Source organism: Anabas testudineus, chromosome 5 (genome assembly GCF_900324465.2).
Source record: "Anabas testudineus chromosome 5, fAnaTes1.2, whole genome shotgun sequence".
NCBI classification, from domain to species: Eukaryota; Metazoa; Chordata; class Actinopteri; order Anabantiformes; family Anabantidae; genus Anabas; species Anabas testudineus.
In genome coordinates this window covers 14,409,472-14,553,650 of record NC_046614.1, presented here as the reverse complement: position 1 = coordinate 14,553,650, position 144,179 = coordinate 14,409,472, and the positions used below count along the sequence as shown (strand labels likewise).

The 144,179-nt window shown below is 38.9% G+C and overlaps 2 protein-coding genes across 8 annotated transcripts in view; one reads left to right on the top strand and one right to left on the bottom strand.

Annotated features, from left to right (window-relative positions):
• Window positions 1-7,403, bottom strand: part of cfap20dc (CFAP20 domain containing) — a 25,093-nt gene extending 17,690 nt beyond the window's left edge. For 3 of the 7 annotated variants that reach the window (XM_026347074.1, XM_026347079.1, XM_026347080.1), the window contains exons 1-10: window positions 6,774-7,091; window positions 6,542-6,631; window positions 5,926-6,019; window positions 5,764-5,836; window positions 4,869-4,983; window positions 4,577-4,724; window positions 3,980-4,126; window positions 1,492-1,661; window positions 1,241-1,349; window positions 367-489 (exon numbers count right to left, since the gene is read on the bottom strand). In XM_026347074.1, coding sequence (XP_026202859.1) covers window positions 367-489; window positions 1,241-1,349; window positions 1,492-1,661; window positions 3,980-4,126; window positions 4,577-4,724; window positions 4,869-4,983; window positions 5,764-5,836; window positions 5,926-6,019; window positions 6,542-6,631; window positions 6,774-6,794 — 1,090 coding nt within the window. In that variant the 5' untranslated portion in view covers window positions 6,795-7,091. Of the gene's footprint in view, window positions 1-366; window positions 490-1,240; window positions 1,350-1,491; window positions 1,662-3,512; window positions 3,641-3,975; window positions 4,127-4,576; window positions 4,725-4,868; window positions 4,984-5,763; window positions 5,837-5,925; window positions 6,020-6,541; window positions 6,632-6,773; window positions 7,092-7,343 lie in introns of those variants that run through there. The other 4 variants (XM_026347076.1, XM_026347077.1, XM_026347078.1 and 1 more) reach the window with 4 other exon arrangements.
• A 46,225-nt stretch (window positions 7,404-53,628) lies between these two features.
• On the top strand, window positions 53,629-142,846 carry LOC113153996 (receptor-type tyrosine-protein phosphatase gamma-like). Its single transcript, XM_026347947.1, has 29 exons — window positions 53,629-54,622; window positions 74,855-74,959; window positions 101,752-101,931; window positions 106,739-106,887; window positions 115,656-115,751; window positions 118,153-118,219; window positions 120,545-120,702; window positions 121,852-122,044; window positions 126,136-126,320; window positions 128,843-128,951; window positions 129,046-129,095; window positions 129,199-129,904; window positions 130,717-130,855; window positions 133,350-133,441; window positions 135,430-135,521; window positions 136,407-136,503; window positions 136,612-136,694; window positions 137,054-137,188; window positions 137,292-137,426; window positions 138,150-138,322; window positions 138,463-138,598; window positions 139,345-139,491; window positions 139,932-140,025; window positions 140,541-140,617; window positions 140,781-140,909; window positions 141,016-141,162; window positions 141,278-141,420; window positions 141,976-142,111; window positions 142,688-142,846. Exons 1-29 carry the CDS (start codon window positions 54,538-54,540, stop codon window positions 142,832-142,834), a joined length of 4,185 nt encoding a protein of 1,394 aa, XP_026203732.1. The 5' UTR covers window positions 53,629-54,537; the 3' UTR covers window positions 142,835-142,846.
• Window positions 142,847-144,179: the final 1,333 nt, after the last annotated feature.

The window sequence follows — 144,179 nt, the reverse complement described above, 5'->3', positions numbered from 1 at the left end:
TCAAATCAGAACATGTAAAGCAGACATTAACATTATTCAACATGAATATCATTCTTGTTTGTCTTGTGTTCCAGCTCTCTACACTATTCTAACCAGTGCTTAGTCTGAAAATTCACACGTGTTTGTGCTGCTGCAACCTGCTGTTTTAAACTCTCTTCATTCACAGCAGATGTGAGCCTCACCGTGGTGTGCTGTCTTTCCTATTAGGGTAAGAGTTTGCTCTCTGCTATCTTGCCTACTGGATGAGGAATCGTACCTCTCACTGGTTGTACAAACTTTCTGTGGCACCATGTGCCACATCTGAATGTGCAGCTAGATTCAAGCATACTTACAGAAAATAACATGCAAAGAATGCACACAGATTACCTGATGATGCTAGCCTCTCATTTCCAGCACTGAGGACCCATTGCTTCTTTAATCCCTGCTTGTCAAAGACTCTGTCTTTTGGGGGATGGGGTTGTAAACTGCCAGGTGTTCCTATATACAGTGCTTTATATTTTTTTTAAAGATTTATAACACAAAACAGTCAAGCAGTAGTGTTATTAAGACTTGCAGGAAGCATATGTGCGAACTATTTATGCACTGTGAAAAACTCTATTTTCTTTTTATATGAAAAATCCCCATTAATGAAGACATGTCAGAGCTTCTTTCAATTATTTAGTATTTAAAAAAATACATCATATAACAATATGTTCAATTAAATTAAAGAATTTTAATAATCTTATCTAATTTTTGCAATAACCCATTGCTCATAAGGTGGTATATTACAAACTGTAAAGCTGTTAGTAGGTGGAACACACTCTGTGCAACTGGTTATTTGGTTAGTTAGTTGATTCCTATGTCATGCTTTTACCTGTGCACAGTACTTAAAAGAATAACTGTGTGCACTCCTACAGCCAGGAAGCTCTAAAATGACTCATGACAATCACTTAGTACATACATTTGACTCTCAACTCTCTTTTTCTCTCATTGTCAAACCATATTGTGTCTTATACGCTGTATGCCCTCCAGCTGTTCCCAGGTCCTTGTTTGTTTGTCTTCACTGATTTTTTTGTCTGTTACTGTGAAGTAATTACTGTTTACTAAGATCAAGTAAACCTCCTTTTGCTGTGACTTTCTTTCTTCTCCTGTTAGAAACTTCGATGTTAGCTAGGGTCGAGCACAAGTAGCAACTCTTACATTTGTTCAAATAACCAGACGATAGTTGGCATGGCAAACCTACACATGCTCTAAAATTTACCCTCATGATGGGTGTGGGATGGTTCACCATGTGATACATTCTCACTGAGGCTGGCAATGGTCTGACTTTCTGCAGAAACCTTTTGCTTCATTCTAATAGATGTGGATCCCTGCAGGGCACAAGAAAAGAAGAAAAAGATAAAGAAGAAAGTTCAAAGACAACATATTCTATTTTGCACTTAAAGTAATTTATAACGTAATAGTCCAGATCATTCAGAGGGTCATATGTTATTATTGGATTCATGCAATTACCATATTGGAGATAAAGAGTGCACTATCCTCTCTATCTGAGACCGTACTGCTCTTTCTTCCAGTTTGAGGAGGTGGTCCTGAAGCCCTGGAGCCTGAGGCTGTGTGTGAAAAGCCCTGGGGCCTAGTTCGTCGATAACTGCCTGGTCTGGCAGTGCCAGACTGATCAGGACCTGCAAAGAATTCCCTATTATTTAGTGATCAGTATTGATTTCTGTTGTGGTGTTAAGACTCTCCTTTAGTCCTTTGACTTAAATTTTAAGGAAAGTAGGGCTGCAAATTTGAATCTATTTCACTATAGTTAGTCATACTAATTATCAAGAAAGAGCTCCCAAAGTTTATGTTTCAAACATACAAAAGCCACGTGGTTCACACAGATAAAAAATACATGATGAAGTTAGTTCTGTGTGAAGGGTTAAGGCAAGCATTTTTAAGCTCAGTGAGTATCTGCCTTTACACCAGCCACAAAGTTCTTGTAAAGTCACTTTTTTTTACTGTGATTTGAAAACTTCTTTTTCATACATTATGTACTGGAGTGTGTTTCTGAGATGCATGAACCACATAGAAAACATAAGCAATCAGAGACTAAACTTGTTGTGTTTATCTTGAGTCCAGCTACCAAACAGCATCACTACACAACTGCTTGTGTCAGGTCAGTATGTTTGTAATGATATTTTATATACAATTTCATAAGTTGTTTTGAATTAGGGCCTATTGATCACAACATTCAGTTTCACATGCAAATAAAATGGATTGCCAAATGCAAATTACACTCCTTAGCTGATAGAATGTATGTTTTTTTTTTTTAATTTATCAATCTGTTCCATATCATCATGCAAAAATAATGGGCTGCTGTGGGAGTCATGATACAATGATGACCTGACCCTGCTGTATCTGTGCCACGGCTCATTAGGACAACCTCTGCTGATGTTAACAGCTAAACACACTTTCTGTATAGACCTCATCAGAGCAGAGAGGAGAAACTTTCAGTACACAAAACACACAGGACAGACCATATGACACAGACAGAGCTGAGAGGTATATACTTAAAGTGAAGAAAAAAACAAGTCACACTCTTTTGATGCAGTGAATTCAACATTGAAAATTTTAAAAATTTAAGAGAGTAAACGTCTGCAGAAGCCCATAGTGATAGAACAGACATACAGTAAATGATAGTTAATACACTAAAATATATATATAGTTTATATAGAAAGCAGTGATTCTGATCTGTGAAAATTCATTGACCCTGCGAATAACAGTATGTCCTTGGTATATGAGTAAGTTAATCAGGGTTTGTTTGTTGTTCCATGAGAAAAACGCTGCAGCTTACTTTTAACAGTTTTTGACAGATTGGGTGCTGAAGCAACAATAATCACCAAGCAACTCTGTCACAGTTAAATTGGATGCCTACTTTAATAGCAATCGTTTTCATCATTAGGAATGTTATGATAGTAATGCAGATGCTAATTATGAAAAGCTATTTCTTGCACGTGGTTACTGCTCTCTTCTATGGGGATTGCCAGTTGACTCAACATGACTTAGACAGCTGTCAGAACAAATAAATAAGCCCTGATAAAAAAGGCCACAGAGGCGGCGGAACTGGATTACTGGTGCATGTCTTTTTATATGAGGAGATAATTGCAGCTCTCTGAGTACAGGTGAGGTGCAAATGACCATAAAAATGAAGACCACAGGAATTTCATGCAAGAAAAACAAATCGATTATCATCACAGCGTCTTTGTAGTAAACAATTTCTCTACGTGCAACCATATCTAAACCCTGATTCTTCTAAGTATATGACCTGTTTTTATGGGTAGATTGTATAAATTCACACCTTCAGTATTTCTGCCTTAAATTACTCTCAGAACAACAGAATCTATGAACCTGCTGTGATTTATCTGAGAAGCACAGGAGGTGGAACTTTAACAGAGTAAATGGACACCTGAATATAACGCTTATACATGTTTGTTAAGCAATGTATTAAAAAACCTGGATTTTATTATGCTCCTATAACAAACTTTGCTCTTCTGGGAAGGGTTTCCGTGAGAATGTGGAACCTTGCTAGAGGCATTTACCCCCATTAAGTCACAAGAGCATTAGTTAGCTGACCACTGGAGTTGGATGTTAAGGCCTGGCTGAATTCCACTTCATCCTAAATGTGTTAGTTGAAGGTAAGGTCAGGGCTCTGTGAAGTTTTTACACAACGAGCATGGAAAATCATTTCTTTACAGACCTCTGTTTGTGCAAAGGGGATTTGTCAGTTCAAAACTGAGAAGCACCTTCCACAAACAGTTACTACAATGCTAGAATAACTGTATTTTTTTACAAACGGAAATAAGGGACCTAGTCCAGACCTTGAAAAACATCGCCAAAACGGCACCAAGAAAGTAAGTGGACAGTAATGTTAAAGTTAAACTATTTTGTGTAACCTGAAATATATTACTCTTGTTGTTTTTCATTGTTATTAAATATAACAATCACTCTTACCTACCACAGTCAGAGTTCACAAGGCCAGTTCTCATATCTGCCTTCTGCAAATTCTCCATGTTAAACATCAGGGTTATATGGTTTACATCTTGTGGGAACTGGCAGCTTCGAGGAATCAAGTCCACAATGCCAGCCCCACTGAGAAACATATCTAGATTTAGATGAGAACAATGTCAGCCCTAATCATAGAATGAAACGAAAAAAAAATCCTCATGACATTACATCACATAACAAAGTTAACACTTCGATCAAATGGCAAATAGAAAATGACAAGCAGTCTTTGCTTGCAGGTAGTGTGAGTAGCCGGCGCTGAGTACAGCTGTTGGCACTGCTGAGCTATATCACAGTTAAACAAAAAACACACTGAGTTCCCTGCCAACTACAACAGCCAAATGTCTGCTTCTCTCTCTCTCAACAGACATACATAATAATATATCTGTACAAACACACAAGACAAACAGATCTATTCAAAGTGAAGATAACTGTCTTGTCTCAAAGGCCAGTGATTTGTTGTTGCATCTTTTTCACAACTGTACATGTAGGTGACTTTAAAATAAGATGATTATGACATGGATCACTTAGATATGACTAAGTGTATTACCGTCAGCTGGCATTCCTGTAGGTTCTGTTTTCATGGTGAAGATCCTGCGGACTTTACAAGTAGCAAACAACGTGATACCATCCAGTGTCAAAAATCCTTTGAACAGTTCAGCAGTGAATGATACAAGGTCGATGTACAAAGTGGTCCACTGAGACAATAGAAACAATATGATTTTGTATTTAATAGGATCAGTTAGAGATACAGCTCAAGACTGAAAACAAACAATGAACATCAGTGTTGAAAAACATGACTGAAAGTAAAAAATACTAAGAAGTTTGAGTTAAATACTTACAATATTGCGCTTTAATCCCCAAAAAGGTACCTTTGCATGCAAAAGAGTGGCAGACAACTCTTTATGCACTGTTGAAAAGTGTAGTCTTCTTTTCAGGTGCTCAGAATCAGTTACCCTGTGAATAACAGACAATAAAACAGACCATAAATTATCACCAGGATCAGTGGTGTCATCAGTCCTGACCAGAGAAATCCACAAGCTTCATTGGTTTCGAAGGTAAGCTCTTAAAGGTGTTTTTCTTTTATTTAATGCTGTGAAAAAAGCTGTTATGACACACTCCAGTGAAAAAAGACTATTTTCCCAGATTCTTAAAACAATCACGTCAGTAACTTTACAGTAAAAAAATGGTTTTAACTTCTAATAGCTTGGTTTTCTATCTTGTTGTAATGACCCCTACAATTCTTTTCTATTCATACATGAGGAGTGTTGAGTAGAAGAAACACTCCCTAAAACATTTTAACATTTTAGTCTGTATAGCTTTAAATGCATATGTGTAATAAATTGCATATACATTGAGTGAATTACTGCATGAATATCAACAAGAGCTGAAGCAGGTTACAAAAATCTAAACTATGTCAAATCATCACTTGACGTTGTATCTACAGCTTGTAAATGGTGAGTGATTCACTGTAATTCAATCATTTTCTATATTTTACTATAGATTACAATAGTAGGCTAAATCACAAGCATAAAGTATTCTCACACAGCATGTAGAAAAATGCTAATTAAACCATTATACAATCACAGTATGCTATTTAAGTCCTTATTTACTCAGCCACAAATTTAATTATTTATTGAGATCTGCAGGAGCACGCACTTCCACAATTGTTGTTCAAGGTGAGCTGCGATTTATAAGGTTTAAAAAAGCTTTTTAAAACTTGACTGCTGTACTTACACAAGCTCAATGGAAAAATCTTTGCACTGAGGAATATTCACTTGAAGGACCAGGAATCTCTGAAGAAGCCCAACTATGAAAGAGTAGAGTGAATTACTGCAGCATTACCAAATGGCAGTAAAACAAACATTACAAATGGGTGCAAGTACAGTAGTGACTTACGAGACATTTTCCCACTCTCTGGTATTTGCATCTTGACTGTCTGGCTGCTTCCCTCCAGAGAGTAAACAAATCCTTTGACTTCTTTATTATACTCCTAAAGAAATAAATAATACAGAAGTGGCCTTGCTAAGTATGACCAGTATTGTGTACCTGTGTGACTGCTCTCAATGATTGCAAATGCTTGCTTTTATGTGTGAACGTCAAAGTATATTAGCTTTGTAAGTAATAACGTCTGCAAGAGGTGTATAAAGTGTGAAGTTAGTCATGTTCCTTGCCATCTACAATAAAATGATGACACAAGGTGAGATTTGCTGCCAACCCTCCAGGCAGTTCATTTTGATATTTTACAACTAAGCTCACAAACAGTAGGCTACAGTTTGTAAACAACACGTTGTGCACAATGCCTAATTTTGATTCACTGTTTTGTTCAGGTCTGGGGTAGTTTATCATTTAGACCTTATAAACTCTATTATGTTTACTGAACTGCTTTAGATTACATGTGTAAGCCTGTAGGTGACAGTTTCATTGAATTGCAGGACACACAGGCTGGTTGAATTTCATCACTGTGTCCTAGTGAGCACATGTGCTGCCTGAACTAGCAGCTCTGAACAGTCACCTTGTGAATGGATGAACGGCCTCCGCACAGTTTCCATCTTGCTACAGGGTCTTTTCCTTGTCCACTGAAGATTTCAACCACAGCTCCACCCTGTTAAAAGAAACGTAGTGTCATTATTAGCAAGCTAATGATACACGTTAATCTTCAAAGTCGTTAACATGTTATTTACAAAGAGGGAAACAACAGAAGCTAGCTAAGCTAACGTTATTAAGCTGGGCAAAAGTAAACTTACCTGATAGTTATTCCTGAACATTTTAAGTGGCGTCACCTGAAAGGCGCACACAATATTTAATGAGTTTACCCTACATACACTATTCTGAGTACAGTTACATTAACTAAACTTTACCACAGAGAGTTTCAAGCACCGAAAAGCAACGTTAATTGTGTCACAAGCAGCACAGACGGAAGCTAACGTTAGCTTAGCAGCTGCAGGACACAAGCTAGTAACGCTGCTTGTCTCCATGGTTACCTGACGCCACGGCGGCGGCTAGCAACCCATTAACACACGAGAGTAAACAAAATGAAAGATAATAATAATAATAATAATAATAATAATAATGACAGCTAGAAAGGAGAAATGTCCACAAAACTAATAACTGAGTCTGGAAAAGCAATCGAAAGGAGACACCAACTATTTCTTCGTGGTGACGAATGGCAGGTAACTTTAGTTTCTTTCTGTTCTCTTCCAGTAATTTCACTTAAAATGTGAGTGATCTGATACAAAAAAAAAAAAAAAATCTCATGTCCTGTGTCATTTAATATCAATGTAAATGTAAGAAAGTAAAAGAGGAACTTTATTTACCATATTTATCTTTTGATCTCAAACCCAAATGTCTTCAGTGTACAGCAAACACGAATAAATTGGCCTTGCTATTCCAGTTCTGCTGAAGATGACTGTATTTCCTTTTCACAATTTAGAAAAATGAATACTATTCTTCTGTTCAATCAGAATAAAGCAGCAGCCATTCTCTACAGTAACCATCTGCCCTGTCTGTCGATTGATAGATTGACAGACTTTGTGATAAAACCTGGCAACATGGAATAAAATGGCTTTTGGGAACAATTGAATTGTGAAATAAAAGCAGACTTTTGATCTTAAACTCTGATGTCTTCAGCGCACAGCAAACACAAATGAATCGGCCTTGTCATTCCAATACTTTCGGAGAGAACAGTATTTTCTTTCTCGTCATTTGAGTTCAGCGATGAGGAGTGAAGAAAGATTTCTGCTTTATAACTTTAGAGTCTGTGGAGTGCAAAATAGGAGAGATTTCAGAAGAATTTAAACAAATATAATTAACTGTTGCTTAACGTAACAGTTAAAAATAGACCTGTATTAAGGTTGTATCTATCTCTTGAAATGCAAAACTCCATTATTGTGTCATTGTCACTTGCTTTGTTTACCCTGGCAGCAGGGCTATTATGAGATCAAAAAGATATCTTTTTAATTAGCTGCTGAGGGAGTCTACATCTGGAAGTACAACTGTATGGCTTACCGCACAAGGTGGTCTCAGTTATTTATGGATATAAAGCAAACGACATCACAAAACATAAACCTGTTCAGTCGCGCTTACGACTGCAGTGAGTTTTATTGTTCTTGAATGCCACTACACTGTCCCCATTTTCACTGTCATGCGTTTTAGCATTCAGGCTCCTGGTAGAGATGCCAAAAAGGCTCTTCTGACATACCAGCAATAAGCATTTGAAGCATTTTTAGAATGAATAGTGAGAACGCATTAAAGAAACAGTAGCTTGGATGTCAGATCTTCTTTTAGTGAATCTGACTGTTCCTGCTTGTGTCGTATTACAAGTCGTATTTGTGAAAATATGTGTAAGCAAGACTTTATTACCACCCAGGCAAAGTAGGTGAATGTCCTGGGGTCCTTGATGTCCTAAAGGCTTCAGGGTTACTGTATGTTAGCTGTTTTTATTCTTTCTTTCATGGTTGCAAATTGATTCTGCATTATTACCTTTTGTTCCCATCCTACCGTGTCATAACTTGGCTCTAAAACATTGAATATTTTATGTATTTAAACACACAGTACATGGAATATAAACTGGTACGTGTACAGGGGTGAAATATTTCCACTTCTCTGGACATAGACAGTAATAAAGCTGCCTCCTATGCTTGACAGAGGTAACAGGATACATTCACACTGCCTTTTCTAATAGAGGTTTCTATTGTTTTCCTCCTAAAAGGTTAATTTGGACATCTATGCAAAAATACTGCTCAGCCTTTACTGCAAACTGGCTTTATGATGTTATTGTTCTAAGATAACTGTTTACACTAATAGTGTAATTCATTTTAGTTCTTCTTGGCTAATGTGCATTTTGGGTTCTTCCTAGGGCTTCTCCTTGAATTTAGCAGTAATAGAAATACAGGCGTCTAACTCACTGCTCACATTATAAAGCGTAGCTCCATAATTTCCTCATTTTAATGTGCCTATGTGGAATCGTACCTTTGTATAATGATAGTGTATACTTAATTTTAACTGCCTGTATAGGCCTCTAGTATTCAGCTTTTTTTTATAGTTCAAATGACTATGCACTTTAACTTGTGCTTAATGACCACAACTATCAGGCTCACTGTTGCCACCAATCACTTGGCAGAATAGCTCTGTTTCCTCTTAAGGTAATTAAAAATCTGTGTGGGACATTTACTTAAGGTTTAATGTTCACTTTTGTCACACAGAAAATTAACTTTTTTTAAAAAGTTAAAATATATGGATAACTTGTTACCAAGGTGCTCTGTAGTAATATTAGAAATATTACATACTGTGTTTCTTACAGATGAAAAATGTGTCTTGACACGTGTAAACATAGTTACAGCATAAGCTTTTGATACTTCATTTATACTAATGAACTGAGATGAAAAACACTTACAGTAGATGAAGTAGTACTGGTTCATGTAGCTGCTCACCACTTATAATCACTTCAAAGATTGTCCTCTTAATATTACTGCTTTATTATGACAAAATGCAGAATTGTGTGAAATAGAAATAGCATCAATAGAGCATGGCACAATGAAAGGTTCATAATAGACTTTTTCTCTACAGGAATAGCTTGACACTGATTGGGACAGACAACATCATTAAAATAAAGCCTGGCATGCTGACGAAGCCGGCATGGAGAGATCAGCGCTTGTTAGCATACTTAATTATGACTAATTATTCACTCATTATTTTGAAAAGAATCTATTCATTTGCATCAGTCAAAATGCATCAATTAGTGAAGACAGTGTTACTTTTGATATTTTGTAGAAGGACGGTACAAAACTTTTTTTTTTTTTGTGATAACTGGATGATGCAGATATTGTCAGAACCCTGGTGAATCCATGAATTCATCATAACCATTGGGACTGATATTATTTACAAAGTATTTGATTTGATTTTTTCCTTCAAAGAAAGCAATCTTTAAAATGAGTACCCGAAATGCCTCTGACGAGTAAATCATGCCCAGCCTAAAGCAGCTGACTTCTACTGCATTGATCCAGTCTGTGTTTTTCTTTGTAGGGTTCATCATCACTGACACATGAGCCTCTTTAAAAGTAAAAAAATGTAATCATTCACAACAAGACAGTCTAGAAAACAAAGTTTTACAAAAAACGAATATATATATATGCAAAGAAATTCATATCCAAAGGTTAGTGCACAAACAGGTTTCCAACTAACTTAAGCTGAATTATTAAATAAATTCATGAATTACTTTCAAAGGTTGTCGGTAGGTGAATTGGTAACTGACATTTCTATTGCCAAAGAAAAAGAGTCAATGGAAAACAACTTATATTTGATGTGATTGATAAGTCTTTGAAGTGATGCAGCAATCTTGAATATTTCAGCCCCTCAAAAATTGTATATCCATAAATCTCTGCTGGTTATTTAGTTGATGCAGATTGTCTGTTTTATATGATTTTATTTTTGCAGCAGGGCTTTTACATAGGACAATGATAATAGAGATTATGGTGCTGTTCTGGATATGTGCATTGTATTGTTCATGTGCCATCAAAAAAAAAAAAACATGTCATGAGTCACATGATTTGTCCACTTTTACCTGTTAGACCCACTTTAAAAAAATAAAAAAACAAGAACACGTCCACCTAAAGTCTTAACCGTATCAGGACATGCTGAATGCACAACCTTGAAAATCCAATTCTACAACATCTATTTATAGAAGCTTGCCATGTCAAAAGTTCCCAAAGATAAGTTAACCAACGTGAGAAGTCAGTAATCAGGGTCATTAACATCCTCCACCGTCTCACTTCCTGTTCCCACTTGCTCTAGTGGCAAGTGGGACAAATCTCGATGACCTCTTTTTGTATTGCACAAAGCCATTATTCTAACCTTAAATAGAAGCAAATTGGGAAAATCACAAAGCTTCTAATGCTCGCTGTCGGTTCACATTCCCCAACTAGTTCTAACCTAATATCTGATAAGGTCTGTTGTGTAGTTTATTGTTAACACCACCTATTTCTTAGCTTATTCTTACTTGAAAAGAAAAATAGTTTTGCGCCCATTACGCAAGATTCACTGACAAGCAACTACAAACTGTGTCAGATTTTATAGTGTCATAACAGTGCAGTGGGAGCTCAAGTGAAGGGGCTCAGCCTCTGGCCTAATAAACTGTATCACCTTGAAGGCCAATTCTTCTCTTATACCTGAGGACATATTTAGGTCACTCTGTTCTTTGTTATATTCTTTATGAGATCACATTTGGCTAGTCTACTATGATTGCTAGTAGTTCAATGTGACAGTGTCCATTAATGTAAGAATTGTTGACAAAACACCACTTTCAAATTCTTTCAATTCTTTCAATGCCAGATGTTTGCAAAGATTCTTATTTCAGCTTTAAATCTCTGTGTTGTGACTAAATTATATTTTACTGCCTGAGTTTCAGGGTTGCTGACTCACTGTCACGTTATAGTGCTTTGTACTTTAAGATACTTGAACAGAAGAGAGCCATTGTGTCTCCTGTTGCTAGTTGGAGGCGGCGGTGACCTAAAGGTTAAAGAAGCGAGCTTGTAACTTGAAGGTTGCTGTTGAGTCCTTCCAGTGAAGGAATTAAATCAATTTGAAATGTGTAGTTTTAACGTAGTAGTACAGCAGCTGTACTTTAGGTGATCAGTGATTAGAACATTGTGCAAAAGATAAACTGCCTCTCAGTAAAACTACCCTGAACAAATAAACCTAAAGGAAAAAAAGAAATATACAGTGGTGCTGTGATCATTTCACATTCATTCTGACATTTATGCTTTTGTTACCCTCCCTGGACTGGTTAACCTTTTACACTTTTTAGTGTCTGACCTCTAAGTTGCATTGAAATTATAATTTTGTAATTGTCTGTGTAATACAAGCTATGACATGATTCATCAATGCCAAACTTCAGCTTGCAAATCAAAGATTTTAATTTATCTGCTGCCATTTTATAGCTATTTTGGGTTATAGTCTACCAGGATATAATCAAGTATAACCTCATAAGAGAAAACCTAGAAAGGGAGCCAGAAACTGATAAAAGGGCAAGAATCTGTAAAATTAGGCCTGGGGCGTAAAAATCAAAGTCAGTAAAGTTTCTGTCATGAGGGAAAGTGTTGATGAATTTGTCAAAGTGTGCTGTTTCTAAATTACATTTACACTGCTCCGAAAGCACAGGTCAACTCTGTGACACCTTGATATTTCACATGCATGGTTGGAGACAGATAGGCTGCTTTCAGTATTAAGGGATTTAAAGTGATGAATTTGGATAATCATGTCTGTAATGTTAGAGGTTTGTCACGTTAGAGGCTGCAGGGAAGCAGATAAATGGACAGAACACACACAGTCATACCTCTAAAAACTGTCATTCCGCGTGTTTCATCTTTAAACGCAAGTGTGCCCTGAGACAAGCCTTTGGAGTAGCAGAGATTGATGAGTATGTCTGTGAAATGCAGACACTAAGCTGGTGATCTTTGAATTGGCTGGGACCATGAGGCCCATGATGAAAATACATTGCCTTTCTGATCTTTGTGAAGATAACTGGAGAGCTTTGCAGCAGGTTATAGTAGCTTAGCTTCAAAAAGGAAATGATGAAAAATGGACTGTGCCACATTAAGTCACCAATGCTCAACCCCCCAGTTTAATATTATTTTCTATTCAGGAAGATGAAAACATACCGCATGAGTCGCACGGTTACTGTGCATGCACAAGGCCATCGATTCGTACCGGGGGCCGCGCCATAATGTAATTTAAAGCAGGGTTTACAATTACGCTTGTAAGCTCTTGCAAACATAAAATAGAACTGATATGACAAATTTCACGAATGCTTGTTCTAAATATAATCTTCTAACATTAAAATTTAAACTGGCTCTATACTCTTTTGTACAAGAATTCATAAGATATTGACAAATGCTTTAAATGGAAAATACCTCTGCAGTACAAGACTTTATCAGTCCTTGCTCATTGCTACACATAGTGTCCATATGGATGTAAGCAAACGTCTGCAGACAAGGAGAGATGTCTACTCTGTGCCATGTGATATTTGTTCATTTACACTAAAGCAGATGGTTTTTATAAAAAAAAGTCTTTTCAGAAAAAAATAATCATGAAAAATACTGAGATTTCCCTGTTGGTACCTGTTGGTATTAAAACATGCTATGATACAAACCATTGCCCGGGTATTACTTGATATCTTATTAAAATAAAAATGTGATGAGCTCAGTGGCGATCGGTGCTTTTGGGCTCTGGTTTCCACCAATATATGTGCTCCTGTAAGAACAGCTCATTAAAGACAGGCTAATCAAAGCAGAACACACAGAGAGTCTGTTACCTTGGACTGGAAATGATGGATCCTGCCTCATATCATTTAGATTTCCAAAAAATTAGCTGGAGATTTTTATGGCTCCAGCAATTAAACTCACTCCATTTGTCAGGAGCTGGCAACACCGAAACGTGTGTGTTGGCAGAGCTAAGAGCTCATTCTTACCAGGTTCTATTAGTGTTTTGGCAAGGTAGATGAATGGCAAGACAGATAAATGGGGAATTTACAGGATTAATTAACTTCCTCTCTGATTTCCATGGCTGGTTGTTTTTGCAGGAATACTTACATCTGATCATTTGAGGATTTGCCTTTGTATGCAGTAGCCTACTGTTCCAATTCATCGGTGATAGTCATACACCTACTGTAATCAACATCTACTAATGAATTGTTTACCTAGTTTTGTCTACCTGTCTGTCAGACTGTGATGAACCCCATAATAAAATCAACGTATGCTTCATGAGCTACTAAACTGTCCAGGGGGCAAACAGAGCAGCTGAGCTACTCAGCAGTCAGTGCTTGAAGACAGCAGGTCTGTGGCAGCTGATGTCGCAGATGTAAATGTATGTTAATGCAGCATGTTTGATGTTTAAAGAAGCACAGTTGCTCTAGTTAAATATACTGTCAGTCTGTGTAATACCGACTGCCATTGCCATTTTTATGTACTTTAAGTACAACTTCATAACAGTGTCAAAAATTAGGCCGAGTTACCTACATTAGATACAGTAGGTGGTAGATTTAAATTACACACTGTTTACATTGCACATGAAAGGTTCACTGTTCTCCAGCGATGGAACCCTTTTTCAGTCCTACCTCGGTCATTAAAAATAATCTTGCTTCTTCTCTGTGTTTGTTTTGTTTCTGTGTCCTCCTCCTCCAAAGTCAAATAGACATCTGGTTGACTTGAAGGACAAGAGCAAATTGGAAGCCTTAAGATTCAGCATCACGTCCAGAGAGGATTGTTTACGCACACAGCATGCTTTTGAAAAAAGAAGAATGAAAGCTGTTCATCTCACTGATGTTACTGATATTTTATTAATTGCATGGGTCCAGCACACAGTCCATCTCAAACTGTAAAGAGGCTTTGTGCTCATTTAATGAGAACTATGCTGCTGCTGGACGGTCAAGACAACTGAGCTGCGGTAGAGGAAAGACCAATTTTTCTAAACTACTCTGCTCTTCTCTATTTGTTGGACAGTAGTGAAGAGAATCAAGATTGGTTCATTTGACCGTCCTTTACAAAAATTAGTGTTTTTAGCTGAATTTGTCTGTGTGTGTTGGGTGTGTGAGAGAGAAAAGGAGACAGACAGACGGAATTGGCTATTTTCTGGTAACTGGCGTACCTTCATTAAGAGCTCAGTGGTGGTTTTGTTTAACCCTGACATGGCTCAGCAGTGCAGACAGCTGCACATTACTGGCTGCCCAGTACTCACCTACAGTACCTGCCAGTAAATGCTGCTCTGTCAGTTTGTAATTTCCAACTGATCACAGTTTTACCTCTCCCCTGTCGTTGTTGTTGTCGGCCACAAAACAGCTGCAAGCTTCATCTGTAATATTTCTTATTTTGTTTAGACGTCTTCCTCAGTGGAGCTGCTCTCACGGACTGATTAATGTTAGTTTGTGTGCGTTCGACTTTATAGTCCTGGAGATGGGTTTGGCAGTGTGGTGGAGACACACCACATAAAAATCACACATTTCCATGGCAAGCCATTGGGTTTATGGGCTGATTTGTTGTTTGCATTATGATCAGTGTGTTCTGTACTTCTGTTTCTGTCTCAGTGCCAAATAAATTAAAAAAAAGGAAAAATGGTGGTATAAATTTTCTATGTAAACATGCAGCATAAGGGAGCCATTAACCTTGAATCACTTTTTATGTGCACAAGGATCTGCAGTGTGTGTGACAGGTAGTGCCAGCGACCCTTACTGCTGGGTGTGTGTGGTTTTAATTACGCCGGTTCTGTTATCTTAGTGAGCAATGCATGAGAGCAGCTAGATGTATTTAAGCACTGAAAATATGTCATTGTAGTTAAAGTGCAGCAGCTTGAGCTCCTTTATTAACTCCAGTCAAAACACGTGTCTCAAAACAGCACAACCTGTTTCTCTTTTGTCACTCACGTGTTAAAAACATTGTTCAATTCTCCAAAATATTACAAATCCAGCTCTATTATGAGAACAAATCAGGACTGAAGATAAGTCACCGGCTCAATAAACATTCTGAGCAGTCACCTCGTGCTTTTATTTAAAAAATATAACCTTTAGAAGTCAGTGGCAATCAGCTGCCAGCCGAGTCAGTGTGTGTGTTAACATTTTATCCTATATTACCTGTGTACTGTTGGTAAACACAAAGTGTGGGGAAAATACAGATATGTTTGTATTTAGCTTCAACAACTTATTAGTGAGTAGCATAAGAAGGAAACAGCAGCCTTGTCACAGCAGTGTTTGGAAGAAAAGGTTGCATCAGTCCAATAGAGTTATGTTACACCCAGTTTATTTTATCAGGTAGTTTTGTTGAAACTGAGACAAAAGAACAAGAAACATGATCAGACAACCGCACAACCACAGTAGATTTATTCATTTTTAATGGGAAACTGGCGAAACGCAGCACACGTTTTTGTTTCAAACCCTTCACGTAAGCACAACTGTGTCATGATCTGCGTCACTGCATTAAGTCACATGTTAATCAAAACATGGCACATGGCTTGTTCTCATTAGTGTCAGAAACAAAAATTATTCAACTTGGCTCATGCTATTCTCTAATCCCTGTTGGTCATTTTAATTCAATTTGCTGCTGAGTATGAGGCATTTGCTGAAGCAAGCTGTATCTTGAACACATGCCTGCACATAATAATGTCCAGTCCACTGGGGGAATTTATTCACCTAATATACTTGCATGGCCACAAGCTAAGACTGTCTAATGTAATATAGTTATTCCTAAGTGGTATAAAGTTGTGTGAGTAAGGAATAATCCATGATGCATAGCATCACAGAGGTGTGTGCGGATTTAATAACAAGATATAAATACAAAATACGTGACTGGTGAAGACTTATAACCTAAAAATTTGAATAACTATATCATTGTTGAGCAATTTGGACTCAGAGGCAATGTTATGAAACAAAACTTATTCATTTTTTCATGTTTGTCATGTTTTAACATGTTGCCATGGTTGCAAAGCTGGTCTGATTTGAAACTTTGTTCCTAGAAAACTAATAAAAATAATAATTACAGCTGCTTCAAACTATTTTTCACAACCAGAGGGGAGAATGACTCTAGACTAGAAACCTTGATACTGTTTTCTGTATCACATTTTGTAAACTTTTCTTTTTAAATTTGAGCCTGAACTTTCATTCTCGCCCACAGAAACACTGGTTTGAAAAAAGAAATATCAACACGAGCTATACTTTCAGCCACATCTCAAGGTCTTCATTAGCAACTGGAGTTTGCTCAGTTGTGAAGGTTTAGTTGTTATTATGTGATCGAAGTATGTTTTAAAATGTTTTTCAAACACTAGTAATTGATCCTTACTTAATTGGATTGTGTTCATGTCTTATTTCAACACCTTTTAAATGCAAAATCCTGACCGAGGCAGCCTGTGCAGACGTCACTGTATTTCCATTTCAGCCAGGTCTCAATGCAAAACAGACCGGGTGTAGTGAACGAGATTTAGTACATGACACAGTGGCTCCATTGTTGGCATTTTGTAGAGCTTAGCACTATGTGTTTGTGTACCATTAAAGGGCATGTTGGCATCACTGAATTAACTCGTCCTGCTCCCTGCCTCAAATACACACACAGTGAAGTGCAGACCTTTTTGCTATTCATTCAGTTGCTGTTGTGTTGAATCAATTCTGTACATAACATTCGGCTGGTCTCATTTCTTTTTTTTCTCTTTTAATACACTGGCAACACAAATAAACTTTTCAGAAAAGGTTTGTTGTTGTGTGCTTTGTAGTATTTTCAGTTTGAGCTCTATCTTATTCAAATGCACAGATGCTTTTTCTCCTTTTGTTTCTGTGCGAAGAGGACTTAGCAAACCCAGGCACTTGGAATTATATGTTGTGTGGCATCTTGAGTTCTGCTCATTTGCATTATTAATGTGGCCATCCTTTGCTTTGTATATTGCAGAAACACTTCATATCTACGGAATATGCAGGCTGATTTAGAGCAAGTCGTAAGAAGGAGCAGCACAACACCTGTCATACCATCTTACATTGCTGCGTTTCCTTCTTTGTTTCTAATGGGGCCTCTTAAGGTAAGTTTTCACGTGTGTCAACTCCAAATGAATCTATGTTATGGAGAATGGACCATGGGATATACTGAATGATGCCAAATGTGACTTTCACGCAGCTGCTGGTTTTCCAAGAGTTATAGGAGATCTTATCTACATAATGTTTCTTCTTCGTTGCTGTAGCTCATTTTTAGATTATTAGCCTCACCACTTACAGATTTCCTCTGAATTTCCTCCTGCATTTACACTGGTCATTCTCCAAACTCTCCATGACACTGGTAAAACCTTCATTTAAATTTGGCCACCTCCACCATGCTTGCAACTGTTGTCGAACACATATTTTTATCTTAGTAGATGACCTGCAGAACGCCTTTGAATCGAATGCACAGTTTTCAAGACTAAGCATTCAGTTTAGTACCCACTGTGTGGGATGATATTAAATCAGAACCTTTGTCTTTAACATAGTTCTGAAACAGCAAAAAACACTTTAGCCATGAGATACAGTAAATAATAACACGATCAATTATACATTTTATTTCCTTTCTTAAATCTTAAATGCAATGTTGGAAAGATTCTGGAAATGGTTTTATTTCCTGTCAAAGTAGCATATATTGTACACCATGTTAAAGTAGGATAGTTGAATAAGCAAATGTCTAACTAGGAAGATAAAAAATGAGAAAGAAGAAATCATTTAATTTATACTTTCATGAATGAAAATGATGTGCAAAATTAAAAAAGAAAAATCTAATACATTTAATTAAGTCATCATTCAAACAGTCTCCTAAGTGTCAAGTCATTTCTGTAAAACATTTGAGAGTAGTCCCCTGTCTGCCTGCATGGCACCTTTGGCCACATACACCGGCCCTCATTTCATCATTAACCTTTACCTCACTTTCAAATGACTGTATAATAGAGTAAGGTAATCTTTGGCTCTGCTCAGAGGAGACCTTATGCACTGCATTTAGTTCATCAGTTTCTACAGTGTTCTTAAGATAAAAAAGTAATTTCTAATACACTAAAAGATAAGACCCAACGGTAACTCTTTCATTTTCTGCTGTATGGCATTTTGAACTTAAGACAGAATTTTAACTTCACGAATTTTGAGTCTAGAGACTGTTATTCTCTGCATATTATCAATGGCCCTGCTCTTTTTGCCTGTGAAACGTACAGTACCTCAGTACAGGATTAAAACTGTGATTTCTGAGCTTTCATCTATGCATCATGCTTGGTGTTGGAGTGTGCCAAGAATAATTCAAAAACTTGTGTCCTGAATAAATGTGAATTATAATAAAAATGATTCATTGAGTGTCATTTAATATTAGCGAGGAAACGAGTGGGAGCCTCCTTCCTGCAGCTCTTCAGGTTTAAGACCGTGAGGTTGAGAATTCTCCAGCCCCTGCAGCCATAACGGTATTCTCAGATCTGCCTCAAAGTGAGTCATCAGCCCTCAGGCCCTCCGACGCACCTCTTCCCAAAGCAGTTCTGCCTGTGCAAACGTCTCTTCTGGGGATGAGGAGATTTCTCCTGAGCCCCAGAGTATCACAGTTATTTTACTTCAAGGATGCTTTTTAAGGGAAGGTAAGGTCATTGCTTTGCCTGCTGTCGACACACAATACACCTTGTGCTCATACACCATCTTAAGTGATCCCATGGGCCATCCCACAGTTTGCCCAATACACACAAACACAATGCAGTGAGTTGTTTTATGTGCTGCCTAAAACTCTGCGTAAGAACTTAAAATATCTGATAGTCTGTGAATCATTTAAGGAAATACTGAGATGCTGGTGGGGGGGGGGTACTTGTTCTAGAGTTAATTTTATTCTTTAGGTTAATGTCTCTTTTGTTGTTTTATCGCACAATTCAACTCTGTAATAAACTGTCACTAGTGTCCTTAATTCTTTTGAATGGTAGTGCTTATTGATTCACATTTGACCACATTCAATCTTATCTATGTCCTGGTTCTCTTCAGTTTCTCTAGGTTGGATGCACCAATTAAAAAGTAACAAAAGAAGTGAGATCTGGGGCTTTACAGTCCTGCCACAGCAGTGAGGTTAAGTAAAAGGATGAAGGACGGGAGAAGTCGATCACCATCAAAGTAGATGGACATGCCTTAAGGAGAAAATGCAAGATCCAAACGGGGCCTTGAAAAAAAACCCCAATCCTCAATAACAAGACTCTTGCTATATAGCTGCTCGTTTTAAAGAACATTGTGAAGCTTTAAATCATGGTGCTACACTATCCTAGCAATTACTATAAACTAGAATTGAGCTTTATTTTTCTTGTATCCAATATTTCTAAACATCAATCAATAAATATATGTAGATTATAAAGCATTTCAACTCATTTTTGAGGTTTAATCTATCTCATGTTTGTATGCATAAATGTAGGGTTTTGCTGCATATGGCTTTATAATGTGTTGTTCAATGATTTAGTGACATTTTATCCAGTGCTACCAAAAGGTCAAAATTTCCACTTGAAAACTAATTACTGAAGTCCTGTGAACTCAGCTGAACTGGGAGTTAAAACTTAACACAGCAAACTGCTAGCATTGGGTGCATGAGCTCTACAGCAAGGTCAACGAGTCCAGATCAAAGCACGAAATGCATCACTGGCCCACGTTCTCTGGTGAGACACATGACATTGGAGGACACGGTGTCCTGATGTTTAGGCTTACTCAAAGGTCGTGGTTAGGGTCAAAGCTAACAGTGTGGAACACAGGTTCATTTTCTAAAGTTAAGATGCTTTTGATGCCATGGCTACAGCTGTATAGACTTGGTTATAATCAGGGAGAGACTGCTGTCATGCTAAAAGAAACCAGTCTGGAGTGTTGGTAATAAACAGTGGCCTCTCCATCACCACCACCTTCATCTGTGATTTGTGTGGTTCTTTAGCAAAGTCTCACTAATTGTACCTTTGCATTCAGTAGACAAACGTAGTAATTACTATGGCGGACAGAAATGTCTGTCAGTTGAATGAAACAAATGCCATTTTGGGTTTTTTTTTACTGAAACAACTGATGCCCTCGTTTTTCATAGGAGGGCATGTTGGCAGGGCTGTTTACAAGGATATGGACTTTTAGTCTTATTAATCTGTATCTGGGACCATATCTGCATCTAAATGGCAGACAACATCTGACAGGGTGCATATGTCATTTCTTTTTTTCATTTAGTTAATTTAAAAAAAAGCAATTTCTCATTGCAATGAGTCAGATTAATCATTCCTCCTTCCCACCAAATACCATTTGTATCTGTATTTGGCGAACACAGCAACAATCATTAAAACAAGAAAACTATTGAAAATCATTAAAACAGGTTTTTGCAATTCACTACAACAGCAAAACACATAAACAAAGCAAAGTCAAAACAAACCTCCTTGAACGAGGTCAGAATGCAGGGTGCAATTATCACGGTGCCTCTAAGTTGTTTATGACACAGTGGACGGACAAGCGAGGGACAAAAGACTCCGAAGAAATAAATGAAAACCAGTGATGTGGCAAGATGAATTATGCATTATCGATCCAGTGTGATGACTTCAGTTAATGAAAAATAATAGTTAAAACAGAATTGTTTTTACACCGAGACACTCTTCTCAACAGGATATTACGATGGCAAAAGCCTTTTTTTTTTTTCATCCTTATCTTAAACTATTGAACTGCACAGCTGAGACCATTTCCTCCAACTTTAAAGCTACGAATTCTAAAATCAATTTCTGCAACTGTTGGCAGTGATCTATCTGTGAGTCGCATTTACAGGAAAGTACATTTTAATACAGATTCCCTTGGCTCACTCGAATGCTGATGCCATTTGTGTTGGATTGGTGGATGAGATGTGTCTCTGTTGAAAACCACTGAAGAGACCTTGATAGCACTCTCCATATGTTCAGCTAAATGGGTTCAAGCATTATGCTGTCACTTGAGTGATGAAAGACCCCATCACTGGTGAATGTTGTCAATGCCTCATTACAACGAAAACACAGGCAGCTCTTTCAGTATGGATGATCCTGTGTTAACAGTTAGACACAAACTTTTCAATGAGATAATGTGTAATAGAGGTTCAGACAGCTTGAAAAATACATTTCCACATGCATTTGTGCTTATTATACCATATTATATTGCTATTTGTCAACCAAATGAAATTATACATGAGAAAAAGAGAGACAAATCAATCATTTTCAATCTGGGTGATGACATATTATATGGTATTCCACAGAGCAGTGTGTACGGCAGTTCTCGATTCAACTTTTCTGAGTGATTTCAGGGAAATTATAGAACTTGTGAAAAAAATGGTGCCAACATCTGTTTGTTCAAATAATGAATGTGACCTGATGAGGCTGAAAAAGATACGTTCGTTTAGGAAGTTTCACCCAGTGGGCTAAAAAATATTATATTCTTCGGATTAACACAACCAACTGTGACATGTGTCAGTTTTTTGGTTAAATAACATATTTCTGCTCACAGGTGGTGCTGAGGTTTAATGAATGTGGTAATGTATTTAAATAAAAGCACTTTTTTATTAAGTAAAATATAAGAATTAATATAACGAGTATCTATCTTCTGGGGATATGAGAAATGAGAGCAGCTCACGATGAGCTCAGTGATGAAATGAATTAACATACATTGAGAACTTAACCTTCAGCGTATCAGTTCATGGTCTGTGTCTGTGTGGAGCCTGAAATGAAGAACATTAAGGATGGCAAATGTAAGTACTGTTTACTCAGCTGTTAATTCACCTGCTTAAAGCAGCACAGTCCGCTCATTTCAGTCACTAATCACTCTCCAGCCACACATGATGCCATGAACAATACCCTGCTGTCGCATAAACCCACTAAATTACAAGCTGGGGAGTCACACAGCCAGTGACCAACTCCCAGAACAGGAGGAAAAATCTGGGAGCACATTTACAAGCCTGGGCCAATCTTCCTTCAAGTAAAATGAAAACAACGCCAGACACCAGCAGACATCCCTCCTGCAACGAACCCATCAGACTGATCTGAGTGAATGGTGAACGCATTCGGCTTATCCATCATCTTCTACCTGCCTCTGCCTCCTGTGAATGTGTTGTTGCTTTTCCTGTGTCGAGCACGGAGAACGTTCTCCAGTGTGTGTCTGCCTCTGCTCTGACATCCAGGATGTATTGAATTTCAGCAGCAGAGGGCACAATGGCACTTTGGCAGTGGCCAATATAGATTGACTGACTTAATTAATTTAAAGTAATTACAGCTGTGTGTTTTCTGAGAAATGTCCCGCAACATACACAATTACAGCGTGACGCCATTTCTAAACAAAGGGCAGCCCAGTCAGTGTTTGTTCTTGATTAATGAAACGTTCATTATGTTGACTTTGCTTCTTTTTTTTAGGATATTTTCGTTTGTTTTTTTTATATTCTTGTTAAATTAAAGTATCCTAATTTAGGTGTGCAGTGATGCAAGTCATTGCAATGTGCTACTGATAATTCATTAAAGACCAACGCACATTATTTACATCTGTTTAATGCATGTAGACATGAAACAAGCCTTCTTCGAAAGGCTTGTCTACAGACGTCACTAATCTGCAACTTTATCAGCGTCAGGAAGCTGGCAACCCGACTGACAGATGTAACGAGCTTAGAGTTCCTTTACTCTTGTGCTCTCCTCTGCACAGCCCTGTCAGACACAGTTTTATTCTTGACTAATAGGTATTGGCACATGACCCATCTGCACCAGCTATGAGAACAGAATAATAACGTTCGCAGGGATTTAGATATGAATCTAAATGATGCTGCTTACCTTAAGAAAATCAATACTTTTTTTGTTGTAGTTTCATTTCTAAAGCGGCTAAATGACTACGCCTCTTACATTGTAGGCCAGCATTGTTTCATGTGAAGCACTCAAACTAAATCCCTTTTACAGGCTCAGTTGAAAAAAAAAAAAAAGCTTCTGATTGAAAGAATCAATCAGACGGGGTGGTCTTTTTCTCCCTTTCTCTTCATTTTGCTGTAAGGACCTTCTGCACTCTCTCTGTGGACCATGCCTGTCTAAATGTAGACCCTAGCACTTGATTAAATGTGTCAGGTAGTAGTTGGCCTTCCCATCACTGCATTGATGCCAACTGCCTGGGGGCTTCCAGGGGCTATAGTTCTCTGACAGCTTCTGGATTTGATCTCTGATCCCTGTTTTTTCACAGACATGAGCATAACATTAGCAGTTTTACCATTTCATTAAAGCTACAGTGTTTCATCAGCAGAGCCCGGTCGTGTTATTCAGCGTGTTGATGGATGTTCCAGAGTGGGGGTTTTCAAACCCATCTAACACACATTAACTTTGCTGTTTGTTGCTGGGCAGGTAGTGTGAGGTTAAGGTTGATTTTTTTTTTGGAGATTAATTTATTTTTCTTTTGAAAATAGCTGCTTACTTAGCTGAAAGATGCTAAAAAATCAGCTGATAATTATGCATCATTGTAAAACGCATATATCCTTGCTGTATACAGCCCTGTCATTAAGAATTGTCATGTGTCAAAACAATCACTCATTTTATTTATGTGCTTTCATGTTGCATGACGGAAAGTTCAGGGAATTCACACTGAAATCTAAATGCTGGTCATGGAAAAGTATTGCATCAAACAATTTATTTATGATTCTGCTCTTTCTCAAGGCAAAGCCCAGTGTGGCATAGTCTTATATGCATTCATGTTTCACACCTGGTCTTTACCGTTACATCTTGTGCTGTGATAAAACGGCCTCCCAGCTTTCAATGTCATTCAAACCCAAATCAAGAATCCACAGCGGGCAGAAGTGAGAGTTTTAATTAACATGAAGGTGTTTAAAAGCTTTGATGTCGAAGATGATCAGAAATTTGTAATTTTCCCAGCCGAACATGCTCCACTGACTTTACCCTTTCCGTAAATAGATGCGTCTCACGTTTCTCGACACAGCCTGCCACCAAAGATGTTGATGCCTGTGCTCAATGTCTTAGTCGGCCCAGTAGTAACTCTCCCTGGGATTGGTTGTGTTTTTATTGGACCACAGGAGTATTGTTTGTGATTATTAAAAGCATTCTTTTCTTCAGATAAAACAAAGGCTGATTAGCGTGTATTCATATCTGTGGTCACTGTCCCCAGGTGGGATCAGTTGATGGGAACTGTCACAGGCTGATTTAATTTCCATAGGCATTCAAAGGGACTCTGGGAAAAGCCTGCACCCAGCTCGCTCTCCCTCTCTCTCTCTTCATTACACTCCCAATGCACATTCCCTTCATTTCTACAGACAATCCATCTGCTGCTCTAAAACCTGTTTTGTCAAGAGTTGTTAGCTGCTTGGCCCCAGGGATAAGCACCGCGGGCTATTATTAATCTTGTTTGTTTCGTGTTCCTCTGTCTCTGTGCAATAGCGGGATTGAATGCCCGGTGGACTTTTTCTTCCACAGACATAATCAATGATGTAAGTAAGTGCAGATTATCATTGAGACTTGTGAAAGAGGGCCGCCTCTGAGGTCTACAAGTGTCACCTTGTGAATGATTAGATATTTGTACAGAAGCAGTTTTGCTCTTGCAGCTTTGAATTTCGAACAAATTAATAAAACACACAGTGGCAAAGCTTTGAAAAGCAACGTCTGAAGATACATTTCTACCAACAGAGGTATAGAGATTTGTGCTGTGTGTCAGTAGTTAAGGATTTAATTCATTGTTGTTTTATGAATAATAACTTAGGCAACACTATAAATCTGCTTTGTGAATTTAATACCCGGGGAATGCTCCTGCAAATGGAATTTGTAGCAATTAATTAAACACCTTCAGCGAGTGTGATTTCCAGTAAAGTTCTGCTGACCAGTTGTTAATGTCTTGAAGTCAGCGGTGGGAAGAGCTGACAGAGTCAGATCCCTGATAATCACGATCTTCTCGGAGAAGGACGAGGCCAAAGGAGAAGGACACTGCTGATTCGGACTCCGCGAGCTTTAATCTAACCAGAGGCATCGAGGATTTCTGAGCATTCGTGATCAATACGTTTACACCCATGTTTTGCATGTAAGTGAGATCTAATCTGGAATCAATTCCACATTGGTGACAGTGATGCCTTGCTGACCTCATCTTTTCTCCATTACATTAGTGTCGATCAAATGAGCCGTGTCCTCCCACACGGCTTCACAGTCCCACAGACATCACAGGAATAAGTCTGCAAGTAAAGCAGGGATAAAAAATTTGAAAAAAAAAAAACTGCAGTGTAGTTTCCTGTACTCATCAATCCGGTGGCACAATGACATTTTTCAAAAACAATATTTAGTTAGTTGTATAATTCGCTCACATCACTCTTACTTCAGCCAGCTGGAGGATCAATACAGTTCTAGGGGGCTGTAAAATGAAATTCTAACTACAGTAATTTATACAGTACATCTACCCTCATATCTATCAACGAAGGCATGTTAAATATTAAAATATTTCTCAGCATAACACAACACAATGGACAAAGCTCTCAGTTTAACACCAAATACTTTGAGGCTGAACATTGTGGTCTTCAGGATTTAGTGCAGGATTCTTGTATCCAAATAGCTCATGTTGTTTTACATAGCTCAGCGTAGCTACACTGGAAACAGAGTCGAGAACAGAGAGAACAGACTATTAACTACTGTAAAGTGAAAATGTCACTGATTCGGACCATAATTGGCTTCACATGAAAAATGAGTAAAAATGCGCACATTCTTCACTCCCACGCGATGTATCCCGCAACTTTTTCATTAATAACACAAATCAGGTCAAAATCTCCACATGTCTAATGACAATTAGCTGTACTTTGTGTTGTGATCATTAGTAAATATGAACATGCTAAGACGCCAAACAAAGATGGCAAACAAGGGAAATATTATACTCGCTGAGCATCAACATGTCATCACCACAGTAACTGTGAACATGGGAGTGTGGTGCTGTTAGCATGGAGCTCGAAACTCTGCTGTGCCTTGGTGCAACCTCGCAGAGCCGCGAGCATCACTGGAGACAATAGACGACTGTGGAGGTGAAACAACGGAAACAAAATTACAGCGACAGCAACAATTGTCTGATTTGTCACTTGATTGCTTAGTTGACAGGATTAATATGTGGCGTGCTGAGAAGGGGCAGAGTTCATGTACAAGTGAAGCCATTGTGTAACTTGTCCAGTCCAACCTGTTATTAATTCATCACATGTTCACTTTTTATTCGATTAGTGTAAATTAAAGCTTTTAAACCCATTTCAAAATAAACAATGATTGAAACTCTTATGACAGAGTTGCTGTTTGCAGAGTTACAAAGGCATTTGTGAAGCCTTGTAGATTGTGAAGCAGGATACCACATTAATACAGGTTTGTGTGATTGCTCGGAAAACTGTACAGCTAAATGCGTCAGAAAGTGATTAAGGAGGGGATCTGAACAAAAGACTGACATCTCCCAAAGCGCTAAATTCTACCTGCATCCTTCAGACGAAGCCGGCGGCACAGTGCTGTCATGGCCGTGATGGAGATTTCCAATATAATCTGATTTCTCTGGCATTTCTACCGACTCATATACACTGTGAAGCTGTTTTGTTATTTAAATATTTTGATGATTTATTTAAAAGCAGCAGTTTCATCTTGATGTTGAGATTAACCTTCGGTCCAATTTTAACCAACCATTATGAACAATATGCTAATAGACCTCACCTCTGTCCTAGCTACTTCAAACCCTGGGTGAATAAAAGCAAGGTGTGTTTGTGTTTTTCCCTCTTGAAATAGATATTGGAACAACCTGAATAAACATACTTTAAATGTCAGTATAAAGTGCACTGGGTTTGAATCCCATTGCTATATCTAATTTCCCTCTTTCATTTATCATTTCATTAAGTGCATGTATTTTTCCGACTTTCTGTTTACACATTCAAACGGCACCTATTTCAACTATTATTATCGTCCAGATTTTACCATAGTGGGAGATTCTCACATCAAAGACCTGGATTTGGGTTCAGTGAATGTAAATTTTCCCATTTTGCTATGCAGAATCTCTGTTCGGAGGTGCTAAGTGTCTTGATGCTCACAGCATGTGATGAGCCACATCTGTAGACCATGTACCTGTGTATACAACCTGAGGCGAGGTTTTAATGAGCTTTTACAAAACAGAGAAAGCATTGCATATCAAATGGGTAGATAATGTCCCTCAAGAAATGAATTAATAGTGTAGAAGTATTTGACAGTTGAAGAGGAAAATCAGCAAGGAAACACACGTGTTGAACAATGCTGAATACCTCAATGCAGCCCTGTGCATGCATGTAAGGCTTTATTGTTTGCTCTTGTTGTGTGTGAAGTTTTTCTTTGGACTGCGATTCATTATAGAGCAACAATCATCCTCTTAATAAGGTTTTGTGTTGCTTAATTAGTTGTTGAGCATCTTGTTCAGGAGGACACTGACAGAGGCCAACAGGGCATACACTGCCCAATTATCCAATAAGGTGTCAGTGGCAAGTGAGGCAGTGTTTCTGTGTGAGGTTTTTTTTTTTTTTTATTCCATTTTGTGAGTGTGTGAGCTGCTGAAGTTTTCCCGTCAGTGGGTCAATGGGTCAGCGTGTTGATCCCCAAACAAAGTTTTAGCTGTGCAATATGAAAATGTTATACGTATAGGTTTGTCAGACACCCACACACACAGTAATACACACACTTAATCCAAGCTAAAGTACAAGTACCTGCCTAAAAAATATTCCAGTAAAAGTTCAAGTATTCATTTTTTGTTTTACCTCACTAAAAAAAAACAATTTTACTTTACTACACAACATTACATTTGTTGTCGATAATGTGTGTGGGCAAGTCTGGTTCAAATGGTTTTGAAAGTATGGCAAATAAAAAATCTTATAATTAAAAGACATGAGGGTAAAATAGAAATCCGTGTTACTATGGCACTTGTGATGCCATAAACAGCAACTGGTAAAGGGGGAAGTGATTTAATAAGCACTTAACGTACTCAGAGCTGATGGTGCATGTACAGTAAATAGATACTGGTTGATTAGATGTCATTAGCTGGTTTTCCTGTCTCTAGTCTTTGTGCTCAACTCAGACACTTGAGAGTGGTACAATTTTAAATAGTCCCAGAAAAGAATCCAATAATAAAAAGTAAAGGTTTTTCTTTTTTTGCCTTGACAGTGGCGATCGCTGTGAAGCATGACAAGATGGCAATGACAGCAGAGATGAAACGAGTAAGGTAGTTAAAATATCCTAAGATGATCATTAGATGACAGCAAAAACTGAGAACAAATCACAGTTAATCACTGGATAATAACTGATAGGTGAAGCTCCAGACTGGTGACAGCAGAATGATCATTTTCCTCCTGCTCGAACACTAAAAGCTCAGTCTTAGCTGAAAGTCACGTAGACTGAATCATACCATGTAATGGCACAGCTTTGTGCTTTGGCTGTAAGCACAAAAACACACTCGAATTTTTTACATGGTCAGTGAAATCAGCAGCGGCTTTGTTCCTGATCAGAACCGAATACAAAGTCTGGAATATTTGAAAGGGCAACTCTGACCCCCAAATACCTCGTTTGAATTCCTGCCCTGAGGGATGCCTTCGGCATAAAAAGAAATATTAACAAACCTTTTTTTTTTACTTTTATTACCAGTACTGTGCTTCTACTATGTATCTACCTACCTATCTATCTATCTATCTATCTATCTATCTATCTATCTATCTATCTATCTATCTATCTATCTATCTATCTATCTATCTATCTATCATTTCGTATGTGATCTACAGTGTATGTTAAATGAATTAAATTATAAGACAAATTTCCAGTGTGAAAACCTGAATCCTAACATGCACAGATTCAATGTACAGAGACACTGTCCTGCTTTTCTCCTGCAGATGCTGTAAAAATTTCAATGTGATTGCTGTTAAAATTGGCCATTTCCCTCTCAGTGATTCATTATACATGCAATGAGATATGTGATTACCATTTTGAGTACCAGCCCTCCCTTTGTCATCCACATACAACCCCACCCACCCACACACACACACACACACACAAGCACACAGAGGCATACTGAAGGTCGTTATCAAAGGACAGGTTTGCAGATTTAATTTCTAAAACAGAAGAGAGTGAAGCCCTACAGTATCTGTGTTTTACCTCGGAGATCATCTTTCTGACTCAGTAGCCAACATCTAACAGCAGCATCGCTGGCACCTGTTCGGGGTTAAATGCCATGCTGATGGGCATGTAGCCAGCATGGATTTCCATCTTAGTGCTGCTGAAAATAATTTTAAAAAATGGTCCTGCTTACAGTGATGGAGCTGAAACACAGTAGCATCCAAAGTCTGACGTGATGCAGTATCTGCTATTATTTCTTTCCTTCTTCCTTTCTTTCTCTACTGAGCTCAGTGGACTTTAAAAAGCCATCTGTCAACTTACCTGTCAGCATCTGTTACTGTGACTGTTCAGCAATTATTATTATGGAATTATTTCCATCAAACTAAAGAGAGAAACATTTTAAAGGAAGCATTTTATGATATGATATGACAGGGAGATCAAGAGAAACAGGCTGGCTAGCATTCTTTAAATGTGCCATTCCCTGACTATTTTTCTGTCTTTGCTCCCCTCGCGTTCTCACATCAAAGGAAATGCTCCATTTTTCTTGGACTTAACTCAAGTCTGCAACCAGCTTCTCTCTCATGTTGCAATCATGTCTTGTTTCTCAGAGAGCGGTTGCAGCATGTAAAAGTACTTTTAAGAGCTACATAATACTGCTTCTCTCCTGCTGCCCACCCTCTCCACCGCACCTTCCACTTATGTTTCTTCTTTCCTCCGTTCACATATTCTGCTACTGTCTGCAGAGGAAATAACTCATATGGAAGAAGGGACCTGCCAGCTGACTCATCATTCATCTCAGTCTGTTTGTGGCCACTGTACACAGTGGGTGAGTCAGCAACAACCTGTGTATCAGAGGGTGAGATTGCACCACAACTCTAAGGATGACTGAGGGGGCATTTGTGGTCCTCGGGAAAGTGGACAGCTGTGCTGCTTTTGGCACACTGTCAGACATCCTGCTCGCCTGCGTGCCTGCCTACCACCTCTGACCCGATGTGAGCTCAATGCGGCTTGAATGCTAATGTGAGCGTTGTCATTGGAGTGCGGTCTGAAATGTCATTAGCAACGCGTGCTAATCGTTACCATCTAGAAAAAGCTGCTTGTGACACTGGCGTAGGGCCTGAATGAGCTGTGGTGGCTCCTGATTGTTATCTGCTCACAATGGAGACGCACTATCACCACCACCGCGGTGCCGCACCTACTCTGTGAATGCACCGTGACAGAAAGCCCAATCTCACGTCCTGCTAAGAGGACTGATAATGCAGCCAAGGGTAAAAAAAAAAAAAAAACACCGGTGGCAAGTTGATATTTTCTCATTCAGTGATCATACAGAGAATCAGGCAAAGCCATTTATGTGATGATTTGCCGAATAAGCGATTTGTCATAGAAAATCCTGCTGATCCAGGCATTATATAACTTTTATAAAACCCTTCCTGTATCTCACATTGAATTATGTTTGCAAATGAGCATTACATTTTTATTCAAAACCAGACACCTGTGCAACAAACCAAATAACTTCCTGACGTTATGCACACGCTCTTTATTCGGCGCCGACATACACATATTGAGCAAATGTTTACAAATTAGCATTTCAAAACAGAAGAGAATATATTAGATGCTTATCATTTGTGTTTCATAATGGATTGTCATTTGGCTTATCCTGTACCCAGCAAACATATATCGCACACAGCGGAGTGAGGCGTGTATTCTCCCCACAGAGTACAGTGTTGGGGTTACATGCCCTGCTCAAGGGCACAGCGGCAAAGTATTTCCATCTCTGTCATTATGATTAATATCTAATCAGCAGTACAGCAGCAACAACTCATTTATATTCATTTTGCATTATTTTCTTCTCCTTTAAATGCCACCTACCAGCTCTCCACGGTGCTGCTGCTGCTCAGTACAAAACAAAACTTCCTTTATGTACTTTCAGAGCTGCTGCATCTTCCACCTGAAGATACAGAGGGGTTATTTTGTCTTTCTGTAATTCTTTAAGAATTGAAAGATAAGGGCAAGAAGAGGATAAGTTAAAACGTGGCAATACGTATTTTTTTACTGCACTTATATTGTCCTTACAGATCAGATATGTCAGTATCCTTGTTGTCTGCAGTGAAAATCCGCTGCCTCGGACCCAACAACAGCACAAACCGCACAATACAGATTGTTGTTCTCCGCTTTTTTGTTCATCACATGTAGCCAAGTGGTGGGTTATAATTTGAGATGCAGGAAATGGTTAGTAATTTCCCATGATTCATGCAGGGCACATCAGCAATGGCCCTCTTTACTGTGAAGAATATAAATATGTTTTCCTAGAAAAAAAGCCTCTTTTCGCTGAACTGAAGAGGTCAAATTTCTCAAATGTTGAATGTTGTTAGGACACAGGCAGCTGCAGTAGAGGTTTCCCACATAAAATACGATCAAATATTGGTGTATTTACAATTAAAGTAGAAAAAAAGCTATAAAGTATCTAAGTTTTCATGTTATTCCAATTTAGATTTGAATGCAGGTTTGCTTGTAGTTGTTTTGCATCATGGTTGTTTTTCTAGGGACACTTTGCATTACTTTGTAGATATGTTCTACCCCCCAAAAACTACTATAACCCTATAGAGACAGTGTCTGCTCCCCGAGTACCTAAATTATTTATATCTAAAACTAACACAAGAGGAGTAATTCATAAAAACCTAATAAAAATAAAGAACGACTCCTCTCTTAGAACAAAATAACAAGAAAACAATCAATGTGGACTGTTAAATATCAGATCTCTCTCGTCTAAATCCCTGTTAGTAAATGATTTGATAACTGACCATCAAATAGACTTATTCTGTCTTACTGAAACCTGGCTGCAGCAGGATGAATATGTCTCTCTGAATGAGTCGACCCCCTCAAGTCATGTTAATTATCATGTTCCTAGAAGCACAGGTCGGGGTGGAGGAGTAGCAGCAATCTTCCACTCAAGTTTGTTAATCAACCCCAGACCTAAACATAGTTTTAATTCATTTGAGAGCCTCACTCTTAGCCTCTCTGATCCTAACTGGAAAAATCAAAAACCAGTCCTGTTTGTTATTGTGTACCGTCCTCCTGTCCCTTACTCTGAGTTTTTAACTGAATTCTCAGAGTTTCTATCTGATTTAGTTCTTAGTGCAGATAAAGTCATTATAGTGGGTGACTTTAATATCCATGTAGATGTTGATGATAACTGCCTCAACACTGCATTTAATTCACTATTAGACTCCATTGGTTTTACCCAAAATGTAAATAAACCCACTCACTGTTTTAATCACACCCTTGATCTTATTCTGACATACGGTGTGGAAGTTAATCAGTTAATAGTTTTTCCCCAAAACCCTCTTTTATCTGACCATTTCTTAATTACATTTGAATTTACAGTACCAGACTTTACTAAACCTACAGATAAGATTCACTACAGTAGATGTTTATGTGAAAATGCTGTTGACAAATTTAAGGAACTGATTCCATCTTTTATTTCAGAGCCATGTACCAACACAGAGGAAGGCAGTTATTTCAATGTTACTCCAGCACAATTGGACTATCTTGTTAATAGTACTGGTGCTTCACTTGGAACAATACTTGATACTGTTGCTCCTCTGAAAAAGAAACTAGTGAGTCAGAGGAAGTTAGTTCCATGGTACAATTCACAAATCCGTAGCTTAAAGCAGAAATCACGTAAGCTGGAAAGGAGGTGGCGTTCCACCAATTTAGATGAATATTGCCTAGCCTGGAAAGATAGTTTAATAATATATAAAAAAGCCCTGCGTAAAGCTAGAACTTCATATTACTCCTCATTAATAGAGGCAAATAAGAACAACCCTAGGTTTCTTTTCAGCACTGTAGCCAGGCTGACAAAGAGTCATAGCTCGGTTGACCCTAGTATTCCCTCAACTCTCAGCAGCAATGACTTCATGAATTTCTTTACAAATAAAATCATAACTATTAGAGAAAAAATTGATCAGATCATCCCTGCATATAGCATGGATTGTACAACAACTCTAGATCCACGCTCGTACTTAGACTGCTTCCTCCCCGTAGATCATTCTGAATTAATTTCAGTAATTAATTCCTCTAAACCATCAACATGTGTCTTAGATCCCATCCCAACTAGACTCCTCAAGGATGTCTTACCTTTGATCAGCACGTCCATATTAGATCAGATCAATCTATCTTTACAAATAGGCTACGTACCACAGGCTTTTAAGGTTGCTGTAGTCAAGCCCCTACTCAAAAAGCCTACTCTGGACTCAGGGGTCTTAGCGAATTATAGACCAATATCCAATCTGCCCTTTATCTCTAAAATCCTTGAAAAGATAGTTTCTAAGCAATTGTACGACCACCTACGTAGCAATAACTTGTATGAAGATTTCCAGTCAGGATTTAGAGTACATCATAGTACAGAAACAGCACTGGTAAAGGTCACTAATGATCTTCTATTAGCATCAGACAATGGTCTACTCTCTATACTCGTCTTGTTAGATCTTAGTGCTGCATTCGACACTATAGATCACAACATTTTATTACACAGACTGGAACATGTCATTGGAATCAAAGGAACAGCACTAGAGTGGTTTAAATCGTATCTATCGGATAGATTTCAGTTTGTACACGTTAATGATGAGTCTTCCATGCACAGCAAAGTCAGCTATGGAGTTCCACAGGGATCTGTGCTTGGACCGATTCTTTTCACGTTATATATGTCCCCTTTAGGCAATATTATTAGGAAACACTCTATAAATTTCCATTGTTATGCAGATGATACCCAGCTATATTTATCTATGAAACCAGGAGAAACTAATCAATTAGTCAAACTTCAGGAATGCTTAAAAGACATAAAGGCCTGGATGACCTCCAATTTCCTTCTCTTAAATCCGGACAAGACAGAGGTTATACTGTTTGGGCCTAAAAATCTCAGAGACACTATGTCTAAACACATTCTCACCATTGATGACTTAGTTCTGGCCTCAAGTAATACTGTAAGAAACCTCGGAGTTATCTTTGATCAGGATATCTCCTTCACTTCATACATAAAAGAAATCTCTAGAACTGCCTTTTTTCACCTAAGAAACATTGCTAAAATTAGGAGCATCCTGTCCCAAAGTGATGCTGAAAACTAGTCCATGCATTTGTTACTTCCAGACTGGACTATTGTAATTCATTATTAATAGGATGTCCCAATAACTCATTAAAGAGCCTCCAGTTAATCCAAAATGCTGCAGCCAGAGTTCTGACTGGAATTAGCAAGAGAGATCATATTTCTCCAACGTTAGCTTCTCTCCATTGGCTCCCTGTTAAATCCAGAATTGAATTTAAAATTCTTCTCCTAACTTATAAATCCCTTAATAATCAGGCTCCATCTTATCTTAAAGACCTCATAGTTCCTTATCTTCCAAGCAGAACTCTCCGTTCTCAGACTGCAGGTTTACTTGTGGTTCCTAGAGTTTCCAAATGTAGAATGGGAGGCAGAGCCTTTAGCTACCAAGCCCCTCTCCTGTGGAACCAGCTCCCAGTTCAGGTTCGGGAGGCAGACACCGTCTCTACATTTAAGACTAGACTTAAAACTTTCCTTTTTTATAAAGCTTATAGTTAGAGATGGATCAGGTGACTCTGAACCATCTCTTAGTTATGCTGATATAGGTTATTCTGCTGGGGGACCTCTACTGATAAACTGAGCTCCTCTCCTCTCTCCTTTCTCCTGTATCAATGCAAATGCCACCATTGCATGTCATTAACTTTGTGTCTTCTCTCTCTTTTAGTTGTGTTTCCTCCTCTCTGTCTCCCTCTCTCTGTACTTTTCTGCAGGTATCCTCGGCCTGGAGCTGTACATCTCCAGAATCCAGTTCATCTGCCCAATGTTCTTGATGCTTGTTGTTGTCTTTATTGCTTGTTGTTGTCTTTATTGCCTGCTGTTCTTTTCTCTCTTCTCTTTCCACTCACCCCAACCGGTCGAGGCAGATGGCCGCCCACTATGAGCCTGGTTCTGCTGGAGGTTTCTTCCTCTAAAGGGAGTTTTTCCTCTCCACTGTTGCCTAAAGCTTGCTCAAATGGGATTGTTGGGTTTTCTCTAATATTTTGTATAAATATTTTCTGTAAGGTCTTAAACCTTACACTGTAAAGTGCCTTGAGATAACTTCTGTTGTAAATTGGCGCTATACAAATAAAATTGAATTGAATTGAATTGAATTGAATGTTCGGCCAATTTTAGGATATTTCAGATTTTCAGTTTGTTTGTTTTGCATCACTGACGTCTCTTTGAGGACACTTTGGACACATGCTTCTATTGAAGTTTTGTGTCTTTTTGTGGTAACGTTTCCTTTTTTGTGGTTTGTTTAGTGCGTTATTTTGGTTGTATCGCGTCATGTCGTTTCTGGGACATGTCTTGTTAGTAATATTTCCGTCTGGTGACGGAGTTAGCTTCGCACACGTTACAGTCAGCACCAAAAAAGACTGCAGGTGAATACTCAGCCCACTTGGGCAACTTTGAAAACAGTTTAAAGAGTTTACAATTAGGGCATGTACTGCAAGAAATGTGCTTATATTCTTTATTATGTTAATGACAAGTAGAGCCTGCTGCAGCACAGGTGTAGGGGAAGTACACTTAATATACTTAAACAGCTCACTAGTGAAGGTCAAAGTCATTACTGTAGCTAACAATTAATGCTAAGGTGAAGAAGAGGATACTGGCAGGCCCATATCTTATTTTATGCATACCAATCAGATAGTGATGGGGGTCCAGCGATGCCCTTTCACTCAAGCAGAACATTACTTGCATGTTAAATGATTTCTTATAGTGGCTATGTTGATGCCCACATAAATGGACTGTTTGGCTCTTTAATTGAGATACACAGTGCCGGCTATTTTTCTCCTGATTAGACTGGAATAACCTGTCCTAATGAATCCCAAACACACACGCAATATAAAACAGCACCTTGAAATGTCTCGCCGGTGACCGCCATTTTCTGATATTATTAATTCCATCTAACCTTTGCAACTCCTTCTGTTGCCACAATAAGAGAGACAGATCTAGATAATTAATTTTAATGAAAGCCTGTGAAGTTATAGAATGTCAACGACTGGAAAAATAAATTGGAGAAACACGGTTATTACTACTAATATAAAATAAACTTACTTTCTTGTTGTGTATTTTCTGCCAGACTGCTACAATTACCAACATCCGCATCTACATTGATGGCCCATTATACTGCAATTACCAATACAGCGTCATGCCATAACTTAAAGTAATGATCTAAATCTGGCCAGCTGCACTTACAGCTCTCTCCTATGACTCATTGTATTCGTGACCAGATTTTAATGTTCAAACCAGCCCATAAATACTGACATGTTTATGTAAAATGGGCTTAAAACACATTCCTCCTGTTTCTCCACTTCCTCACTGTCGTCAGTATAATCATGCTTGCATATGACCCAGCACACTCGCAGAAAACCACTCTCCATCTGCTGTGGTAGCAAACGAACACAAGCTGTTTTCAGCTCCACACATCTAACTCACACACCTGTTACTGTTAGACAGACGTTGGCTCCTCTTGGCAGCTCACACAATATTATAAATTAGCTTCCTGCTGCTGCCACTAAATGTAATGGACTATATCAAGTTTACCAAGGAAAATTACTCTACTCCTTCATGCTACTGTGATTCTAAATGATTGTGACCTTTACAGAGAATAACTTGTCATTTACATTTTGTTAACACCAAACTTTCTCCTATTTCCTCACGTTGGGTTCCCATGGACACATAATAAAGTGTGGGGTTACACTATTAGCACCAAGTGAGCAAGCCAGCAAGAACTGATGGAACCACATGAGGGCATTAGATATTATTACCATGCTCAAACGCTATTTACAGCACCTCAAATAACACCATGAACATTATCTTACCAAAAATGTTATAAGAGCCACTGCATTGCAAATGTTTTTTTTTTTTAAAGATCATTTTCCACACTGCAGCACAACAAGAAAACAACAGATTTGGGATGCAGATGTGTTGGGGATCTTGTTAAAGCTACGAGATGCAACCTAAGTTACTGCTAGCATAACACTCAAAATCACTCTCCTGCCATCATATATATATATATATATATATATATATATATATATATATATATATATATATATATATATATATATATATATATATATATATATATTTATTGTATCAAATACCTCCAAACACCATACCAAGTGTACATGGGGCTTGTAACCGCTATAATGTGGTGATTTACAACATATCTTGTGATAGTAACAAATTTTAACTCGTTCGATTTGTTCTTCAGGGCAGTATTGATAGATACTCCCAGAACTGACCAGTCACCCTTTCAAGGATACATTAATACAAGTTGCTTTAATGTAAAGCTCCCAGATGTTTTATTTAAAAAAAAAAAACCCTGAGATTCCCATAAAATATCCAATTTGCTTAACTTTAAGTTTGTATAAAGTCTGGTGTATCTGTGGTTTTCCATTTTGTGTGATGGTGCCACTGGCAATTGTTTTATTTTTATTATTATTTAAGTATGTGTTGAAGCATTGGAACAAACTAGTCACTCAACTAGTCATTGGTTTACTAAAATGCAGCCACATATAAGTGATTTTACATTTCACTGTAGCTGTTTTCCTTTGTTTTTTTCATCTGAAGCCAAATAGAGTGTAAATAAATATGAGTAGTACCCACTGGAAACACAACCGTATTAACTCAAGAGCAACATCGGCTTTGTCAAATTTTGGATTTGATGTTTTTTAATTCAGAGATACATTGACCTGTCAGAGTGAGTAAATCACTGCTGGAATTAGCTTTAAAGTTGTCTGTGTTGTGGTAATTATTGCAAAGCAGTGCAACAAATAATCGTATTAGTAGGTTGGCAAGTCAAAATGTCAGCTGTGTTTATTAGTACCCCCATTATCTGCCACTGCAGTGAAAAGGTCCATTCAATCTAAGTTTCACTCCTCCACAGAAGACACTGTGGCTCTAAAGGCGTGCAGGGTAGCATGGCAGGATCTCGATCGGGGAGTGAGATGGTGAGCTAGACTGTGGAGAAAGACAGCCAGTCCTGTAGTGCTGCTTGGATAAGTGACTAAATTACTAAGAAAATGTGTCTTTTAATGAAGGATGCAGTGAAAACATTGAGAAATGTAGATGATGCTGACAGAGTTAATTAAGCTGTGGGTGTTGTGTAGTGGAAAATTAGCTTGTTAAAGGGTCTAAATATATACAGCTGCTGTTACCTTACCGTCGTCCTTCATACAGAACAGTATGTGATTATATTTGAAGTACAGACAAAACCAACAAATCAAAGTGTCTTCGTCTGTCTGTCATTTGAACCCTGGCACAGAACAGGACTGCTCAGGGTATCCTTAAAGCAGAGCAGACAGGACCTCAGCAGGGCCTCTGGATCTCTTTACTGGTGACAGAAATCTGTCGCAGGTGATTTTTCTTATGTCTCTTGGTTAAATTGGTGCCAATTAGGAGAATCCTTCTTCAGACAGTTGATAGATCCAACAAACGTAAGAGGAAAAATAAGTTTTATTTGCCAATTGGAAACTTTTGTTCCCAAGATGAGAACAATGGATGATGTGTCACAGAAACTTCAGTAGTCTAACATTTCTGAAAATACAGTACGACAATGCTGGGTTCCTGTTTTATCTCCAGTAATATAGAGAATCATTTTTGATTAAATTACAAATAAGAACACTAAGAATATTTAGTATTTCACAATATTTACTGTCACTCAAACAACCAGCATAAAGGACTTTATTTAAACATGTAATTACCTGTGCAGATGTTGGAATCAATCTTGAATCTTGAATAGCTGCTTAGAAAAAAGAATTTAAGAGGACATGGAATAGTTTGACATTATTTTAAATATATTTATTTTAACATTTTAATATGTGAATGTGTAGCTTAGCTTAGCATGAAGACAGCTCTTCAGCTATTAACTGTCAATTAACTGTTTGTTAATACAGATACAGCATTAGACTGGATGAATACAGTTCATAGCAACGGCCATAATCATAGGAAGTACGTATATGGAGGAATTACAGCGGAGGAAACACGCAGTCATCTCTAGATTTTCTTTCATGAAAAGTTTTACACTTCACAGCTAAAAAGACTCTGGTAAACCACTGAAGAGACGTCTCGCGAGTTCCGTCATGATTGTTTCTCAAGCTGTCTGTTTTTCTTTTCCTGTTGTTGCTGATGATTATATAAGAGTAAGCGGGCAGGAGATAAAAACAGACTACCTTGATTTGGAAGAATACCCGTTGTGGACGGTGAAGATGCCAGCAACTGTGCAGCATCTGTTCTGATGTGAAATTCAATGCATGTTGCACGGACGTATGTAAATATGGTGATGTGTAAAGTTATCTGGCGAATAGATTAGCATAGGCACCAAGCAACGTGCACCAGCTGTCTTTTATTAACCTTGAAGTGCTAAGGAAATGTAAGATGCTTATAATGTGTACTTGTGGTGAGGCTGGTACATACGTACTGTGAAGTTGTGCTAAATCTTTGGGAAGCGGTCCAACTTTTATTTTCTTGTCTGTCTAACACAATGAAAAGTTTTACATTTACTTAGACCTTTTTAGACCTTTTGACCAGATAAACATATGTTTTCATGCACAAAACTGCCAAACTTTGACCTTATCTCTATTGTTGGCTTGAACAATAGACTCATTAAGTTTTAATAATCTGGTTTAATTTCGCAGGGAGACACTTGTCTTTTAAAAAGTCAGTAGGATAAGTTTCTTCGGAGAAACCTTTTATCATCTGGCCAATTCTTCAGCTTTGATGTGAGATAAAGCAATTGAGAATCACATTAATACAAAAACATGGACGGAAAGATTTATCTCGAACAGCTAATGAGCCTGGGAACGATTCCAGTGTGCATAGTCAAATGCAGAGAAAAAACATTATTAGCATATAACAAACAAATACTGAAACGAATCTGACGCTGCAGGTACAAAGGAACACGTAGAGTGTGACAGACCTGGAGAGATTAGAGAGGGTTTACCTGGACAAATAAACACTAAAGATATACATGTCTCTTATCAATATTTAAGAGTGTGTCTGTTTATGTGTTTTGTTTTGTTTTTTTTTGATAAAACGAAAAAGCAACTTTTACAGTAAGAATAGTTAGGCTTTTAGTTTAGTTTTAGAGTTCGGAGTTCATTTCTTGTCTCACAGCTGTTTCTTACAGCCTAGTTTGCAAGATTCACTTCATCAAGACCGAGGAAGGAAATAAGCCAACATACTGTAAACAGAATATTGGATTATTACTTACTTATTACTTCAGTCTCGTAGCTTTGGACGCCATTCATCTTGGCTATAATGACATTAATGGCAAACATATATATATATATATATATATATATATAGAGTCTTTCCGGTTGGAAAATGAAATATCCACTAAAGAGGAAATGCTTCCCCTTCTCTTCTCATCTGTTCTATTAAGACCCAATGAGATCAATATGTTGGTTGATATGTTATTGAATATGCAAAATCTCCAAACACTTTGATTCTGTCATTTCCCCAGGATCGCGCTAAATGAAAAAAAAAAAACCCTTGCTAATTAGTCATCGTTACAATTAGTGCCCTGCACGTGTCACGCAGACTCAGCATAGTCTTTTATGTGCCGTAGGCCGTCAGATCACAGCTAACTGCCCGCTAAAGTGAGAAAACACTCCCCAGATATAGTAATGATTAGATTAGTAGCTAACTAAATTACAGGGGAAATGTGTCTTTCAGCCAAGCATCAAAAAGATGCAGTGAAAACATTCAGAATTGCAGATGATATTGACTGAGTTAATTAAGCTGTGGGTGTTGTGTGGTGCTAATTGAGCTGGCTAAAGGGTCCAAATGTAAGGCTGCTGTTACGTCGCTGTCATCTTTGCGCAGCGTGTGATTATCTGAAGTGGAGAACAACAAATTAAAGTGTTTTCTGTTTGTTGTTTGAGCAAACCTGCCACGTAATTCCTCTGCATAGTTGATCTCGAACAGGAGCATGAGCAGAAGCAATGTTGAAGCTGTTGTTAATTTCTCAGTTTCTCTTGTTGATTAAAAAAAAATTGCATGTGATTACCCCTGTGATTTATGAGACCTCCTCGTTTCTGTCCCTCATTATTGATGCACAATTTGTATATGAAACAAGAACAAGATTAACAACCTCTCACGGTAAAACATTAAATGATCCACATGCAAATACACTGTATGGCTGGAGCTGCTTTTTGTAATTCAATTCAAGGGCAGAAATTAGACTTGCAAAACTTCACCCATACACAGGGAAATTACACTGGGATGTAGCCTTGCTGTTAGAAGCAAACAACAGGGAAATGAAACATGCACTAAAAAGAGGGGACCATCAATCTAATGGGATTCTATTGCAAATTCTCTGCATTTCAGCAATGCCAGCTCTCACTGGGGGATAGTCAACAGTGGAATCAGTCACTTCACCGCGCACACAAGAGGATTGCAGCACTCCAGATCGCACGTAACAAGCATTATTGCATGTAAAATTGTACAATGAATGCCATTTTAATTTTGTATAGAAAGAATAGCAGCTCAGAGGAGAGTAGTGGGTTCCAGTACAAAAACAAATCAGTTTCATTAGATGCGGTAATAGCCTCACTCAGTGAATATAGACTCAATGACTGTGGCAAGAATTAAATCAGCCTATTAAAGAGATTTGAGCCTCGCTGTGATCAACAAATGCCAGCATAACACAAATGGCATGTTATGCCTGTTTTTTAAAAGCCATGTGATTATTTAGTATTCCTAACATTAACACAGTCGTGCAGCGTGACGTGGCGCCGATTCTTCACTTGGATTTGTGCAGCACGAAAGGACAGGAACAGCCAGTGTCACCATAAGTAACCCTGAAGCATAACTTCTGGTTTTATTTTATCACAAGCAAAAATGGAGCTCGAGAAGCACGAGCAGATCCGCGAGAAGCTAGAGCGGTTCCTGCGTGTGCACTCGTTTGTGCTGGAAAAGAAAGAAAGTGGAGGACTGGATGACAAATTTGGAGGAGGGAATGTGATTACTGAGACACTGGCAGCATCGGTTGTCACTTCTGCAATGCTTCAAAGTACAGCCATCTTTTCCAGACTCTGAATTTCTTCCCACTAGTGCAGGATAGAAGCAAATGGGTCAGAGCTGCTAACACATTATGACTGATGAAGGTACCGTTTGACCTTCTTGCCAGTTCAGATGATGGGTCGGCGCAGTCACGTCACGTCACGCAAGATGAAAGTCCAAAAACCTTTGCATCATTCTTGCTCTGAGCTGTGAAGAGAAATCCTGGGGAATAAGATAAAAGGTTGATGAAAGACAATTCCACTATTTTGTATTTGTGCAACAGAAACAGCTGGAGAGGCTGAAACACATCAGGAGGTTGCAGGACTGCGTGTACACACAGACTGGATCCACATCTGTGGGCGTAGCTGTGGAAAGTGTTCTCTTCTTGTTCCGTGTTCGTTCGGGTTCAACACTTTGTCTTTGACCTCTCACATTTATTTATATTTTTGTACGTGGGTGCGTAGGCTAAAGTAATGAATGAGGTGTGGTAAAAAAACAACAGTGGGATGTTTGTGGATGTGGGACGAACGGGCCTCCTTTCTGCAGCAGCTTCAGCCATCGCGCTTGTGCTGCGAGAGAGTGGGAAGTGGGGAAGTTTGCTTGTGAAGCCACCTCAGCCTAGCTCCTGGCTGTAGGTTGAGCACAGGAGAAGAAGCTCACAGGTGGAGGAGCTGTGTCAACGACCCCCAAACATACGTCAGTTTGCAGTTGAATCAAAAACTAGTCACTAGACCACAGAGATTTAGACAAAGTAGGCACACAGGGAAACCACTGGTGGTGTTGGTGAAAATCAGTACACAGGGCGAGCATCCCCATTGTAAGTTTAACAACTACTAAAAAGGGACATTTGCATCTGATGGGCCCTTTAAGTCCCCGTCTACTTGCAGAGCTACTATTAGACTGAGGAAAAGTCTGCGCCTGTTTTTCTGTTTTCTGGGTTGTGCCAAGAACAAACAACCACTCTTGAGCAAAAGCTTGTGTGGGCTGTGCTCGGGCTAACTGATAATGTTCACTCAAGGTGAGCACTTACGAGTCTTGCAGAAGCATTCTCCTGCCTTCAGTTTCTTTCCATTGGCCATTACAGTTTTCTTTAACACAGAACACTGCAACGTTATGTTTATTTTAGCTTGTTGGGAGCCAGAAACTCTCAAAAGCGAAACTATAGAGGAAGGCACTTTAAACCTAGGATGTGAAATTCAGTAGGTGCAAACCTCATTCCACCCTGTTTCCAAACACAGTGACGTGTTTTCACCTTCATTTATGCCAAACCCCTACGGCACTAAAATGAGTGTCAGTCTTACTTTATCTGCGTGTACACCTTAATCTCTGGATGTATGTGTCATGTTTCTTTAACCATCCTCAGCAGGCTGATGATGTGAAACTGAAAATTAATTGGAAGCCTACTAAATTGTTGCAACTTTAGTTTCAAGTCTGTTCAGAAACTTGTTTCCAGTATTTGTGGATTTTCAAACAAAACCCATCTAAGCATTATTCTCATTACAGTTTAGACAGTGAGTTCCTTTCAGTTCTGTCTCCATTACTATGACTTTCTGTCAGAGTCTGAGTCCGACTTTGAACTCACTACAAACTGTTGAACTCGTGTCACCTCCCGCGGTGTCACTGAGTTAATTTGACACTGCTGAATGGAGAGAACACAAGCTCAACTGAGATGAAAACATTTATTTTCACAATTCAAAACTAATCAAAAGATGTTAGGGAAAAGACAGCAAATATTGTGCGTACGCTCAGCAATCAGCATATATTGCAGTTAGGATAATTGTATTTCATTGGGCAGCTGCACATCTACTGATCCGCTCAGTTTTTTACACATTTAATGTTTTATTCACGTTGCCGATAAAAGCTGTCAGCTGAGATGTCAAATTGCGCTACTGTATGTCAATAAACATTCCTTTGGGAATTACAAATAATTACAAACGTAGTTTCCTTTGCTGTGTGAACATCTGTCTCCTTCCTGACTTTTTAAGTACGTCCTCATCGTCTGCTGTGTTTATCACTGCATTGTAGAAAGTTGTCTTAAGTCATTTGGTCTCATTTGCAAACACGCTCATCGAATAAAGATCATGTTAGCGGAAGAGATTCTCAATTTAATTTTAAACAGGGTCAATATCTTAAACTGAAGCACAACAAGCGGATAAATCACTACAACAAGCAGAGAATAATTTGCTCTTGAATTCAATCAAACCATCAGACCATTTCCAAAGGTACTGATATTTGAAATCTCACTCCGTGGTCACGCTTGATATTTAACTTAACTTAAAGTCTAATTTTAATGTTAAGTGAAATATCAACTTAGAAAGAGGGAATAAGATGAACAAATGAGAAACAAAGAAGACCATCGGTGCATTTACAAACACTGCATGTATGAGGTGCTAATATGGTTCAGATGCATCTTGGTAGGGAGGGGGGGTCAGAGGGAACATCTACAGTACAATCATCATATCCACATTCAGTTTCACATGCCTGTACACTGCTTATACAACAATAAGGCATCCAAAGGTAAAGTGGAACCCTTCTCGTGTTGTGGATCACCTGACGTATCCAGTCCCTGCCTTCAGAGCTAGACCCCCCTCCCCCGTAAGCTTGTCAGTACCATTTGCGATTTTTGCTTTCAAGGGCACATAAGTGAAGTGTTGAGTGCAGACATTGAACCTAATTATGCTGATGGTTGTGGGACTCTAAAAGCTGTAGGTCATTAGCTCTCATAAAGGTCTACACACTGTTCCCTAAGTGACGCTCTGCCGAGGACAGGAAGGGGCATTTTTAGTATTGACTCCACAGCGGCTGCAGTGGGAAGCTAGTCGATAAAACAAAGGCTCGGGGAGCATCGGGAGTGTATTGCTTTTTCAACTGTCAGGCCTGCCATCACACATTCATATTGAATCTATCAGGGCCTGTATCATATATCTGCAGAGTAAGGCGCTATCGCTGCTGCAGCAGTATGAAGAAGAAAATAAATGCACGGTTTCTGCTCCGAACGGAAGTTAAAATTAGATAAAAATGTGTTTGTCTGTTTTTTTTTTCTTATCAGTAATATATTTCTACCTCAGCTGGGGATTTTTCCAGCGAGCTTACGAATGTGAGGCATCTGGTCAACATCATTTAGAGAAACATGCCTCATTTATTGCGATTGAAAACTGGAGCACTTTAATGTACTTCCTCTAATTTAAAATTCTTGTGCATGTTTTTGAAATGTCTGCTCTCCCACGGGACATGTATCTATCTTCTCCACACAATAAAGCTTGATTTATTTTCAGTCTACTCTGTGCATTCGATAATGCAGTTTAATCTGATTCGAGGCTGAATCCTGGCATCCAGGTAGCGAACGCTTCTATTTGTCTGCTCTTGGATTTGGATCCATCTTTTTCTCTGGGACCTAAAACAAAGCGTGTGCTGGATGTGAGCCACTACACAGACGAGTAGCTCAGAAAATGATCTTCAGCGTGCATCAATCCAGCAATGATTCAGGTGGGGAGACTGAATGGAGCTCGTCTGCAAAAGCTCTCATTGCAAAACAAACAAATTAAGGAGCCTGGATAGACGCTTTAGGCATAACATTGGAGGCAGCACAGCTCATGGTTAAAGAAGATTTATGATTACATGTACTATATATTTATATATTTAACACATATCTCATATTTAGAATATGAGATGAATGCTAGGTTAGCCTTATTGCACATAGTTATATAACTACTGCACAAGATTATTGCATAACTGCCACACATATATTTTAATTAGATTTCATTATCACAACCAGGACACCGCATGAATACAACAGCATACGACCTTTAAAAGCACATAAAGAAGACGTGTGAGACTGCACTCATGGTACGATGATGGCTGTCCTTCCATGTTGATTTCATATCTCATCACTCACATACAGGAAAACCGGAGTATGCAGTAATCTCACACTTGACTGCATGACTTTATCATGTTGTCCTTTGAATATGTATGGTAGAATGGCTGCAGGATGTTTGGGAGCCAGGTGACACGTTGTGCTGGGAGAACTCATAGGAGATGAGGTATTAGGAGGAAATGTGAAAACAAATCATTGGATAAATGCATAAAAAAAGGCACATCCAGGTCCAGACACCAATGTAAATGTATACTTTGCATTTGCCAGTTTTACAGAGCATCAACTGACTTTTACTCAGAGCATTTAACATGGTATAGCCATATAAAACTAAATAAAGGCGATATAAACATGACAGCAATGACAGCAGAACGTTAAGAGTGTTTAGCAGCTCTCGTGTCTCAACAGGACTGATGTGAGTTACAGTAGGTGGAGTAAAGTGTCAGCAACACTATAACGTTTAAAAAAGTGCAAATATAACATGAGTAAATGAACAATCAACAACATACTGAATTATTTATACATTAAATTCATATGCATGTACCAACTGAGATAAAAAAACAAACAAACATGCTCTTTATTTATTTATTTAGTTGCTGTTCTTTTCTGTAGTGCAGAGGCATCATCCCTCTGCAGGGTCGGTGACATTATACACACAGAGCGTGTCCTACCTGTGAGTTAGAGGTTCAAATGAAAATAGATACGCACAGTAAAAAGGCAATTTAGTGTTCCGACATTTATCAGTTTACTTTCATTTAAAATAACAGTGATAGAAAAGATAGACAAGATTGATTGTTTCATTGTGGGAGTATAGGAACCTAATTCAGACTAATAAGGTGCTGTAAGCAGTTTGACCTTGCTGCTGGGTTGTTTGCGGTGCTAAGCGCTGCCAGGCACGGCCACTGCCTGAAACCGACTTCTTTTAACTTGATTAGGTCAATGGAAGCACAGATGCACTAAAGACTTCCAAGTTAAGCCTGTTCCACACAAATACATAGTTTCTCCCAAATACATTCTGTTTTCAATGCATGGCAAGAATAAGAGGACAATGACACATTTCCCAACAGCAATCCTTTTGTTCATCTGCATAACTTCAATTTTCATAATTGCTTTGCTCAAATGGAACTCCAGGCACCTGCCCAGCAGCACAGTTTGGCTGCTATCGCTTTGCAACCCCTCCTTACGCTGCATTCAGACTCGGGCTGTATTTTTCGCACTTTGCCTCTGAAATTAAAAAAAATAAAAATAAAAATCCAAGGCTAGTAAAATATTCATCACTCAGTTTTGCATAAATTACATCTAATTATCAGTTCTTCGTGCAGTTGTATACTTTTACAGATATTATTAATGTTAAAGCACTTTCATCTGTGACTGTGTGTTTGACTTAAAAAATTCAGCACAACTTGTTGGTGTGTCTTTCTTGGGAAAAAAACAGGATTATAGGATGTAGCAAAATTACAAGTCTGTCAGAGAGAAACCGCTAAGGATGTTGTTGTACCGACAGTAAAGCCCACTGAGGCAAATCTGTGATTTGGGAATTGGGCTATGTAAATAACGCGATAAGATTTGACATGGTTTTTTGTGTGTTTGCTTGTTTTTTACTATTTTCTCTGATTATATACCTTCACCTGCAAATCTGCGTCCTTCATGTGGCTGACCAGGAAAATTTGTCCTGAGATGTTTTAACAGTTTCACATCATAGCGGCTGGGATACATTTTCACAGTGTAAAACGAGTCGATCTGCTGATTGATGATTGTGCTCCTATGACATGCTGTTGGACTGATGATGGGCAGTTTAAACAGCAAAGCTGGAGATTTAGTCGTTTTTATTCCAGACATTCCTTTACCTCGACAAAACCTGGTAGTACGTTACATTTCATTACATTAAATGGTTTAAAATGTGCCCTTTTTTATTCTAATGACGTTCTGCATAATGCCAACACCAGCTAGAGTATATACCTCAGCACGTTTAATTAGTCTTGGAATAAATTGTAAGTTCACAGATTGAATTTATTGTCATTTTTGAATTTGGTGGGATTTTTTTTTTATCATGCACGTAAGCAGAGACCAATTTAAATCATAGGGGATACCTGGGAGTACACAGAAAGCTGTGGATGTGAAGTTAATCGAGAATACTCTGCAGATCTTCACACTTACTGTGCATAGTTAATACAGGACTTAAACAGATCATTAACGTGGGCTATCGTGCTGAAATCATGTCATGGATACGGTGCACGACACGGATGAGGCTGGCAACATGACTTCCTTTATCAGGACGTATGACTCTGACAGCTTATTTTGTTCAGCGCTGTGTGGCCATGTGTCCAAACATCTGCCAGCTCGAGCAGTCGCTCTGTGCCTAAGAAGATGTCAGCCAGTGCCAGGAGGGAGATAAATACAGCAACTTTTGAATTATTGACGAAAGTCAGAGGTATCTTAATTTTAATGACTTTAGACTTGGGGGGACTTGAGGTTTGTCATTGCACTTTTCAATCAGAGCTGGAATATAGAAGCATCCGCTAATTTCACAATGAGCCAACAGAGGAGTTCCCGCAGCAAATAAAACCAGCCCTAATGATGAAACACAAACCTGTGTTGATGACCAAGATGCAGCAGCCAGAACATATTAGTGTCAGAGCGATCATTAGGAAACAGTCAAGAAAAATTAGATCATTTGTATAAAGACAAAGTGTTCATAGTCCACAACAGTATTAGTCTCTCTGTTTTCTATGATATATTTTGCATCCATCCTAATTAGCACATTCGATTGAAGATGATCCATGTGTGCATGTATGTAAGTCTTTCAAAGCAATCCAGGAAATATCCTGTTATTCCCTCTCTCAGCTTTTCTCCAGCAGTTTCACATCATTTGATAAATGGTGATAACTTCCAACAGTCCTCTGCGAATTGCAAATTAGCACAAGTTGTTGGAAGTGAAATAAAAATTGATCCCTGTGCTTTGCTGGTCCTGGTACGAATTATTAAAGAGAAGAAATATTTGTACTTCATAAATGAATATTCTTGGATGCCTATTTTTCTAATTCTCACAGTTTGTTACATTTCAGCTGGAAGAAGACAGCAGCTGCTGTTGGCGGTGCGATGGTTGCTCTGTGTTGAGAACACAAATTAATGAAGGTTTTGAACAGGTTTCTCACCGCTCAATGTTATAAATAAGTCACAGTAGGTAAGAAATATTGTGTTTGTCTTAGGGTTTACCTGTTTTTACAGTATAAACAGTAGGTATTTGCCTTGGAAAGCAGTTACCAGTGGTTACTAGTGAAGGCAACGGCGCCAACACTGTGTTCAGTACACCACATTAAATACACTTGACAAGACACCTTGACTCTATCTTCTGAATTTCTTGGCTGTTAAATCATCTACCCAAGTTCTTTGCTGGGATTCGTTGCACTTCTGTGACAAATGAATCTATTATATTCTTCGCTGATGGTCCTAGGTGGTTTGAAAAACTGCAGTGATTAATGGCAACATGAATTTTGCAGACACCCTCTACTGGCTTCAAATAGTAACTACTAGAGCTTCGAATCATTCAAGTGAGAAGTCTCTTTTTCTCTCTCTCTCTCTCTCTCTTTGCCCCAGTCTCTTTCTTTTACTTACATTTCCCTTATCGTTACTGACCACTAAGACTTTCCAGGTTTCTGCCGTTATCTCCGCTTTACAGAAAATTAATCTCATTCCTCTAAAATTAGGTCAGCTGCACCAACACATTACATCGCAGCGAAGTCTCTTTGCATTACTGCATTACTGTGATACATGAAGTCATTTCTGCATATGAAACAACTGCATGTCCTATTTTGATTTGAACGTTATCAGTAAAAATGAGACACAGAGTTGGTTCAGTTACAAGAACACGGACTAACGCTGCCTGCCAGCACTGTCCTACACACAATACAGTGCATAGCTGAAGCACATCAAGAGTTGTATCTTCCTGTTTCCACAGGAAATACAGGAGGTTCCTCTCTGCTCTCAGGGAATCATGTTGGTTTGACTGTTATTGTATCGAACACTTATGTTCTCAGGAGCCATTTTGTTGTGATGCGCAGTCAAATCGCTAAAGCCTGAAGAGAAAGAATGAGGATACAATATCTAACACTCGGCTTATTGATCGTTTCAGCATCTTTCCATCAAACTTAAGTCAAGAATGCCATCCTGTTCATCTGGCTTCCCCCACATGACGGCACAGTTTCAAATCTGTCCGTGCATTTCAACACAACATAATGTGACTTTGAGACAAATACAATCAGACATACTGTTCTTTCTAATGGATTAACTTGTCTGTCATACCATAAAGAAATTAAATGTATGTAGTGAGTGCCAGAAAAGCAGCAAAACAAAACAAAACAAACATCCAAAACGGATGGCAGAAATGTCAAATTAATGGGATTTCAGAAAATGGGCTAAACACACAGAGCTCGCTACAGCCATTTGATTTTTAAAGCCAAGCTTTCTCACAGCCCAGCTACCTTTTCCGAATCTGATCAGATCCAATCACAATGATCAGCATCCTGGAGGGATCCCGCGTCTTAGGCATATTAGTTTTCAAAAAACGAAGGAACCAGAAACTGTTATTGACTTGCTGGAAGCTTATTTCTCAACCTCTCTTTGCACCTTTAACGTGCTACTCTTTTTTTAAGGTTGCCCTGCCCTGACAGACAGACACCTGTGACGCCCTCGTGAAGCATTAATGCAAAGTAGATTCAGTGGAGAAATATGACACACTCATATGAAGAAGTGGAGGATAGAAAAACAAAAGATAAAACTATTTGGGGGGAGTAATAATGGTAAAAATAGCTTTTGGTTTAATAATGTAGGAGATTGAGAATCAAATAAATTATATATGGCCATAGCCTGAATTGCATTACATAATTGATGCACAAAGTCGTACATTATGTACCAACTGTCAACATGTGAAATGTGTTTGAAAAAATAATACAAGTGTGATTCTCAAACCACTTAAGGCCAAAGAGGAAGGAGATGCCTGTGGGACAACGCCAGTGTCATGGATGGACTCACATGAATCATATACGTCTCAACTTTTCTCTTTCTCTCTTTAAATGTGAAACACAATTTAACTGTCAGTTAAACGGTTAGGACGCCCTTAGGGTCTCCGTTCCCGAAGGGCGAATAAGATTAGAATGTCAAATGTCACGGTGCACATTACAAATGCCTCATGAAAACGACTGCAAACCGCAAAGAAATATTAAGGAAAGTGGAGGGCGGTTTAAGACTTCTTTGATTTTTCAAGGTCTTGGCATGAAGCTCTATGTGATGCTTTTAAAGAGAGAGAAAATAATAGCTGCGGCTTATTTTACTCAACGTTGGTTGTGATTACTTTTATATATCAGAGAGAAAACAGAAGTAGAGTCTCTGCATGAAACAACTCGACTTGTTGAAGTGCAGTGTCATCTGAGTACATCTGTCAGACTTCCAGGTTGGATGCCAAAGCTGTAACTTAGTGCAGTGTTATTAATTATAATGTATTGCCTGTTCCACTTTTCACACGTTTTAGAAAACCGCAGTGTAGCACACGAAGGGAGGCTAATAAGTGTTAATGTTCAGGAGAAAATTGAGTTCCAAAGGGGGCTAAGATGCAACCGCAGAATGAGTCTCCGAACACTCATCTGATGAAGAGCTCCTTAGCTGCATCTTGTTTTTAATATTCTCAAGTTAAGATTCATCATGAAGAACATGTTGCCCTTCTGTTTTGTTTTATTGTTATGTGCATGTGAAAAACAAAACATATAAAAAAACAAACAAAAAAAAAACACTTCCATCCTTTTCATTAAAGCTATAAGCCCGGATCATGTCATGGCTGATTCCAAAACAGCTTCAAGGCAGTGTTTCGCAAAAGACAGAGTAAATCAAAAGCTGTTGGCTTTGTACGGCCTCGTGGTTTACAGCTTAAATTATTGCCACACATTTTACCGTGGTCTTTTAATTTTAGACTGTCTGTTAATTAAGTTTACACTGATTGCTCCTCAAGTGCCATGCTTTCGACATAGAGGTTGCATGTACACAACAAATGACTTGCTGAAACGGCGAGAAAAGGCGCTGCGGCACTGCTGCTTGTTAATATCTTAACTAGAACATTAGGTCTTTGTCTTTAATTGATTCATCTAGTGGGTCATTTCCTAAATTAATCAATCAATTATTTATTTGGTCTTGAAAATATCAGAAAATAGGGAATAATAATTGATTTAATTAACTAATTATCCAAACAATTGATGATTTACTTTCTTACTGTGCCAGCTCTATGTAACATAGGCTATCCTGCTATTATGATATCATGCTATGCTAATAAATATAACATAACAAATGTGAGCTAGAGGCTGACTCTAGCCCAGGAATTACAGCCTGCACGATTAATGAAAGCGTGACCCTTGACTGACCAAACACAACAGAAAACGTTTTTGAAAAGTATTCAAAAACTTTATTCTGGAACTTTTGTCGGGGTTAATTGCATTTGATCAGTCAAAATACAGTCAGGTCTGAAGTATTGTCAACCATGGTGTTGTTTTGCAGTGTGTGTGTGGAGGTAGTGCAGCCTGGAGAATCGTGCGAGGATGCCCACGAGGCTGTGGGGGCTTTGAAAAGGTAGGCATTTTGGAGAGGAAGCAGATGGCCCACATTAAAAGCAAAGGGCCCTTGTGACTGTCCTCAATGGCCCTGCAGAGAACTGGGTAATTAAATGAGAAATTTAATCAGATTCCTCAAATTAAATGTCCAGCTGGATAGTTCTGCAAGAACACCACCGACTACACATTTACCTAAGGGAGTGTCGCTGGGATGCATAATTCTCCAATCAGTACACACTCATACATGATGATATTCCAGGTGATGATTACTGCTAAAGTATTCCATTCACAGTTCTGCCAGTAGGAGGCAAAGGGACATCATGGTGTGGCCACAGGAGGGTCATTTTAATAACTGGGCATGGGAGGAAGCAACTAAACAGTGAGATGACAGGATGGGGGGTGAAGTCCGTGGATCCAGCACGGGGACTATTTTAGATCCTCTCTCTTTTTGTTTTTTGTTTTTTTGTACAAGGCTTCAGTCCACTCTGGATCCTGGCCCTCAGCTGGATCCCATTCAGTGTGTTCACTAACTGTGTTTTTCATCAGGAGCAGGTTTTGATGCAACATTTCAAAGAGGGCGAGGATCCGGTCTTTTGGGGGGGGTGACTTGACAATCTGGAGACATGGAGTCTTCCTGATCATAGCACAGCATCCAGCTCCACACAGATCCAGCCTCTGGGTCCGTTCCCAGTCATTTTGTATTCAGCTAATCCAAGAACCGCCTCCCCTCCCCACCGCTGCTCCCCGCCCCGCGCAGGCAGCCAGGCAGGCAGGCAGGCTCCCTCTCTCTCACGCAGCCTGTCCGGTCGGATGGGACCAGCAGCCAGATCTCCCCTCACGCCTGACCGCTAGTCTACTTCCTGGATGAAGGAATGGGACGTCTCCAGCTCCACTTTTCTCTTCGCCTTCGGTGACGCCGACGCCGCGGATCATCACCCCATAATGACCACGTGTAATCGATACATTTCGACCACTTTTTCTTGTAGTTAAAGGCAGCGATCGATCGCCGATTGACCCCTCCACACTTTGGGAATGTCGCTATCTGGAAGCCCGCTCCAGGCACGATGGGGTCCGGCAGCAGCTCTTGAACTGTGTTCGCACGGCGGCGTCGTGCGCAGCGTTTTCTCCCTCGAAGCTAACAGCAGCCGCCGCTCGGACCGGAGGCGAAGACGTTTGTCTTTTTAAGCGCAGAGACTCGGTTTCCTGCCCGCCGAGCAGCTCGTCGATGCTCTGCCTCGGCCGCCGTGGTAACTTGGTGCCAGCTTCAGCCGTGTGTGCGTGATTTGCTTTCCTTTCTCGCTGTTTTTTTTTTTTTTTTTTTAAGGAAACGACTCTGAAACTTTGTCACCCGCCGCCTTCTTGTTGCTCTCGATGAGGAGTTCAACATGCGGAGGATACGGGAACCGAGTTACTGGTGGATTTTATCCTTAATGTTTTTAACCCTGCCCAAACACAAAGACTGTCATCCCGGTAAGTACTTCCACCGCGGCACGGCTCTCGTTTGTTCAGCCTAAACACTCACTATCCGCCGGGTTGGACGACGAAAACCCACTTTAACAGGCTTTTTCCAGCGGTTACGTTTAGCCCGGTTCCTCTAACGGTTACAGGGCCGAGCTGAGCCGAGCCGAGCCGAGCCGAGTTCAACGGCCGACACGTTCAGGCTCCGTGATCTGTGTGCATGGTATCGATTAGGAGCTGGACTATGGCGCTGCTTTAAGCAGCAGCAGGCTCCACACGGAGCCCCGGCTGTGGTCCTGCGGCCCCTGTGTGACCCCGAAGCCCGGATTGTTCCCGGTGTCACGGATTCAGCAGTCTGAGCTGATCCGGCACAACTTAACATTCCTGCGGGCACCGCGGGGGCTTCTGCTGCCGGGACTACACTCGGTGGGATTTCACTTTTGTCTCCGGCGCAAATGGCGACCCCAGCTGCTCTGCGGTGTTTTTAGAAAGAGTCCCCAAGTTTGATTAGAGGTTCGCCGTGGTTGTGGTGTTGGTTTACGTGGAGGAAATAATCTGTGTGCGGAGGATGAGGGCGACAGTCAGCGCTGTTGGCTCGGAGATGGACGTGCACGTATGAGGGGCGATTAGTGCCACTGGCGCGCCAACGTAATCCTGGAATAGCGGCTCCCAGTTTGGGATGACCGGTGTTGCAGAAAATGTGGGAGCCATAAGATTTTTTTGGCCAACTGATGATTAAAATGAAGAGAAACAGGCGAATGAGCCGACTAAAGGTGTATGTGTTAGAGCTATAGCTGCAGGGTGGTTATTTGTATTAATACGTGCATCTGCAGATTACAAAAAAACTGTTAAATGCCCGTCCCATGGCCTCTTTAAATGTTTGCTCTTGTCTGTGCAACAGTCCAAACCCCAAAGACAGTTTGCGGTGGTTTAATATATGAAGGAAATCCACAAAGCATTACGCTGGACTAGCTGCAGCCAGATCATGATGATCAAATGTACAAAAATATAAGAAAACAAATCGGGTCACAAAATGTGTCAGCAACTCCAACATTTTCACATGTGCACAATGTCTCCACTGCAAATGTGCAGTTTGTATCTACAAGAGGAATACACTGGGCGCTCATTTTGTGTACTATATACGTACCATGTATTTTCCATATTTTCCCATGCATGCTTTTTTTCTTTAACTTTTTTATATTGCTCAGCCAAGGTCAACTAACAAGGGAGGTTTTCATGTTATCACTTTTCCCAGTACGCATGTGTGGAACACATCCATGTCCACTTATCCCTGATAGCTATCCCTGGTAGCATGACTAGAGGTGTGTATATTTCTGCAGTCCAAGGAATGTCTGAGGGCAAGATTTTAACAAGAATAACACAAATGCTAAAATGTAATTCATTATTTGTTTTGCTCCCATTTGTAAATCAAACTGATCAAGTCTGTTCTGTAACATATATTGGTTAATATATCAAACCAGATTTTCAGAGTTAGCGTTTCCTGTAAATTATTAATCATTTATCAGACTAGTTGCCAACTTTTTTTCACTGTGTTGATTGACTAATTATTGCAGATGTAATGTGCCTATATTTTACAAAATTACTACAAAGACACGTGATTAGCAAATATCAGTCTTTTGTTTGACCCCATGTATCGGTCGGATCTATTATGGTTCCATTAGAACCATTTAAAGAACTTACTCAGTAGTGGTTACATCAGCAGATGCATTGCAGAGTCAGTCTTTTCAATACAAACAAAATATAAACATTATGTCATCCAGTGTTGGTAAAATTGTGGCTATTAGAGAGAGTGTGCTATTGCTTATAAATTTTATTCCTGGTGTTTTACATTTTTACTCCTCTGGCACCAATCACCCCCCATAGCAAAGTAGCAGTGATGTAACACAGGAGAATGGTTGCTCTGAGTCACCCTCCTCTGCCCCCCAAACCCCCAATTTCATGCTTCCACGTCCTCAGTTTGCAGTTTTATTGAGAAGTAGCCTTACAAGCCCCTAACATAGCAAAGTTTTCGCATATAGCATGTCTCACCAGACCTCTGACACATGGTTACGGGTAAACCAGCTGTGAAGGTGGTAGAAGACATATCCTATTTGATTACCTCTACAGAACTGTTTGTCTACCGTTTAAGGCTGACTGACATACATCTTCATGATATAGAATTCATCAACTGTAGATTTGAAGGGGGGAAGGTGCATATACTTAGTACAAACTGGATTGAAAATGGTAGCTGGCCTAAATTTCAGCCGGTGTCTCAGAGATTATTTCCTAAAGTATACATTTAGAGGCAAACATATCCACATATTCAGCTCAGTCTTGCATGTCTTTTCTCACTTTCCACAAATATTCTTGCTCACAAAATGGTGTTAAAACTTCAGCAGGCTGAACTTCAGCATTTATGTTCCTGCAAACTGTAGTTCAGACAAATGTATACAACCACATTTGTTTTAAAATTGTGTGGGTGGAGTTGCAGCTCTGTGGTCGTCGATAGGAATATAGCTTTTCATTAATTATAGAAGTTCTCTTTATTGCATCACTGAAGTAATGATGAAATGATTGCGAGTTTATGTGAATGCAGCTGTACAAAAAAGGATAAGGCATGCCATACTAATTGGTAGCATAGATGATAGGCCCTCTGGAAACTTTGACTTATTTGACAAACATAATTGCCATCTTGTATTCTGGACATGTCCTTTTTTCAAATAACACAATCACTGTCTGCTGCAAATAGAATATTAGTGAGAAGTGTGATTAATATTATTAATAAGGTCCAGATGTACTCTTGTGCCAGCAGGATGCCAGCTGCTTGGACATCGCTGATGTTGGCAACAGCATCGTTACCATCAAGGTCCTGTCTCGCTTCCCTGGATACTTGGTTCAATATGTACTCTGCTGACACATGATGGTAAAACTAACTTTCCCCTGGTTTTAAAACGGTATCAGTAACATATGCTCAGTCTTGATCACGAATCGGCTGTTGTCTGATGTTTCTCCACCAGCTGCTTGTGCCACCCACTAAATGGTCTAATGGGGAAACACTGCAAGTATAATCACTTTTCACACATGTGGAGATAATGTGCTGCTTATACTTTTGTTGGTGATACTTATCCTTTGCTTAAGGCTTTCAAACTGGCTATATATACTGCATGTTTGAATAGACTAGATTAACTTAAAATGAACAATTCACTTCTATTATTACTATTGTTTGAACTACAATAGTATTCATCTATGATAATGCCAACTTCAGTGTGGCTTGTTTATTGCTGTGAAAAAACAAAAAACTGAAAATAATTTGTGAAATGAGCTACCCTTTCTTATTCCACAGTTAGTTTCCTCCATGAATTCTTGTTTCTACATTTACTGTACCCACCTTCAGTTCTTTTTTATGCTTTTGGAAACGTGAATCATTTTAAGTACATAAAAAGTAAATAAAATAATCATTTTTGGGCAGGTACTGAAAAAACTGAAATCTGACTTAAAGGGATTTCTTTTTCAGTTCTAACATTTCAGAGTTTACTTACTAGTGGGAAAATGATTGATTAATTCCCTTGTGTAACCAGGGCAGATGTAAGTAAACATTTCTCATAGGGCTATTTATTTGAAAATGTTTAGTCATTTGTATTGGGATACTTGCTCTATGTTTGCATGTAGATGTTTGAGTACTAAAATATTAAATACTGTAAAAGTAGCCTAAAAATAATAAAAAGTGCAACAAGTTACTCTAAAAGAAATCAGTGTTTTGTGGTCAACTTCAAACTTCGAAAAAGTAATACAAAATCATACTATTAGTGTAACATAGCAGAAGTAGTAATTTGTTTTTTCAATACAGTGTACTAGCGTACTGTGTATTAATTGCAACCTCTACAGACCAAACTGCTTGTTAAAAGTGTCAGCATGTCAAACCAATGTATGGACATTCAATATTGTGTTGCCAAAATGCTCCATGTATGCATGAGGTCTAGCAATGTTGTAATTGTTAATTACCATTGTTGATAATTGTTAGTTGCAGCCTTAAACAGCACTAATGGTACAAGATACATTAAACACCAGCCAGTGTGTTTATCAGTAGGGTTACAAATCCATATGATGAATTATATAATTTTTTTCTTGGTTTCAGTTATATATGTTAATTAATGACAAAATCAAGGCAAAATCATTATGTATTTACTGATTATTATTTTGTAATCATTCTTTGAAAAGTGATATGCGTGCCTCATCTAATCCCATGTTCACTAGATACAGATATGACTGCAGTGATTTCCACATCTGTCATAAAATGTATATGTCGCGTTTAAAAACGCATCACGTTAATATATTTGTCAGAGGCAGATCAGTCTTCTTCAGGTGTTCTTCAGCTTCAGAGATGTTTTGCTGACATACTTGCTTTACAAACTTACTGAGTGCACTGTAGGAGCTAATGGATCATCAGTGTGGTAACAGATACTGTCTCTGTTCTCTACTTGTATATACTGTACTGCAGCATGCCATCTTATCTTTATTTTTGTCCGTATATTCAATAGTTTTAAATGATCACCCTAATTACTTGCTGTTATCTGTTGTTTGCAGCCCATAATTATGCTTCAGATGTGGGTAAATGGTTCCTACACGTATGTTAGAAGGTGCATATCAATAATACTTGTTATAATTAGACGATAAAAAAATTCCAAATGTTACAAACCAATAGTCAGTATTGTTAGAACAGGTTTGAACTCAAACCTAACAAGTAGTTGGACCAAATTAATCAACATCGATGGTCTATTGGACAATTAATGGGGTAATAAAGTTCTAAGTAGCTGGTGTATCCTGAATGCAGTAAAGCATAAAGTTAAAAAACCAAACAAACAAAAAAAAAACCATAATGGGCATCGCCCAGCATTACAGTTGTACAGTAGGAGACATGGACAAAAAAAATAGTTTGAGATCTGAGCTGCCCTGGCAGAATTTAATATTGAAGTGGAATAATTCAGCTGTTATGAGCTCAACATTATGAGAACAATGCTTTACTTTATGCCATAATTTCAGTAATTTGACATTAATTGTGATTAAAGAGTTTATTTATTTAACTTATGTTAATCAAAGCAATCAGTCATCACTTCATTACTAGGCGTGTATGGTTGAGTTCACTCAGTCTTTCAGCCAAGATACTCCAAGCTGGTCACAGTAGCATTTTAATCATTTAGAATGACTCACAGCCACTTCACTCCAAATCATTTCATCCGTCCTAGCAACATCCAACCCAAAACACACACGCAAACTGGATGCGACCAGGCTGGTTTGAAACAACGGAGGAGAAATGCTGTTGGGGAAACTAGCGGACTTATTTCCTGTGCTTCGTGACAATAGTGATTAATGTCCAGGCAATAAGGCACTGTCACTGAAGGGCATATACTGCTGCACTCAAGGACTTAGCCATATCAATAAATGTCCTGTGTCCTTTAGTCGTCACGTCCTCTTTCCCCTTAAACAATCTTGCTGTGATGTGATACCGTGTCAGCTTTACTTACAGCTGAACTGTCAGTCAACGCTGCCCTATGGAGAGCGGAGACAATGGAACCTTCAGGCTTCTTTTTCCTGCATTGTGCTATTGTGGGTCAACAGAGCATGTGTTTGCTATGTGCTCATTGTTTTTCTTCCCATTTTTTTTAAGCTGCATTCAAGATTGTCTTTTTTTTTTCTAAATACATTTTTTGAGGCAAGGAAAAACAAATCAAAAAGTAGGCTATCCCGTCCGCGAGGCTAATTTTCCCTGTTGTGAATTATGGCGACAGTCACTGAAGATATAGGATTAAGCTGTGCATGTTTTATTAAGCTCAGGGTGCTGTGCAGAATGCTAAATAAGCTTGTTGAGTAAGAGTCAAGTTGTGTTGGATGAACTGAATTTTAACCTTTGCATAAATTATGCTCCTGTTGTCTTGAGGAGTTACAGAAACAGTGAAATATACCTGTGTTCCAGTTTCTGAAGGTGGTGCTTTTGTTGCGTTGCATTTGCATTTTCTTTAAAATGCAGTCGCTGAACAATCTGTATATCAAAATGTAGACATTAATGAGCTCATGAAACTCTGCAGTGGTAATCACTGTGCATAATAGTTGTCATTGTCAGAACAGTGTTTCCTTCAAAATTAACAGGATGGAACTGAAACAATGCCATGTAAACGTGACAGTTCTTGTGCAGATCTTTGGCATTGGTTGTTGTTTACACATTTTGCAAAATAACACCCTAGGATATTGGTTTTTGTGCAACTGGAAGCTTAACAACTAGTACTCCAACCCTAATGCCCATATAGGTCTGTCCCAATTCTCTCACTTGTTGTAAGCATGCCTTCACATGTGGAGGCAGGTGTCTCTTGAAATCGAACCCCTTTGGTACAATGGCACAAAAATGGCAGCTGCCATCTCAGACAATGGCACCATAAGGACGGCTGGTGCAACACTCTCCTTTGAATACACAACAACTTTGCTAACAAAGTGAATTGGTTGGGATTAGGCCAAAGGACATAAGGGTTTGGGTTAGGCACTCCAGTAAAAAAAAAAACATGGTTATGGTTAATAAAAACTGGTTTGTGACTGGTTTTAATAACTGCAGCAGACAGTAGCTTTAAACAGGACTCTAAGTCAGGTCTTTTGCGGGAAAGCCCCGTGCTTTGTTGATCCATCCATTCACCCCAGCCTCCTTCTGACCAACAACTGGGGGTTTAATTAGAGGACCATGTAATGGTCACTGCAGCTGACATGTCACTAAATGGTAATCTGTATGAATCGGTCGTTTCATGCTTCCTGTGCAAACTTTTCTTAATGTGGAGACGTGCTTTTGAAGCCTCTTGTGACCAAGAATCATCGAACAGCAAAGATTCTGAGTGAGTTCATCACAGCCAAACGAGAGACTTTCAGTTATTTCCACTTGATTAGCAAGTTCTGGAGCAGTCATTTTTTGAAATTTCATAACTATGACTACATGAAGCCCTCGGCAGTGTCGGCCAGTGAAGCAGAGCACATCAGAGCAGAATAGATTGATTTAGATTCTTGTGCTAGCTTAAGTTGCATATTGTAGCTTAAAGGCTGGTAGAAAAAACAGCAGCATAGTTTATTTTATATAAATGAAAAACATGAAGAGACGTTTTTGATTGTGATCCATTAAATTAGGTCATTATGTACTGTGGGACATTTTACACATAATGTGATGATAAAACTTGAGAGTTCACGCTATGCAACAGCAGCATGAAAAGATGTTTTTTCTCTCTACTTATGTAAGTACAGACATATGTGTCAATATGTCAGTGAATATCTGTCTTAAACTACTGTGAGCTGAGTGATTTTTATCTGCATTTTACATGTAGATTTTTACAAACAAGTACATAGAAATGGTAAAATAGCACAACAAATTGTCCTACAGAGAAATAATCTCCTGTATGTAGTATACAGTACTGTCCTTACCAAAAAGCAGTTACTTCTAGTGGGAGTTGTTCTTGGTTTTGTCCGTGTCTTTGTATTGTATGTTAATGTCAGCATGGTCTTCCTACTCTTAAATTTGCGTGGTTTGTTTTGCGAAGTGTGAAAAGGAGTGTTAAGGTAAGAAAATGAGTTATCTTGGGGTTAACTGCTTTCAGAAGTGGTGGCTCTGGCATTTACACAACCATTTCCAGAGTTTGGTTTGTCGGAAGCCTGAAAAGCTCCATTACTAAAACAGCTGTCACTACACAATAGCCTAAAGGCTACCCAAAATATATCTTAAAGTGCTGCCAAATGGTATTACACACGGAAACAATTAAGATGCTTCAAATCAGTAAAAAGAAATGCAGTGGGAAATATGTTAGTTGAAGGCTGAACAATTAAATAAGACTGGAGTAAAATTTGGGCACCTGGAGATGTCTTTATCTAGGGAGTACAATAAGGAGGCTTCTCTGACATGTCATAGCATAGCTTGAAGACATATTGTTGATTTTGGGAAACAATAATCGTAATCATATCACACTGTACACTACAGTGGCACTGCAACTTACTGCATATTGGACTTGGTAATGGAATATTAACATATTATGGGTCATTCATTAACACAACATGACATAAGTGGTAAATAAAGAATAATAGCTGTAATCAAATACAGTCTGGCAGGCCATGAGTCTAACACTTCGTTGATATCCACTTTTCCACTCCACTGCTAAACCCATTTCATTAATTCCTTGTCGAATGCGTCCCCCCCACCCCCTAAGTTAACACCCTGAGAGATCAGTCCCCAGGCTCTTTCCTTTGGGTTTAGAATGAGATTGATGTTCTGTTTGTTTCTCTCACACACTTGGGCAGTCCCTCTGGGAGCTTTCTCTAATTCTAGAAAAAGCTCTAAAACAACATTGGAAGAGGGTCTTTGGTAATTAACTACGTTACTGCAGAAACGGCTACATTTTCAGGTGGTAGTAGGTCTTTACCAGGTGCTTAATTTCCAGCTTTGTACTATTTGGCTCTGTAAATGTTGTGCAAAGAATCGGTGTTATTGGAAAAATGACAAAGGCAGCTACTGTGAAAATTTGGTGTTAGTTTATTTCAGAGAATTCCAGCGGAGAGGATGTGCTGAGTTAGATTTTTTGGAGGCAGAATAGGAGTTTAGAGACTACCCTATCGATCCTGTTGACGTGCTCCCCTTTGGGAAATGCAAATGTTTCTGTTCTTCGACACAAACATTCAAACTCTCCTGGTAATGGGACCCTGATTAACTAGGGATTTGAATATCGTGGCCTTTTCTTTGACATTTTCATATTTCAGAATGACTTTGTTTTACCCTTTTTCACCAAACACATCTCAAGTATTTATTATATGGTGAAAAGCATTTGTATGACAATGCTGTCAATAGTAAAAAAAAAAAAAAAACATTAAATAATAAAAAAAAAAAACACCTTCCAGTTGATCCCCAGGTAATTTTAGCTGCGCTCGTACAAATTCCTACGTGTCTGCTTATCTGTCAGACTCTGGTGTGAGCTGAAGGTGTGACAGCTGCTGTATGTTATTGTCACAGCTAATCTAAACCTCACAACACGCTGTTTACCACAGCTGAGAGGAGACCTGTCCCCAGGTAACCGCTAATCACTCAGGGATTCTGGAGATCATCTGTCCCTACACTTAACAGCCAGTGTGAGCAGGTGGGAGCTGGCAAGCGCTCTGCTTCAACAGCCTCGCAGTCCTCATGACAATCATCTGATTGGCTGTAATGTTTACAATTAAATGCTTTAGTAGTTTGTGTGGCAACAGTGACATTAGTGAGTGCCATCAGTAAAGAAGGAAAGTTGTTGCTTTGAAATAAAGAGAGGTTACTCTTGTATTCAGGTCTATGAATATTATAATCTCTCTGACGTCCGTTTAAACACCATTTAGCTTATCAGTGGCAGAATTCTTTTTCTTGTGATGCGTTGATCCCACATCTAAAGATAGCCTGCTGTGTCGGTAGATATACAGTACAGTAACTGATTTGTGTAGCGCATCAACAATTAGTCATTTAATCAATCTTCCTGATTGAAAGAAAGTTAATCAGAAGTTATTTTGTTAATGTAATTGTTACTTAATTAATATGTAATATTATATATGTATATGTAATTGTTGTTTGGACTGTTGGTCAGTCTAAACAAGACATTTACAGACTTCACTTTGTGTGGGAATTTTTCACTTTTTTCATGCTAATTTAAGGAGAAAATATTCATCTTTGTAATGTATATAATCATAAGTTTCACGTTAAAGCATGTGCCATTATCATCCTTTCTGTGGTATGATCAATTAACACTAATCTGTAGTCAGGTCAGGACTGGGCCATCTACAGCGTAAAAGCACTTGCTCCTGACTAGAAACAGTTTAGGTGTGTGAGCTACAAATGCTTCCTTGGACATCATTTGAAATATATTGATTTTGCTGATTAACTTGCCGTTTTCCTTTCTAAAGTGAAGCCACACTGCTGACTGTTTGCTGTGTTACATCTTTCACACACTGTTGCAGCTTGTAACGTCAGCCGTTTATGCCAAATCATATCTAAACAAATCTCTTGAGCAGCAATGGTTCCTCGTTTCAGGACAAAAGATTTTGCTACGGGTACCTGATTACTACTTTCTATTTTGGATTCAGTTCCCAGTCCTAATGTTAATGCAGGTCCTTTGTATACAATGGTGTGCACTGTATTCATTTTCATGTCTAAAATTGAGGTTATTTATATCAACATATCATAATAAATGGCAAATGATAGTATATTCTTTACTGGTGCTGCTAATGATAAAGCAAATGCCTTTTTTTTCAGGAAATAAAGAATCTATATTTTAGAACCAGTAAATGTAGAGTGTCATAAGCTATTGACTAAATATCAGTGGCTCAAGTTTGAGTGGAGAGTTGTGTAAAAAAGCCAACAGAGTATGACTTTTAAAACATTTATATTGATAGTACAGTGTGTAAAATGTTTTAGTTGAAATCTGCACCAAATCCTAATTTAATATGGAGAAGTGCTTTGCTCTTGTCTAAACTTGCTGAAAAGCAGAAATAGCTCAAATATACTCATCGAGTGTCTAGGTAAAGTACTGGGAGGAGAAAAACATCAATTACTTGTTTTACCAATAGTCTAAAACACAATGATATTCAGTTTACAAAAGAGAAGCTAGTAGAAGGATGTTTCACCACAATAGATGACTTAAACAGTTTCATACAGTTTCTGTTGATTAACAAACAGATTAATCATTTGAGGTGTAGCTTGCTGTGTAGCGTAATAATATACTATAAATGTGGTGGAATAATGACCCGAGGGACACACCTGATGGAAGTTTTCTGCATTTAATTAAATCAAACAAATAGAGCACAATCAAACACTGAATACAAAATATGTCAAATTGCAACAGCTTGTTCAAGCAACCTTTATTCAACCTATAAATACAGAGTCATAATATCTGGTAACCTAAGATAAAAAACACAATAAGCAACTAGTATTGATGTCTAACAAACCCAAGGGTGTGGTCAGCTGCCACTTATGGATAATGATGATAAAAGGAGAATAAAATCAAACCAAATACGAGTAATAAGACAATATAGGAATTTTCCTCCTTCAGTAGGTTTGTAAATTTAAGGCATAAAAGTGAAAAGGCGAAAAGGAACATGCACGCAGTATGGTTGACTGTGGCAGACAGAGAGACCTGTTAAACAAGTAGACACACTTCACAATATCTCTTCAACACTTACTTCTACAATCACCACTTACGTCAGAAGTGGTGGAAAAGAAAAATGTATTGACTTGGCTTTAGAGCACTTGGAGTATTTTTGGCTTGAGTTCAGCACAAATACTGTCTTATATTTCCTTGGAGCAGCACGTATTGGGCCATAAGGGCTACAGCTTGCACGTTGGCTTCTCCACTCATTTGTGTTGTTGCTCCTTGATTGGAATCATTACTTTTGAGTCACGCTGCTCAATCGAGTGCTGTTTTTCAGCCTTTGCTTGCTCCTGCTCTTCTATGCATTCGATCTCATGTTTAGTGGTCATGTTTTTTTTGTTTAGTTTTTTCTGCTGCAACTTTGACTATACAGAGGTGATGAAATTGTTGCCAATGTGGCTACAGTTGTCTATTGATAGTCTACTGCCAACCGGGATTGGGATACGCTTCTATCTGAACAGTAAACCACCAGGCTTCCATGTATGAAAGCAAGGCCAAACAAGAGTGTGAATGTGGTGGAGCTGTGGTCTGAGCAGATGTCCTCATTTGTCATGAGTTACATGTTGGCATAGATGATGGGCACTGTAGCAGTCTTGTAATCCCCTTTGGCTAATTAGGGGCCATCTCTTCGTGACATGCATCTCTTTCAGATTTCTTTCAGCACGATAACTCTAAAGTTAATCACCAGGAGCATTTAAATTGTTTAGATCACTATGAAACTCGTGTCCATAATTTATTTGTTGGTGTGTCATCCAATTGAGACATCTCCTCTCAGCAGCTTTAAATACTGTTTGAGTTTCTGTCTGAAACTGCTATTTATAATTATAAATGTGAAGTGTGCAGTGTGTTTGTCTTTATTTCCTTGTGTGGATGCATTTTGTTCAAATACTGGGAGGACGTTTTGGTTTAGGGTTAGAATTAGTCTTTGGTTGGGGTTAGAGTTGAAGTTTAGCATTTAGTTGTGATGGTTAGGGTAAGGGGCTTAGGAAAGCAGTATTTCAGTTAGTGTCCTCACAAGTATAGTGAGACAAGACTGTGTTTATTTCTCTTGGGGAGAGGGGGGTTTAAAGTTAGTAGTGAAATCGTTGAAACGCCATTAAGCCGCCTGCCTCACCTCCATAAAAAGACAAGTACCGAGAGAAGTACAGTCCGTCCTGTCTGACAGCTCCCATCCCCTGCATCCAGAGCTGCCTTCTCTCTTTAGGCAGCCACTACCCAGAACCTACAGATAGAGCAGATAGTCTTCTCTACACTCTGATATCATTATGGTGAATTCAGAGGGAATACAGTGATAAGAGTGTAAGCTCTTCTCCTTTATGTACTTTGGTGACTGTGGTCTTGTTTTGTCTGTGTCTTGTGATGTTGATGTATACAGTATGTTTAGATTCTTCTTGTCCTAAAATGCTGTAAATCATGATTTATTTGATATTACCAGTAGTTTGAACAGAACTAATGGAGACTGTGAAAAGCCCAGCGTGACCTTTTTTAGATTCCTTTAACATGCAATTACATTTCAGTATTATTTCAGAGAATATTAAAGCTCGACACAGGTAATAAATATATCATGAACCCTGGAATTACACAGACTACTTTGTGGTTTTTGTGGTAACGTTCCTCATTGTGTACGATCCTTTAATTTTTAAAACATAATTATATTTACATTTTGGTCATTTGAAAGTCCTTGAGAAAGAAATAATGGATTGAGTATAGTGAACATTACATACCAGTCAGATGAGTGAAGCAACTGTTAAAGAGCTATTGAGTGCATTGCTCTTCATGGTTTTATTTATCGTTTCTAAATTCAGCCTTCAAGTATTGATTAGAGTCCAACATCAAAGCGCAGTTAAAGAGGAAGGGAGGAGGTCGGACTGCTTGTATGGCCCCAGGCAGCCATGAAGATCCTCTTTGGAAGTGATGCATGCAAAGTTGGTGCAGTGGTATTATTTATGGCTAACATTGAGTCATTTGCCCTGCAAGCTGCAGGTTGGGTATTTTTCACCAGAACTAGGCAGATGTTTTCTACTAAAGCACATTTAGAATGTAATATTGCCAATAGTATAGCTGTATTTTACAACGTGAGGATGTGCTGTTTTATAGATTCTTTCCTGTACCTCACATTATTATAGATACAGTAACATATATTTTCAGCCTGGGTATTCTGAGCTGTGATCAAATCACAGTATCAGTGTCACACTCTACCTGTTGACTTGGACAGACCCATTTACATTGCTAGTAACGAACCATCACAATTCATGAACACCAGTAGTTTGTGAGGAGTGTAATGTATCAACCAGAGGCAACAGAATTTATTTCAGAATCAATAACTAGACAATTCATGCAGGACTGCGCACCGTGTCCTGGGGAATGACCTCATAAGCTCTCGGCACTTAAGCAATCCAATTGCCACATATTGAAAATTGAAAACCTCACTTTACACAGTAAATTTTCCCGACACTGTCAAACCTGTTACGCACAGTCCTGCCGCTGTATGCGGAGACATGTCTGAGGATTGTTTATTATACTCAGTGAAGCAAGAAGCTATAGCTGGGCTAGTAAAAAGGCCACCAACCCTGAATTTGTTTTATCTTGTTAATGGTTTTCATCAGAGCCCCTGACGCACTCGATCAGGGAGCACTCTAGCAATGTAATGTGCTTAATACATTGTACAGATATTGTCTTAGTAAGGCATTCAGCATCAGATCGACGCAAATCAGCCGCGCTGTATAATTTCGCCCTTTCTTAGGAGTAGCCATTTATTGTCTAGATTTAGCCTGTATCTGAGGAGCTGTGTTAAACATTGACTTCTCCACAGGAAGTCTTGCAGTTTTAATTCATAAAAGAATTGGTTTTGGTCAGACAACAGAACAATAGTTCTTTGCCGGCTTCTTATGAATAGAGAATAAATGCCAGGATGTGAGTCTTTTTTTTCCCCTTTTCATTTTTTTCTATTGAAGGAAGACTGAATACACTAGAGACTTTCATCTAGACCTTTTCGCCCACATGCTCTGTCAAAGTCTGATGTTTGATGTACTGCATTTCTCACTTATTCCTTGTAGTAAAAGGTTGGAGAACGGTGTAACACATGACAAAATGTGCTGCTCAGGCCTCATCACCCCTGACTCCTGTAATATTATAACACAGACAATATGGATCTTCACAGTATACCTTTCTTTTTTTTTTTAAAGAGGAAGGAAAAACTGCGGGGAATGCAGTCGACTGAACTGTGAGTGGGTTGACAATTGGTGACACTTTTGGATTTGATTATAATGAGATGGCCTTATCCGCTGTTCGCAAGATAAGTATAGAGACTAGACGGCAGAGAAGGAGTGGCACAATGAGAAAGTCGGGTATGCCTCTTTTGCCCTTCCTCCTATTCTGCTCTCTTTGTTGTTCAAGTTCCCAAATGAAACACAAACACAAGTGTTTTTTTGTTTGGGAGGAGGTCCAAAATCGTAATATATACAATGTCTGCATGTGTGTGTGTGTGTGTGTGTGTCTTTGTCTGCGTCTTTATACTTATTAAAAAGTTAAACTTGAGTTTCTGTCACTTCACTTCACTATTTCTGCTTGTCTCTATAGCCCACTATGAAGTCGTATTTTAGGCTTTCAGCACCCTGCACGGCATTGACAAAAACATCTCATTTCAGCTCCGAATGTGCAGTAGCACTTCCTGTCAATTAACATGATGACATGCACACAGACATGCTCATAATGGAAAAAAGAAAAAAGAAAAAAAAATCATTAAGACCAGGTGTCAAGGGAAAATTTTTAATTAGTTACTTGAATTTGGATTTTGGTTTTATTTTTCATTGAGTCAGTCAATGAACAGTTTTAAGACTAATGGGCTTAATTTCACTGTAATATGGCTGAATGTCTTTGGCCAGAGGGTGCTGATGTCTTCTTTGCTGAAGCTGCTTTTTTTTTTTTTGCTTTTAGCTGTGTAGGTCTAAATATCTGCATTGGGGTTTGAGTTGTTATTTTATGATTTCTGAGCTTGACGTCGCAGCCCTGAGGCTCAGCTCCCTCTGTGTCGTGTCTTTGGCTGATCGTGGCAGTTCTCATGTTCTCGGGGTCCTTGGTGTGACTTGAACACTTCCGGGGAAATCTAGCCACATCGCCCACTTCCCGAGAAAAGTGAAACACATGCACGCTCAAAATTGGGCTTCACTTAATCCCCCCCTCTTTTCCCTTGCTTGTCACACTGGAGCCTCAGAACGTGGACAAACTAAGCTATTTTCCATTTAGAATAATATGAGCACATGTTAAAATGTATGTGTTTGTCATAAATGTATCTGTTAGTAATTCCTCAAAACAGAAAGCTGAGCAGATGTCCTTACATTTCACAGTTTGCTCTGTGCATTGCAGATGAGATTGCACAGACTGCAGCTTCCACTTTCAGCATCCGCATTTGTTTGTCATATATACAGCAATTCTACATTAAGAGTCTGGCCTTTATATCCTCATGATGCCTTTGAAAAACACAGCTCGCTCCTGTTCCGTTCGAATTCAGTCAAAATGATGTAAAAGTTGTTTAGACTGTAGTTTTTCTAATTAGTAAATTTAATGGTATGGCTTCTCTCTGCCTCTAATTAAAGCACTAGCTGAGAAAAAGGGGATGGGTGATGTGAATGAGCTGTGCTTCCCTCTCTCCACCACTGTCAAAGTGTCTGTGTCTGTGTAATTGTGTGAATGTAAAGCAGGACAACGGAGGAGGAGACTGTTAAAAATATACACTGACTGACTTGTGGGAAGCATATGTGCTTTTTTGAATCACACACTTTGGCACATGGCCTTCATTAGACATACGGAGACACATGCGGTTGAAAAAAGTCGGTAGTCTTTGTGGAGGTTAGTATTTGGTGTGTCGGAGCACCTGCCTGCGAAGTAGTGTGAGGAAACGATATACAGTATAATGCTGCAAGTTGACTTATCTTTGACAATTACTTTAAAAAAAAAATCTGAACTTTTCTTTGACAAAAAAAAGCTTTGACCTAAATCAGCACTGTGATGTTTGGCTGATTTGCGATGTCAGTTAAAGAGGTTAGAAGGTTTTGTAAAACAACAAAACACTATAATTATGGTACAGCTATTATTTTATATTTTGTATCTCCATAAACAGTTGATCCTAGTAACAAATATTGCCTTCAGTTGCCTCAATAGAGCTAAATGTTTGTCTTAATTCGAGTCGATCATCACACACTGACCTGCTTCAGGAATTCTGCCCTTGTGTCTCTTAAAATAGTCCCCAACCAACGCATCATTACTTTTGGCCCGTTTCTGACATTTGCTAGTTACAAAAATAACATAAAGCCAAATGCTGTGGGGGGATGTGTACAGATTTAATGGCTTTTTGTCTTTTTGTGGTAGGTTCATACTGTATGTAAACATCTGAGCAACTGGTTCTATGGTGGCCAGTGGGGAGCATGAACGTCAAAAGAAGCCAAGATCTCCGATATGACTGTGCCCGCAGCATGTGTCTTCCCTAGTTATTCAAAACAGGAACAACAAAATATGGAAGAAAAGTAGACCCAGTGTTCCTATTTTTAGGCTTAGCTTTTTATTTATAGTGTTCTATTTTCTATTTTCAGCTATGTAAGCCATAAACCACAAATTTCAATATGATGCATTTTTCTTGTTGAGTGGGAGTTCACATGAAACACATTTGTAAGTGGAATCAAATCTTTTAAATAGCAACTTAGTTGTTGAATGTCTATTGTTTCACATATACTTTAAGTGGTACAGTTAACTAATTGATCTGTATTTGACTCTCCATAAGAAGACACATCTACCAGGTTGGTAGATGTGTCTTCTTCAGACGTGTGACCTTTTAGCCAGTTTGTTGCTTAAAATACCTTAGCAACAGCATCCATCGTATGGTTTCGACATGCATTTTATTTGGAGGTAGTACAATTCATCTGGTCACACCACCAGACTGCTTCCACTCTTTGTTTACCCAAATTGTATGAATATAGTAACTCAGAATGCATTTGATAGCTTAATCTAGCCCCTAATAATCCTCCTGGTGAAATGGACGTGCCAATCCGCCCGACTGTCCTTCACATACATGACGCTCACATTGGTGATGAGATTGATATTTTAGCTCCGGCCCCCAATGACTAATGCAAGTTAAACGCTCCTGTGGTTGTTGTTAGGCTGCTGTTTTTCAAGGGCTCTCAGGGGTTCTTGGCTTGTTGTTGAGTGTGATATTATGGAACAAATAGCAGGGCTTAATGGTCGTGTAGATGATTTAACTGCCCTCAGGGCAATGAAAAAGGGAAAATGATTCTGTATACTTAGACATTGTACAAGGTGTTGTTCTCTGTGTTTTGAGTTTTTTTTTTTTTTTTAAACCCTCCTCTGTTCCTCTGAGCTTCCTAAAAATTACTTTGGCAGTGGCAAAAATGCAAATACCTTTTTGACCGAACTCTTTATTTGCTTTAATATTTGTTATGCAGTGGTGCTTTTTGTATTTAAGATTTAGGCTACATATGTTGTTGGAGTGTAGCGCAGCTCTCCTCAGTCTCCTTCAGGCCCGGCACAGACTGTGTTGTCTGGCCTGCTCTATCAAAAAAGCTGTGGCTTTAATCCTTTGCCCACAGGGGACAGCTAACATGGATGAGTGTAAACTGTTGACTTGGTGCTGTCTCCTATGCTCTCTGATCAAAGACGTTGCAGCCCTCCTGTTTCACAACCTGCCTTCAAATATGCTCCAAGTCTCTACCACAGAGACTCCCTCCCTCTCTGTTTCACACTTTATGTTAACCCGTGTTTCCCCGTTGTGAATTGATACATCTGAAAATAACAAGGCAGCCATTTATGACTCTGCCCATATAGCCTCTGTGACCTCCCTCCAAGCAGTGAATTTGATTTGGAAAACAGCATGTAAGTGGCTCAAACTGTAGTTGAGACCATTTTTATAGAGAGTAATGCGCTGACTTTAAGTGGAAGGAAAGACTTGGCTTGATGTAGTGCTTAGTTTAATTAATCCCCAGTAATGATGCAACTATTAGTAAGAGCTGAGCTTGTCTTAAGTGGCTGGAGATGTGTGTATGCGCGTGTGTGTTTGCATTTGATGTGTGGTGATGCTGATCAAGCCAGCTACACCTCACTGTCTAATGGTGGCTAGGTTTATGAGCCCAGGGAGTTGTGCCATTGTTCTGAACGTGCCTTTAACCTCATGGGTGTAATAATAAGCATGATGCACAGTAGTTGTCATGGTTACAGTATCATGATGCGCCACTGTATCGTGTGTGTAAATGGAGATTTAAAAATCTAACAGAAAAATTCATAAAACAGGCTCTATATGAATTATGATTATTTTGGTGGATAATCCTTCATAGTGTCTGTATAATAAGTATCGTATTATGGTAGTAGTTATACTGTTGTGTTTTGCGTATTATGTTCTCACTGGTAGACCTTTTACTGCTATTAAATGATCAGGTTTTCATTTGGCAGACCAAATTCCATGTTTTGAACGGCACAGTGGGCTTTGACTGCTTAAAGCAACAAAAAAACGCTTTTGCTCGTGATTCCTGATGGCTTCAGACATTTGCTTCTCCACTGGCACAAGCTGCATCCGCTGTGGAGGATATTCTCCCCAGTGAGCTCGATTGTTGTTTTTGCCCTAAGATGTTAAAGAGACATTTGTGCCCAGAAGACATGATTGTTTATACCCCTGGTAACACAGGGTGTCTGCATATCACTAAATCCAGTTTTCACAGGGAATGTGTTGAGGCTTTATTGTGTGTGCGTGTGCGTGTGCGTGTGCGTGTGTGTGTGTGTGTGTGTGTACGTACACAGTATATACATTTAATACCATTAATGGTATGAACATTTTAGTCACAATCTGAGTCATTCAATTTTAATATATACCAGTGTGAGCCAGCACTTGCATTTACCTACGGTTGATGTGTTTTAATAGGAGTCTTGTGCATCAGAGTTGATCCAGATGCAGAACATGTATTGATCGAGAATTACTCATCAGTTTTTCATTGTTATTGAATGAATCTTTTTTGCAATAATTATCAAGAGTGTTTTCGTCTCCCGGCCCTTTTTCGAGGGCAGAGGAGAAGCTTGTCTTATTGTGTCTCTGATGGTGATGATAATTACCATCCATTAGGGCTTTGTGCCAAATGATAGCACCTGGATTTTTGGGTTTATTTATTTTCTGTGTGTGTGCACAGTTACTACTGTTGCCTGTGCATAGGTTTTCACTGGTTCCGATTGTGGGACAGGAAAGTCCGGGGGATTGTCATTTGTTAGACTAGCTATGTGGGTAGAGGGACCTAAAGATGCTGAGTAAAAGTTATCCTTGTTAAAATGGGTTTCAGTTGCTGTCACCTGTGGGGGTTGTAGTTCTGCCTGAGAGTTGTTGCTTTAACAGAAGCAAAGAGGTATTTTAACTGTAATGTAAAAAATTTGTAATAATTTTTATGGAAATTAAAAAAATGTAAAACTGAAAATAAAACTGATAAACTAATGCTCAGTGCAACGACCAACTCTGTTCTACTTATGGGCATTACATTAAAGTAAAATGACATCCACACACTTGATCATCATCATCATATTCTGCTGAAAGACGCTATTGAGTTATCATCCAGCCCAGGCACACGAGACATGAATCCAAGTCTGCAGTGTCGAAACCGATCAAATGTTTCACACATCCATCACCATGACCTCCGTGCCGCCACGTTTTGCTAAGCTTCACCCTTCTTTCCACATTGGCACTAAAAATTGGCACCAGGTGAAAATCTGTGTCCTGTAAATTATAAACTGAATTCTTAGGAACAATGGACAAATTAGTATTATTATAGGTAATTTTTAGGTTTTTATTTTATTATATAACATATTTATTATATATATATATATATATATATATATATATATATATATATATATATATATATATATATATATATATAATAGTTTTTTAAAATATACATTTTACACCAGCTAGTATATACATTTGAATACACTGAAAAAGCTGTCTTAGTATTTATTTAGGATTTAAATGAAACTCTTCTTCCGCTGTGGTTTTTCTGACCTCTATCTCTGCCTCCCACAGTTGCATCGGGTGGCCAGCCTCCCCACGCTGGAGACGGGCATCATGGGAGCACAGATGTAATGAGGGAGAGGAGGGCAGCTGGTGACCCGTACTGGTCCTATTCAGGTGAGCTCTCATTTGTGTGCAGAACAGAAACCCTTCGTAGGACGGGAAATGCATTTCTTTGACTCGCTCACCTCTGTTCTGCCTTGCTGATCTTTCTCCTATTTTTGTCTGCCATTCTGCCAGTAACCCCTAGTCCCCTCTGACTGCAGTAGTCAGATGGTGTGAATTAGGCATTTAGTTTTCGTATAATAGTATACCTGCACTGTATGTTTTCATTGCTCTTAATAGCTGTAATTATACTAATGCACTGGAGAGATAAAAGCACTGACATAAGGCAAAATGAGCCGATGTTCAGATTATGTTGTAGCCAGCTGTGATTAACCACAAATAATGAGTCGACTCATTAAAATGCATTTATTTATTATCAGGTACACACGCATTATGTGTGCATGAATTAAACCCCACTCATATTTAAGAAGTGGTGCTTATAAGTACAAAAGTCTAATAAATGGCATCAAGGGAGATACTTAAAAGTATGATTTAGTTGTTCTGTTAGCAGGGGCCTTCAGCAAGTCTACTTTTGTTTGAAGTACACAGTAAGTCAGTACAGTAGGCCTGTTTGTTTGTGTAGTTGTTTTAATTCCTGCCTCCATTACTGATAATATGCATATGCTTTTTAATGCCAAATAAGTGTGTCTGGGAGTACAGGCATGCATCCTCCACTGATTTCTCAGTGATCTAACGATCTAACAAATTTGCACTCTAACGGATGATTTATTATACGCACTTTGATGCTTGGACATATTTTTCGTAGCAGTATGTGTTTGTGTATTTGAGTTGTAATGTTTATATATATATATAATGTGTGAGTGTGTGTGTGTGTGTGTGTGTGTGTGTGTTAAGTCTGTTTGCTGAGCAGCAGTAGAGTTATAACTGTTTTATGAAAAACAAATTTAGCAAAACATTTTTGTTTCAGAGCATTGCTTCATACAGTGGCAAGAAAAAGTATGTGAACCTTTTGGAATTTCATGGTTTTCTGCATGAATTTGTCATAAAAAGTTCAGTTCATCTGATCTTCATCTAAGTCAATAGTATTAACAAATATAATATGAGTAAAATAATAAGACAAATCTTTTTTTAATTATTAATATTATTGAGAACAACCATAAGAAACTTCATAGTGATAATGGGGGGAAAAAAAGTGAATGTGAAGCCTTGGAATAATTAACTGGCAGTATCTCTTTTGGGCTGGGCTGATGTCTGAGCTCTGACTTGGCCACTCCAAAAGGTGGATTTTGTTTTTCTAAACCCATTCTGTTGTGTGTTTTAGGTCATTGCCCTGTTGTATCACCAAATTTCTTCAGTTTCAGCTGTCGTACAGACACATTATTCTAAAGAATTTTTTGATACCCTTGGGAATTCATCTTCCCCCCAATCACTGCAAGCTGACCAGGCCCTGATGCAGCAAAGCAGGCCCAAATCATGATGTTTCCTCCTCTATACTTTACAATTGGGATTCATTTTTCTTGATGAGATGCAGTGCCTTTTTACGCCAAATGTGGTACTGTGTCTTCTTTCCGAATAGTTCAATATAGATTCATCAGTCCACAAAACATTTAACCAATACTGCCTTGTGTCCATGTGCTCATTGGCAAACTTCAGGCATGCAGCAAGCAGCAGCTTCCTTCGTGGTGTCCTGCCATAGACACCCTGCTAGTTCAATATTTTACGTACAGTAGACTCATGAACACAAATGCTAGCCAGTTCCATTGATGCCTTCAAATCTTTGGCTGCCACTTGGGGTTGATTCTTTACCTCTTTGATGCATGTCTGTTGTACTCTTGGGGTCTTTTGACTAGCCACAGTCCCAAATTGTAAATTTGTAGACTGTTTGTCTAACTGTAGACTGGTGAATTTCTAAAGTCGTTGACATCACTTATCACCCTTTCCAGTTTTATGTAAATCAACAATTCTTGATTGTAGATCCTCTGAAAGCTCCATTTGGCGAGGCATGGCTCACATAAGCGCATTTTTCTTGTGTTCACATGTTCACACCCTAGTGAAAAGGCAGCCCTAAGTTGGCCATTGAGCAATTCTGGTGGGAAATGGGGGTTACTTGTGCTTTGATCGAGGGCACCACAGTGGAAGAGCTTAGGAAGGGAGGACCAGTAAGCAAAATTATATTTACAGATTCCAAGGTCCAAAACACCACACGGCAAATAACTTAGTTCCTCTGCTGTTGGAGTACATTATAGCTCTGGAAATGATTTTACTGATGGAATATTTTGTCTTTGGCACTGCTGTTGCAAGCCCAGAAGCCTACGATTTAAGGCAAGAAATGGTGCAAATAACAGGGAAAAATGAAGACTGCTTACTTTGGACTCAAGTTTGTTTGGTATTCATGTCACTCCTCATAGTGATCTTCTTCTCCCCCAGTTGTCTAGCAGAGGCAGTGAAAGAGTGTCTGCTTTGACTATCCAAACATGATTGCTTTTTCACTATCTACAAGGTGTGTGGAGCTCATTATGAGAATCCTAATCACTTTAAACATGTTCAGCTGTTTTCTGGAAATCTCCAAGACTACAAACCTTCAATATATAGTCAATTTTAATTGCCTTTTTGATTGATTTTCTTTAAATACAACATATCTGATGATCAGATTAAACCATTTCAGTTCTCTAAACAGTTTCTAATGATAGCAAACACTTTTTTATTTACACACACCAGTATTAGCAGTATTAGTCAGCTAAGGGATCCCTACACTACACACGATTTTATTTGGTGGTTAAAGTAGAATGGCAGGAGGCCAAGTAAACAAGGGGACTTACAAGCATTCCTTGTGTCTATATATCAAGGGCATGTATACATGCGTAAATTAGTCAGGGTGGTAAACCTTAAAGAAACTGATCTTACTTCTCTTGTGATCAGTTGAGTTTCTTTATGCCAGCATGAACAGTAATCTCTTAATAAAGTTAGTTTAATGTGTGAAATGTTTCCTTTCACCTTTTCCGCTGAAGGTTAATGCTTTCTTTTGTCATAGGTTTTTCCAAATATGTTTGTGGTGGATGCAACTTAATTGGGATATTTTACAGTTATAACTGTCATTACATGCAGCTCTTTGATTCTAGTTAGATTTCTAATTAAAATGAAAACAGAAAGACAAGCTTGCATAGTAGCTAAATGGGTGTGGCTGTGGCACAATGGGTTGTTCAACAATCAGTTTGATCCTTAGCTCCTCTTTTATTGAATCCACATGCAAAACATTACATCCACATGTTGCCTCCCGGTTGACAATGGCAGCTCCCCCACCATTAGTATGCGAATGTGTTAGAATAAGAAAAGTACTAAAAAGTGAAAGATTTGTTTTTTAAGTTGAAAATCCAGTGGGATCCAGTCTTGTTTCTGTTTTCTAATGAAGATGTCAGGCTTCAGTCAGACTGTCAACATTTTCTTGGTCAATTAAATTTTAGGGCCATATATATATATATTTTTTTTTACTTGCTGTTATGTATGCGTTTGTAAAAAGTCTGAGCTTCAGGCTGTTTTGATACTTTTATTTTGTAATGTTCTGAAATAGTTCAGCTTTGTGTTTATGCTATGAAATCTTTGTATACAGCTTCAAGTTTGCTTAACAAGACACAGGCTGGTAATTAGTGGAAGATGGGATCTCTTAATGTTTTTAATTAATTTTTTTTTTTATAAAGGCTAGTGGACAAAAAATGAACAAACATCCTTTTAGGGAACTGGCTGACATGAGCTCATTTTGGACATTTAATTCAGGCTTGTGGAGATCACGAATTCCTACCAGTGAAGGCAGCTGGCTGATTGTACTGAGAAAAAGGAAAGCATTGAGGAACACAGAAATGTCCATTGCTCGGGAAAGGTAATTAGTGGCTAAGGCTGTGAATGGAGAACAGACAAGCGTGCCTTAGCAGCTAAATGGTTATTAAGGGCATTTGCTCTGTGCAAGTGAGTGTAAAAGAAATGCACACAGTAGGATTAGCCTGAAGCAGGAAGGTACTGGTGCAAGACCGACTTCAACTCTGAGCTATATACAGAAGAAAATAACATACAGAGGAACATACTACCCATTGTTTCACACAGAGTTCCCACACCCTTCACAGAGTATCCTACAGTCTACATTCTGCTCTGGGAGGCTGCTGTTTTAAAAATGTACAACAATGTTGGTCTCAGACATTTCAGCAATGTCAAATGAAGACTGAGTAACAGTATAGTAAGTCCTCAATTGTGTTGATCAGATTTTTCATTTGTTATTTTTTCAAGAGTTAGTACATGTTAAAAAAATGTAAGAAATAAATAGTTCCCATATTAATTTAACCATGTTGGAGTCGTTTTGTAATTAATGGCATCACAGTTAACATACACGTCATATTTTGCAGGTTAGATAAGGTAGGATAGAAAGATAGCTATAACTATCCTGTATTTTACAGTCCAATGCAGACAGGAAAGAGGCACACTCTGCAGTGAGAGCTCTTATCGTTCCATGACATGTCACCTTCCTGTGTGTGTTGGTTATGAACCTTGATGTAAGTAGCCTCGAAACCCACACCCTGAAATTTGATTAAAAGTTATTTAAGGCGTGCTGTGAGCGTGTGTGGAGGCATTTTTCATAAGAGGGATGATATCATACTCACCATAAGACTCCCACAGGAACCGGGCTATGCATCATTTCCCCCCTTTTTATATCTCTGCAGGTTTTCACATCTTCTGTTAGTTTCTCTGGCTTCCCCTTATCAGTAGTTTTCTGTTGTTGGCCAACATAGGTGATAGTTTGCTTTTGATTGCACTCTTGTTGATTTATTGTTCTAGTTTAATTACAGCACAACAGTTGGACTACCTTAATGTGCATTTGCAGAAGCATTATGTTTGATCCCCTGTAACAGTGTGTAGAATGAAAAGCAAGAGCAAAACAAAACAAGAAAAAAAAAAACTAAGCAAAGAAATTTTACCATTAGATTTGGAATATATATATTAACACCCAAAGATAATAGTTGGATTTTAATTTCCCTTACATGATGAGATTTTGTTAAGTTTCTAAATTAACTCACATGTCATATCAGACGGATATCTGCTCTACCTATACAAATGAATAATACAGCCATTAAACCAGCGCATCTCTGAGATTTGTCACATTTATAACGTATTGCTAGTTAAGTGCTTCATATAGATGGAGCCTACGATCTATTTTTTATCCAGCAGTCTTGGCTGTTTGGATAGAAGCCATCCTGACAAGCCGTTGCAGCCATGAAAGAGCCTGCGATTGTCTGATACGTGCGGATTATATTTCCCCTTCAGCCCGACTGTTTTATTCCACTTCACTGAGGTTGCCCATGATCATTAGCAATCTTTCCACTCATGTCTCACATAATGAAGAGAATGAAGTGTCATTTTCAATCAATTGCTATGTTGATCCAACTTAATTAGTACTTTAGAGGATACAAAACAAGATTAGGTAACTCACTGTTCTTGATTGCCAGGGCTGTTTGTTTTGGTTGTGAATTAACCCCCAGTTCTACTGCTGCACTCACTATCTTTAGCTTCTAATTGTGTTTCACGTTTTCCCCCTTAAGTTTTTAGTATTCCAGCATTTAAGATGAACTTATCATAAATTGCGCTACAGGGCTGAAAAGAATTTTTCTTTAATATTAATCTATTTAGGGACACAGTTATTTGAAGATGTGCACAGGTCTCAGAAGAGTTTGCCTTGCAGGTTGCTTAGTTTTGACATGCTAAACCCAGTGATTCATATATCCTTAAATTGGCTGGGTACTTGTGAAGGCAGTGCACTTTGTCTCTTGTGGTTTGACACCCCCTACAAAGGCTGGAGGGAAAAGAGCAATGCCATGTTGTCATGGTGCCCGACAGGAGTTCAGCTTCCTGGAGGAAATGAATCGAGAGGAGGATTGCTCCCGGTAGAATTCCATGTAGAAGTACTTGACTTTAAAGTAAAGCAAAAGAATGGAGCGCTGCATACAGGGATCCAGGGATGTACTCCTCTGGGATGAAGATAAAAACATGTTTTTTTCTGATAAGGCAGATAGAGGTAATTTTTCTAAGAGCGCTAGAGATCTTGCTGCGCTCCCATTGATGAAGCCTGATTCATTGTAAATAATGATGTTTTGCTTGTAACTGTTTTGAGAGAATCAAATAATGGATATTAAAGCTATTTTGGAATTAGTTTTCTATCATTAGTATCATACTTTGAGTTATGTAGCACAATTGTGTTGTCCAAATTAACACTACAAAGCAACTGTTAAATCAGATTTCTGCCTGAATGAAATACGTCCAATGGCAACTGAAAATCAGAGTTGGATATAATTTCCTATTATGATGCAGTCCAATGACATTAGCATCAACTATACAATATGTTGTGATATTCCTAATGCAATGACTGCACATAATATCAGTCTCAGAGGTGGGTGTACCAGTGTTTGCAGTACATTTGCATAACCAAGCCAAAGTACAATATACATTAGGGAGGGGGGGCTCATGCGCATTTTAATAAACATTTCAATAAAATAAACCAGATGTATCATAATCAGATTGAAAGCTCACCAAGCCTTAAGCTTACCCTCTACACTCTTAATGTTGTGTGCAAGGAAGATTAGTTTGTCCACATTCTTCAGCAAAAGCAAACTTCTTGTCTTGTTCATGATGTAGCAGCCTTTAAAAAAGGAAGTGCTCCGATGTGGTTTAAGTGGCCGGATTCCACCGGTAAACAAAGGCATTCTTTAGGTTAGCGCTCGCTGTTTTTCTTCCACCACACAAGTGGGCAAGAGTGGACTTCTGTTGTGTCATAAATACTCTGCCAGCATGGTAAACCAGTTTAAATGGCATTGTCTCGAATGTTTCCACGTTAACTTCAGTGAGTGAGTGAGTGAGAGGGATGTCAGGCTCATATCCGAATATCAAAATTAAAAACTCAATACGTAACTAAGGAGTTAAATATCCAGATATCCAGGTATTCAGGTCCAACCACTAACCATAACCACCAACCATCCACGACCATAGTAGTAAATGAACATGTGTCTCTGGAGGAATGTGTGCTGCTTCTTACCGCTGTAGGAAAAGAAGAAAAAAACTGTGTCAGTCCAGCATCTCAATTGTGTTGATGTCTGAATGAAGAGATGACAAAGTATCATAAATTTGCCTTCTCTCGCTTTTTCGTGCTGGGTTTTTTTCCTAGCAGCAACGCTCAGATTGCAGCTTGCACTTAACGTCTCGTTCGTTCGGATTTTTCAAGTGATACACTCTTGAATGCAGCAAAGCGTGAAGCAGGGCTTGTGTGAAGCCTCCACGTTTGCTTACTTACGTGAACTAGTGTAGGTTTGAGGCCTAACATTTATAAAACACCTGTATCTGTTGTTGTTTGTTAACTAGCCAGTGGTGTTGTCTTGACAAATGACCTGCTGACACTTATCCAGACTTGTCCATATTCCTGTCACCTGTCCAGAAACCTGCAGTTTTATCACATTTGACACATCCCAGTGTACCCTGTCTACCGCCTGTGTCTGTATGGGCCACTGGTGTGTGCTGCTCTTGGTCTGTTGACACAATGCCTCTTGACACGACTGGTGTGTGTTGCACTTGCTCTGTGTATTTTATGTCCTTCTCTTTTTATTTTGGCTGTAAAAACAGTGTTGATTTACAATTGTTTTAAAACCTTAAGACCTTGCATCAAACTCCTCATGCAACATTACTCCATTGCCTAGAGTAGCCACAGTACTTTCCGTACTTGATTAATTTGCTCTTCCTGGGAAAACAGGGAGAGATTCGTCTGTCCTACACCCTGCATTTATAGTCACAGTCATTCTCTGTGATGAGGGGAGCTTTACACAACATCATCTATATTCCTCCATGCTTGTTGATGAACCTGTAGTATTACCTGCACTCATTTTCTGAGAAAATGAGAGGTACAGGAACACTAATTATTAAAAATGAATTTTGCTAGGGCACAAGCTGACTCATTATTCATCCTGGTTATTGCTAGCAGTTTGGATCAGCCTTCATTTGCCAGAATTGGTCCATTTGTCTCTGTCAGGGGTGGGCCCTTGACAGATGTGCCAATATGGCTGCCGAAGTTCTGTGCTGGGGGAGAGGCATCTTAATTCTCCATGATGTATCATTCTGGCAGCAACCAATTTAGCACAATTGAGCTCCAAATCATCTTACTTCCCACTGCCTCTGACAATCTGTTTCCTTTCTGTAGATGAGGTAAATATATTAAGGATGGAAATAAATGAGGCATTTCTGCGCCCTGAGCTAATACTGTATCAGTGAGTTTTTGTTAGACTTGATTGTTTATATTGCCACATTGGCATGTAGCATTCTGGCCGTGCGCCACCAGGATACGTAAAACAAGCCCCCAAATGCTCAGCAACTCTGATAAATACTGCCAAATTTTCAGTTTTCAGTGTTCAGCAGATTGATGTGTTGGAGTGAGAGGTTTGTTGTGTAAACCTAATTAATTTAATTTCAGGTGTCACATGGTGTTTGTCTGCCTTGTGGCTGCATAATAGGCCTACTTGGTGGCTCTGTTCCCACATAATGGATGTGGACATGCTCGACCTGCTGGGATTGCAATATTGCGGAAGTGTGAGATTGCCAGCCCACAGGTTTCCTCTCTAATGTGGTTATGCTGATGAGCTAGAATGAGCTAGCTAGCAGCTCAGCAAATTTTTAAACTCATAATCATGATGACTTACTTTGTAATGAGTACATATCTCCTCTGAGGTGAGGCGGTAACTGTGGAGGGCAAGACTGTAAAAGTGGCATAATGGCACAATGTTGGAAGATTTACTTGATTTATAAAACAATGTTTGATTTATTAGTATATGTTCAAATTCTGCAAGGTATGTGAGCAACAAATTCAACTTAGAACCACTGAACAGTAACTCTATAGAAGCAATAGATGGTCTTTAGTACTGCATCACTTCTACATCACTGGCATTCCCGGCCTTGTTAGATTGTTTATCTTGTGCCACTATCTCCAGTTTACTGAATTACACTGCTAACTATTGATTTCTTTCAAGATTCTAAATTATAAGGACACTTGCTTTGTAAAAAACACATGGCCATTGTTCCCCCCGCTTAGCTTGCAGAACAACTACAACACAGAAGAAAAATGGCTGCTAAGGGTTGTGAGCAGAGCTTAGAGAGGGCAGTAGCTCAGATTGGTTAAGGCCTTTTTTTTTTTTTTTTTTTGTAAGGTGTTATTTTATGGGCTAATGGTGCCTGTGGGTAATTTGGTAAAAAAAATAAAAAAAAACTGTAATCAAAATATATTTTGTGATTTGGTTAACACTGGATCAGTAGCTTGGTTTATCATTCAGTTAATGTGCTAATACATTTCTATCATGAAATTTAAAAAAACAATGGGTACAATTATCCTTCTTTAAACTCACATACATTGATTTTAAGAGTGGTCCAGCTTAGTATTCTCACAGAAGCAAACAGAAGTAAGATCACTCTGGCCTGTCATAATTTGTCTTGCGATGTCTCATGACTCATTTAGGTGGGAGCTCATATACCTGCAAGGGGTAATAAATGATGTAGATGTATCAAGAAATTATTACGGTAGAAGCATTCTACAGTTTTCTTTCTAAAATGTGTGAGTAACCAGACTATACAAACATCCTCACAGATTTTTCAGGTAATCTTTTCAGTTATTTGAATTGCTAGCTGAACGTGATGTGAACATGACTTTCTTATTCTGTGTAATTGCACCTTTTCATTAACTAAAAATTGAGCAGAATTAATCCCCATGCTGGAGAGTATTTCAAGTATGCTAATGTGTCCAGTGTTCAAAAATATAAATAGAACAAGTTTTCTATTTTTCCTCTGCTGGCCTCAAGCAACAGAGAAAACCTTTGAAACCAGAGGGTAGAGAACCACTTTATCAATCATCTGTGTGTGTATATATATATATATATATCACTGTCTTAGCCATTTCAGCCATTAGCTGCTTTGAACATCTCTAAGCTCATATTTTCATTTCATTTAATTGCCACTTATAGTGGGCCAGACTTCCAGGATTTCTTAGTGCACAGGTCTTTAGGAGCAAAGTAGAGTGAAGGTGTGAAAAAAGGAGTGAGGAGAATACAGTTTTTACAGTTTTTGGGACTGTGCCGAGTGGAGACCTGCCTACGCGAGCCTTAATTATGAAACGAATGTAATCTATTTTCACAGGTATTCATAATTATTTATAAAATCATTGAGCATTCCTAATGTTGGCCACATCTCAATGCTGGGTTTGCCTGTGCATGCGATGTGGGTAGTGAGGTGGGTGAGACACACTGGATTAAGGCTGGATTTAAAATGGCTGCTTGCTGCGCTTAGCTCAACACTCTTCTGGGGATGTGGTCATGTGCTATTTTGTGATTTGTGGTCTAGTTTGTGGTTTTAGGGTACCCGAGACTGAAAACAGTGTGCTGTTCGTCCCTCAGCTGCCTTGGGTTTTCATTTCCTCCGCTCTCTTTTCCCTCTCTGCATCTGACTGACACGCGTACCCATGTCTACACGCACTCTTCCTGTCTTACACTGTGGAAATACAAGCAAAAAGATGACTCTGAAACCACGTCGGTTAGCAAAGGTTTAGCTCTGCCGATAGAAGCTTCTCCCTGCAGCTAATTTATCACTGCTGGAGTAAATAAATGTGTCTCTGTTTATTCCAGGTCAAAGTGCACAGGTGCAAAACCACAAAATGATTTGGCTGAAGTAGATGTTTGCCTCCGCCAAGAGGGTTATGTTAAGATGGCCTCTGGCTGTCTGTTTCAGTCTGTTACCAACATATCTCACACTAATGGCTCGATTGGCTCGGACTTTGTTGTGTTCAGCTGTGATCTTTTCAGAGAGTTCATGCAACAAAGAGGAAGGTGCTTATTAAATCTGGAGACCCTGTGATCTTTTCCATACAGTCCCCATCATCCAAACTTTGGCTGTACACAACCATTCTACAGTGTTAATTACCCTGGGAACTGTCGATTCTATCACTAATGGTTAACTCACACTTATTAGGGCTTGGTTGCGGTTTTCAGCCTGTTTAAATTGTTACATGTTTTGTTTTGTTTTGCATTGTATACATTTATTTTTTATTTTCAGACCAATCTTAATCATGTTTGTTACATTTACTAGTGTAACTACTTCTAGGAAAAGATAAATATCACATAAATATAATAACATAATAACATATAAATGTTATTTTTTTATTATTATTTATTATTAAATGTGTGTGTGTGTGTGTGTGTGTGTGTGTGTGTGTGTGTGTGTGTTTATTTGTGTATTACAGTTTAACTCATAAGCCTTTTAGAAATAATTACAATGTCAGGACAGTGCATGGATCTCTGTATCAGTCCCAGACAGCTTGTGTGTGTGTTTTTGCGGAGCTGATCTCTTCTTTGTGTTGAGAGATCCAAATCTTTATTGCATACTTTTTTTTTCTCTCTCAATCTCATTCACAGTGACACACAGTCACACTTTAGACATTTTAAATAAGGATAAGCTTGTCTATAATGGACAATTTAGGAAGAATTATTATTGAGACATTTGCTGCTTTTCACAGTGTAAAGTTGGCACTGTACTATACGACGGAACACTTAAAATAACAGCTCTCGCAAAAGAACATGTTGGCAAAATAAAATACTGGATAACATGTCATCTTAGGGTTCAATGTGTGGGTGGAGATCTTTCACCTCCACCTGCTGACTGTGGATAATGGTCTGCTTAGTGGTAACCTCATGCTGTGGGGTCACCCTGTGCCATGACAGGCAGGTAAGTGAGAGGCTTCTTTGTGTCTCACAACCTCTGTCCCCTGGGAGACAGCAGCCTGCCTGTCGCTTCATGCCTGTCCTGGTTTATCGCTCTGCACTGACCCACAGTCAACTCATCCTCCTGCCACTGCGTCTCTCAGTCCCAGGGATGAGGGCTCTCTGGCAGGCATCTCGCGTTGCTCCTTTTGCCCTCCCTATCTGATGGCCAGCTGCTTAATGTGAGAATGATGATACAATAGGTTCTGTAAGCTTTGGAATTTGGTTGGTGTTTTTTTCAGCCATATCCCTGGCTTGGATTTAGAGATTGCTATGTCTGTCTGTTGTTCCACAGCTTTGGGTCAGAATAAAATATCGCTGGATAAAATATTTGCTGGAAGGATGGTAACGTTTTTACTTATGCACATACTCCTGTTGAATTGGCACATAATATTACATTGGACGCCCCCAGAACCATTGTGCTGAAGTGCAGTTTACGTGGCTGTGTACTAGGTTGTAGTAAGTATTTAACACCATTAAATGAAGAAATTGTAAAGAAAAAAAATATATACAAGATTAGCTATGCAGACATGCCACTACTGTATGTTGACCCTGGTTGCACTCTTTAACAACATAAATGGTTTGAACTAGCAAGCCAGTCTTATGGTCATAAAAGTTCTGCACTCTCACTTGTGGGTCGAGAAAATGTTTCAATATGCCTTAGTCAGATACTGAAGTAATAGCTTAGTAAAGTTCCTAGAGCCAAAGAGATAATTATACTAATGGATGAAAAGACATAAATGGAATTTGAGGGTACTGCAGTTCATAAAGTGGTGAATACTTACAGAGAGATAAGATGTTCTCTGAAACAAGAGTAACCATTGGAATAGATGGAAACAATGACAAAGCAGGGATTCTGTTACGTTTATGCTTCATGTATGTGCTGTATATGTGATTACAGTGTTGCTGTTTGCCATGAGCACAACTATTAGAATTATATTCGCATATATTCACAAGAAGCATTGTTATTTCTTATCTATTTGTACATTTTAAGAATCCTCTGCCTTATATAACTAACAAAATACTCATTAATTATCCTTTAATATAATTTTGACTGTAATTCAAATACAATTCCCTATTCCCAATATTAAAATGTCCATCATATGCAGCTTCAGGACACTTACGAGTACTGAGGTTAGTGTCTGTGTATGCGACAGTTAGCTGAGATGAAGCAGTTGCCCTTGGACAAAGCGGAGTAATGTAGCATGACTAATCAGTGTTTTACTTTGCAGCTCTGCAGAGGAGATCTGTGTTCTGCTCGACAGGGTACTCACCTCTCTCTCCTGTTTACAATTTCCTTACACTGATGCACTGTTGGATTGGTGTCAATGTGCACTGATACACAGAGGAGGGGCAAAGCCCAGTGAGAAAATATTATATTATAGTTTTATACAGTGGAAATGTGTAGAATATGATATAATTAAATTCTATAATTATACAATTATATTATTTAAAATGTATAGCAACTCTGAAATGTTAAGGAATGACTTGTATTTACTTGCTTTAGGGATGCAACATGCTTTCTTTTCAAAGAGCCAGATAAACATAAGGTTAAAAAAAATATACTAGATGACCTAAATTAGCTGGAAATGTTTTCTGAGACGACATCTTCTACATCAGCGGTGGAACTTATGAAACATTTCAGGGACTGAAATAGACTGCAGAGGACACTATTTACTAACTAAAGTGAAGTTTGCACAGGAGTTAAGGAACTGATTTTTGTTCAAGTACAAAATATTATCATCAGACCTTAAATACCTGCTTTTACAACATTAAGGTTTCACTGAGTACATTAGTTATTATGAATTGTTCCCTATCATTGTTGTCCTTTTCAAACAAACAAAAACATATTTCTTTTGGAATATGGCATTTATTCAGATTGTGCTGTTACTATTATAATGTTCAGGCTGTTGGCATATAGGCATCTAATAAATGCTAAAAATTTATTTTCCTTTCCAGTGTGGTTTTCCACAAGATGTGTATCAAATACCATTTAAGCTGTTTATATTTGTCCCAAATGCGGTCACTCGTCAGCTTCTCAGTTTGGTCATTTTATTACATGTAGATGAGTTAATCTTTGTAGCACATAAAGCTTAAAGCAGAGATGTCAAGCTTGTTTGTGTGGATCTCATCTTTTGACACGGTGAATGCACAAAAATAATGAACAAATTTGTCTCCTTTAAGCATCACAATTTGATTTAAATCTTCACATGGCCTAGTATGTGCCATTCAGGCGCCAATCAAATTTAATAACATAACTGATGGCTCTGACACACTGAGCCAGTTTCAACAAACTGCTGCCAACAAAGGCTCCCTGATCATTTTGTGTCACTGCCTTTTCTTGTGTTCAATTAGTTGCACTAAATCATAAGAAAATGCGAAAGTCATTTTTTCCTCATTAAATCTTTAAACAACTGTTTATTTTAATGCACAATCAAGCTGAACATAAATCTTAAATAAACACAAGTGAATAATCTGGATCATGGATGTTCAACTCTTAAATTTGCATCCTGTTACTATTCAACAAATGCCCAAATGTAATTCAGAAGATTAAACTTAATAATTCTGCACTACTTAGAGGCTTTACTGGTGGATGTGAAGCCCAACATAGGGATGACTTAAAGACTAACCCATCCTAGTATTAAGAAAAGGAAATGTAGCCTACAAATCTTTGTTGTCAAGCAAGCAAATAATAATTAAATAAATAGAATGATTCCATCTGCTGACAACAGATCTTGGTTTTAGTGGTTTTATGGAAGAAAATGAGTATGAGCTGTCTGCTCACTGTTGATCAAATTTGGTAGATCAATGTTATAAAGAGTAACAATGAACTGGAAAGAACGGTACAAGAAGCAGTAAAAACAGTAAAAAATAAAATAAATAAATAAAATAAAGATGTTGTTGTAGAAAAGCAGATATGTAACTTACGTGTTCAAAGAAAATGTTCCCATACTTTAGAGAATTCAGTTCTGACTTTCTTAACTCAATTCTTATTTTTAATAAAAAATATATGTTAGTTATTTTAGTCTCTTTGTTGTTTTACATGTACTAATCATATCATGTATTTAATAATACATTTTAAACTGAGGCATCAACACTCTAATCACTCAGGTTTTGCCTGTTTCTCCACTTTGAAAAGTTGATATCAGAATTAAGCTAATTATTGTGTGGACAAGTACAGACACAGTACAGTCTGCATCTGTTTGAACTGACAGAGCGAGCTGTCCACCTGCTGCTTTTTTGCCAGTCACCTGTGTTGCCTGTCACTGAACAGCAGCTGTGCTGCGAAGCAGATCAAATAAACAGGGACACGTAGAAAGTGATGTGCCATAAACTGCACCCAGTGCTGTCTTCTTTAGCATAGGAATGCAACTTAAGTGGGCCGGGGTGTGCTTATTCTGGTTGTGTATGGGCATATACTCATACATGGGGTCAGGTCAGGTTTGGGACACATACAGAAACACTTTTCTAGCCATGAACAAGTAAAGAAAGTTTAACAATGAATGCATAGCACACAGACATCTGGGTAATTTAAATTAATATGAATAAATGTAAGGGTTCTATCAGATCTATCAGACTGACCATCTATAGATGCCTTTGAAAGTGAGGTTTCTGAATTGCTTGTTGGCATCTTGGCCTCCTGCCATATTGAATGGGAAGCTCTTCCTCTTGGGACAGAATGTATTTCTGTCTCTCTTTTTCTTTACACAAGGTCCTGGAGATTATTTTTACAGACTAGGGGATGTTGTACTTATGCAGCGGCCAACACCCAAGAACAGGAAGCCACAGTTTCTATGAAAGTCCACGAGATGGAAGCAGATAGCGCCAAGGGAAAACAATATTTGGCCAATTAGACCCCAATGTCTGTGTGATTTACCACTTCCTCTACCTGCTTTTATGTGTTTGGGACTGCTGTGTGGAACACAATGACCCCTGATTAAAGATTGAGCTCGGGCTCTGAGACGACCGTGGCGCCATTCTTATCAGATGCCTACTTCTCAGAACTCAGCTAGACCACCTAAAATCAGGGTTGCATAGTCTGCCACCGACACTAAACAGTGAGCATTTTTAGTTTTCATTTAAATTATTGTCTGTTTCCCTGCTATACATTCATAGTACAAACTTGCTTTTTATCTGCTTCTGAAGTCAGTCTTGCCAAAGGGTTTATATAGGCTATTCAACATCTCAGTATTTGATCTCTTTGCTCTGCTTAATGCCTAAATGTGTTTAAAATATTAATGAGGTATTATGTGCCATTATTGAATTGTGAAGGGAAATCATTTGCTAATTTCTGAGCTAATTTGTATTGCAAACACACTTTGAAAATATACTGTCTATTTAAAAGTCTGAAGTCAGTAGCTAAGTATTAAGGGTCCGACTTTTAAAACATTCTATCAGCAGAGAAACGGATGGATTGTTTGTCTTTTCCTCCACCCTCTCCTGTAGACATGAGCTGGAAATGAAGATCAGATCTTGAATGGTTGGGTGGAGTGAGGGGTATGAGGTCACACTGTTAATTGCATAATGAAACATGTCTGGGTTAAGATAACGCCTCTAAGGAGCCGTTATGTAACCTAAAATCGGAACTGACTTGAATTTGATTAAAATGTGCAGTCAGACTGTAGAGTGCTCCTGACTGGCCCAATTATTGATTGTGTAAACGTTGTGTAGATTTCAGGCATTGACTGCAGAGACATTTGGAACCAATATAAAAAGGCATACATTGTTATATTAATTTAATATTTAGATGTTCACTTAGTTTGTCTCAAAGAATTGTGTCCATTCATTTCTTTTGTGGAATTAAAAAAAAAACCCATCATATTAAAACTGAACTTCTATAACCTTATTTAATGCTTTTTGGGAAATGACTAATTTATGCTATCAGATGTGAATTATTCATACAGTGAGAATTATTTATCATACCAGCAAAATCTACTTTTCTTTCTTTTGAATGAATTAAGTTGTAAAAGTAGTTTAAGTTGCCTCAAAATTATTGTTTCTTCTGGGAATCTCGTTTAATGTCTGCAGCTCTTATAGTAATCAACCTAAGTGTCTCTGTTTGACCGACAGGTAAAGTTGGCAGATTAAATTGTTTAACCTACAATATGTCACAAATCACACATTTTTTTTCACTGCATAACAACCCGAAAGCTGCTGCCTGCTGAAAGGTAAAAAAGTGTGTGGTGGTGGTTGTGTACTCTGTGGTGCCTGCCAGGTAGTGTCAGTTTGTCTAATACTTCACGGGAAGATAATTGTACTCCACAAGTAAGCACAACACAAACAGTCAAACTCTTTAAATCTGTCTCACACATGGTTCTGTCTCTCTACAGATTGGAAAAATTTGTGAAAAGGCTTTTCCACAGTATCTCTATGTTATGGTTTCATCACATTCCAGGTTGTGATTCTTAACTCTGGTGATAAGACATTTAACCTCCACTTCTCTCTTTAAAACACTTGACTTCAGTCCTGCTAATTGGTCATTAGACTGCCGTGAGATGCTCGAGAGAAGCTGCTTGAAGAAGAAAAGCTTTTTTCTAGATATTGGTTGGCTTTATTTCATCTCTCTTGAGATGATAACTATGTCTGATCCCTTTTTGGATGAATCACATAAGCTTGTATCAATTCATGAAAAGTAGACTATTTTGAAGAGAGCAAAGCTTTTTAAAAGTCAAGCTAAATCCTAGGCACTCTGTGTTTAATGCAGTGGCAGAAAGCTTGTTTGTGCTTGAAAATTGTCACTGTGGAAAGAAATTAATTTGGCCTACAACCTCTATGGCAGGCAGGCAACAGCACTGCACAGCTTTTGGTTGAGTGTGCTAGAGGGGTAGTGGTGGCTTTAGTTGTAGGAGATGATGGATGAATGGAGATCTTCCAGACTAATAAAGCAGATTAATATCTAAGTGAAGTACCATTTTGGACCACTTCAGGAAGAAATCTGAGGACAAGGAATCTGGCTCATAATTTAAACTGAAAGGACAGAATCAGTTAACAAAACTTGTTTCGCATCGGTCGGTGCCAAACTGTGAAGTAACAGGCTCCCTGTTATATAAAAACCCATTTCACCTTATGTAACACGGGTCAGCAAGTGACCTGCACAACTGGCAAAAGAGAGTGCAACTTCAAAATGACTCCAGTGGACTCTCATTTTGGTGGTTGAGATAGAAGAGGATTATTGATGATCCTTTGGAAATGATGATTCATTGGCTCCTGTCCGCTTTTTATGTCAGTTGTGCTTTTGTATAACACTTGGGGTCAAAGTAGTTATCTTATCTGAACCCACTGCCAGCTATCGCTCAGAACAGCTAGACCTTTAATCATTTGTCACGGTTGGTGTCTGCAGTAAATCCAAAACTATACTGTAGTTGTTCTGGATAGAATGAAGTGCCATTGTAACTATTGGGCTAGTATTTATTGTAAAAATCTGCAAATCTGTGTCGTACGCATATAATATTCCTTATACCCATTTTTGATTTCTTTTTATTTATTTATTTAAAGTATAATCTTGAATAAATTCAGAATTAGTGAAGCTGTCATATAGTTATGTTCAGCAAAAATAAAATAGGGGTACATGCAGTTGGAGAAAATAAACCTTTTGGGGTTTACAAGTTCACAACTCAGTAGCCCAGTTTTACAATCTATAGTAAAGTAAATACAGTTCCTTCTACTAGTTCGTATTTAACCAACATGGCATATACAAGGGAAATATTGGCAATTAATAATTGAATAAAAACATAGTTAGTCCTCTTACTCTTATTTCAGACCTCCTCTGAGGACCCGTCATACATATTTACAGCACATGCAAATGCCAGACTGTGTTTAATAAGTAACATATTCAATAAAATTATAGTTTTAATGACATTTATGTATGAGTTGGCATAGAAAGCATTGGATTTTTTTTGTTTTGTTTTTTTTTTTTACTTTCTCAGCTTTCATTTTCATGGCAACGTTTCAACTGTGAAGAGTAGAGTAGAGAGAGAAAATTATTTTAGTGCGATAGCTTGCCTTTACCCCTTTGTTCACTACAAAACTGACAAGGTCAAATAAATGCACCTTTAATTTGGTGAAGTGTAACTGAAGACTCACTCATGCATCACTCTGTAGTATATCCACCACACTGACCCCAGGAGCCTTTTGTTCTTGCAAACTGCACAGATATATTGAGTAGTTGTTCCTTTAGATCTCCTGAGTAGTGGATGTTGGACAATGTTGAGAAATGTGCTTTTAAAAGCACAGAGCCAATCACAATTATTTTCTCATTTTATAATTCCTGGGTTAAAATTATTCACCATTCTTCATCGCATATTCCCTCACTTGTCTTTGAAGCCTACTGACGCCCACTGAGGGCATTATAGTTTTTACCTTCATGGTTCACTGATAATTGAGTCGTCTTATGCAGACTGGCCAGTAAAGCAATCTGACAAGAAACTCCTTTGAAAGTACAGTTCTCTTTGAATACAAAATCACACACACAGCAGATAGAAGCCTAATTGTTGCAATTGATGATTCACTTTCATAAACATCCTTTGATTTACTTGAAAGTTCCCAGTGTTTGTCTTAGTGAGACTTCTTTGGGCATTTTGAAACTTCTCGGAGTAACAGTTTTTATTATGCATGTTTCACTTGTTGAACAGAATGGTAATGGCAGCAGTGTTTTCAGTCACCTATTTCACTCCGGTGTAACATTTTGTAGTTTTGGCAGCATGACCTCATTTAGTCTCAGGAAGAGTCGGACATCAAAACTGGCTGCCCCCACCGATGGGACATATTTCCTTAATTCATATTCAAGAGGCCAATTCTTGGTTATAATACAGCGAGGAAGTTAAAACAGTCCACTTTGCACATAGAAAGTAAAGGTGTTGCCATTGCTGTACATAGACTGAATCTGCTCTCTGCTTCTCACAGCTGATTCAGCTCTGTGTGTGTGTGTGTGTGTGTGTGTGTGTGTGTGTGTGTGTGTGTGTGTGTGTGTGTGTGTGTGTGTGTGTGTGTGTGTGTGTGTGTGTGTGCGAGCTGTGCTCTGAGCTCTGAGGTCTCTCCCTTTCCTTCGTCACATCCCAGCCTTTAGGTCGCCGAAGGTGCCAGGAAGCATGTAAAGAGATCTGAACGACACAAAGGCAGAACAACGTGTTGTTGGGGGAGGGTGCGAAGTCTGTTGGTTTGTTTTGTGCAGACAGAGCTTTAGTATTATAAATTAACTGTAGAGATGAGCTTGTGTTGGAACAAAATGCACCTTGTCTGTTATTCTCCTGCTTATCTAAGAATAAAAAGAGACGATGTGAAAAATGTCTGTTGGCCAGATGATCCACCATTTTGGTCAAGAGAAACTGTGCTAATTAGCAGACTTTACTTCACAAACGCTACACAGGGTATTTGCCATTTTGTAGTGTTGTTCAGATATTTAGTGAGAATTTTCATACCTTACACAGCGCACTGATTTTGCCCTGATTTTGCCCTGATTTGCTAAGGGTTTGTGTGTATTAAATCGCATGCAAACTTGATAATGCCTGCAACCAACAGTATGGGCTGATATAGTAAGTGACGTCCACTGTTAAATTTAGTCAACGTGGTGACAAAGCGTGACTTTTAATTATTTTTTTGTTCTCGCAACATGTTGAGCTACTGTAATGCACGTATGCATACGTTTCTTAACTGGGAAGTTGGGCAGTGTCCATTTGTGGAAATACAGGGGATTATGTATTTAAAATATTTAGGTTATGTAAAATCTTTTGCACTAAATCTTCTAAATCTGATTTATTTCAGATTTATTTGCACTTGTTTGTGTTGTGTACTTTTGTACCTCTTTCATCTGCTTTTTCAGTTATCATAGTATTGTAATCTTCAAAATAATTTCTTGAGATTTAGCAACATCGTTTAAATAGTAAAAGTAAAAGGTGTAACTAGTGTTAGAGGATCATTCAGGTTGTGGAGGAGACGGGTTGTAAGCTGTAGTGGATCAGTGGAACAGACAATTTAGGCCAAGTACACTGCTCGTCCAAATAAAAGTCACCACCCAAGCAAATAAATTAACTTTTATTATTTTTCAGCTAACAGCAAGTTATTTAACCCTAACTGATACAGTGAGTAGCTTCTCTTTTCTTAAACAACCATGTCAGAAGACACATTCTGTGGTCATGGAAAATCTGTTTCAGAATGGTCAAATTATTGGCATGAATCAAGCAAAGAAAACATTTAAGGAGATTGCTGAAACTACTAAAACTGGGTTAAGAACTGTCCAATGGAAGAAGGTCATGTGGTCTGATGAGTCCAGATTTACCCTGTTCCAGAGTGATGCACGCATTAGTGTAAAAAAGGTGGTGGATGAAGTGAAGCACCCATCATGCCTAGTGCCTACCATACAAGCCTGTGGGAGCAGTGCTATGATCTGGGGTTCAGGTCTAAGTTCAACAACGTTATGTGTCCAAAGAATGAGGTCAGCTGACTACCAGAATATACTGAATGACCAGGTTATTCCATCAATGAATTTTTTTTTTTCCTGATGGCACGAGTCCAGACCTTAACCCCATTGAGAATCTTTGGGATGTGTTGGAGAAAACTTTGTGCAGTGATCCGACTCTCCCATCATCAATACAAGATCTTGGTGAAAAATGAATGCATCTCTGGACGTGAATAAATGTAACATTGCAGAAGCTTATTGAAACAGTGCCACGATGAATGTGTGCTGTAATCAAAGCTAAAAGCAGTCCAACAAAATATTAGTGTAAGACTTTTTTTTTGGGCCGAGCAGTGTATTACCATGCACCCAGTTTAGAATAATATGAGAGTTTGTTTTCAATCTATATTATCTGAGCACTTCTTGTTGTTTCTTTTATTTTTAACCTTTATTACATTATCAACATCATCGCATTACAGGATCTCAACAGTTAGTTTAAGTATGATGTAATCCTAGCTAACAGGTAATAGCTATAACTATGGGTACAGAGCAATTTTTTTCTTTAATCTGTGGTCGTATAAATTGTCAGACACCATCCTAAGTGCCGTTGGCTGATATATGAGAAAATGCGCTGCCATTAGCTGGTCCTCAGTTGACTGATTACCAAATACCTTGGTCCCTGTCCACATTGTACAAGCCCAGAGCTCATCAGTTGTCATACCTGGACATTTGATACTTCCCAGTGCTGCAGTGTGTGTGTGTGTGTCTCCACCATCTGGAGTGCTATCAGCATATTGAAACTGACAGCGAGAATGTTGTTCGAAATGTTATCCGATGTTCCTGCGTTCTCTGAAGGGCTTCTGCAGTGTGCACATCTTTGATCTCACTTACTGTAGCACTACTTCATCTAGACAACCGGTGTGACCCTTTTCAGTGCTGCTGACACTGTTCCTTATTTGGCCATGTTTTGTTGTCAGTTCTGCTCTTACATATGGAGTGATCAGTGTAGATTTTTGCAAGTGCTAGTGTGCCAATTCTGGGAGGTCTGCCAGGCAGCATACAGCGTGGATGCTTTCTTTCAGAAGGACAAAACGGAAATGACAAAGCAATCGCCATCCTATCAGCATTGCCATGGCAGCGCAGGCATGGGCTGTTTATCCCAAGGTTAATGGGATGACGCCTGGAACTGAAAGTGCCAGATTGAGAGAAACATGTGCCTGTGTTACTTAAAACAAGTAAATAGCAGACAGGGGTGTCATGTCCCATCGAACAGGTTGGACTAACAAACAGGCCATTACAATCATCACTCACCCTACTTATACTATAGATTATATATATTACTGGAGACATGATTGAATGTATGAGAAATCTTGATGAAGGCTGTGGTGGTACATAGTAAAACATACTAATAATGCAAAATGTTACTGGAGTGACATGATAGTGATAGTTCTGTATTTTTTGTACTGACACCATAGCTTCCTGGTCATATACTTGTTTTGCTGCTCAGCTGCCACATTTACTGAATTGATTTAAGGTGACCTGACAGTCATAATATTAATATTAATATGTATGCACACTTCATACACACACACACACAAATGCAACATGCTTCAAGGACACCAGGCAACATAAATGAGCCACATTTCACTCACCTCCTGCATTTACAAGATGTTACAGTAAACAGCAGACAAGATGAATCACTCTATACTGTTTATGTAGGCCCCGTTTCTCCCCACCAGAGTAGTATCAGTTTTCCACAAGTGTTCTTTCCAGGTGTACAAATACACATCTGATTGCCATGATGAATTTATTCCAAAGTAACTGTATCTTTACAGGATTTAGATGAAATAACACAAACAAGTAACAGGATCAGTATATAATGCAATCTGCCATACGAACACGAGAAACTAAAGCCTCAGAAATAAAGTAATAACACCTCGCTTTCACAGTCTCAACAAATATAGAACATTTCAGACTCTGTAAAGGTAGGATTTGTTGCAACGCTATTGCATTGTGTTGTATTACACCTTTCAAGTGTTGATGATCGCATGTCTAACCTCTGTCTCTTTGAGAGTATAGATGATGCAAGAGAGATAGTTGGCTCATCTTATAACAAATAAAAAAAAAATGCATATATATCATAATGATTTGTCCTTTATTATTCAAAAGATGATTTATATTGTATGCTTTCCTATACCATGCGGTCACATCTGCAAGATGCTGTGTACAATTACATTGAGTGTACAATGCCCAACACTAAATGTAGTGTTGGAAATTTAGCGTTATTGTAGTTTCCTTTTATATTTAAAACCTATAACTGGCCTCAAATTTAAACAAGCATAGTTGTATTCGTGGCTACAGGTAGCTACTGTAGTAGCATGGCAATCAGACTGAATTGCTGAGATTTTTTTCTTTAACAGTGATTCCATATAAAGTCCTCGAAAATATTGTTATAGTCCTGGAATGGGGAATTGTAACATCAGTGTACCTCGCTCATTTTTGTCCATCTATCCAGCATATACCCCTATTAGTATACTGCATAAATTACCTGATTGCTGATTTCTCTAGAGTAGTATTCTAATGTAGCCCAGTGTGTGTGAGCTGTTCTCTCAGAACCATATGCAGCTGAGTAGCTGCAAATGTGGCATGTAATGTTCTAGATAAATCAATCTACAACATTTTAAAACATATACTTATTTTTAATTTGTTCACCTCAGCCTTATAGATGGCACGGCTGCAGTGGGAAAGGCTTAACCACTAGGATTATAGTCATTCTGATGGATAGCAATGAGACAGATTAATTGACTGCTGTGCAGCCCTCACTTATCTGATTTTAGCACTGCTCCTCCCTTTCTGTTCTTGAAAGGCAGAATTATCTCTCTAGCAGTAAATGGGATGTAATGTGTGTTTAAATGGGAAAATTAGCCAAAGATTTTGCTTTTCTGTTTACATTTTGAATACAGTTGACCTGTGTAAAAAATTCAGGTACTTTGCTCAATAGATTGTATGTTTCACATAAAATCACATATTTGATTGTTTGATATTTATGTCTTAACTCTTGATAGCATATGCCTGCCAAGCATACTGATGGCCTGTTTCTTATGTAACTTCCCTTCATGCTCTAAGTCAGTATCTAATCTGTCTCCACACAGCTGACCTATGGAATTTGTTGTTGTTCTGAGAAATGTCAGTCAAGTTTTGTGAAACCTTATATATCTCCGTAACATCTGAAAAGGTTTTTGTTCACCACAATTCACTCAAGAGGACAAGGAAGAAAAGCAAGTAAATGGATACTGAAATTGCCCAATGGAAAACCAGAATTATTCAGTTTTTTTTATTTATTTATTTTTTATTGTCGATAGCCCACGTAGCCCACTTTGTCTGTTAAGAGAATAGTAAATGTTCAAAACAACTGGCAGGCATTGCACTTCAGAAAGCTCTGCCAAAGAGAATATGCTTTTTCTCCAATGAAACTAAGTCATAAGCAATTGTATATCTGCCTCAACTATGTACTACTTTATCAGTGTACTACTATATATACAGCAAAACATACACAGTTTTAGTATGAGCTCCAATGTTTTTCCTGGAAACAGACATTTACTGAAAGTTAATAAAACACTGAGATTAGGCCTAAATTACATTTTAATGTAAAAGTTACAATTAATAAATAACAGTTCCATCTTCATCCACTACTTATTCTACAAACCATTACTATTACTATTACAACTACTATTACTACTTTACTAGTAACATTTTTGTTTGTAACTTGGTTGTCTACATCTGGATTAGCTTCTGGGCTGGACATTGTCAGTATAGATCTCAACACCAATGATAAACAAATTTTCTTCATCAGCTCTCACTGACTTCTGATTGTTTTGAATCTGTAATCTGTAATTTCTATTGCAAGAAAAACAAATCAATCTGCTGTTCAGTTATCAACTAGTGCTGTCTGACCGGTGGACAAACTATGCTGTGGTGTTTCTAAATTGTAAGCAACTAATGCTGATTCTAATTATGGATGAATACTTAAAAAGTACATGACATGTTTGTGGTTAACTTGTCTGTAATCACAAATCAAATATACTGAAAGACATTTATCTTGTGTGTGTGTGTGTATATATATATATATATATATAATATATATAAAATATATATAATATATATATATATATATATATATATATATATATATATATATATGTTTAGTCCCTCCTCTCCTATATAAGGCCTAACAGATATTTTTGTACACCAAACACGTTTGATTTCAATATGGTAAACATTTCCCCCATTTTATATAAATCCCCTCTGTATACTTATGATTGGCAGGCAGCTTTTTCTTCCTTTCAGTATTTGGATTGCATTCATAATGGGCTCTGTTCCAGAATATGAAATATTGGAGTTGTACTGGTACAGATATACAAAAGTCTAAGTCTAAAGCCATCACTGACAAATTTAATCCTGCCTGCTAATGCAGTCATTAGTTAGAAATGCAGCTCAAATCCATCCCAGCAGTTACGTGGAATTCAGACCTTATACGCCCATAATCTTGCAGGTGTTGTCTAGAAGACAGCTGATCTTAATTTAAGTCTCTGGACAAATTTAGAGACATTTCCAAGAGCTTAACACTGTTTAGCGCCATTTCCATAACCTAGAGACATATTCATTGAAACGATTAATAAAATGATTCCCATTTCTGGTTTCTGCAAACCCCGAGGTATGTGTCTATAGTTACCAGGTACATGTCCATGGGGTTGTTGTGTGGCTGACACCATCAAACATTAGATATTAGAAAATAATCCTGAATCATGCTGGCTTTTCTAGGGACTGGAGAACAGTGTCTTTGGCTGCAAGGTGTTTATACATAGCAAGACATAAAGCCACTCTTGATCCAGGGTGTTTTAGTAAAGAGGAGTTCTCATATCTTTTTCATGAGCCAGTAGCAAAGTTGGCCTATATCTGCAGGGAATGGGATCATGAATATTGTGTTAACCCAGAAAAGTTAAAATCCATGCATGCTTCCTTGTTCCCTTGATCCTTCGGCTTTTGTTGTTGCATTGGCCCATTGTACCCGAGAAGGGATCAAGGGGACCCCTGTCGGTTGTGGATTATTCTTTTGTAGAAGCACCACTGTAGGGGATAGAGGATTAAAAGAGCAGACAGTGGATGGGGATTCTTCTACAGGAAGTTCGTTTGCAGCACGCTACACATGAATTGTTAAAGTGGAGCATTTTCAATTGAACAGCCTAATGTTGTTTTGTTGTTTAAACTTATAAACATGGACCACATTAACTTTGTATCCAATTCTAAGTTGGAGGAATATACCTCATTTGGACATTTATGCCATTTATGGACAATTAACACTGGAATTGCCTGTTGCCAGATGATGAATTTTCATTGTGTTTACATGTTTTCCCAGCTGTTGGACGGGTTTAGAGGGCACTGCAGCTGAATGAATATAAACAAATCATTGTCCTCTTTCTCTCAATTTCATATCGAAACCTCGCTGCTGCTACAGCAGTGATATTGTCACAGTGTTTCTAATTATATGTGTGCTACAGCCGATATTCTTAAACAAAGATCATTTCTGGGGACTAGTCTGCATTTTTTATAAGCTTGTGTTTCTTCTATTTCTGCAGGGAGCCATGGACCTCGAGGTTGGGCTGCTTCATTCCCAGACTGCGCTTCGAAGAACCAATCACCTGTGGATATTGTAGATGAACAAGCTCTTGTTTCAGATGAATACCAAGAGCTGGTGCTTGACAAGTTCAGCACTGAGTCCTCCAACCACACCACCATGAAAAACACTGGAAAGACAGGTGTGCATCAGAGAACTTTATTTGTATATTGAGTTCTTTTTTGTTTAGGGCTAGAGCTGGGCGGTTTATGTTTCGTATACTGAATCAACAGCTCTCAGTGAAAAAAAAACAATTGCACAGTATTGTTTGTCACTTCAAGTGCTGCTGAGCATTGTTCAGAGTGTGTTGAGGGTACTCTGTTTTTATCTGTTATCCTCATGGGTATAACTTTTTAACAACACAACGGTTAATTACCCACAGCCTACTCTATAGGATTAACCGCCACACAACAACACAACAATTTGTGTCACACAAAACATTTGTAGCACTAATACAAAATAACAATGCCAAATAGTGTGCTGGGTACAACTCGCTAGCTAGCTACAGTATGTAGTATAATGGTCAGTGTGTCTGTAAAGAGCTGGGACAGGCGCAGATATGTTGCTGCATTAGATACCAGAAAACAGGAGGTGGGGGAAAATGAGAGTGAAGATGCATAAAGATGTATTATCCCCAACAGAGGAGCCGAGGAGCTGCGAAGCCACAGGGTCAGACATCGCCTACAGACAGTGGAGAAAGATGTTTTCAGAGGAATTAAAACAATGGATTTGAGGTCTAACTAGGATGAAAATACTTGAACCAAGCTGCTCTGTACCTTGAAGGATGATATTAAGGCTTGTAAATATTTGGAACGTTAGATTTGTTAAATGGACATCCAAGGTACCTGGCCAATCATAATATTAGAAAGCTTGTTTCTTACTTGGTCCATGGTTTGGTTCACGTCACACCTTCTAAACAGACCAAATGCTAATTTCAAATTCTAATTTCAAATTCACATTTCTTTGCACTTTGCAGTCTAATAAGATAATAGTGACATAGAGTAAATACATTACACATGTGGTTATACAGCTTAGCTTTAAGTATCTGTCCTTTAAATACATTTGCCTCTAGTGATATGCAGGAAAACATTGGATTTACGAGACACTTGTCACTGTGATGAAGTAACTATTCCACAATACAGTATATCTGCTGCCACTGTAATATAGAAATGCATGTAGAATTATAACAACTACTGACAACTACTTCAAACCATTGCCATTTTTTTGTTTGTTTGTTTGTTTTTTCTTTTTCAATCAGCAAATCAGTGGACCATTGGTGTGATACCCCTGACCTCAGCTGATCTCTCCTGCTTTTGGCACTGTATCTCTCAGAGTAGTGTCATCTTTTGCGTTTGATCATAATGAGAGTTGTTAGCCTCCATGACAACCAAGGCCACTGGGACGGTCGAGCAATGCTTCTGGCTGCCTATTTACAAAGATGGAAATAACACGGCTGGCTGTAATTTTGGACACACACAGTGCAGAGGGAATTTTAGATGGAGAGAAAATTGAGCCACATTACCACATCTGTTATTATGCAAAGGTTATATAGAACAGGTCAAAATTCAGCTGAGAGTATAGTAGCTTTTTTCTTTTTGCTTTATTAACCTATAGTTTGCCATTACTATCCATTAAATGATAGGTAGACTTTATTGGTTACTGAAACATACCATCTTTACTCAAGTCATTGAAGATGACATAAAACATGTCTGAGTTCATTTAGGCCAATCGTTATAGTCACACTGTCGTCTTTAGGAGCCGAGCAGAGGTCTGTTAGTGACTCTCCACTTATCTAACGCCTGATTGCTGACAAATATGATGGTAAACCTTTTCAAACTTTGAAAGTTACCAAAATACAAAAGAAGCTGTACAAGAATCACAAAGCAGTGATAGAAATGGAGAGCAGCTTGACTACTGACTACTAAACAGGTACAACCTCCAATGCTGCTGTCTAGTCTGATCAACACTGTATAACAGTGCTGTCAGCAGCCACTAAGGAATGATTCTCAGTGCTAGGACTTTATTACTAAACTATGGCCAGCACTTTTGATTTATTTCTCATTTCTCAGTGCGTGGAAAAGGTGCTGTTTTCACATCACAAAGAAAAGGGGCATTGAAAATGTGAGTGTAACAAGTAAAACATGACTCATGCAAACAGTTAGAGGAATGTGGGACAACTGCTCTGTTGGTGACCTGCACCGGTGGGCTGCTGTAACTACAATATAGCAATATAGCATATATTACAGACAAAAAGTGATATAGATAAGAAAAAAACATGAATCAAAAGCAGATCTGATTATATTTGTTGTTGTCTGCTACTGTTGTTTTAATGCTACCACTAGGGGGTGCTGAAGTCAAAATGCTCCTAAGGACAGGGGCCTTAACATCCTTCATACTATGTAAAAGTCAATATTTTAATTAAGAACTGAGTGAATAGATCTTAAAAGTTCATTGCGATTGATTTCCCAGCATTCCCTTGTGCCTTGACCCGCTTTGAGTTCTAGCTGATTGGCCGCTACTCAAGCGGCGTTCCTCAACAAAACATTTCTCAGTAAAATTTCAAACAACTCTCAACCAAATTCATGAGGAATTGGAAGGCCCGAGAGACATTTGCATTGATCAAGGATTTACTTTCACACACACTCCTCTTCTTTCACAGGCTGTGATTCAAGGTCTTTTTGGCTTAGCTTCTAATTCCTGCTCTGCTGTTGGAGGGTTCAAACACACCCAGGGCTGCATTTCTAATGAAACTCCCAGGGCCAACCAGCATCCCCTTTCCTTGACTTTGCTTGTTTTGCACACAGGATTACGCTACTTCAACAACAGCACTAGCACCAGCATGGATTTATCGCCATCTCTCTAAATGTTTTGTGTGTTTCCAAAAGTATTTTGCAATTACAATCATGTGATGGGTCATTCTTGCTTTCATGCGCAGACTCGTTTTTACTTTGACCTGATGCTTTCAGTCTTGGAAATCTCCTGCATCTAAGACTTTTCACTTCATACTGTGGACCATTGGCTTAAGCAGCGCTGGCACGTTAAAACTGCTGGCTGACTCATTCTTGCCTCACAACAGGGGCTCAGCCCATCCCTCATCATCGTTTGAGTTTCTCCCCTTTTCAAATGTCCTTTTCTCTTCCCTCTTTTTCCTTTGGATCCCACACTTGTTTTCTTCACAGTTCTTCCCGCTGTCCATTAAATTGAGATCTGTGTCTGTTGCCTTGATTGCATCCATTCTCTGAGCACAGCTTGTTCATCATGTCATCTATGTTTACTGACAGTCTGTGTTTGCTTGTACATACTCATCCTCTTGGTTTGCTTTGTGTTATGATTAGAAGCGGGCTGTCCTTCTCCAGAGAGGCTGCCTAAAGCCCTTTGTAACTGTGAGATCAGCTAACAGAGCACTGGTCAAACCTGGCTAATGAAGTCAAATAGACATAGAAAAAGGGATCTAGATTGGATATTAACATGTAACTTCAACCAGGACACCTGAAGGTTCATAATCTGCCTTGTCAGATAGTGTTTCGGGAGCCATGGAAAAATAACACAGCTTAACATACCCTTGCACGACACAGCTGTTGAAAGGCTTATTATACTGTAGCAGTAATATCTGTTATGACTCGAGGAGGTGGTTGACATGGTCTGCAGTAAATTTTGAAAAGTGTCTGACTGTTAAAAAATCCACTCGGAAGCTATGGCATGGAGTTTCAAAAGTACATGGTGATCAAGCTAATAACAGTGATATTTTTTTCTTCTCTGAAATAAGGTATTTTAGAAGATACCAGGCAAAGCTGTGTGGTTCGATACGGCCAGCTCATTTAAGCAAAAGTGGCCATTTCTGAGGTTGTTTGATGGCTTATGTCCACAGAGTTTAATTTTGCAGAAATAGTTCTCACACAGTGGGAAGGTATTTATACTCCACCACCTCTTGGATTTCAAGCTTCTGAAAGACAGGGAGAATATTGGAGGAAAAAAAAAATCTTGATTTAATACCTCTGTGAGTCCAACTACGTCCTACAGTGTGTGAATGATCTAACAGAAATAGCTTTCTAATAAAGAAACTAGCAGTTCCATGGAATAAGCAAATTTATTTTGTAATTCTTAATATTCAACTTTATTTTAGAATCAATATTTAGAGTATATGCTCACAGAAATAAAATGAACCCATTTCCACAGCACATTTATCATGACAGGGACCTGCGGCTATATAAGCAAGTGATCTTTAGAAGACGTGCAAAATTAAAATCTTAAATTGCACAAATAATGTTAAATTGACATTTCAAGGCCCTGACCACATGGTACAAATTTTTCTTGTATTAATATTTAGATATAAAATTACCTTGCAAAAGATAAAACTCTTTACCCTAAATACCATTAAAATATGTTTGGAATTCCTCATGAACAATATTATATGCCTTCTGTTCTGCAGGCACAGATTAACACCCACTTTCATCAGTAAAAGTTGATGCAGAAATGGAAACTTGCTGTTTGAAAAGCTCACACGCATTTAACATTAAAGCAAATCGTAGCTGCTCCACAGCTGAGAAACTACTAAAAGGAGGTCAATCGCTGCCTTATGCAGTTAGAATTGAATTGAATTGTCATTTAATTTATAGACACTATTCAGACAACATTTGATAACTTTGTAACAATGCATAATTTAAGAGTCAGATGGTTAGAAAATGAATATATTACTGAATTTTGATGTTTCTTTAAGATTAGATAATTGAGCTGTCATTAAAAAAAACATTTAAAAACGTGGATATTGATTATTAACAATTAAATTGTGATCTTGAGATATAATAAGAATGGAAATTAAAGAGATGAACTCTGTGGCTCTGAGCTCCTGTAGAATCAGCTTTTTGACAACTAATCTCCACTTTACAGAAGCTGCATACTAAATTTTTCCTCTTTGTTTGATTCGTTTTTCTTTTTTTCTTTGTCTCCAGTTGCTGTTCTTCTGAAGGATGACTACTTTGTAAGAGGTGCTGGACTGCCGGGCCGTTTTAAAGCTGAGAAGATGGAGTTTCACTGGGGCCAGAGTAATGGATCAGCAGGCTCAGAACACAGCATAAATGGGAGAAGGTTTCCTGTAGAGGTAAAACATCCCGTCTCTACAACACACTTTGACAAATGTGCAGCACGAGGATCAACACTGAATGCAGGAGAATCCATGAGTCAGTGTAATGTTAAATTCTTAATAAAATAACAAAATAATACTCTTCAGGTGTTGAATTCAAATCGTGTTAAGGAAACAAATATTATGTATTATCTTTCACAGCTCATCCTGTATAGCTTGCAGGGTGGCAAGTCTGTCTTTGAGCGAAAGATGGGTTACACAGGCGTTGCACCTACAGACACACGGCCGTTCACATTCACAGTCAGACCTACGGGCAATTTAATCCAATTTTACCCTAACATGCATGTTTTATCACTATGTGAGGATACAGGAGTACCAGGAATAAACCCATGCAGTCAAAGGCCCTAGCCATAGTCTTGCTGTGGGGAAGGATGCTCACCATTACTCCATTTTGCCATACCAAACTAATATTTAATCACTGGAAAAATTAGAGCATGCAATTAAGGCCCTGAACACCAAAATGAAAATTTAGGTGCACTTTTGCTTGTGGAGTTGGCTGAATTCTTTGTGGCATGAATTCAGTAGTGCTTGAAATATTTTGCAGTTATTTCAGTCTTCACAAGCTCAATAGTGTCACAGAGTTGTTGCAGTATTGAAGCAGCACATTGATTCTTCTCAAATCCAGTTTCAACTCCACTCCAAGAAGCTCTAGTGGGCTGAGCGCTGAAGATTGTTCAGACTATTGGAAAACTACACTATAATTTTTCTGTAACCAGAGTGAAAGATGTAAAAAGATATTTTGTGATTTTGAGCACAACTGAGTGCATGAAGATTGATCCACTAAAAGGCAAAAATACAAAACAAATAAGCTTCTTTGATAAACTAATCTGCCCTGGTAAATAATCTGGCCAAAAAACATAAAGAATAACGAATTTTACTCACACAATGCTATCATATGTCAAGTTCCTGCATGGACTTCACAACATTTCAACCACTACTGGTCATCCTCAGACAAAGGTGATTATATGTACAACTGTGTAAACACAGGGAAATGTGATAATGCACCTTGTAATTTGCTAATTAGATAATTACCTGTATGCATGTGGAAACAAAGTAGCAGAATCTCACTACTGACTAGTCACAACCCATATAAATGTCAAATCCTTATATTATCAGCAAATACTGTAAGTAAATATATACCTACACAATAAAAGATAAAAATACACTGCCTGTCCAAATATATATAGCGATTCAATATCTTCTGCAATGTCTCAACATTTATTCCCGTCCAGAGTTGCATTCATTTTTCACCAAGATCTTGTATTGATGATGGGAGAGTTAGACCGTTGTTCTACAGCAACTCCCAAAGATTCTCAATGTGGTTAAGATCTGGACTCTGTTGTGGCCAATCCATGTGTGAAAATGATGTGTCATGCTCCCTGAACCACTCTTTCATAATTTGAGCCAAATAAATCCTGGCATTGTCATGTTGGAATATGCCCATACCATCAGGGAAGAAAAAAATCTATTGATGTAATAACCTGGTCATTCAGTATCACATAATGTGGCTGAACTGAGACCTGACCAATTGCAACAACCCCAGAGCATAGCACTGCCCCCACAGGCTTGTACGGTAGGCATGATGAGTGCATAACTTCATCCCCTCTCTTCTTACCCTGATGCACCCATCACTCTGGAACAGGGTAAATCTGGACTCATCAGACCACATGACCTTCTTCTATTGGACAGTTCTTAACCCAGTTTTAGTAGTTTCAGCAATCTCCTTAGATGTTTTCTTTGCTTGATTTATGCCAATAATTTGACCCTGCTGAAACAGATTACCATATTTTTCACAACCACAGGATGTGGCTCTTACCTATTTGCTTAGTTAAATCCAGGTGGTGATGTTTTTTTGGATGGGCAGCATATGAGAACATACTCTTTTTCCACCATATGTTACTGATTCCACTCGACTATGCTTGCCTTCTTTAGTTTCCCCACACACAAAAGATTTGGATAGTACCTGGTCTCTATCAAGGTTTCAAGCGAGCTGTGTCCATACCAAAAGATGACGTGAAAACATTGCAGGCTATCGATTGGTCAGAAAGAAGCGTTATGACCACGACCGCAGTCGTCTCGTCACTTGAATGCTCAAACTCTTTGTTTTTCCTTAGTTTTTTTTCCAGTCTTTCATTTTGCTGCCTTCAATCTCATCTGAAAAAAAAAATTGTGTCCTTGCTGTGACAAAAAGCCACATACTGAGAAACAAGAATGGCTTACCTTTGATATCCTCCATTGTTCCTGTGTGTGTCGGCAGTTTTACAGCAGTTTCATGCGGTGCTGCTATGACAGCCAGCTACACTGAGGGGGTACTATTGTTACACTGGAAAATGAAGTACCAGTTACCAAAAGCAAGTAGAGCTGAGATGAGCCTGTATCTTCCAGTGGGAAAATGCTACTAGAATACAACTGTATTTAATAAATAATAAACTAATGTTATTTCTACATAAGTGCAAAAGCATTCAGAGACAGTGTTACACAAAAGGACGTGCATTTCAAAACCAATAAAATGCATGGAGGCTCTTACCTACAGCATGTCATGACATAGATAAGGTTGTTCACACCTTAACCTCAGGCAAACTATTTGTGGTTGAAATAGGAATGTGCTTTATCATTTTGCTTGTGCAGCTTATTGTCACCCACTGCCAGAAAAATTTGGATGTGCTTGCATCTCCTACTAAAGAACAGATCTCAAACTTGCATTGATTCCAGCTGTTTTTGGTTGCAATACATAAGTTTAAACTTGGACACAATTTGACTGCCACATTCCTAAAGAGTCTTTTGTATTGTTTAAAAGGCCAAGTTCACAGTTTTCACACAAACCAGAGAATTAACTCCAAACAGAAATTCTAAAACACAAACAAAATGGCCCTGTGGTGTTTGACAGTGAAATGTGGGAATTTACCAGAATCGGATACTATACTCTAATTGTGAATAATGATCGGCTCTAATTGTGTAACACGAAAGGACAACAAATACAAAACTAGTGTTTCCCTTTAAATCCTTGGATGGCTGGAGGTTTTTAAAAACAGGAAATTGCTTAAAATGATTATAAGTGATCAATAAATGAACATTTGAATTTGTTTTTCATTAAACAAATTGCTTGCATTTTACAAAATCCACTTAGTCAATTGGAAAATTATAAGAAAAAACACCCAGTTGCAGTGATATTGCACATGAAAGTCATTTGAAAAGATCTTTGAAAAATAAAGTTTTGTAGGAGACTTTAAATGAAATGAACATTGAAGCACAATTTGGAGCTTTTCTTGGTCTTAATATTTTTTTCCACGAGGTCACACCACATTTTCTATAGTGCCATTAAAGCCTTAAAAAAAGAACAGACAGTAAAAACAAAGGTAAAACAGACTGCAAGTAATAATGGGAAAGAAGAAACAATATAACAGACGTCACCAACTTTTGTAGCACAGACATAAAGGGTATTAACTCTGGAACCTTTTGGTAATATTTATTCTGGTTTGTGGATTAAAGCAGTAATCCCACTCTTTGTATGTGGTGTGGAGAATGAGTTATTAGTGCCTTTCAAATGTCTTATCATTTACACTGCCGTTCCCATCCATTATCTAAAATGAATGTGTAAATGTGTCACATTTTTTACATTTTATGGGGTTATGTAAAATTTTCTTCTTTTTTTTTATAACCACTGTATTGTCAAATAATCAGTGTAAGGTATAACCGTGTATGAAAACAGGAAAGGGCGGTTAGTTTGCCTCTTGGCCCTATCTCCAAACACGTCGTCCTGTTCGTTTGTTGGCCCTGTTCTTTGTAGCCCTCTCTGCAGGCATGGCTTTTGATGCTGAATGGCTGAGTAATTAGATTTATTTTTTTCCACATCATTTTGTGTTCAGTGTAGTGTTAAAGGGCACAGGATTATATACAGCCATTATAAAGCTGTTGTGCATATGGCTCCTTTGATTGTGTGCTTCTAAATAAGACGACGATAGAATTCACTTTAATGACCAATTTGAACAGCTATAAAAAAAAAAAAAAGTAAAAAGAATTCTGCACTCCAGATCTGTCACTCATAGATTTAGATTCGTAACTCAACATGTTTTTGTGTGTCGACCTTTTGCATTGACATCTTTGTTAAAGATTATATTCCAAATGAAAAGAAAATGGTTAGGAAGCAGTAGGAAAGTAGAAAGTTGAAAAAATATTGATAAATGATATTGCATGAATGTATATCCTGGCTGAACCTTCTGGGGGAAAAAAAGCAGACATCAACTATTACAGCCCCATACTGTATGAAAAAAAATATATGGTTAAGCTAATAGTAGTAGTTTAATAGCACATGGTTTAAAGAACAGAAAAAAAGGACATGATTGGTGGTGTCAGTGAAGGTTTTATGTTGAGTATCTATTTGTAAATGCATTGGTGCCTTGAACTTTATGCTACTGAAATCATGAGAGCAATCATGAATGATTTCTATACAATGTATTGCGTTAACATGAAAGGTAAGAACATGCAGCCTAGATAAGGTTGACTTAACATACAGAGTGATGGGGATTGAGATTTCCTAAGTGGCACACCATGGAGGAACGTTCAAAGAAATTACTATATGGAAAAAATAAGGCCAACAGAAGACGGCCAGTCATAGGTCTAAGGTCATTTTCTCCTGGGAAACTGACTATTGTGACCTTTCCTGCTGGAAGTACAAAAAGGAATATTCCATGCACATATCAGCAAAGACATTTCCTGTCAAATATATACTTCATATGCACATAGCACACCACATATGCAGTAAAAACACAGAGTGGGGGGTCCCACTTTTATCAATGCATCAGCCTAAATGTATGAAACATAATGTATTTTTCACACAGTAGAGGAGAAGGTGAAAGAGTGAAATTAAATGACAAATGGTTGAATTGGGATATGGTTATGTAGGCTCTAGCCTTTGGCCATTTAACTGTTCCACCCTGTAAGAGGTGGCATTTTCATTTTTCATATTTATGCCTTGACAGAATTTGATGCATTTGAGATTATATTACATCTAGCACCTTGTGGGCAGCAAAATTCTACATGTTTCTAAATGTTTGTGTTTGATGTACCCAGTGATTTATTTATATATATTTATTTATATATATATATATATATATATATATATATATATATATATATATATATATATATATATATATGAGGTTGGCTTTTGTTTTGTTGTGTGTATGTTTTGTTCTACCAGAGTGATACAGCATGACCTTGGAGGTTGAGCTCCAGGGCTTATTTGTCTCTTTTAAACAGAGACTGTTTTCCAGACTGCTGTCTAATTATCTCTCCACTCCAAATGAGTCACAGTCAGTCCGGAGTCTCATATAACACACTGCAAACAGCATTTACTCATATAGTGGGAAGACGATAAACCTCCAAAGTGTTTATCCCACCTGCCCAGAAGCTTAGAAGCACACACAAATATAGTTAACACATGGGCAGAGGGGGTGGATTTCAATGAGATGTGTTATAAAGCTACTCTACGTATGTAACATGGTCATGATAAAAAAACAGAAAAACAATGGTTTGCTCGGCCTGTGGCACCTGAGCATGATATTAATCTAACCACAGTCTTTTCCATAGGAGTGAAGTGGGAAAATCGATAGATGGACCACCTGTTCGCTCAAACAGCACAATGAAAAATGAAACATTTTTTTCTGCCTCAGGGTACCATAGGGAGATCTTTCCTAATAATATATTAGGGTGTCACTAAGGGTAGATTAATTATACATGGATTACAAATCACACCTTGGAAGGGTACACGTTTGCACGCTGTACTGCGGATGTATGAAGTATCTGAGTGGGTGTACAGTACAGTGCATTTCAGAAAGTGAAAACATCCAGTAGCACTGAACAATACAGTACATAGCAAGAGTCAAGACTAATGGGAATGGATGGCTGTGAGAGCCCAACGCAACACAACACTGCAAAATTCAATAGACCAAACGCAAGTTTAGGGCCGGGCAATATCGAAAAACGGTGATCACAATAATTTTTATATCAGCCGATATCGATATACAGTATGTTGACATCTAAATATACTTGCTATTTCTTCTAAGTGAGTTCTGAAGATATCACAAGGGTTAATTCAGCTGCTTAAACCCACCATTTCTGACCAAGCTAGCAGGACTTAAATAGAGTTCTCTAACTTTTTTGCATTAGTGATATCACTGTGTCTCTTCATAAGTTAGGGCACTGGAGAAAATAAACAATGTGATCTGGGACTGTAAAGTTTTGCATGGTGGCTTGCATTGCTTCAGATGATAAAGAAAGATTAGTGGGTATTACCTATCTGCTTCTTGGCTGGAATTTAAATATCTCCCAACAAAACAGCGTTACTGAAGTAAACAACCTGTCAGTGGTGATGGAAAATGAATGGACAATGGAATTAGGTCACTAGTAAGGCCAAGGCTATGTGTTTATAGGACATATCTGCAAAATATCTGAATCCTGCAATCACAACAGCCACAGCAACACATTAACTGTGAATAAGTTTCACTAATGCTTCAGCCACATGCCGGTAGACAAACAACACCAGGCTGTGATGGCTGTAACGCTGGAACCAATGTTAAAGTACATTTACCAGGTATTCTTTTTGATCCACTTAGCTGTTGAGTGGTATTAAGTGGCAGTGTTAGGAGTATTAGGTCAATATGAAAATGGGCAAAGCGGAGTAAATTGAGATCTTGTAGTGAATATTTGTCACTCGAGCACATAATTTTTGCCTGTGAAGTTCTGTCTATAATGTAAAACACCAAGTTTCATAGATTTGTTGAGCAGTAAAAACTGCACTAATTATGTGACACTTGATTCTTCTTGAAAATAAGTGCTCTAGCACTTTGTAAGTACTCAAATGAAAGAATATGATGGGTGGTTATGTGTGACTGGAGTGATATAATCTTGCTGTTAAAAAAGACACATTTACCTGTTAACAACAAAATGATGTGATAGCACAAGTGTAAAATATAAAAAATGGGAAAGAAGAATAAATCTGTGCTTCTGTGATAAGTCTGAGATCTCTCCCACACCAACTTTCTTGTAGTTTTTTTTTTTTTTTTTTTTTTTGTCTTGCTACAATATCTTGCTGTCTTGGGAAATCATGCCAAACATGACTTTGTTTTTCACCTGTTTGTGCCTAAATGGAACTTGGGAATGCAGAGCAGTATTCAGCACTTGTGTTTACTCTCATTTTTTGCTGGGAAACGGAAAAGATTGTAGGGTTATAAACTGAATTTAGACTAAGGTATAGGTAATGTGGACAGCATTTTCTGAGCCATGTCTGCTCTACAGAGAGAACTGCAGGTCAGCTCAGATTCTGCTTCTTTCTACCTTTTCTCTTTGGTCTTTCACAAGATAACACTGGTTATTGGCACTTCACATTTTAGGTCTCTACATATATCTCTGCACAATATTATTGTATATACTGAATTTACAAACGCAAACATATATGAATGTGTCTGGATGTCTATGGACAACTTAAAGTTTGGTTGGACCGCTTGGCTATCCAGCATGAAATCTGGATCTTTCTGTCGATGGGGTTTATTCCAACTTGGGCTTTTGTGTCAGATCTCCATAGCACGCAGTAAAACAAAGCGTGCAATGAAGCGATTCAAAACGCTTTTGGCAACATTTATTTTTATTGGCTACAATGAAAGTGTTTGATAATTGAATATCACATTTTCCAAAGTGTGCTGTTAACAAGAGCAGGTCACATGAGCCAATCTCAGTGAGTAAATGAAGCCTAAGGGGGCCAGCTTAATTGGGTAATGTAGTTAATAACATCTGAAGGGTGATGAATGGCCAGTGCTCTTTCTTGCTGAGTTCTCAGACAACAAATTAGTTCCATTAAGGGCTGCAGTTAAAGGAAGTCTGAAGGAGACTGATTAACTTAAATTATCTGGATTGAGTTATTTTGTACCTGGTTTAAGCCTGTAGTACATATTAATGGATTTATCCTTATTTATATGCTTATTTACTTTTACTTCTTGCATCTGTTGTCATACACAGCCAATTGTGGCTTGGGGTTTCTTGTAATTTTCCTTTGAAAAGAAAAAAGCAAAGCATATCCTTTAATTAAACCAACATCTAGGACCTTTTTCTTATTGCCAATTAACTTGGTTCAGTGACATGAAAGGGTTTTTCAATTTAAAGAGGCTCGAGCCAGCATCATGATGGACAGCTCCAATTGCTACTTTTAGAATCATTTGCTGATTGTGATCAGCACTACTATAATATATCTACTTTGAAATGAAAGGAATAAAAATCTTTTTTTGGAAACCTGAGCCATGATAGGTATGTGATGTATTCTGTGTGTGGTGGTTTGCGGGTTATACCCACACATTGTAAGCTTTGTTGTGAAATCATAAGCAATGTTGTGAGTGATTTAAGGTAATTGAGAGCACTGATTAGAAGCATGCCATTCTGTTAGATCTCACCACATTTCTCCTGTTCTTCCTTTCTGCTCTGTGACTGACTCCGTGGACGGTCGCCCTGAGGAATGCAACGCTGTATTTCTCTAGCATCCTCCAGGAGTGGCAGCACACAAAAAAGAACGACACAAATTATGGGAGATTTATGGGAGTGATAAATACACCCTCTTTTATGCCCCTCAAAACAGCTTTTCATCAGCTCTTCAGCAGTGTGTCCAAGTGATTGATGACAATACTGTTGGTTCTCCTTGTCCACTCCTCAAGCTGTTTATGCTCTGTTTCCCATCCCAGATGCAGATCTACCTTTACAATTCAGATGACTTTGACAGCCTCAGCGCTGCCATCAAGGAAAGACGCATCATTGCTGCCATGGCAGTCTTCTTTCAGGTAAAATATCACCAGCACTGAAGGTCAAAACAAATATAATTTCAAGACAGCAAAGATTACATGAAAACACTTATGTAACATAGACTATTTTATCTGTGCTGACGATATTGCTTGCTGACTGGCAAGGTCTGTCTGTTGGCCAGGCTACCATTTGGGCCAGACTGAAATATATCATCAACTATCAAATGGGTTGTCCTGAAATTTGGTACACAGATTTGTTCACCTAAGGTTAAGTTGTAATCATTTTGATAAATGAAAATGTCTTTTTTGTAACACCATTATGAACGACTTGCAAAACTAATGACATTTTCGTTCATTTGTGTTTAGTGTTAATAATTAAATGTTAGCAGCAAACACACTAATCCCTGATGGAAAACATGGTAAGTATTTTACCTGCTTGACATCAGAACATTAGCATTATTATTTTTAGCTTATTAGCATGCTGATGTTTAAAGCATTGCTGTGCCACTGTATTGTCTCACAGAGTCACTGTCATCACTGTATTAAAGTCTTGTTAAAACATATAGTACTGTGGTCATGCTTAAAAATGCATCGACAATTTAGTTTTTTATTAGTTTTTCTCAGAAGACTTTCACTGCACTCAAGGAAAATATTTTTGTAATGGTTCTGCATTTAGTTGTGTATGGTATTTCCCAAATAGAAAATGCCATTTTTATAGGCTTTCAAATTGCATTTATGAACATAAATAGTGCCAACATTACCTGTTAAAAATAGGTTACAAAACCAGGGAGATAAATACTGTATAACAAGACCAGTTAAAATGACAGATGTCATTGGAAAAAATGGTATAACATGCAGTCATTCGTGCTTTGTCATTGTTACTTGAGGGGATAGCTGGAATTGTATTAGCCCAATTATGAAAAAAAGATAAAGATGTGACTAACTTTTTAGGTCTGTGAATGTTAAATATTTATTAGAAATGATCTTTGGCACCTCTATTGTGATAGGACATTTTCTTTTCGCCTGGTTGCTGATTATTTTTCTTGCCTGTGGCACACTGCAGATTCCTTTCTGAGATACTACAAATTGTCCCCTGAAGGTCTGTGCACATAAGCTCTTAATGGACAAGAATGGTCCTAATTTCTGTTAACTGTTAAAACACCTCCGAGATTTATGGGCCATGAAAAAGTGTACTCCAGCAACACTGACAACTATCCATGTAACACTCTTAATTTCTATTAGCAGTATCTTTTCGATTGAAGGCGGGTGATCAATGCGTGCTAACATTCAGCTTAATAGTATACGGGCAAGGGTCAGCTCTCAGGCAGAGGGAGGCTGGAATGGGGACACAGGTGTTTGTAATGTAGGTCTGCTCTGAGACAGTGATGAACCATGTGTACGAGGACCTAAATGCCTCCACTGGGTCCTGACAGCCCTATTGCTTACTGCAATTAGCACCACCGTACACAATCCGCTGAATAGCAGTTTACAGTATGAGGGTTTTTAGGCGGACACACACACACACTGGCTCAGATTTACTATTTCTAATCAATGAGGAGTTCTTCCTGTGCTCCCCAAAGGCCTATTAATGGCCTCCAAGGTGTGCATATTATCCACATTCAGCATTCAGTTCAGGTCCAATTACTCTACTCTGACTGACCTGAATTAATGTTGAGCAAAGGAAGGTCCTCGCGTCCCAACACTGTTTTGTCCAGTCTTGTCTCTTAAGTAGGACATTGGGGATGTTGTAGAATGTGCAGTTGAAACATATTTACCATCATTACAATAAAATTAACAGTAGTCCTAACAGATAAGGAGGGAATCAACACTGGTGTTACTCCCCTGGCGACGGTGTAGCTAACAGCAAAATGGTCTCACGTAGTGGAGATGACACTAAAAGGCAATAAAAAATCATCTGATGTGCTCAATGTCTCACAAAAATAAGGCCTGAAAAGCACTGCAGAAGCTGAGTAGTGGTCAAGTAGTTTTTATCCATGGTGTTTTGTTAGTTCAGGGGTACTGTACTTAAACAAGTGATTTCAGTTACAAAATGGATAGTGAATACATGTTGGGATATTATAGGTTCTTTTTTAAAAAACAAGCATTTATGAATACCACTTAAGGTATTCATTAGAGGATGTGTTTTTTTTTTTTTTCATTTCATATATTGAAGCAAAAATATCCTTCAATGTAGAAGAGTATATTCAGAAATGATAGCCTAAAAAATGACCAGTGGATTAAATGAACTCTACTGTCTGGTAAACCTGCAGAGCTTACCCAAAATGAAACCTCATCAACTTCACAAACTATTAGATGCCGCAGGATTATATTATATTGCAGAATGTTGTCCAGCTACTGCATTTTGTTCATATTGATCATCTTTGTGAGAGATTATTATCCCTGTCTTGTAAGCCCTTTTGTAATTTGTTGCCTCCTGCAGCTGGGGCAAAAAGACAATCCAGCTGTGGACCCTATCATCCAAGGACTGAAAGGAGTGGTGCATCATGGTAAGTGATGGGAAAGTAAGCCCCTTACAAACTCTGCATCACATGCAACAGTATTGCATATAGCGTGTCCATCCAAGTTCTCTATCTGCATTTGCTTGTATTTGTTTGTTTCCCACTGTTTTTTATTAATCTGTCATACCAAAATCTCCTCCACATGAAACAACTCTGTGGGAATTAAGTTAATGTGAGTTATTGAAAAAGCAGTAATCCCATACAAAATCTCTCTGACTCCGTTTTGGTTGATCCTAGCTGTAAATTCCTCACGACAGAGCGGACGTGGTGCTCCTCCCTGCCTTCCGTAGAACAAAGATTTGATGCTCTTGCATTCAACAGCTTAAATATTGAGTTTCCTTTTTTAAATCCCAAATTAACCTAAACACAAGATATGAGCGGAGTTTAACTTCAAAAGGAGGCAAAATTTGCAAGATACCGCCTCTCCCATTGCTGGTGTACTGTAGCTCCACAGTGGGAGACCTCCGAGGAACCTCGCTCATAGAGACAGAGCTATTAATTACATCTGAGCCTCAAATAGACAACACTGTTTCAGTCTGACTCAGAAGTACATGTATACGCGTCCATGGACTGAGGCTCCTGCAAACACTCATATTCTCATTTAAACTATTAACAGCACTCTTGCGCAGCATGTCATGGCACCATTCCTCATGGCATCTCATCATAAATTACAAGCGCTCTGCTAGCTTCACTCCCTGTATGAGTTAATGCAGACCATAAGCAGATGTTTTAACATGACCATGTAATCCTTTACCACAGCAGGGGACAGAGCCACTCTGTTTACACAGACATGTGTGACTTGTTTTACAACCTGCCACTGACGGTCTTTATGTGGACATAATCCTACACTGACAAATGGATAATAATATATTTATATATATATATATATATATATATATATATATAAACATGAAATAATTTCTCTGAACTCATGAAGACAGGTGTCGATCTTTTATTGAGTCGTTTGTGATTATAATTTCCCTCCACATACTTTGACTTTGAAAACTGGCTTGATGAGCTTTTTTTTTGTTGTGTGCTGGACCCAAAAATATAACAGCAGATGAGCAGGAAAAGATAAATACATAAGGGCAACAAAGCTTAAGAGACCACTTTTTAAAAACACAAGTGCACTGTCTTCAGAGTCAGTAAATGGGTCACTTCTGTTCAGTGGAACGTCCAGACGATTTCACTGAAGTAATTAGCTCCACTTTTCTTTTGTTCTACTTATCTTATAATAACCGCCATAAACATAAGTTGCCAAACATGTCTGTGATTATTTTACTTGATTATTTGTGAATCTATAACTCTCCAAAAGTGGTTGAACTCTGCTGCTGTGCAGCCAAACAGATGTTCATGCTAACAGTATCTCTCAGCTCCCAGCTGAGAGCTTGGTGTGGGTGTGGTGGTTTTTGGACGCTCTTCCTGCTGGCTGCAAAATGTTCCTCGCCTCCTCCCACGTTTGGGTGGTTAGTTTTCCACTAGCTTATTATCCCACAGTCATCCATCCATCAGCATCTCAGCAGCTTGTGAGCGATAGGGCACGTACACCGTCTGAAGACGGGGAGAAGAAAGGCTGTGAATACGGAATATGAGGTGGGCGAGGTTTCCAGTGAGTCAGTAGCTCTAATCAAAATGCAGACCACACCCCAAACATCTGTTTGTTTGTTGTTGTTTTTTAAGATAAGGTCATGAGCTGTGAGAGATTGAATTTGACATAAGTTCAGCTTTATTTGGGTTTTTCACATCATAATTCAAGGAAATACAAGGCCATGGAGCATATTTGCAAAAGATAAAGTAATGTTCCTCTCAATCACAACCTGATTCCTGCTTATTGTTATTTTTTCTACTCGGCTTTTCCTAATGCTGATCAGAGAACAGAACAGACCTGGTAATCATTTGGATCTGTCTTAATCCCTGTAGCCCATGCCACGGTTGTTACACTGAACAGAGCACGCTACCACCCAGCCACAGATCAGCTGTCAGAGCTGGCCATTTTATCAGGCTCCCCCTCGCTTTGCTCCTCTCTCAGCCCATATGAGTACAGAGATCTGGCCAGAGTGATAACAAGTGCTGAGGCTTTTAACTGCTGCCACCATCATTCCACTAGTGGTGGTTTCAAGAAAGCGGTAAAAATGCCACAGGGAGAGTGAAATGAAATTACCTTGTATACGTTGGTTTAAATGTAACTCAAGATAAGCAGGGATTTTAGCAGAACATTAAGAAGGGCACAGTGTGCTATTTGTGTAGCTGTACTGAAGACTTTCAGTTTGGCTCATTGATTTGTGCTGACCAGTTCTGATCCCATCTACACAGAAAAGGAGACTAACCTCAGATCCTTCATCCTGAGGGACCTGCTGCCATCATCGGTGGACAGTTATTACCGGTACACCGGCTCTCTGACCACGCCACCCTGCAGCAAGGTAGTGGAGTGGATCATCTTCTCCAGGCCTGTGTATCTGTCCCACTCACAGGTGTGTTTAGCACACACACGCACGCACATGCACGCCCAGACAGCTATATTCTTCACACACAGTCAGATCCCATTTGCACATAGTCAGTGGATCACTTGCTGTCCTACAGTGTCAATGCACAAGCAATTTTTCCCCTCATCTACCTCTCCTTTTTCTTCCCCTTTCCTTTTCCCTTGTTCCTCCTCAACTCCTCTGCATATGAAACCATAACTGCCTATATAGAGGATGAATAAGCAGAAAGGGGGGTGGCCAATTACTGACATTTGAATGGTACCAAGTGTGAGTCTGTATCTCCTACACATATATCATGCTGTTGGCCTGAGACAGTGATTATAGGCTCTTAAATGAAATACTGCTGTGCATGGAAACTGGTTATCACACTATTAAGCTTTTTTCAGGTTCATTAATTTAAATTATTGCCGTAACAGTTAAACATTTGTTTAATGAAAAATACTGTATCACATTTTACAGCACTCACCTGTCTTTTGCAACTGCTTACCCCCAAGTAGTTTAGCCACTGTGATTTTGAGAGATAATGTAATGTATGCCAAATCATGCCCCATGTTTTCTGCTGATCCCATACAGAGTCCTTTGCTGCATCTATTATAATTCTTGGGTTACCCAGCTGCATATCCTCTAGAGTGCTCCTTGCTGTAGAAATTTGCAGGGCTCAGTGGAATTTCTATCAACTTGCAGGAGGACAAATCTTTTGTTCAGAAATGACTTCAGCTGCAAGTATATTGACCACTGCTGCAATGTTTGTGACGCTCACAGATAGTCTTTTATGAACCTGTAATTCATTTCTCCAAGCATGCATTGATTCCACAGTATCTGTAATGTGTAGTCATTACAGCACACGGCAGGAGATCATTCATGGCAATCAATGGCCACAAATTTGCCCCATTGAGAAGTTACAGCCCGGTAGGTAGCCAGGATGATGATTGAGGTCCGTGCCTGCTGGTGCCTGTGGTGTGAATGTTTCTTGCAAATACTGAGCTCCAGTTGTGAACAGTCAGCTACTGGCAAGTGGCTACAAATGCAGTCCTGCATGATATATTATATTCACCTCACAGACACACACACACACACGCACACACAGCAACTAACTTAAATTTGGTTCAATAGCTATTCTCTCTTTTTTTCATCTAGCTGGAGGCCTTTTACTCCATCTTTACAACAGAGCAGCAGGATCACGTCAAGTCTGTAGAGTACCTAAGGAACAACTTCCGGCCCCTGCAGGACCTAAACGATAGGAAAGTCTTTAAGTCGGCTGTGAAAGACGCGTGGCAGAAAGACACAACCGAGATCCTGGGAAGCCCTCAGAGCACCGAAGCTTCACGAGGTACGCTACAATTTATGATCACAGTATCACATTCTCCCTGTGGTTTGCACCATAGCACGACTGGTTTAACCGAAGGAACTCCTGTAATTACAATCATTACTTACTACTTTATTAGTTTTAGGGAAATGCTGCCTTGTAGAAAGTAGATTAGTCGAGTGTGGGTTAGTACCACATAGTGCACACTGTGTGCAGGCCACGGTTATGCCAGAGATCAGTAAATGTCACATGCCCTCCAGAATATGCCCACAGACTCTTTCAAGGCTCTGATACAATTATGTTTGGGAGTTTTGTTATCTTACAACCTTCAAAACGTGTCCTCAGTCACTCCTAACCAAACCTCTATGTCTTAGCTACTGTTGCCACACTGTCGAGTTTTCTGTTCTTGTTCAGCACAGATGCAGTTTACAGTGATAACACTGGCACATTTACCATTAGAAAACCGTAGTAATTCCTTGAAACAATGGGTCCTTGATTTCAAACAGTGGGAGACAAAAGCACGCCTCTCATTTCAAGCCAAGCACCTAGCACTTCTGACAGCTGAAATGACAACTGTCGCTGGCAAATTTCATTAGCTATAGCTAGACAGATAATTAAGCTTACGTTAACGTAGCATCATCTGTTTGAAATGTCGTCTCTGCTTTTGTCTCCTCTGTTGCTGTTAAAACAAGAACCCTCCGAACGGGTTTTAAATATGCATTTGATGGGTATGTGCATAATATTATGGTAATAACGTCACTGCAGATTGCAGTTCAGTGGAAGGGCTTTAGGAAATGATAATTTAGGTTATTGTATGTGAATGGGAGTAGTCCCTCTGTAGATTGTTACATTGATGGTTTATATTCAATTTAAAGTACATCATCTTCCTTTCTTTTTCTCGTGAAAGTCTGCTCAGTTTTTCAGCACTATTTATTTATTAATTTTTTTGACTCTGGTCAAAAATCATGGAGGCTGCAGTGGAAATTATTAATGAGATATTAGATAGTATTTTGGGAGCAAAGATGAGGAAGCTCATCTAGCTCCTCAAGATGGTGACCCATTCAAAAGGACCCAGCATAAATCACAAGGTCAGTAAATATAATAGGATCATAGAAAGCTTTTCTTTTTTAGTTCAGATGGGGAAAAAAAACACTGACAGAGCACGTTCTGATATGATTAACATCACCAGAACAATAGATAACACTTCAGATTTCAGGAGATTTTGGGATGAAGCTGGGTCCTGTCAGAACAGTGTACGTCATCCTTTCATTGTTATAACTCATTCTTATATCAAAGAACATACTAATGCCAAGCACAGACCTCATGCAGGGCTTGATTAGAGTATTTTTGTTCGTCTTTCTTATGTGTTCATCTCACAGCGCTTGCTTTAACAGAACAGTACAGGAACTACGGAGACTAATGAGAAAGGCTGCTGCTCCTTAAAGTGGTGTTGTTGGTGTCTGGCGGGGAGAATTGATTGGGAATGCTTGTGATGAAGTTGGAGCACTCTAACGGGGCCGATCAGCAATCATCATTAATATGTGGCAAAGCTAAAATAGACCCATACAAATGAAGTTGTGAAATTGCTTTTGTGGCATTATATCAGTAGGCAGAATGAATGTGGACCAGTGTATCTCCCTCTTTTTTTTCTAATTCCCCTCCTACTTGCTCATTTTCTTTTTGTGTCTGCTGCATTTTTATTTCTCTGTGTTAAAATTTAAGAATCCATGGTTGATGGAAGTCGTTGGGAGTAAACCGTGTCAGTCTCATCTTCACGGGTGACATCTGTCAAGGTTGTGTGTACGTGCGCGCTTGGGTGGGTGGTGCGGAGTATTTTTCTGTACGCAGTAAATGATGACTTTGCTTGTAAACATTGTGAGAGCCGGGCCCACACGTTGACTGAATGTTTCATCACTCATCTGGTTTTATTGCTGTGAAAGTTGTTTGGCCATTAGACATGCATAGCTAACCTTTCTTATGCACAACACGGGTTGCAGATTATTTTGTGTAGTCCAGATTTCTTTCTTGTTTAGTTATAATTCCTAGATACATAAGGCAGTATTGTAAGATTTTTGCTCTAATTTTTTCATACCTGCATGTGTAAAGACTTTAAAGTTTTATCATGCTTTGCATACAAACTGTTTTCTCATTTGGAGGCCAGATACCTTTATTTTGGCATTTGGTCAGTTTGATTGATGATGGTGTTATGTTTATTTTTTATCTTGAATTGATTTGTCTCTTCAAGGATAATGAATGATTGTCACGTCACAGTTTCCCAGAGCTCAATGTTTTACCTTCAACTGTACAAGTGTGCATATTCAACGATGTAAAACAGAAAGCATCATTTATCATTACCGTAGTGGAACAATGTAATGTTAGTCACCGTTAAGATGTGTTGGTTTGTGGTGCAAGAGTCACACAGAAGAGAAGTACAGGAGTCAGCATTCTGCTATTTATGACATACATACTGTCGCTTGATTTTCTTGTAAAGTCCAGAAAATACCATGTTAATTTCAGCTATATTTCTTCATTTGTGTTTTCAGTGAAATTGCTGTTTTTTGCCCATCATTCCAGTGTGTGCACACAGCTTCTTTAAAACATATTGTACTGCCTACAGAGGCAAGAAGCAGTGGAACCGCTGTTTGTTGACAACAGTCAATTCATCCCCTTCATGGTTAGAAGCTGCCAGCAGAAAGATTCATGTTCTGCTCTGAGTGACATTGCAGACTGAGGTGAAACTACTGTGAGCCTTATTTTGGGATGTTATACTCAATGTGTTAAAGGAGAAAAAAAAAAAACGCTTTTTGTTTCAAAGAGACTAGCATGCTGATTAACGTCACAGATGAAACATTGTTTACTGTTTACTATCTTATTTATGCTGTCTTAGTTGAAGCTTTCAGTTGACCCTGATAAAAATGTGATAAAATTTAATTTGCATACAAATTTTATTTTTTTTTACACTTTGAGTGAAGAGCCAATTAATGTTGTTGCCAGTCTGCCATTATACATAAATGCCTGAGTTAGATCAATGAAGTTTTCTAATATCACAGGGATGTGATATTTACCCATTAGTAGACCACATTTAATAAAGGTTAGTTACTAGTTATTGTAAATTAATTATATATTTTTTGACAAAATGCAAATAAAAACAACAATGCACTTGTATCTTACAACTTGCAGGGTGCCAAATAGGCTCTTAATTTTAGTGTTACCATATCACTAGTATTGCTGGTTAAAACGATGACTGTCATGACTACATTGATGCAGGCAGAAAAACCATGACAATGTCTTCAGCTCTTGTTAAACGACTAAAGCTGACAGCGAACACCCCACGGGTTATAATGCATTTCACAACTGTCACACCTCATCAACACCCCGAGATCTTCTTGCTATTGTTTTTTTTCCCTTGTGTCCCTCTGACTGATTTCCTTCCACCCTGTCTCCCCTTCACATATCATGGTGCATAATTTGCACCATAGCTTCACAGTGCAAATGGAGAAAACTGTGGTGACAATTTCAATTTGGCAGAAACCGTGTGAGCACATAGTCAGTTGACACGAGTTCCTGATTGCTGTTGCCCCGATATGTTGAGAAGCATGTCCAGATCATTCCTTACTAATACTGACGTTTCTCTGTAAATATCATGCTGTAGCCTACACTGCCACCTTGAGGCTGAAACACAAACTTCCTGCTTCCTGTGTTGCACACATGGTTTTGCTAATTAGCTACGGACGTGAGGTTTCAGTATTATCTGAACCACATGTTTATCATTGCTCTTGGCTGTGTAGTATCCTACCTGGAGTCTTTTGCAATGTTGTGGCCAGAAAAAAAAAGACACACATGCCCAGAATGACAGTCAGCCATGACACCTGAAGTTGTGCCTCAAGCCTCCAGGAGTGTTTTTGTTATTGAGTTACTGTATTATCTTTCTGAAGTGGAAATGGATTTGAGTCATGTTAGAAGCAGACAGTAATAACAGGCTTGTTAAAAGTCAACCTGTATTCTGTCCACATCAGAAGATACATACACATGTGGTCAAGCAGTCCTCCCAACTACAACCTGTCATTTTCACTCAAGACTCAGCAAATACCCTTATTCTCCTTTTGGTCTTTCAGTGTGCAGCAGTGCCCCAGTAAGCATGAAGATCCAGCCTCTGAACCAAACAGCATTGATGGTGAGCTGGGAACGCCCTCTGACCATCTACCACCCACCCATCACCAGTTACATGGTCTCCTACAGCTGGGTGAAGCGTGATGTTGCAGATGAAAAGACCTTCACTAAGACTGGGGACCAGAGCATGGTGAGTGCATTCATCAACTATCTAACTACTCACGTTATTTGCCATGACCGTCTTTGTTCTTCTAAATCTATAGTCTTTTTTTTTTATTATGGATACTCATAATCTTAAACAGGTCTGATTGCTTTGCATAGCATCAGATGTGCCTGGCAGGATGAGAGGGTGACTGGATCAGTGTATATAGGAGGTGACAGGTTGTGATGAACTCGGCATGTGGCTGTTGGTTGATTTGAGGGCCCAGACAGTCCCTGTCACTCACCTGTCTAAGAATAGACACACATGCCGGTTACAGACACTGACAAGATGAGCTCGACTAGGTGTAATGTGTTCACAAATGCAACTGTGGCCTTTTCTCAGTTTTAGCATTTTTTTTTAAAAAAATGTTATTTATTTATTTACCTTGTTTAATTTAAAAGGGTATGTGCAGATTATGAAGTTTTAGCTACACCTTAAATTAGTTAATTATTTTTAATTGGTTATTCCATGCATTTGTCATTTGCTGCTTATCTGGGTCTAGGTCACATTCTGACAGTGAAACAAATACTAAATAGCATTTTAAGTGGTATTAAAACGGTCTTAGAAACATTTACAATTAGTCTAATTACCCTCTGAAGAAAGTCTGCGTGTTATAGGGTCAGAGAAGACTTAACTAAAGCTACTTCAAACAAAAGCAGTGCAAACAAATTACATACACTCTGTTTATATTAGGATTTTGAGAAGCAGTAATGTGTGGGAAAATTCTAGTCTCGTTCCAGGCAGTGGAGACAGCTCTTTGAACACAAGCTGTCTTCTTTTAGTAACAAATGCAGGTGACCGCAAGTGTAGTTCTTTAGATCTCTTTGCAGTTTTTGACACCACTGATCATATAATTCTGCTCGTCTGTCTTAGACACTGAGTTACCACTTTACTTCTTACTGCATCCCTCAAGCAGAACATTCAGTGTCTCTACAGAAATATATCCTCCCGCTGCAGGGGTTTACACTTACAGGGCTGTTCTTTTTCACACTATATTTTCTTCTCTGTGGTCACATATCCTTCCATTTGTGGGAAACCAATGCCCAGCTGTGCATCTCTTTAAAGCCAACTGACCTCCAGCTGTCTCGATAGCTCACATGATTGCACTTGAAGATATAGACAGTGTAGGGGCAAAATATTCACCCACCAGTTTGAGTCATAGGATCAGTTTCCTGATGGCATACCCTCTAGCTTGGCCATGCATTACAATAAACACAGTTGGGGGTTTTCATCATCAGTGGGAAGCTGGTGAGGGATTGTTGCCACGCTAGTGACCTCTGCTCGGTGACTGGAGCAACTAGAGCCGGTGGGATGTGAAGGGATTTGCTACCCTTTTCACATTCTCCGTTCCCTTTAATACTCAGAAACTAGCGAATGCATAAGCTAATAATTGGATCCTGAACATTAACTTAGAAATTAGTTTGTGAGGCTTTGACGCTCTGGTTGTTCCTTGATTGCATTTCATCTATGGGCGAACAGGTTGGAATGAATATGCAATCAGACTTTCTGCAGTCAAGCACTGCCTCACAAATTAAACTAAGGCTATTGCCTGCTAAACACAGGTTAACAATTACTGTATCTCCTCTCCTTTAGGGCATTGTCGCTCATTTAACTCCTGTCCCTCTCTGAACTGAAAGACTCACCCACTACTACACACATTATGTCTGATGTTACACATCGCCTCCATTTCACCACTACTCTAGTGTCTATTTGCTTATTTACTTTTTGAGCACTTTTGAGCATACTGCACCCCGAGGTCCTCTGGCAGAGTCATCATATCTTTAAAGCCAAGTATGCTCCTTCTGTATTCCATTCAGTGAGACAGAAGACAACAGAATAATCTTTATTTTGTCCCTTTTGCTGTGGAATAGCTGGTATCGGGAGCTTGGGCATCAAATTTGACGTCAACTGATTAATTCTTGGATTGAATTTTTAAATTAGTGCATTACTAGACATGATTTATTTGCTGTTGTTATCATGCAATATCTTTATGTTCTCTTAAGAGCTCAGTACGTTTATATTGTTATTGGAAATCTGTTGCCTGTGCCTGGCTGACTGAAAGAATGATTAATGAGTTTCTCTATCTATACAGTTTCACTCCACAAATACAGTCGATCAGTCTCTTACTATGTTCTCTCCACTTCTCTCTCTGCTGTCAGTCTTTCTTATTTTACCCACTTCATTTCCATTTCAATTTTCAGTTTCTATCTCTGGACACCTTTATCTGTATTATTTTAGAGAAATACTAGCTCTGCAACACCAGAGGCAATCATCCATTCACTCTGAGAACCATTTAATATACGTAAAGCCATCTGCAAACTGCACAACACAATTAAATTACTCAGGAAATTAGGTTTCCAAACTACATTGAGCATGTGGGTCATAGACTGTTAACAGACAGGACCTTGGAGCAGAATATTTAAACTTTAGGCAAGATGAGTTTTTTACTACAGATTCAAACATTATGTGTTTGAATCCATATGTGTGTATGTGTATCCTTTCTCTTGCAGAAAGCAGTCATCACTAATGTTTCCCCTGACGTCCTGTACCTGTTCAGAGTGCAGGCAGTATGTCAGCATGACCAGCGCAGTGATTTCAGTCAAACTCTGCTGTTCAGAGGTAACTGGTTGCACCCCTCCAGCCACTGAGTCATTATGTACAGCATTGCGACTTAAAATGGGATATTATATGCCTTGTTCCTCTTTTGTTACAGCTAATACAACGAGAATATTTCAGGGCTCTCGAATTGTGAAGACTGGGATGGTGAGTTGACCAGAAGATGGCACTGCTAATTTCTATTTTTCATGCTAATGGTATTCATGTGATACTGATGGGTCACCGCTTTTTCCCTGCCTTTCTCCTTTAGCCTACAATTTCTCCAGCATCCCCAGCTGACATGGCTCCAATAAGCTCTGGTTCCTCCACCTGGACATCCTCTGGCATCCACTTCTCCATTGTTTCCATGGCAACGGGGATGGGGCCCTCCTCTAGTGGCAGCCAGGCCACAGTGGCATCAGTAGTGACAAGTACCTTGCTGGCAGGCTTGGGTGTTGGTGGAGGGGTCATCTCCTCTTTGCCCAGTTCTGTCTGGCCCACGCAGGCACCACAAGCCACTCAGAACCCCACCCGTCCATCCACACAACCTGCAAAGTCCAGCACTGAGCAGGCACCACCACAGGGCTCGGATACAGACACAATAGAGAATCAGTCTGCACATGAGGGCGAGGAGGACGAAGAAGAAGAGCCGGAGGAGGAAGAGGATGAGAAGAAGGGCAAGAACAAGAATACATCTGATAATAAAGAAGTGCAAGGAGACAGCACTGTGGCCAAAAACCCTTTAATCCCCACCCCCGCATCCACAGCCAAAGAGAAAGAAGGAAGGCCCACAGTCAAAGACACCACAGTACCTGTCAGCACTGGTGACCAGCAGTTGGTCAACATAGAGGAGAAACCCACTGATGTTAATAGAGTGTCCACTCAAATGACAAATGACAGTGCGGAAATGCAGATTCCCCAGAGCTCCACACTTTCTCCAAAGATTAGCAGTCTCTGGCCGTTCTCCGTCCACACGGGTGAGCAGACCTCTTTCTTGCACTCCCAGATAAGGCACATTTTCTTTCAGTTTACATTCCCACTAAACAGAAAAATCCTTTGTGAATTTGCAGAAGGCAAGTCAGCATTATCTCTTTGTACTGTTGTTGTCAGCTATCATACATGGCAAAACCTCGAACCAAAGCAGAATTTTGTAAACACTTCCAAGAGTTATGGAACCCAATTTAGCATAACAAATAACTTGATTTAAGAGTGTAACTACACTTCTTACTGTCTCAGTCAAAGACAAAGCTCCAGGCTTTTGTGTCAGTACAACACAGAGGCCTGAAGGCAGAAGTGAGCTGTCTGCCAGAGGGGTTCTGCCTCAAGGAATTCCTTTAATGATGTTTCGAAAGAGTTTGCTTCAAGGGAAGGCATTTTTAAACTTTTTTTTTTTTGGCTAGATTTTCTTTTACACCATCACCATCATAATGCTAGAAATAGTGCAAGTACGTGAACATGAACTAAACGCTGAATTGAGACAGTTCATACTAGGATCAAAAATTTTCAAAGCCAAATGAAAAGCAACACACCAAATGTCACCAATTTTATCTGCACATGTCAAATGATTTGACATTTGACATTTAGTCCTTTGGGAGACGCTTTTATCCAAAGTGATTTACAGTGAGGTGCAAAGTACAAAGGCAGGCAGGGTAAGCGTTAGGAGGTCTTACCCCTATTGGAGGTGGGCCACAGCTGCCATTCGAACCCCAGTCTCCTGCATGGAAGGCGGCGAACTAACCACTCCACTATCCAGCCGCTATATTAATATAATTTTTATATTATGTTCCAGACAGGACCACTTTGTCCACAATTATCCGAACTCCTCACCCAGGGATGGGCAGGATGGTGTGGATCGTCCCCCTGGTGGTTGTTTCTGCTCTCACTCTGCTCTGCCTCATAATGCTGCTGATTGTGATGGTGTACTGGAGGTGAGAAAAAAAAACTGTTCACCTAACTTCATTACAAGGGGAACATTAGAGTAATAAAATGTCACTACATCAAGGGCTTTTACATACAGAAATACCTCTTCTTGATAAGAGCATCACTAATATTCCTCTCACTGGTATGAAGAACTGTGCTACCCCTCACCCACACCGGCCTTCTTGACACCTGCACCCATGTCTGGATTTTCCAGTCTGCCTGCTCCTCATTCAGACCTGTCTAGTTTGGATGTCTGTTACAAGCACATGTATCCATATACACAGTCAGTGATTTAGGTGTATCGACCTCAACCAGGTAGTGGGAGCACTTTCTTGCCTGCATGTTGTACATCACCAACCCTGGTGAGGGGCTGGAGATCTTAAGGTGCTGGAGTACCAGCAGGGGTCCCAGCTGTGTCTTCATCTGCTGGGCTAATTTCCAGCCACACTATTGGAGGCCCTGTAATTACACAGGCCAAGCCACTGGCACACGTGATATGGTTAATGATTTACATATAACTCTGTGGACCATTTCCTCTGCTGGTTGCATGCATATTTACTGGCTAGTATTTTGTTTGTTGTTTTTGTTTACAGTCTGAGATTTTCTGTTAGTACTTTTGTCAGTTGCATTTTATAATGTCTTTAATAGACTAAAGTTTTAGAAGTGTTTGATCACTGCAGCCAGTGTTTCTGGCCTAATAACACATTTCCTCTGGCATTTACATAAGAGGGTGATATTTAAAAAAGCCTGGTATTAAGCTCCATAGAGGTGTTAAAATAGAAAATAAGATTACTGTAGCACAGTCAGTTGATGACTGAGTTGAGTCGAAGAGCAGGGGCAGCTGTGAGATTAGAAATGGCTATCACAGCTGTTGTTGTGAAAACTCAGACAGTTCGCAGACAATGTCTGTTTCCCCTGGGGTAAGAACCACGAAGTAAGATGGAATCAAGCCATTCACAAACTCTTTACTCTTCATGTTTTTGTGCGGTCTCTCTCAGTGATGATGCAGCCATTAAAACAAGCAAATGACTCAGTTCACAGATGTTTCGGTCACTTAATACCACAGTTAATTTCTAAATGCTTATGTGATTGGTTCAGATCGGGTCAGACTATTGTTCATTTTGGCTGGTTTGGATAATCTTCAGCCACGGGTCTCTCTACAATGGAATTAATTGCTGGAGCTACAGAACACATCTGGAAGCCTCTGAGGCTCTGAGCGTTTGTTGGAAATTCACAGATGCTGAACTGAGAACAAATTCCCTCCTATGTTAGTGGCTCAGTGCTGCTGACGCCACAGTTGAATTGGATGCCTCACTCCAGTGTTTCTTTCTTCTTTTTTTTTTACACCTGACATCCATTCAAAGTCTTTTTCATCCCCGGTGCCATTCCCCCAAAGCAAACTATTCTTCTGAGACCCGTGTAGAGAATCAGGAAGAAGGTGTAGACAATGCTGGTTAGTTACCCACACCACATCCACACCCACAGGGAGCCATTAGACTAGGAGGCTGTGACGCAAGTCGGCGGGGGGAGCTCTCCTCCTCATTTGTTTTTCACCCTCCCTTCTCCCTCTTTCTCTCTCTCTCTCTCTCTCCCTCTCTCTTTCTATATCTTTTAATGCAGTGTATCCTTTTTTTATTTTTGTCCTATCTCTCTTAAAGAATGACTAGCATCTGCTCCCTCCTCTGCATCAAGTACAGGTAGGATTAAACCTGGGAAATACTGGCACAAGGATGAAGCATGGGTCTTTTTATATGCATTCATTAGTATAACATAAGTGTGTCTGTGTGTGTGTGAGATGAGGAGGTGGAGACTGGCAAGGTTGTGCAAGGTGGTGATGACTGTAAAGAATCCTCACTTAGAAAACATCTTCCTATTTTTTCAGCTAACTTCATATTTTTCCATTTATTACTTATTATATTTGAATCTTTAGGTTGTGACGTCCTTCAAACTGAGGACTGTGGAGAAATTCCCAGACAGTAATTAAATATGTGACGAGTGCTGGAGTTGAAAATTTGAAACTTGAAATTCTTGTGTTTTTTTTTTTTTTTCTTTAAATGAGCATTAACATCCTAAGCAGCAGCTGCTAGCAGCAGTGAGTTGAGTTTGTTGTGGGGGGAGTTTGAAATGGGACTTCTTAAAAGTGTCATGTGTTGCCCTGAAGAGAGAATCAGTGTTTGGACTAGTTGTCTTCAGTTTGAGTAAAGACCTAAATTTGGTGCTGCGTGGCGTGTCGCTGTGAGTTGTTTACCTGTTCCCTGTAGTCGCACACAGAGCCACACACTCTGTGTGCGATCAGCTGTGTCTCAACTACTCTTGGGTTTTCATTAGCAGTTCCCATGTCATTCAGTTCAACATTTAGATGCTGATGATGTTGACAGAGCGCATCGGAGAACAATGAGATAACGACTCCCTAATACACTTTACTGTTTCATCATCAGTGCTGATAGTGTGTGGTTTCACTTTGCCACATCCCACCGTACTGCTCTCTCTGTGTCCCTGTAGGAGGTTTTTCCAGACAGCTCACTTCTATGTGGAGGAAAGCAGCTCTCCACGGGTGGTGGCCAATGAGAATATTCCAGTCATCCCTATACCAGGTGGGCCATATTTTCTCTGTCCTGTTCGAATATTCATACACATATTGTTTGAATATCCATAATTTCATGTCAAAGCATACTTCATTGACTTCCCACTGAATTGGCTGTTGCAGTTTTCTAGATCAGTGATTCACAACCAGGGTTACTTTTATTACATGCTATGGTACTTCTGTGCCCTGGTCTCTTGACACTGATACAGGGGGTTCTGCATTTGCTTTCAGGGGTATGCGCAGAGATTGTGGAACAGATCATTGAACTGGAAAAAACTATACTATATAACTTTCTAGAAATATAGAAATAAATGTCGTCACATTAGTTCAGGTCAGACATCACAATGCAGCATTTGAAGCAAAGCTGTGTGAAAACTAGAGGCCAAGCAAAGAGACGGAAACAGTTTGTCAAAGTAAAATTAACTATTGAAGTAGTTCTAAATAACAGTTATACATAAAATGTGTCAAGTGTTGTGTAAACAAGTAATTTACTTAAAGTAATGGATTAATGGTTAAGAGACATCATTAGACGTTATTGATTAAAACAACTAAAAGTGATTTAAAGTAAATGGTGCAATAACTAAAAGTAACAGCTGATGAAATGTATCATTGAAACTAATGTTTAAAATTGTACATTTGACATCGGAGGGTGAAAGGACAACTGTGTTAGCTCTATTGTTAAACCTCAGACTGTGTCTTTAACACTGAACATTTCTCTCGACTCGCCAGGCTATTCTGTTATTTCTGTCTATTGATTTAGCACACAACCACAAGTCAGCATTATCTCTTTTCAAATAGCTTTTCTCTCTTGCCTTGATGGCTACACTCGCACAGTTTCAGTTCATTTACATGTGAAATGACTGTGGGAGCAGCTCAGTAGGAGTTGTGTGACTGGCTTTTCTTAGTCTTTAATGTTCCAGGCTGCAGTGCTGTGGCAACTAGTCGATATCAGACTTTACTTTCACAGTCACTTAAAGCTCAGGGACAGTTTAAGGCTGTGATATCATAGTTAAAAAGCACAAGTGATGCCAGTACTGACTTCATTTCTTTCTTCATTTCTCTTTTGCTTTCGTGCTTCTTCCTCTTTTTTTTTTTTTTTTATTTTTTTTTACTACAAACTATAATAATGTTGTGCATATCTATGTGCAGCACAGATATTCAGAGTTTCTGACCATGTTTTTCATCAAAGTTGAAATGTGCAAGAAATTGAAATTCAAACCAGTTTGACTTTATGAGCTCAGAGTTTGCCTGACTTTTTATATATATATTTTTATATATGTATATATTTAAATGTTTTGGGGGGGATGATAAAATGAAACCAATTTTAAAGTAGTGATATTGTATACGGTACTGATTTAAACTCACACCTCTGTAGAGTTTTATTTAGTGTCAGGTTACATTGGGCTTAATCAGCCTTACTTCATTTCAGTTTCTAGTTCTTAAAGCGACATCTCAACCAGAACCATTGTGACGAACTGGTTAGATTGATAAGTCTCCTGACACTAATATAAGGGAGGAAAGACATTTTGATAAATGAACCTGATTAGCAAACCAGAATTCACCTTTACGCTGTAACCACTGAGGCAAGTAAGAGCTCTGAAGGTCCCAGCTGTGAGGGTGTATTTGTTAAAGCATTGGCCAGCGTCGGCAGCAGTGACAGCTGGGTCCTCTGCGCTATTGTCCCCGTGTGATGGTGACCAGCTTTATCAAAGACCCCTCGTGACTGATTTGTGGCTGATTTGGCTCATGTGAGACAGATGCTCCCTCCTAAAAATGCTTAAAATATTTAAAGTAGGCATAGATGATTGTGTGTAATATACAGCAGTTTTCTTTATTTTATTTTATTTTATTTTATTTTAGTCACTAAAACACTGGAAGTCAAACATGCATTACATTTGTTGTCTGGTTACATGAATAATGTTAACATTATTTCACACTATAAGCTCACACACAGACTGTAATGGGCTGTTGTTCTTATCTATTTTTTCTATATTGCAGATGACATGGAGGCCATCCCTGTTAAGCAGTTTGTCAAACACATCATGGAGCTTTACAAGAACAACCTACAAGGTTTCTCAGAGGAGTTCGAGGTATGTTTTTAATGTCGTTTTAATAATGTATAGTGTCTGAGCACTTTAGAGTATTCTTACATATTTATCTACTTTAGCTACTAACTACAAGACTAGAAAGATTGCACAATGCATTTCTGTGAAAGTCGTGATTCAATAAAGCCAGTTGAAGCTGTCAAGCATCCTAGCTCTGCTGTTGTGAGCGTGTTAGCATGCTGACGCTAGCGATTGGTGGCAAGAGCAATTGACAGAGGCTGCAAAGCACAGTTCAAATCCCTCTCTTCTGCGCAAACCTTCTTTTTTGCAAACTGGTCTCAGTCTGAACAGTGGTTAGAGATTATTTTATGCATGTGTTTGTGTGCATGTTTGCTAATTTTGAACAGATGGTTGAGAGAATGGCTGAGAGAAAGATTAAGACGGGCTGAGGTTAATTAGAGAAAGTCGAACTGCTGGTCGACTGGATGGGAACACTGTCTCTGTGTAACCAGGTTAAGGAACGAGGCAAAAGCTCTACCCCCAGAGGATTCCTTTTAATTGGGGTCATTTGATGTGAAGCTTGTGTGCATAATTTTCAGATGCACCACAGTGAAGCTGTGCTGAAGATTATTGTTGTATTATGCTATTATTATGTGTGGGTGCTGGTGCAGGAGAAGACGAGAAGACGGCTGTTCCACTGGAGGCTTAATCTCAAGCCCCAGTGGCAGTAAGCATCTGCTCTCTATTGCTTGACCAATAAACTGAATCCTTGTCATCCCATGTGCTGCTCCGGTTGCAGAAAACACTTTTACGACAGAAAATGTAATCTGAGATCTGTCACGTCGACAGCAGACAGTTTCTACAAATGGTAATTCAAACACCTTCTCTCCTCATTTAATAAAATTCATCTGTGTTTCTTTCCGTGTGCAGGAGGTTCAACGCTGCACAGCAGATCTGAAAATCACAGCGGAACATTCCAATCATCCTGACAACAAGCACAAGAACAGATACATAAACATTGTGGCCTGTGAGTCAGCTGTTAAATCTGATGATGACGTCTGCCGCTGCGCAATTCGCTCATGTTTCTATATCATCCTTTAAATAATTCATACAAAGATTTCAATGCTTTCCTCAGATGACCACAGCAGGGTGAAATTGCGAGCACTGGCAGGGAAGGACGCCAAACATTCGGATTACATCAATGCCAACTACGTGGATGTGAGTGTTACCAACCTCTTGACATATCGATATCATTTGCAGTTTAATGTTCTTTACAAATCCACTGGTTTTTACTTTTTAGTTTGAAATGATGTGAAATTTTCCTGCTTGATGTCTTGAATGATTAGAGAGCGTGTTGCAGGAAGAATCATTATCATAATCATTTTTATTTTATTTTATTTAAAATATCAATGGATGTACCAAAATCATAACATCCACACAGCAATAAAATGTATATGAATGTATAATAAATAATATTTATTTCTGTGACCTACTAATGTCGTCATTAACTAGTTCTATAAGCTTGTGGTTAATTGCGTCTTAGCACTAAACAATGCTCCACCACTCTCCTGTTTCAGGGCTACAACCGGCCCAGAGCTTATATAGCGGCGCAGGGGCCTCTCAAGTCCACATTCGAGGACTTTTGGAGGATGGTGTGGGAGCAGAACACTGGAGTCATCATTATGATCACAAACCTGGTGGAGAAAGGGAGAGTAGGTTCACTTTCATCACTCACAATGTGATAATATAAAACAGACGCGAGCACCCCTGTGTTTCAGACATGCTGAAATATCATTAATCTGTTGTGCCCTTCAGAGGAAGTGTGACCAGTACTGGCCAACAGAGAACAGCGAACAGTACGGAAACATCGTGGTGACACTGAAAAGCACCAAAGTGCACGCCTGCTACACACTGAGGCATTTCCTCATAAGGAACACTAAAGTTAAAAAGGTAAATAAAAGTTAGACTCAAGCTGCAACACATGTTTATATATTTTTTTATATTCTTTTTATTTCTTATTCTTCAATTTTGTAAATCCACTATGTTTGAATGAGGTTTTCTTCTTTTTAAATCATGGATTTAAACCAGTTATTTAAGGAGTGCTACTGAATATGTGGGGGAAAAAAAAAGTTGTATAAAGTCTTTTGTGGCTCCAGAGGGAGCTGTGTGAAATCTAATAAATTGCCTCAAGTGATGTAATTGTGGGAAATGTAGGCGCCTTTGACAAGAAAGAAGAAAGTGAAACAAAAGAGATGACATTTTTGATTCTGCTGCATTAATTTTGATACTTTCCTAACTGGACTTGACTAACTGCGACATCAGGGAACTTCTTTTCAAGGAACTCTTTTCAAGGACCTTGTGACAACCTTGTGTACGGCACTTGGCCAGAAGCATCTAAATCATCATCAAGCACTCGCTCATGCAAACAGAAAGTTGTTCTAGCATCACGGGTTGTAGCATAGCCTCCAAATGGAGCTGTTTAGGAAGCCAAGGAATATATTAAACTAATCTGCCAATCATCTGTACATTAGACTGATTTACTTTAGGCAAAGACACAGGAATGTTTGGGAGAGAGGGATGTTCACTTAGTATGGAGTGAGTGAGAAATATTCAATTAGGCCAACGTGCTACTGTATAATACTGTTTTGTAATTTGACTGCTCCTACGTTTTAGGGTCAGAAGGGGAATCCGAAAGGGAAGCTAAATGAGCGCATTGTGGTCCAGTATCACTACACCCAGTGGCCTGACATGGGAGTGCCAGAGTACACGCTCCCTGTGCTCACCTTCATCAACCGCTCATCAGCTGCGCGCACCGCTGACATGGGCCCTGTCCTGGTGCACTGCAGGTACGGCTCATTATTACCAAGCTCCTGGGCTAAATGAGTGTTACTTATGACTGTTGGGCTCTCACATGTGCTGACCTGGTTAACAGCTCCCTCTGTGGGCCTGCCATTATGCTCATGTTGCTTTGTGCTCTGCTCTTTAGTGCAGGGGTTGGGCGCACGGGAACGTACATCGTCATTGACAGCATGCTGCAACAGATCAAGGACAAAAGCACAGTCAGTGTCCTGGATTTTCTCAAACATATCCGCACACAACGCAACTACCTGGTCCAGACTGAGGTAAGGAGCCCTAAATCATCGCTTGTGCTAAAGGAAACAGGATTCCTGCTCTTACATTTAAAAAGGTCATCTATGATTAAAGATGGGTTATGGAAGCTACTCTCTTTGATACTCTGGTCTCTCTCAGATAAAGGTCACACCTACTGCAGTTTCAATGCAACACACAGAACACTCAGCACCGCGCAGATGAAAGAAACAACAGAATTAATCCACACTGGCCGACCTCAGGCCACAGTTGTGTATTTGATTGTATAACTGACGGGGAATTTAAATGATGTCTGTCTCCTCTTTACCTTCTTTGCCATCCAGTCTGTGGTTTAGTATTTAATAACCTCCCAAATTCTTTTTACAATAGATAGATTTATTATTAGCATTTAATAAATGTATAAAAATCAGATTGGATCAATAGAATAAGGAAGCTTCTTTCTAAAATGTCTTCAGTTTAATAACATTATCTCACTTTTTTAAAAGTGTTTAAATCTAAACACGTTTTATTATTATAGATGGTTTTATTTTTGGGTACTTTACTTTTATGCCATTACATTATGCAGACAAATATTTATTTATTTATTTATTATATATTTATTTCTATTACACCACTACATTTATAATAAAATGATGAACTGCACAAAATGTTATAAAAATGTTATAATAAGAGTTTAAAAAAAATTAATTGTCTCACAGAGTTCCTTTTTTTTTCATATGTTTATTTATTTCATAATCTCTCTCTAAACACTTTTCCACAGGAGCAGTATGTTTTCATCCACGATGCTCTGATGGAGGCCATCCTGAGCAGAGAGACAGAGGTGCCCGCCTGGCAGCTGCACAGCTATGTCAACAGCATCCTCACACCCAACTCGATAGGGCGCACACGGCTGGAGAAGCAGTTCAGGGTGAGTAAACCTTCAGGGGATCTGACTGGTCTGGTTAGATGAGCTGTCACCATCAGCAACGGAGACACCGGCTGAAATCGAGGCGGTCTTTGGCCTGACGCTTGTTAGCAACATGCACAGTTTCTTTCCTCTTCCAGACGGGAAAAGATTGAGGGCGTCTCTGATGTTGGCTATAATAAAGTAATGTCTGTCACCCCTGCTGCCTTATGCAAAGCTGGATGAATGTTTCATCAGGCCCCTGCTCTTTCAACATCAGGAGAGACAAACTAATTACTCCCACAAAATGTCACTTCTTCCTGAGCTTCACATGCTCATTATTGAGGTGAAAGCGTTGCCGTTAATATTTGGTGTTAAACAACGCAGCAACGTCTTAATGTTGGTGTTTGATTTTAATTTACAGTGACTCTCAGGACTAAAATCTTTGCCTTCTCTCTCGCCAGCTGCTGAGTCAGTGCAACACGCGCTTTGTGGAGTGCTTCAGCGCCCACAAAGACTGCAACAAGGAGAAGAACCGCAATTCCTCTGTGGTTCCATGTGAGTATCTCATCCGCTTCACCGCAGCGTGTTTGTAACCGAGCAAGGTCAGGTCGGACACGTGAAGCTGCCAGTCGGCATTCAGGGGGCGTCAGGAGGGTTGATTAGTCTGTTTCCATTAAAGACGAGCAGGGCAGCTCCTGAGATTCGCTGCCATAAGAGTTTCATGGCAATGATATGTTTAATTTCAAAGTGAATTTTTATTTTTCTTTTTCTTTTTCTTTTTTTTTTTTCCTCTATTTTTAATTTACTATCTCACATTTTCCAGATTTTCAGTCTAAATGATTAAATATGATTCATGTTCCAAAATTAGAATCTGTTTCCATAATCCTATAAGTGAATCTTTCTCCACTTTCCTGGAACCCTGACAGAGGAAAAGGAGGTACTTGTTGCTATAGCAACAGTGAGGACTGGTAATGAATGTGTGTATTATCAGCAAGTGTGATATTATAGAGGCCCGGGTTTTGATGTAAAGGTTGTTTTTTTATTTTTTCCATCTCTCTGCCTCTTTACAGCGGAACGAGCACGGGTTGGACTCACCACTCTGCCTGGAATGAAAGGAACAGATTACATTAATGCGTCCTACATAATGGTACGGTGTGATGGTTTCAGTCTGGCCCCTTTATCCCCGCTCAATGTTTTTCTGAAGACCTTTATTGACAGTTCTTCGATATGTTGCTGGAAAATGATCAGATATCTGTCGGCGTGAGTGGGCGAGTTTTAGAAAGGCTAACGGCTCACCTCTGTCACCTCAGGGATACTACAGGAGTAATGAGTTCATCATTACCCAGCATCCTTTGCCCCACACCACCACAGATTTCTGGAGGATGATTTGGGACCATAACGCTCAAATTATTGTTATGTTGCCAGACAACCAGGGCCTGGTATGGGATATTTTTAACAATCACATTCCTGTTTTATTTACTTTGATAAATTCTGCAGTGTCTAACAAACGCACGCACTCACACGCGCGTCTTTGTTTCTCTGCAGGCTGAGGATGAATTTGTTTACTGGCCAAGTCGGGAAGAGGCCATGAACTGCATCGCCTTCACTGTCACGCTAATCAGTAAAGACAGACTGTGCCTCTCCAATGAGGAGCAGATCATTATCCACGACTTCATCTTGGAGGCCACGCAGGTACCTGCCCCTTCAAGTATTCAGTGTATTTTGACACGAAGCATCACAAGTCAGGAGTGTGCATCGCAGTATTTATTCATCCAATGTGTGTATGCGTCTGTCCTGTGTGTAACAGGACGACTATGTCCTGGAGGTGAGACATTTTCAGTGCCCTAAATGGCCAAACCCCGACGCTCCTCTCAGCAGCACCTTTGAGCTCATCAGTGTCATCAAGGAGGAGGCCATGACTCGAGACGGTCCCACCATCGTGCACGATGAGTACGTTTGAGTTTACCCCTGTAAAATAATGGTTCAGTTTATTCTCCAGATATCCAGTACTGACTAGTGTAGGACTCTGAAAATTCATATATGTGCTACAGGAAGACCAAAGGTTATATCAAATCTAAAATAAGCAACTAAAAACGTTGAGAGCTTGCTATGGCTGGTTTTTGAAAGTCCTTCGGTGGATAATAGGTCCGAGAATCTACAGGCAACTACCAGGATGAACAAACACCACTTTGAAGTATTTTAGTAGCCAGGCAACCGTAATAAATTCAACAGTTGTTCCCAGTTGATGTATTTCCTACACATCTGCGTTTCCAGCACCTCAGCTGCTATTAGTGAAAACACATCAGCCAGTTTAATTGTCTTCATCAACGTCCTGACACTCAGTCAGACGTTAACTCACTATCTAAACTTGGAGCTAACTACACTTCTGTCTCCTTCATACAAACAAAGCACATTTCAACTCTTTTAATCTAAAATCCAAAATCTAAATGAAGCCACAATACACAGTGTCTCTAAGTATTCTGTTGTATATTCTGTGTTCTTCAGGTATGGAGCCGTGTCAGCGGGAATGCTCTGCGCCCTCACCACGCTGTCCCAGCAGCTGGAGAGTGAGGGCGTCGTCGACATCTATCAGGTGGCTAAGATGATCAATCTCATGAGGCCGGGAGTCTTCACTGATATAGTAAGTTAACGTTGATGTAAAATACAGGAGGGATTTGATATCTGCAGTTTAAACACTTTGAAGCCTTAAATAAAACCAAAGTGCTAAAGTCACATCCTGTTTGCTGGATGTGCAAATGGACAAGGTCACAATATTATTTATCAGGTTGTTGTTCTGCTGAAAAAAACTAAATGATGCTGTTTTAAACACAGAGTTAAATATTTAGCTGCATTCATTCATTGGATGTTTCGTTATCATCAGTATCATCACTCACTTCGACTCGTTGTTCTAGTAGTCTGACAAATGTAAGTCCTGTTTCTCACACTCCATTAAGCTCCACCACAGCACAGAAAGGTATGTGTGGAACCAGCCACAAGTACTTGACAGGTGGTGTTTTAGATGCTGGAAGCCTGTAATAAACGAGCTTTAAAAAAGGCAGAACAGCTCCATCGAGATGGAGGCTTGAGGTTTTTTTCTTTCTTTAGTCTCATTTACATTTTTGGGTTCATATTCCAAGTTGGTTTTCCATCAGTTTGAATGTCAGTGTAGTTCAATAATGTCATTGGTTCTAACTTTGTTGTGTGTTTGTGTGCACAGGAGCAGTACCAGTACCTTTACAAAGCCATGCTCAGCCTGGTCAGTAACAGAGAGTGCGGCCTGAGCCCTCTGCACATGGACACTAATGGGGTGGCGGTGATTGCGGACGAGTCGGACCCTGCAGAGAGCATGGAGTCGCTCGTCTAAGGACCTTACGGGCACTTAATTTGTAAAAATCCAAGAACTTTTGTGAGGCCTTTTTTGCCAGACTATTGATTAAATGAATAACCTTATTACTTTTTATACTGATAAAGGTTTTTTGATATTTATGTTTTGGTTCTTTATTTCTTGTCTTAAATGTTATCCTGCTGAGCGTTTGCACCTGTTTAAGTTGACGTGAGGAAAAAAAAAAAAGCAGCTCTGTCCAGTTTGCACTACACTATCAGTGTTACTGCCTAAACCCAGTGAGTTAAATCCTGGCGACACGACAAAACTGGGATCTTTGGACCGCAAGTGAGACGAACCTGAGGCACGGAGACCAGGATGAGTTAAGACGACCCACTTCCAACAGTGTCTCAGAACTAATCACAGCGTAGCCCAGCATGAATTATGTTATTTCTCACCTTGGTCAAACTGTTTCGAAGCTCTGCTCCACATGCGTTGAGGCTTTTATCACGTGAAGAGACTCTTACCTGCCTAATATTCATATATTGTCCAAATATCTCACTGCTGTCCTGTAAAATGTACTTATGGCTTATTTTGTTAAAGTGTGTTGCAACATCTAATGTGAACATTTATTGCTTTTTACAGGGATTTATATTGTTATATTGTTTTGTAATATATATATATCTATATTAATTATATCCTTAATAGCCAGGCACTTTTTTTTTAATACTTTAGCGTATTTGTCCACTGGCTTTGGTGTAGATGTAGATTCATATTTTGGAGATTCTTAGGGTTGTCGTAAGTGACCTGCAACGCTCCATTTCAGTTTTATTTTTCAGTATTTTTTCCAGCTTTTCTAACCTCAACCGTCAAAGCTCAACTGTTATTACACATGTGATGGGTGTCTGTATTGAAAAAGTGCAGTGCCTACAAATAGTAGTCACCTTACACACCGTTTGTCCTTTTAAAATCACAGTGGATGTGACGAGGGTTTTACTTTTACCAGGAAAAACACATTTAACGCTTTGCCTAACAAGCTGCGTGAGGACTGGGACTGAACAACTAATTCAGAGCCCTGCAGCAGCGCATCCTTCAGGATTTTACTGCATTAGTTTTACTCTCTACCTTTACAAGCCTGCCGCTGCAGAAAGGCACCGTCGTCATAGAGAAGGTTCGGTTCTTCATATTTGACGACTGCTGCTGCATTTTCATATAATAGATGTATTTAAACAGGATTTAAGTATAATATTATTACATACCTAAAAAAATCAATGCAACTGTTAGATTTGGGAGTGCAGATTGAATTGTGCATTCTTTAAAACGCTGTTGGACTTGGATCCTGATATATTAAAACCACTTGTCACAACCAGTAATGGTTTAGATCAAA

Excerpts from the sequence above, each read along its gene's own strand:
- LOC113153996 (XM_026347947.1), top strand. The coding sequence starts at position 54,538 with ATGCGGAGGATACGGGAACCGAGTTACTGGTGGATTTTATCCTTAATG. Across the intron at positions 54,623-74,854 it reads ACACAAAGACTGTCATCCCG|TTGCATCGGGTGGCCAGCCT; the intron begins GTAAGTACTTCC and ends TGCCTCCCACAG. Across the intron at positions 139,492-139,931 it reads GGCTGGAGAAGCAGTTCAGG|CTGCTGAGTCAGTGCAACAC; the intron begins GTGAGTAAACCT and ends CTCTCTCGCCAG.